This window comes from Schistocerca serialis, chromosome 1 (genome assembly GCF_023864345.2).
Source record: "Schistocerca serialis cubense isolate TAMUIC-IGC-003099 chromosome 1, iqSchSeri2.2, whole genome shotgun sequence".
NCBI classification, from domain to species: Eukaryota; Metazoa; Arthropoda; class Insecta; order Orthoptera; family Acrididae; genus Schistocerca; species Schistocerca serialis.
In genome coordinates this window covers 278,670,006-278,814,184 of record NC_064638.1, presented here as the reverse complement: position 1 = coordinate 278,814,184, position 144,179 = coordinate 278,670,006, and the positions used below count along the sequence as shown (strand labels likewise).

Genomic DNA, 144,179 nt, shown 5'->3' with positions numbered 1-144,179 from the left:
TGCTGCGGTCGCAGGTTCGAATCCTGCCTCGTGCATGGATGTGTATGATGTCCTTAGGTTAGTTAGGTTTAAGTAGTTCTAAGTTCTAGGGGACTGATGACCACAGTAGTTACGTCCCATAGTGCTCAGAGCCATTTGAACCATTTTTTTGAAATTCATTTGTACTTGGTTGTCCGAATCACCATGAACTAGCTGCCTCGGCTACCCAGTGCATACATTCAACTTTATTTTGTAATAACCAAAATAAAATCACGGAACTGCCACCAACACAGAACTGCCAACAGTGTAGGATGCAGAAATTTAAATAGGAAGTGTTCCTTTCCACTTGAGCTACTCTATTGCGCTATCTGTTTGTTGAAAACGTCGTGCAATGCAAAAGAAAAGGTATAACTGTTTGTCTCTTATAAGTATTGACCTGGCCATATGCATTATCCCACAGCGCTGTGGAATGCAGAAGTTCTGGAGGAATTGTTTTTTACTTCTGGAGGTGTTATAGCTATGTGTCGGCTAGTAGCGTAATGGTAAGTATCGCGCACGGAAGGTAAGATGTCGCTAGTTCGAGTACATTCACTGCTATATTTTTTTTAAAACGCAATTCTGCTGTCTGCCAAAGTTATCAATCTAATGGAACTTGTAACATATTTCCCTTCACTTCCTAACCCAAAATAGTCGTATGTGGTAAAAGGGCTAACTTCTGCGACATTTTGTTCATTTCAGGTTTAACAGACAGCCAGACAGTAGATGCATCTCGAAACTTTTGTATTATGTATGGGTAGAGCGCATCGTGCCAAAATACGTCGGAAAAGTATTTTCTATGTTAGCTGTCGTCTGGTAGCAGCATTTTATTCTTCTTCAATTCTTGTTTGAGAGCTTTAACTCAGAACAAGTTTTCTACATGCATGTAATCAATAAACTGCAAGTGCATTTTCAGACTGTTATAGATAATATCAGAGAATTCGCATATATCCTTGATGATTAATTTCTCTCTCATGTTTACTATTGTTTTAACAGCACTAAAAGGCCGGCCGAAGTGGCCGTGTGGTTAAAGGCGCTGCTGTCTGGAACCGCAAGACAGCTACGGTCGCAGGTTCGAATCCTGCCTCGGGCATGGATGTTTGTGATGTCCTTAGGTTAGTTAGGTTTAACTAGTTCTAAGTTCTAGGGGGCTAATGACCTCAGCAGTTGAGTCCCATAGTGCTCAGAGCCATTTTGAACACTAAAGGAAACGTTACGAAAATTGTGAGCTGTATTATAAGAAGTCTAATGAAACTACCCACGATAACCTTACGACGAAAGTCTGTTTTAATAAAACTGAGTATCTGGGCACAAGCATGCCTCTATCGACACGAATTGGTAAAACACTACTCAGATTTTGATTGGGTCTGTGTTTAATTGGTATGCTGTGCCATACTCAAGATGTATGCAAATGTGGCATTTCATAAATAAAGTTATGTATTACCAGAAACCCAAAATTTGCTTGTCAGCAGCGTCAAGAAGCGTTATCTGTTGTGCAGCATTGTGACATTTTCACCATTGCTCTATGAGCCGAAAGTATTTTCTTGCGATTTCCTTATCGATGTTTGATCTGACTGTTTGTAGCTCTTTCATAGAAGGGATAAAAACGCTACACTCAGTGCGACTGCAACTATGAACCATAACAGAAGCTGTTTTGCAGGTCAGCACGTTACCACAGAGCTGGCGAAGAATTATGTGTTTTAGTTTCCTCTTACGAGACCAATAGTGACTAGAACTCGTAAACCGCTATTTGAAGGACGAGATTAGTTGCGATTTCCGCGTGCAACGACTTTCCTGGGCTGAAAACCATAAATTTACGATCTTTTGTTACACCTCAAGCGATAATAACTCAGATTATTTAATGGAAATGACAGGTAAAATCAAATGAACTTTGAGGCTTAATTCCGTGCACACCAAGAAGTAACTCTGCAATCACAGGGTTGCCAAACATACATTGCCTTGTTGCCAAATCTCAGTTACAATACCAGCAGGAAGAAGACGAACCGATGTGATCTTACAGCGGGCTGGGAAGTGACCATAGCTGGTGTCTCCAAGTCACGGCTGCTATGGTCTGGAATACGTAATGCGTCTGATTCGCATTTCTGTAACTAGATCTAGTTACTGGAGCGTAGTTACCAATAATACTCAGAACTGACTGCAAACTAAGCATCATAAATCAATAACTCTCATAGTTGTTTTTATATTTCTTTCGTAAGTGTACTCAAAACTAAGAAACTCATTCACAGACGTTTTCGTGCCTCGCCGATAGTCGAGACAACAAACAAATAAAAATAAAAAAAGAATGTATGTGTGTGTGTGTGTGTGTGTGTGTGTGTGTGTGTGTGTGTGTGTGTGCGTGTGTGACAGAGAGAGAGAGAGAGGGAGGGAGGGAGAGAGAGAGAGATAAAAATAAAAAAGAATGAGAGAGAGAGAGAGAGAGTAAAAAATTGTAAAGAAATTGGATCATGGTATGTAAAAAAATCATTCATTAAAATCACACGTCCCACATCATTACGAAATATCGTATTCATGATCTATGAAACAAGAATTAATTTAATGTAATCTAATCTAATTATATCATATTGATGACTAGCCATGAAGAGTATTGAATTAGCGAAATTTTTAACTAACCACGAAAGATGTCTGATATACCTCTATTCTGAAGTAACAGTGTCCATGCCTTTAAAGATGAAGTGCATGATGTGAAGTTCTGTGACGGAGATACGAACCCAACACGTAATCGGATTGTTAACTAAGTAAAATCAAATGTTTCGTATCGGTTTTTCTTACCAGCTGCTAGGTGTTTGAATCTAAAATAAGGATTCAAACTTTTGTGCCTAAGCGACAATCGGACTGCACACCTACCGTGCATCCACGAATATAGCTTAAGTATCGGATTCTTACTCACCAATAGTAAGATGTGTGCGTGTTTGACCAGAAATAACGATACCTATTGCGATTGTTGGCAACACGTGAACAGACATTAAAAATGTACGTTAATTTTCACTAACAGTCCGGTGTGCACGTGATAGGGCTTGAAATGAAATTACAAATATTTTTGTACTGGATCAGGATTCGGACCCACATACTTACTTTTGGAGGAGACCTAGAGAAGATTGCAGTCTTGAGAAAAGGAACGAAATGATTGAACTATACTGTTCCGAGAAATTCAGATCCTCGAAAGAGGAGATACGAATTCGAATCATAGTCCAGCACCAAATGTTTCAACGTCTCTAGTTGAATCAAGTACAAGTAAAGTAAGAGCCCTGTTCCTTTAAATGGCTATCGGTTCATCAAATAAAATAAAATTTTCTAATGTAAGTAAGTTTACTGGCGACTATATTTCTGTTTACAATGACTTCCGCTATGTCATTTCCCAACGTAAACCGGCTCTGCCCAGTTGCTAATGAAGGAACGTGATGTTTAATGCGGATTCTAGATTATAACGTCTTTCTCTTGATGTTACCAGGGGTAAAGTAAAACTGTTTGTGCCTCTTAACAGGAAATGCCTGAACCCACGCATTACACCTGTGATAGTTCGTTCCGTCGGACCATTGTGGCCACATTTCCCAGCCCCAGGAGTGTGCTGTAACAGATGGTTTGCTTAGCTTACGAAATTAGTCACGGAGGAATAAACGTGAGTTTACTAAATGGTTAAGTAGAAGCAAGCTTCTGAAGCGGAGATTATGCAATTCTCATGTCAGCAGTATGTAAAGACTCTTCTAGGCATTTTGAAATTTTCACAAATTCAGCAAATTTCTTAGTCGAGAAAATCCACTGGGAAGTGTGAAGTAACCGGATAATTCGATTATTACCGTCATTATTACTATCATTTTCTTCATACCGCTGCTGGAACACTGTACTTGAAGATCATGTGATTCCTTTTGGTCACTGTAGAAGTAGTTTCCCAAGAACAGGTTCTTTCCCTGTCTACGGAATCCTTTTCACGTTAATATCAAACATCAGCAATTACTCTAGATTAAAACTAAAGTAATTGGTGAAGACGTTACTTGATAACAAAAACGCGGTGCCTTCCTTCATTTACTTGCGCCTAGAAATGGCTATGGAGTACTGCCAAACCCAAAGGCAAGAGATCTTACTGCCTTCCGATAAACGTCGCTGTCAGTTCTTCCATATGATTTGGTCGACATGACCTGTTTCAAGTTGTATATGACAGACCATGTTTTAGAAAATCAATTGTTTTCCTTTGCAATAAACAGAAAGATTTTCATTCTAAGTATCAAATGGTTCAAATGGCTCTGAGCACTATGGGACGTAACATCTATGGTCATCAGTCCCATAGAACTTAGAACTACTCAATCCTAACTAACCTAAGGACAGCACACAACACCCAGTCATCACGAGGCAGAGAAAATCCCTGACCTCGCCGGGAATCGAACCCGTGAACCCGGGCGTGGGAAGCGAGAACGCTACCGCACTACCACGAGCTGCGGACTAAGTATCCAAGTCCAAAATTTTCGTAATATTAGTTCCAATTTAATATTAGCTTCTATAATGCAGGAAAGTATTTCACAGTTACAAAACTCGCATCCGACTCATTGACCTTACACTTAGTCGCTGAGCCGGCAGCTGTGGCCGAGCGGTTCTAGGGGCTTCAGTCCGGAACCGGGCAGCTGCTACGGTCGCAGGTTCGAATCCTGCCTCGAACGTGGATGTGTGTGATGTCCTTAGGTTAGTTAGGTTTAAGTAGTTCTAAGTCTGGGGGACTGATGACCTCAGTGCTTAGAGCCATTTGCCATTTGCACTTAGTCGCTGACCATAAATTCTAGCTCAGAGTGACACCAGATTAAGTAACCTAACGTAGCGAAGACTGTTTGCCAGTGCTCTTTCTCACCGGAAAATACGCAATTCATTCATTGGGCTCCATAAGTACACTGTAACAGTAATTTCTGTGTGTATGCAATGCATACGGATTAGAATTTAGTGGTGCTCTCTCTTCCACTTCTGTATACAATATGCCTGACCTAAACGGGCCCTTTATCATTACAGGCCCTGGGCAGTGCAACATCATACTGACAACAATAATGTGCTTATACTGACAACCTGACTCTTCGGTTTACCTGATTTTGTAATCATTTAAATAAAACAACATGACATTCCAGTGGGAGACATTTCGTCCCTCTTTTCCTTCTGTGAAATTTGTCAGTAAGCTTTTTGCCTTCCAGCCAGCGAAATGCGACAAAGTACCGCCGGTAAACGCTTCACAAACCACGATTTAGTGCCGTTAAGACGATTTATTTAAACGCTACCGTTTTTTTTAAAAAAAAAAAAAAAAAGGTAGTTTGATGCTCAGACTGAGACTTCAACGCTACTAATTTATTTATTTTTTTATTTTTACTTTTTATTGTTGTTTTTTTATTTTATTTTATTTTATTTATTTATTTACTTCTTTATTTATTTTTTTTCAATGTCAGACTTACAACCTTTGCTGACATACATTTTGTTGTACTACCGCATAAATAGTGTCTACACTGTCCAAATATTGACAAATAGTGGTTAATTAGAAAATTAAGTAATTAAGGAAATGAATAAAACTGAAAATGACTAGCTGAAAGACATGAAGATATTGCGGGTAGCACAAATACAAAAGAAACATGCTGCTGTAACAATGAAATGAAATTCGTGTCGGGGGCGACACCTGCTCACGACCCGACGTTCGATAGAGCAAGAGAGCCATCTATCGTCTCGTTCTCCAGACGTTGGTGTAATACTGGGTCGTCTTCTCGAAATTAACTAAGGGTCCGTAAGTGTGATTGATGTCTATCTCGGCTTCTTCGTTTATCTCATCTCTCACCCGTCATACCCCATCTGGCCGGGTGGTCGGTAAATGTAAGTCGCAAGTAATTAGCGAAGTCTTGCCCATATTTCTTATGCTGTTGCAGATTCGTGTGTCCATCCAGGAGAAAATGCCAAAAATCCATTTTGTCCTTTTCGGATTCGTTATAGACGTAGCCCACCACCATTCCCCGTACCCATGTCACTGCATTGGTTTCTTGGACAGGAAAATAAGATTCCTGGGGGAAAAAAAGTGCGTCTGATGATTTGTGTGAGGGGCGGTGCGTAATAGGAACGCCAATATCTGTTGTGCCAAGTGCCACACTGGAGCCGTCCCACTACATGCTAAACGATGTTCATCAGTGTCCACTGTTGCACAGCCTGAACATAGTGGAGTGTCTGCCAAATGAATCGCATGCCGCCGTTGATTCGTTGCGAACTTCCTATTTACCACCACATACCACGTTGAGCGTACCGACGTTGGGAGGTAAACGTTCCATATAACGCGCCATATCTGTCGCCAGTTCTTATCTGGGTACTTCTTTTCCAGGGTATTCCTGGGGCACCGGCGCAGTAAGAGTTGGTATACATCTCGCGTCGTCGGTAGTCGCGTTGTAGGGAAGGATTCTCTGACATAGCTAAGCTCCAAAAAAAAAAAAAAAAAATACTTAAAATGTGGGCGCTAGTACATCGGCCAACGCACACGAGATATTGCGAAATTGACCGCGCCACTCGTAAAATCGTACTGACGAATAACGCCCGTGCCTTTTCATATACGTTCACTAGACCAAGTCCACCCTCTCCAGGTGGTAGCGTAAGCGTTGTGTATTGGATCTTAAACAGGTGTCCCACACTCACGTAGGTTCCGAAAGTTACTTGTATCCGTGATGCCATTGTGCGCGTTAAAGGCAGGACATGCGCTACATGAGTGAGTATCGGTACTAGGTATACGTTAACATAGAGGTCACCCTCTGAATCATATCTAACGCTCTTAATTTCTGTAACAACATCATTGTCCGCATCAGCTTCAATATACGTCGGTAGTTATCCACTGCTGTCAGCTGCACATCCGTGTGAAACGTAACACCGCGACATTTTATGGTCTTAACTAACATGAGCGGGCCTTCCTCCCCCGGTTGTAATCCTCGACCGACTACATCACAAGAACTAAGTATTTCACGTCGGCAATCTCTGGAGACTGCCGCAAACAATTCCTCCAGAACTTCTGCATTCCACAGCGCTGTGGGATAATGAATATGGCCAGGTCAATACTTATGAGATACAAACAGTTATACCTTTTCTTTTGCACTGCACGACGTTTTCAACAAACAGATAGAGCAATAGAGTAGCTCAAGTGGAAAGGAACACTTCCTATTTAAATTTCTGCATCCTACACTGTTGGCAGTTCTGTGTTGGTGGCAGTTACGTGGCTTTATTTTGGTTATTACAAAATAAAGTTGAATGTATGCACTCGACAGCCGAGGCAGTTAGTTCACGGTGATTCGGACAACCAAGAACAAATGAATTTACTGAACATGCTGCAAATTCTCAGCCAGTGTGGCACAACGGTGTTATGATAGAAAAATGAGCCACTCAGAAGAGGGTTTGGTGGTCTGTTGGGCTGATGAGGGGATCATATATCTATGGTCTGGGTTCGATTCCCACTTCGGTCAGTGATTTTAGGTAGGGAGAGACAGATTCCATTCTCTTCTGGCTACACCAAGTGAAGAAGATATAATGGCATTGTGGTCTGAAATTCACATTAAAAATGATATTCCTTCTCTACCAAGTAGACGTTAGGTTGAGCCACAATAAAGTCTGGAGTGGCGACATGTAGAAACTCTATCACCAGTAACCTTTCTTATACTAGTTATTTATTTCTAGTGACGAAACAAACGCTATATAGGCTCACACGACACTATTCCATCTTTTATCTGAGCTTCTGTATGTCGATAAAACTGGTTCTGAACTGGGAATGCAACTCAGACCGCCCTTAACGCAGATTTTGTTCCCTTCGTGACAATACAGCTCGGCTACAATTTGTAGTTTGTTCAAAACTGCATATTCCACAACATCTCCACATATTGCGCGTGAGTGGGTTCGAATCCTGGCCCGGCACTAAAGATTTCATTATGTATTAACAAGCTCTAGCATGAGAACACCTATCTGCTGGTGGACAACAATTTCGATTTTTAATGGATTTTCATTCGTTGTCAACACTAACGATATTTGACGTTTTTGACTCCCAGTGAGACACAGAACTATTTGCGAGATCACTGTAAGTTCAACAAGATGTTATTCCGAGCTGCTGGTGGAGAAAAATTCGGTAGCTGACGTCTCTTTGCGTGTAGTCAACAACGATATGTGTGGGGCTCTATTCCCAATCAGCACTGAACTCTTCGTCATATTATTTCTAGTTCAAACATGCTCACATGTCGTTGCTGGTGCAACAAACCCATATTTAACGTTCGTTTTCTCTAGAATATAACAGCGATAGCTGCCGGGTTGGAGTCCTGGGAAGGAAAAAATTAATGTTTCGTCTCGTCATTTCAGTTAAAACATCTAGCTATTGCCGAGAAAATGCGATATGTCACAGTTGATTGTGCTTCGATATCTATCCGATTAGGTTCTGGGTTCGAATCCCTGTCCAACACAAAGCTTTACCTCACGGCATTTCAAATAAGTTACTTGTTAAGAAGCAATATTTAACATCTCTCGTAGTTCGTTAACAGCGACAATAGGAGCTGGGTAGGAAGTCGGGTCCGTTAAAAATGTTTGCGTTATGTAATTTAAAGTTGGTATTTGCTAATTGATACTGCCTAAAATCGAGGTATATGCCTAATCAGGAATGACTGTTAGTTTCCGTCAGTCACGAAATCTTTGCTTAGTCTGCATGACCTGGGTTTGAATCCATATGCAGAACGAGACGGTTCGTCGTGTCATTTGAAGTTCATACATATTCTCAACTAGCTGCTCGTGAATAACTTAAATTTTTAATGTTATTTTGTGTTAAATAATAAGTACGGTATGTTACTTTGAAGAGGAAATCATGAATACGACGAACTTACTACGTGCATTACCTATCTGACGTAATAATGAGAGTGGTAACATTTCAGGTATGTCATTTATTGTAATAAATGTGAGCTTACAAGCCTTAAGGGCAGTCTTACCTGTGATAAGGTGTTCCCTGATATTTGTAGTATCGTAGTATTACTTTACATCTGGAGTTACTGCGATACAGAGTAGTGTTTTGTAGTGGTGACTTGTTGGAACCATTTTCAATAGTCAAACGACTGTACCAAGGAGCGATTACAGTACCTGCTAGACAGTTGCGTTATGTGGGTTGCGTGCGAATCAGGCGAAATGCAATTCAGGTCGTTCGGGTACTTTTGAGTACGACTGTACGTTGTCTGTGTAACCTAGAGGAGACGTATAGTTTACCTATAAAGTGGGTAAAAAGAATTCGACCTTCCTTTAATTTCTCTGTAATTCATATCGATGTACCGCCATGCGTTAAATAGTTACAGCCGTTTGTAATCGCTATATTGAATTTTAATTGCCATTTGTATGTAAAACATCGGTTTTCATTCTCTCCAATAAAGAGATTGGTGAGGAGTAACAGCTGGAAACTGCGTGAAGGTAACGGCATTTTCCATGTTGTATCACCTATGAGTAATATCTCGCTGCCGAAGGCTGCAATCTGCTTCGCCTCACGTGAAAGCAGCGTGACGAAGAAGTAAGACCGATCTAGAGGGCTTTGGAAGAAACTGAGAATCACGGGATTACATCAGATACACAAGCTTCCTTTTAAAAAAATAAGTACGAATAGATAGTTAATTCTTTTGAATAGCCTGATCGCACGACTTACGATATAAAAAACATAAATTTCATTTAATCTGTACTGCTACTATTGGGTCTATATTCTCTTCCGAACTTTAGATAACAACCTCAAGATAGGTTATAGGAATGCATCGCCTTTTGCCTGTCACGACGTTCACAGAAAATACAGTGTCACAGCTTTGATGCCGGGGGTATGGCGAACATGTTATGCCACGTGTAGCCATTTAATAGTAAGCACTCGCGTAATGCCACGAATTACAAAATTGCGTCAGCCGTTCAAACTAACACAGGAAAACCATTTCGCCAAAAAGGCAAACCTCCTTAGGGAATCGTCTTTCATCACAGATCAACAGTAATAAAACTGTCCGAACAGTGCCACAGAAAGTCACGTGAAGCAATGTCGCCTTAGCTTCGTACATAAGTGTGGACATAGGGAATGGGGATGCTATATCGGCCTGTTGTCGAGTCCAGGTTATACCAGCTTCTTTGCCTGTTTCCATGGTACTCATACAACAATCCCCGTGTTTTCTACGAGGTGCGTCTGAAAAGTTCAGTGAATGACTTCGAAAAATAAAGAAAAGAGCAGCAAACGATTCTTGTGAAATCGCCCGAAGCACTGTAATCACTCGTTGTTGGTTATCCACATCATTACAGGAATGAGACCTGGTGCAACCAACACTGTCCGGAGACCAAGTGGCACAAAATGGCCTGGTGTTCATCGTCTTCACTGCCTCCCTCAGCTAGAAATTCACGATGGATCAAGCCCCTTCTGTTGAGAAAATGGAAGTGTAGACGATGACAACAATGCCATTGACTGGCGCTTGGTCTCCGGATAGTATTGGTTACACAATGTCTTATCTCCTGTAACGATGTGGATATCCAACGCTTCGGGCGTTTCACAAGAAACGTTTGCCGACAATGTCCAACAGTTTTACAACAGATGTCAGAAGTCTTTTGTAGCTGCTGGTGATTACTTTGAAGGCCGGTAAAAGTATTTGTGTCTAACTCCTGCTTCCTTTCTTTTCTGGGACCATTTACCGAACTTTTCAAACGCACCTTGTAGATTTCTCTACGGCTAGTAAGCTCCCGTTACTTTTGTGCAAGAGACTGCTTAGTTCACAGACGGCTTTGGGCCCAACGATGGTACGGTATTCCGACGGAAAAACAATCTTGGTCTCTTGCAGACACTGGATCAGAATCAGACACCTTAACGGATTGCACCATCACTTACTCTCAGTTCCTCTGCACTGATATGGGCGATGTTTCTCTTTTTCTGGTTCATATAACTGACAAAGATCTTTAGGACTTGCTTAGACATAATGTTTTTGGTCTAGAAATAGTGTCTTGGACTTCTCAAAATTCGTAGATTCCACATTCGTCTGCAACAACTGTAAACGTTTTGAAAACTTCCGCTGTAATCCTCGTTCTGCACTGTTTCCTCAAAGAGGGCAGAGGAACGGCAGAGGTTCAGGGCACTTTCTTACGCTTGGCGTGAAAAACTACCCATAAAGATGAAAGTCTTTAGAATCACGAATGGCATGAGGATGCAGAAAGCAATAGAAAGCACTGAATTAAAGACATATAATGCATGTTCAGACAAAACACAGAATTATAACTGAAAGTTCCCATTGGGAAAACATTCCAGATTATTCGCCGTTGCTTCATCCAGGATCACCAAGCGTGGGGTGACCACGAGAAAAGGACCAGGTGACCAAGGGGTGAAGAACCAACGAAAGGATTACAATAAATGAAAAGCTCGAGTTTGCTTCTGTTCTACAATATTACTTTTATTGTTAACCGGTTTTCGGCTTACAAGGCCATCTTCAGACATTTACTGAGTATTATCACCAAATAAGTTACAATGTTTGCAAACAACGTTGGAAGAGTAGTAACACGTCTAACTGAAGTAGAAACATACAGTAAGTAACATCTTTGAGAGTGTGGTGGTAATGCAATGAAAAAGTAAATATTGAACAGTACAATGTAGTAGACAGGAAAACCTTTAACACAAAATAGGAATAGCAAGTCTACATAAAAGTTTATATTAATAAACAAAACTAATAGAATAAAATAAAATTAGTACTAGACAAGGCTACATTACGGGGTATGAAACATGGAGAGTGTTATACAAACCAATTAAAATAAGAGACAGTTATCAATGTAACTACAGAATACACAAGGAACTTAAGCAATATCAGTAAGATGAGCAGAAATAAATAAATGCAGGAAAATGCAGGCATTTGAGGGAGCCTACAGTAAATGCAATTTTTGAGAGTGTGGTGGTTCTGCATTTTAATATTAACATTATAATCAAAACAGTGGCTGTGTAATAGTTTGCATTAAATAAAAGAACAAAGTAAAATATGAACAACATTTGGTGAGATGACTACAAGGGGTGTTAAGTATGGACAGTAATACAAGTAATAGTTAAAATAAAGCCCTAACTATTGAAACTACAGTCTATATGGAATACAAAGACAACTTCAGCAAAACAAAAGATCTTACTGAATACAGGAAAATGGGAATATGTAGGAAGAGAGAGTGCGGGAAGAAATGAACAACAGAGATGATTATATGAAGTTTAGGAGAGGGAAAGTGTTAGGCTGTGTATGGTCATTTAGAATTAATTCTGGACTGTGAGCAAGATGTTTGTTAATTTCCAGGGCTTCCAGCTGGTTGAGTTTATGGTCTTTGTTTGCTAGGTGAAGTACACGAGACACTGGCTGATAGTTGTGACCCTCACTCAGTACATGCTCATCAAACGCAGAGTCCGAATTCTGCAACCTCCAGCTGCTTTCATGTTCAGCCAGTCTAGTTGCTATTTCGCTGCCTGAGTGACCAATGTAAAATTTGTCGCAATCAGAACAGGTGATTTTGTGTACCCCACTGTTGGCTAACAACTGGATCTTATCTTTACTATTAAAAACACACTGCGCTGTAGTGTTCCTGACATAGCGGGAAAGCCTATACCTGCAGGATTTCAGTGCTTTGGCTACAATCTGTGATACCTCACCTAGAAATGGTAGTGTACACCATTTCTTGCAGACAGTGGATGGAGAAGCAGGTGAGGCATAGAGGAGGGGTATAATTTTCCGTTTTTGTTTCCTGTGCAAGATGTGGTCAATAAGAATTGGATTGTAGCCACTGGCTGTGGCAATAAATTTTATTGTATCTAACTCGATTGTAAAATCATCTCTGGCAAGGGGATAGAAATGAGACGTTGCCCCATAGAGTGTAAAGCTGCATGTTTGTGAGCTATGGGGTGTTCAAGAAGGTGTTACCGTGTCTGTAGTTTTTCAAAAATGTGTTGAGTTTTCTTGTAGTACCAGACCACATACAGAGGACATCATCTACATATCCTGCAAGTATAGGCTTTCCTACTATGTCAGGGACACCACAGCCCAGTGTGTTTTTAATAGCAAAGACAAGATCCAATTATTAGCAAACAGTGCGGTACACAAAATCACCTGATTGTGACAAATTTTACATTCGTCACTCAGGCATAGACATAACAACTAGGCTGGCTGAACACGAACGCAGCTGGAGGTTGCAGAATTCAGACTCGGCATTTGCCAAGCATGTACCGAGTGAGGGTCACAAAAAACAGGCAGTGACCCATGTACTTCATTACCAAAAAAAGGCCATAAAATCAACCAGCTGGAATCCCCGGAAATTAACAATCATCTTGCTCACAGTCCAGAATTAATTCTAAATGACCATACACAGCTTAACACTTCCCCTCTCCTAAACTTCATATAATCATCTCTGTTGTTCATTACTTCCCACACTGTCTCATCCTACATATTCCCATTTTTCTGTATTCATTAAGTTCTTTTGTTTTGCTGAAGTTGTCTTTGTATTCCATACAGACTGTTGTTTCAATAGTTAAGGCTTTCTTTTAACTATTACTTGTATTACTGTCCATATTTAACACCCCTTGTAGTCATCTCACCAAATGTTGTTCACGTTTTACTTTGTTCTTTTATTTAATGCAGACTATTACACAGCCACTGTTTTCATTATAATGTTAATGTTAAAATGCAATACCACCACACTCTCAAAGATCGCATTTACTGTAGGTTCCCTCAAATGCCTGCATTTTCCTACATTTATTTATTTCTGTTTATCTTATTGATATTGCTTAAGTTCCTTGTGTATTCTATAGTTACAGTGATAATTGTCTCTTCTTTTAATTGGTTTCTGTATCATTCTCCATGTTTCATACCTCCTGATGTAGCCTGTCTAGTACTAATTTTATTTTATTTTATTAGTTTTGTTTATTAATATAAACTGTTATGTAGGCATGCTATTCCTATTTTGTGTTAAAGGTTTTCCTGTCTACTCCACTGTTATTTATGTAATGTTCAATTTTTACTTTTTCATTGCATTATCACCACACTGTCAAAGATGTTACTTACTGTATGTTTCTACTTCAGTCTAGACGTGTTACTTCTCTTCCAATGTACCGGTGCTTTTCATTTATTATAATGTTGTTCTACCAAGAACTGACGGAAGATTCTGTTAACACGAAATGTTTACATTTTACTAGACGCAACACGTGACATCAAAATTCTGAATGTGCTAGGGAAGCTAGAAAATCGCAAAAGGAAATTTCTAAGGGTGAATCTAGCTTTAGTATGTCAATACATTGAAATAGAATGAATACAAAGATATATGACCAGAAGAATAAGATATCAATAGAAACAATAATACACTACTGGACATTAAAATTGCTACACCAAGAAGAAAAGCAGATGATAAACTGGTATTCATTGGAGAAATATAATATCCTAGAACTGACATGTGATTACATTTTCACTCAATTTTGGTGCACAGATCCTGAGAAATCAGTACCCAGAACAACCACCTCTGGCCGTCATAACGGCCTTGATACGCTGGGCATTGAGTCAAACAGAGCTTCGATGGCGTGTACAGGTGCAGCTGTCCATGCAGCTTCAACACGATACCACAGTTCATCAAGAGTAGTGACTGGCGTATTGTGACGAGCCAGTTCCTCGGTCACCATTGACCAGATGTTTTCAATTGGTGAGAGAGCAGGAGAATGTGCTGGCCAGAGCAGTAGTCCAACAATATCTGTATCCAGAAAGGGCCGTACAGGACCTGCAACATGCGGTCGTGCATTATCCTGCTGAAATATATGGTTTCGCAGGGATCGAATGAAGGGTAGAGCCACGGGTTGTAACACATCTGAAATGTAACGTCCACTGTTCAAAGTGCCGCCAATGTGAACAAGAGGCGACCGAGATGTGTAACCGGTGGCACTCCATACCATCATGCCGGGTGATACGCCAGTATGGCGATGACGAATACACGGTTCCAATGTGCGTTCACCGCGATGACGCCAAACACGGATTCGACCATCATGATGCTGTAAACAGAACCTGGATTCATCCGATAAAATGACGTTTTTCCATCGTGCACCCAGGTTCGTCGTTGAGTACACCATCGCAGGCTCTCCTGTCTGTGAGGCAGCGTCAGGGGTAACCGCAGCCATGGTCTCCGAGCTGATAGTCCTTGCTGTTGGAAACGTCGTCGGACTGTTCGTGCAGATGGTTGTTGTCTTGCAAACGTCCCCATCTGTTGAGTCAGGGATCGAGACGTGGCTGCACGATCCGTTACAGCCATGCCGATAAGATGCCTGTCAACTCGACTGCTAGTGATACGAGGCCGTTGGGATCCAGCACGGGGTTCCGTATCACCCTCCTGAACCCACCGATTCCATATTCTGCTAACAGTCTATGGATCTCGAACAACGCGAGCGGCAATGTCTTGATACGATAAACAGCAAACGCGATAGGCTACAATCCGACCTTTATCAAAGTCGGAAACGTGATGGTACGCATTTCTCCTCCTTACACGAGGCACCACAGCAAAGTTTCACCAGACAACGCTGGTCAACTGCTGTTTGTGTATGAGAAATCGGTTGGAAACGTTCCTCATGTCAGCACGTTGTAAGTGTCGCCACCGGCGCCAAACTTGTGTGAATGCTCTGATATGCTAATCATTTGCATATGACAGTATCCTCTTCCTGTCGGTTACATTTCTCGTCTGTAGCACGTCATCTTAGTGGTGGCAATTTTAATGGCCAGTAGTGTATAATGGTAATTCGAAGTTAGGAGTGATTTCATATACTTTGTCGAATCACATGAATATGATCACCGGTCAAAAGCCCAAATAACCGCCTTTTGTATCGCTGACTGCTGCGAGACGTTAGGAAGAGAGTCAGTGAGGTTCTGAAAGGCTTCGACAGGGACGTGGAGCCATGCCGGCTCCAGCGTCGCGGCCAGCTGTACCAGGTTTCTCGGTTGAGAACCCAAAGCATGTACAGCAAAGCTGAGGTGCTCCCACAGATTCTCGATTGCGTTTAATTAGGGGAGTCTGGTGCCCATAACGGTACAGTACACTCATACTGGTACTTTTCGATCAACTCATGTACACTGTGATCTGTATGACACTTTACATTGTCCTGCTGGTATATGCCATAGTGCTGGGGAGAAAAAAACTGCAAGAACAGATCCATACTTTCGCTGATCTTCCAGCCTTCCAGAACGCCACGAAAGCATTCCCACGCCACTATGCTCCCTCCCTCCCTCCTGGGCCTTCCAACGATTGTTACAGAGTGTTTGCTTTCAGACGTTTCACGCCATACACGGCAACAGCCATCTGTCCGATGGAACATAAAGCTTGATTCATACGAAAAGTTGACCTGTCGCCACGCAGCGGACGTTCAGTTGCGGCATTTGCGTGCAAATTACAGCTTTTATCTCTGATGAACTGCGCTCAGCATTGCTGAATGAACTAGCTACCTGCTACAGAGGCCCATATGCGGCAGCGTTGGCTAAACAGTCGTTGAGATGACACTGCTGGTAGCTCCTTGGTTCCTCTGGGCGGTCAATTGTTCGAGAGAAACGGGAAATCCGGGTTCGAGTCCCGGTCTGGCAGAAATTTACATTGTCGTCATTCCATTATACACCTCATGGTAGTCCATATTCAAATGCGAATACATTTCATGTAACACTAACGTACGCTCGTGGCTGTTCTATTAGAGAGAATTGCAACACTAAGAAATTCCGGTGAAATTTCTCTGGATACCATTTTTAAATCTCCTCTCAAAAGGACAGAACGAACAACTGCTACTACTAATCTTTGACCATAACCTCGAACTTCAATCCCGGGCATCTAACACATACAACGCAACGAACATCTGCCTCTTACTAATCTCCAATCATAGTCCTGAACTTCGTCGAGGTCACATAACGAATGGAAAGGATGAAGGAAAGAAACGTGATGGCAGGCCTTGAGTAACCTGCAACCTGCTACCCCTAGAAGGTCTTGTTTACAGATTGGACTTGTGGAGTACAAAATCGAAGGTCTGTAATAACGATGTTTGGGTGACGGGAAGTTTCCAAGACACCACCACAAGAGAGAAATTGGAGACTGCTCATTTCGCTCGCGTGACTCAGTGCTCAGAAAATGATTTCAATCTCATCCCGTTTTCGTACAAATAGAACGGCAAGTAACTTTGTGCAAGAGACTAAGCAAATTGAAATAATAGTTTCCGATTAATATCATCACCATTCTCCCATATTAAAATACAATAAGTTAGCACAAGCACCCTGCATATGACAAAAAGCACGACTGTTAGTCACAGACTATACAAGAAGTGAAGACGGAGAAGATATAACGTTTACATGGAGAGATCGACGTGTCTCTAGGAGTATGTACGATGTTTCGTCACCAGTTATCAGGGAATGTCAGGTGATTCCTCTTTAAATGTAACGGACCCACCTCTCCTGATATTACTACTGATAATTGTTAGATAATGCCAAATCGATGATTTATTGTGGTACAATTATGGATGTCTGGATCGCATGGCAGATTAATTCTCAAGAATGCAACACAAAGCCGACATCTTTTTTTTCTATTCTCTCATAATTAACAAATATGTTTGTTGTCATTACGTTTGCCGTCTTACGCTTCGGTTCGTTTCTGTTGCTCAGTGTCGTTAACGCAACGCAGAAATTTCAGTTGTTCAACATTTTCTGCTTTCATTTCCCTACATCCATTTTTATTTTCGGTTGCGTCTCGTATGTGTTGTAGCTTCCAACTACTTCTCCTATAACATTTTATTCAAGAACAATAATTTCCTGCTTTCCAATGTCCTTCCCTTTTCCTAAAACTTTGGTAATTATTTGCAGTCAATTTCTACAGATTCTTTCTTCGGTGGTAATTAAGCATTCTAGAGAGTATTGTCAGAGATATTGTGAAACACTCACCTGAAGATGAACTGAATGGCTGTCAGCAGAAATATCATGGCAAGATGACGACGTCATCCAGCTGCAAGCTGACAACCGCTCAGCCACTTTCAGTTAATTATTGTGAGAGCATCACAGATAGACACAGAGAAGTGTGAATGTTAGCAAGCTGCACTTCCAAACTGTAAAGGTTTCTCAGTTACCAGAAGAGTTCCAATATGCATTTAGGCTTACACGTGACGCTTCAGTATTTCAGGAAAACCACATTGAAATTCAATTCGTAGCTCCGCTGGAAAGTTTGTATTTCAGTATCTTCAATAGCAACTGACAGGGATCGTCTTTGATAATACGAGTGATGAACCAAGTAAGCATACGAGGGTCGTTTGAAAAGTCCGTGCAAAAATAGAAACTACCTACGTGTTTGGGGTAAAAAAATTGTATTTTTCTACATAGTCTCCTTTTAGACTTATACACTTCGTCCAACGCTGTTCTCACTTGTTGATCCCTTCCGAATAACAGGAATTGTCGAAGTCTGCAAAATAGCTGTTAGTTGCTGCAATCAACTCCTTATTTGAACAAAATCTTTGTCCCGCCAGCCATTTCTTCAAATTGGAGAAGAAATAGTAGTCCGAGGGAGTCAAGTCAGGATAATATGGGGTATGTGAAACGAGTTGGAATCCTATTTCCATTGACTTTGCGACCACAACTGCTTAGTTCTGTGCTGGTACATTGTCTTGATGGAAAAGGACTTTTTTGCGGTCCAATCGCTTGCGTTTTTCTTGCAGCTCGGTTTTCAGATGGTCCATCAAATGGCTGTGGCTCTGAGCACTATGGGACTTAACATCTTACGTCATCAGTCCCCTAGAACTTAGAACTACTTAAACCTAACCAACTTAAGGACATCACACACATCCATGCCCGAGGCAGGATTCGAACCTGCGACCGTAGCAGTCCCACGGTTCCGGACTGTAGCGCCTAGAACCGCACGGCCACCGGGTCCGGCTCAGACGGTCCATCGACGATGAATAATATGCACCTGTAATAGCTTTACACTTTTCCAGATAGTCGGTGAAGATTATCCCTTGCGAATCCCAAAAGACAGTCGACATAACCTTTCCGGCCGCAGGACTGGTCTTCGCATTTCTTGGTGCAGATTATCCCTTGGTAACCCGTTGTTTAGATTGTTGTTTGGTCTCAGGAGTATAGTAATGTATCCATGTTTCATCCACAGTGACGAAACGACGCTTAAAGGCCTGCGGATTCTTCCTGAACAGCTGTAAACAATCCCTGCAACGCTTCACACGATTCCGTTTTTGGTCAAGCATGAGCAATCGCGGAACCCATCTTGCGGATAGCTTTCTCATGTCCAAATGTTTATGCAAAATGTTACGTACCCGTTCATTCGAGATGCCCAAAGCACTAACAAACTCACGCACCTTAACTCTTCTGTCATCCATCACCATATCATGTATTTTATCAATGATTTCTGGAGTCGTAACCTCCACAGGGCGTCCAGAACGTTCAGCATCACTTGTGCCCATATGGCCACTCTGAAAATTTTGAAACCACTTATAAACTGTTCTAATCGAAGGTGCACAGTCACTGTAATGTTTATCAAGCTTCTCTTTATTCTCCTGAGGCGTTTTGCCCTTTATAAAGTAATGTTTAATCACCACACGATATTCTTTTTCTTCCATTTTTTTGACAATCACTCGATTTCCTTGATTCACACGAGTGCCAAACACAAAAAAATAGACCAATATGGCTGAAACTTGGTGTTCTTTCCAAAGATGCTAATAACTAAACATGACCTCGATACGCGGCGGTGGTGCCATCTCTCGGACTTTACACGGACTTTTCAAACGCCCCTCGTAACATGGCCACTTGTGAATAAAGAAACATTGGTGTTTCCAGAATGAGATTTTCACTCTGCAGCGGAGTGTGCGCTGATATGAAACTTCCTGGCAGATTAAAAGTGTGTGCCCGACCGAGACTCGAACTCGGGACCTTTGCCTTTCGCGGGCAAGTGCTTTACCATCTGAGCTACCGAAGCACAACTCACACCGGGCCCTCACAGCTGTACTTCTGCCAGTATCTCGTCTCCTACCTTCCAAACTTTACAGAAGCTCTCCTGCGGAACATGCATAACTAGCACTCCTGAAAGAAAGGATACTGCGGAGACATGGCTTAGCAACAGCCTGGGGGATGTTTCCAGAATGAGATTTTCACTCTGCAGCGGAGTGTGCGCTGATATGAAACTTCCTGGCAGATTAAAACTGTGTGCCCGACCGAGACACGAACTCGGGACCTTTGCCTTTCGCGGGCAAGTGCTCTACCATCTGAGCTACCGAAGGTAGGAGACGAGATACTGGCATAAGTAAAGCTGTGAGGTCTGGGCGTGAGTCGTGCTTCGGTAGCTCAGATGGTAGAGCACTTGCCCGCGAAAGGCAAAGGTCCCGAGTTCGAGTCTCGGTCGGGCACACAGTTTTAATCTACCAGGAAGTTTCAACATTGGTGTTGTTGTTCTGGTCTTCAGTTCGAAGCCTTGTTTGATGCAGCTCTCCTCGCTACTCTACCTTCTCCAAGCCTCTTCATGTCTTCATGCCTACTGCAACCCACATCCATTTGAACTGAACCTACTCGCTCTATGCTGTTGTGTACGACATCGTTCACAATCGTAGGGAGACGAGGGCTACAGAGTGGAGCGGCAACTGTCGTCATAGGAGAGCTGGAGGAGCAGAAGTGGTTGGCGAACAAGTTAAGAGGGGGGATTAGGACATCAAACGGGCCGACTTGGAGCAGGAGATGCACCACAGGACATTTCATTTTCTACTGTCTATACTTTTACAAATAAATTCATAAAACTTTGTCAGCATGATCAGGAAGGATTCAGGATTCACACTCATAGTAGTGGAAGAACAAAAACATAACAAAATAAATTTTTTTTAGATATGAAATTTCATCATTTTTTGACTTACTGTTGGCTGCATTTGTTGCTATAGGTACATTTTTCTTCACAAGTAAGAGAGATTCTTTGATGAATTTTGCACAGCATACAAACTATACTTACAGGTGTATGAAACTCTAGAATTTTCCAAATCTATTAAAAACTGTAGTAAAAATTGAGATAATTAACTACAAAATTTGATTTTTTTCTAAACGTAAAGTTTAAAACGTAACAGCTTACTCGTTTTTTCATAAATTAAATAGATTCTAGAGTTTCAGACACCTGTAAGTATGGTTTGTATGCTGTGCAAAACTCATCGAACAGTCTCTCTTACTTATGAAGTAAAGTGTACCCATAGCAACAAAAGTAAGTGAAAAAATGATGAAATTTCACATGTAAAAAAAATTATTTTGTTATGTTTTTGAACTTCCGCTGCTACGACTGTGAATCCTGAATCCTTCCTGGTCATGCTGACAAAGTTTTATGAATTTACTTGTAAAAGTATAGACAGTGGAAATTAAAATGTCCTGTGGTGCCTCTCCTACTCCAAGTCGGCCCGTTTGTCGTCCTACCCCCCTTAACAAAAGAAACAGAAGATATACTTAACCCGTATTTCTCCAAGTGTGCGAAGACTCATCACAAATAATGCAGCAAGAGATAAGTACAGCTATTACAACAACTATGAGGCTTGAATGATGGCATCGCAGTGAAGAGACTCCAAGTGCAAGTGGGGTGAAAGGCTGCCTCCGGCCGTCCTATATCGCGGCAGCGGAGATCGCTAGTAGTCCAGGGCCACTGAAGGCGTGGCTCAGCAGGAGCGCATCATTGGGTCTTCCAGATCCTGTGTGACCGCCATTGGCGTTAGACAGAAACTTGCAGTTCCGTTGCCAACTGCGAGATGCCTGTGGGTGGTATTGATAAGAGATACCACACATGCCAACCGTGATCTCCCTCTATGATTTTGACCCTACACACTTCAATACATTGCCAACTGACCGTTCCTTGATGCCTCAGGATGTGTCCTATCTACTGGACCCTTCTTGAAGTCAAATTGTGGCACAAATTTATTTTTCTTCCCAATTAGTTCCAGTATATTCTCATTAGTTACTCAGTCTACCCGCATAAAGTTCACCATTCTTTGATAGCACTTTATTGTAAAAGCTACTGTTCTCTTATTGTCTTAATGTTTCATAGTTCACGTACGAGAACGAGAGGTATTGCTGTCCAGACAAATACCTCCAGAAAAGACTTCCTAATACTTCAATTTGTATTCAGTGTCACGAAGTTTCTCTTTTTGGAAATGATTTTCTTGCTATTACCAGTCTCCGTTCACATTCTTCCAGCATCTGCCAAAAGTCAATTTGCTGCCAAAACAATAAAGCTCATAGACCACTCGTAGTGACATTTCCTAATCTAATTTCATCATCATCGCTTGATTTAATTTGACAGTATTCCACTATCTTTCTTTTACTTTTTATGTTCATCTTGCAACTTATTCTCAAGATACCCATCCATTCCATACAATTGCTCTTCCAAATCCTTTTCCATCCCTGATAGAACTATCAGGAAACCTGAAAGGTTCTATTTCTTCTCTGTGAATTTTAATTCCCTTCCGAAACTTTTTCTTGGTTTCCTGCACTGCTCGTTCGATGTACAGATCAATCTGTATCGAGGATAGGCTACTAACCTTCTTCACTCCATTCTCAATTAATGCTTTCCTTCGTCATAAAAACATTCTGATTTCTGCACGAACTGAAGCGAACTTTTCGCTCTTTGTATTTTTCCAGCTATTTTTAGAATTTCCGAGAGTGTATTCCAGTCAACACTGCCAAAAGCGTCCTTCAAATTCACAAATGCAGTTTACCTTTCTTCAACTTATTTTCTTATATAATGGAAATGAGCGTTTGGCGTCAATGGCCGGGAGGCCCTTACGGGGCAGGTCCGGCAGCCTTGGTGCATGTCTTATTGCATTCGACGCCACAATGGGCGACCTGTGCGTCGGATGGGGAAGAAATGATAACACAACGCCCAGTTCCTAAGGGAGAAAATCCCCGACCCAGCCGGGAAGCGAACCTGGGCCCCTTAGGACGGCAGTCCGTCACGCTGACCATTCAGTTATGGGGCCGACTCATATGCGAAGTAGGATCATTATTGCCTCACTTGCTCCCAAGATTGGGTTGTATCAGTTTTCTCCGTTCTTTTGTAGACAATTCGTGTTAGAATTTTTCAACCATTATTTATCAGGTTGTCAGCACTTGACTTCTTTGGAACTGGAATTATTTCATTCATCGTGAAATCTGAGCGTATTTCGCCTATTTCACATATCTTGCATACCAGGTAGGATAGTTCTGTCATGTGTAGGGTGTCCTTCTGAGGGAATTACGTCTGTTCCGTGTCCACGGGACTTCTTAGGTGTTTCAGTTCCATGTCAGATTCTTCCCACAATATTGTATCTCACCCCTCACTTTCATCTGCTTTCCCTCCACTTTCTCTAATATTGCCCTCAAGCTCCTTTTCCTTGTACAGTCCTTCTCCATATAAATCCTTCCCTTCAGCTTTACCTTCAACGCTTAGTACAGGTTTATCAGCCGAGCTCCTAATATTTACGCAACTTTTCTTGTCTCCAAGGTTCCCTTTAATTTTCCTTTCCCACTGTCATGCATGTTTCTACAACCTTGAATTTCTCTTCCAGCGATTCCTATTTTGCTGTTTTGAATTTTCTGTCAAACTTCGTTTTAGACGTCTGTATTTCCCTTTGTTTGATTCATTGCTGTGTGTTTATAGTTTCACCTTTCGTCATTTAAATCAGGTGTATCCTGTATTACCCAAGCGTGTCTACTGGGCGTTGTCTTTATGTCCATTTGATCATATGCTCCCTTAACTATTTCATGTCTCAAAGGTACCCATTCGTCTTGTGTTATATTCCATTCCCCTCCTTGAGTCCATTGTTGCCTATTGTTTCACTTTGTCCAGATAATATCTCCTTATTTTCCTACATTTCTGCAATTTAATAAGTTTTAATTTGTAGTTCGTAACCGGTAACTTACTACCAGAGTCCATATCTGCCCCTAAAAGTATTTTACAGTGTAATATCTGGTTCCTAAATCTCTGTCTTACCATTATATAATCTATCCGAAATGTTCCAATGTCCGTGATCTCTTTCACGTACATAGATTGTTTTACGATTCTTAAACCATGCCTTAGCAATGATTGGATTCCGCTCTATGCAGTATTCTATCTGACGATTTCCTCTTTCATTTCTTTCTTCAAGACCACATTCCACTATTTTCCTTCTCCCTCGTTTCCTGCTATTGAATTCCAATCCCCGATCACAATTACATTTTGTATTCCTAAACTATCCGAATATTTTTTTTTCTAATCACACATTCTCTTCATCATCTGTGGAGCTACTAAACTTGTATAACTGTGTGAATGTTAGCTTCTTGTATACGCTGGCTACAATAATGTGTCCATTGTGTTGTTCATTGTAGTTTACCCACCATCGCATTTTCATATTCATTATTAGGCGTACTCTTAATTACCCCTACTTGATTTTGTATGTATAACCCTGTATTCACCTGACCAAATGTACTGTCCTTAAAGCAACTGCTCTTCACTGATTCCCACTGTAGCCTCAATCTATTAATTTTTTTTAGATTCTTTAAATTATCTACTCTGTTAAGGAATGCAACAGTCAAAACCCCAACTCGTAGTGCAACATTTTGTTTTCCCTGATGGCAACACCCTCCTCAACAGTCACTCTTGCCCCTCTCCCCCATCTCTGCATTCTCACAGAGCTCAGATTAAAGGCACATATTACATGCATAATATTTTACACATTTTTACATGATTAAGCTAGACAGTAGAGATACATGCCATCGGTAAATGTAAGGAATGTAGTTTCTTCTTGCTTCCAGCCTTTCGCAGTACCAGATCGCTAGTCCAAGTTGGCTACTGTTAAACTGTCAAATCAGTAAATCAGCCAGACAATTACCTTTGCAGTTACTGCGCGCTGCTGCCTCTTTTCAGGAACCACTTCTCCGATGGTATATTAAAGTCAATGTCACATTGCTCTATACTCTCTCAAGAATTTTATATCCTAAGAAGAAAGCAGCTATCAGGATATTCGAGCTACATCCACCATACTCCCAGACAATGAATACGCTGCGTAAAGATTAACATATAATGCTGATTTCTACATAGCTACTAACGAAATTTGGTGTGTTTTAAATATGACTACTTTATCGATTTTCTAGTTAGTGGTCAAGCTGTGATATTGGTCGATTTAATACTTTAGCCACAGTTAGTTTTAACAACATTTCAACAATCAGTTCTGTATTAATATTTCTATTATTACATTAAAATTTTTATAATTGATCGTAAGGGTAGGGAGCCCGTAAAATATTGTGGGAAAGAATTAGACAGATGTTAATAAAAATTTGACTTCATCTTGATAAGACTGTCAGACTTTAACCCACAGTCACTGGAATACTTTATTAAGGAGCTTCCTAACCCAGTTTACTAGAATTACTAATATCTAATCACAAATTTCATGTTTTACATGCTAATAACGACTCATCGCCAATTACTTGTTAGACAAGTAAAAATAATATGTAAACGGAAATAGCTGTGGCGGAACACCAAGAAAGTGTTTCCTTTTAGGTTTGACAGTCACGTTCTCACAAAGACTGAAGGAGACCTCATAGTGTGTTACACCTGAATATTTCTAATCTACTCCTAAAAAGATCTTCTCTTTTGACCTGAAAAAGAAACTTGTACAAACATATATACTTCCAGTTATTCATTACAGCGATGTTATCCTGCAACGTCTTTCTCAGGAAAGTCCACGGGCCTGGAACTGTTACCTGTGTTCGTTATATCTGTGATGTTTGACTCTTTGATCACATTTCAATATTATACACACAGCTATCTTGGCTGCGTGCAGACAAGAGCTGAGATTTGCAAGTCCTTTGTCTTCTTTACTGTCTTATCAATGAACATTGTCTCTCAATCCCTCCTGGACCTTACCACTCTTGTCTGAACAACATGGCAGCGACACAGGTTCCAATCAGAGCAAAATCCCTTCTGTCCCATTCCATCACGTAACCACTTTCTCGAAGTCCTTTACCGTAGACGCATGTGACTCTGGAATAACCTCCCTCATTATGTCAGAGAACTGAATAACATCTTCGGTTTTCCAGAGACAGTTAACGACATGTCTATTGAACCAACAATAATGGCTACCACTGTCCCTGTACGCACTCGTTACCCCGATAATCTTTCCAACCGCATCTTCATTTCCCAGTGCTCTTAGAAGTACTGCCAGTATTGATTTCATTAGTTCTTTGTACTGTTTATTTACATTGTCTCTACATTCACTCAGATCATTTTGTTAGTATCTAACATGTCATATTAAAATTACTGTTATCTCTGAGCTAACTTTGACTAAAAAAAAATTGCTTTGTGTGAGAACCCGGACCGATGTAAGAGAGGACCCGAAGGTCGTAATCTGATCAGGTTAAATACATAAACAACTAAAATAAATGAAATACGCTGTTTATTTCTCAGTGATCGACATGGAGTATTGCCTTTATTCCAAAATTCACAAAATTAGAACAAGAAATAAGACATATGCAGATAATTGTTTCCTTCAGAGGTATCAGTTGTGAACCGTGCCAGTTCTAATACGTTCCGCTGGCAATATCTGAAACTAAAGAACAGCTTAAGCGGCGCTTGTAGAGTTTGCAACCAGGACCAGACCCACGCCGGCTTCCAGGGTCACAGACTGTGGGGATACCGTTGCCCTGTAACACAAAAAACACACAAATGAGCCACGTGATGTCGTATGAAAGAGAGAGTGACGTGAAGAAATAAGGGATAGTGGGTATTATGACGCGACGTAGTGTATCAGCTAGATTAGTAAATAACGTCATATCATATTGGGTACAAGGGTGGCAACGTTCCCATGATCAGCGTAGGAGGTTCGTGAATAGTGGAAATGTAGACTACACACAAGAACTGAGACCAGTAGATTTTGCTTTTATGTATAAATAGTTCAGTTTAATATGAAACAAGTGAGTATTTGTTGCGTAAAGAAATCCTTGGAGTGTCAAGTTACACAGAAATATTATAACTTTTATCATTAATTAATGGAAAGGAATGATGTTACCTGTTTTTAACGTCAAATTATTAAATTAAAAAGTTTTATATGTATGATATGATACATTACAGTTACGCCCTTAACCAAACAAGGGTGTAAAAACAATTCAAGACATTTTATTGTAAAAGAAAAGGAAATAATCGATTGAGAATTGATTTTTGTAAAATGATACTAGAATTTTATGGAAGAAAGATATATTTTGTAAGTCACATTCACAGTTAAGGTGCTGAGATGTATGTGTGCATGAAGTAGCTGTAGTTTAGAAATCATGGCGAAAAGTTCCCAGGTAAAGTTCATGATAACAAGACATAATGTAGAAATCATAGTAAAAAGCTGTATGAATTGAATGCATGTAATTCGTCGAGAGCAAGATTTTTTAGAGACATTTGGATGAACTATCTGAAAATGTAGTAATAAAACAGGAAAGAGATTTTGAAATCGACGTATTTTATGTACAAGATAAAAATGAGGCTCTTAAAATTTCAATCTTATGCGTATGCAAGCCAAACCCTGAACTGTGATGCAGTAATTACGATGTTAACTTCAAAAATTATGCAGATAAAACGACAAATGTATTCTGTGTGTAGTATCATCCAGAGATCACGGTGCTGGGCCAAAATCGGCAACGCACTCGATGTCACAGACTTTAGTGGTCTCTTTGCAATCCACAACGACGAATGGGAGGTTCTAAAGAAGATACGACCTCTCTCTCTCAGTACCCTTACACGGAGGTCAATATAGAGCCGATCCTGGAAGCGCTCTGCCCCACTTCGTGACCTCAACTGAAGCAATCACCATCATCGAGCAGGACTAAAGAGTTATTCATGTCTCAGACGGAATTGTACTTCTGTAAAGGTTGAACACTGTACTTCAGTGGAACAGTTCGTTAAATATTGCATCGAGTGATGCTTTAATGGCCAATTACAGTTATAAATTATCAAGTACTCCTCTTGCTTACTATTTTATTTTGTTCAGGAAATCTTTTTACTCATTCATGTAATAACATGAACTAATATATCACATGTTGTAGAACCAGTGATCCATCTCCCAGAGCAATGAAAGAACCAACAGTTCTGGCAGGACGATTGCCGTTTCGTCTGGTCATAACACTGTTTTTATTTAATTGAACTTCCCTCTGTCCTGTTTAAGTGAGAAAATTTGCAATCTCATGTTTTCATTCTAACGCATTTGTTGGAGGGGAAAGAAGGCTAGTAAAAATATGGTACTTGTTTGCATAGAAATGGAGATTGAAATTGATTCGTCACATACAATCATGAATCGTAACAAGCAAATAATTTAATTCTTTATTTACAACATGAAACGTTTCACATGACAAAATGTAGAAGATTTTATTTTAGCTTTTTTTTCCTAAGAAAGGACATTCACTTAATTAAAAGACTACATCACTGAGGATTTTTTATTTTACAAAACATGGTAGATGAGTCAGCATATTCTTTAAATTAGTATCTTTCTTCATTCGATAAATTACATTTAAATGGCAGCAGAAGCCACTACTTGGAGTGTTGAACCAGTCGGTGGTGAACCTGCCACTGCCTGTCCTCATATTATTCCGGGTACTGTGTAGTTCGCAGGTGCAATCAGTGTGCTAATTAGTCAAATTTTTCTTCATTGTCGTCCACCAAAAATTAATGAAAGGAAAATACTTCGTCGCTTACTGTATACATCAAGAAAAGTTGGCATCACCTTGTTTCCGAGAGTCCCGGAACCTGTACAGAAAATTGGAATAGAGATCAATATAAACATCATTTCCGCCCTTTTTATTACTCATGAAAACCACACACTACATGTTGTACCACCGGTACATCTAATACCCAGTAGCACGTCCACCTGCATTGATGCAGGCGTCGTGGCATACTACCGCCAAGTTCATCTAGGCACAGTTGGTCCAGACTGTCCCACTCCTCAACGGCGATTCGGCATAGATCCCTCAGAGTGGTTGGTGGGTCAAGTCGTCAACAAACAGCCCTTTTCAATGTATCGCACGCGTGTTCGATAGGGCTCATGTCTGGAGAACATGCTGGACACTCTAGTCGAGCGATATCGTTATCATGAAGGAAGTCATTCACAAGATGTGGGAATTGTCGCCCATGAAGACGAATGCCTCGTCAATATGCTGCCGATATCGTTGCACTATCGCTAGGAGGATGGCATTCATTTATCGTACAGCCGATACGGCGCCTTCCATGACCACCAGCGGCGTACGTCGGCCCCACGTAATGCCACCCGAAAACAGCAGGGAACCTCCATCTTGCTGCACTCGCTGGACGATGTATTTGAGGCGTTCAGCCGGACCGTGTTGCCTCGAAACGCGTCTCCGACGAGTGTCTGGTTGAACTCATATGCGACACTCATCGGTGAAGAGAACGTGATGCCAATCCTGAGCGGTCTATTTGGTATGTTGTTTGGCCCATCTGTACCGCTCTGCATTGTGTCGTGCTTGCAAAGATCTACCTCGCCATGGATGTCGGGAGTGAATTTGCGCATCATGTAGCCTATTGCGCACAGTTTGAGCCGTAACACGACGTCCTGTGGCTGCACGAAAAGCGTTATTCAACATGGTGGCGTTGCTGTCAGGGTTCCTCCGAGCCATAATTCATAGATAGCGTTCATCCACTCCAGTAGTAGCCCTTGGGCGGCCTGAGCGTGGCATGTCATCGACAGTTCCTGTGTCTCTGTATCTCCACCATGTCCGAACAACATCGCTTTGGTTCGCTGCGAGGCGCCTGGATACTTCCCCTGTTGGGAACCCTTCCAAGCACAAAGTAACAATGTGGACGCGATCGAAAGCGGTATTGGCCATCTAAGCGTCGTTGAACTATAGACAACACGAGCCGTGTACCTCCTTCCGGGTAGAAGGACGGGAACTGATCGGCTGTCGGACCCGGCCGGGTTTAGTGACACCTCTGAACAGTCAAAGGGACTGTGTCTGTGATACAATATCCACAGTCAACGTCTGTCTTCATGAGTTCTGGTAACCGGGGTGATGCAAAACTTTTTTTGATGTGTGTACATTTTTCTTGTTCAAGCAGTAAAAGTTTGATTAATTCCTTCTTTACTGCTAATTGCATTCGCAACACAGGTGGCGGATAGTATCCATATGTGAATGGATCTGCAAAATTACATAATTGTACCACGAGATATGACGTCATAAACATTGAGATACGTGAAAAACTACCTTAACAGATTAACTCATGTGCAGTCAACCGTTTGCAGCTGTTTCATACATAGGAGTTCGACTCTTTAAAGAATCAGTGGTGGGGTGTTACTGGTATTTTAGTAACAGAATGCAGTACGCTATACTGCACGGAGTATGTTCTACAGAAACTAAAATAACATCGAATGAGCCCGATGGGAGCATAATAGGATCTCTAATAATGAATATACTTAAACAATTTGTTAGAAATTATCAGCTAACAGTGCTGTTGCCTACAGTAAAGTATCGCCACTGAACTATCGCAAGGAAGTGTAGAAAGACATGCACAGTTCCACTTGGTGCAACAAAGGGCAGGTCCCTTTAAAGGGCCGGCCGCGGTGGTCTAGCGATTCAGGCGCTCAGTCCGAAACCGCGCGACTGCTACGGTCGCAGGTTCGAATCCTGCCTCGGGCATGGATGTGTGTGATGTCCTTAGGTTAGTTAGGTTTAAGTAGTTCTAAGTTCTAGGGGACTGATGACCACAGATGTTAAGTCCTATAGCGCTCAGAACAATTTGAACCATTTGTGAACCCTTTAAAGGTGGGTAAATGTAGAATATCATATCAAATAGCAGAAAAAGATTCTATTCCGTTACAAGAAGAGCGACGAACCACTTGAGCACGTCATCATTGTGCATTGTCACTGCTGGTAAAAATGTGCATCGCCCTCGATGACTTTGTTCAGGCCCACCTGGCTATAACATGTGCACTCTGAGGGGTGTAGTGTTAGCGATTTTTTTGTCACGGTCTTTTGCGATCAGATAGTGCTCAGGAGGCCTGTCCGCACACTATCTGCTATGACCCTACAGGCAGTAACTGTGCTGAATTTAGAGGTGAACAGTGTTCGCAATATTCATTCTAGGGTACAACCATGCGCCACCTACGAGTGCGAATGGAAGACTTAGGTCCGTCGGAAGCGTTCTCAGAATGTGCGATGCATCCTTGTTTGGAGTCCTTATCAAGTACACACTGCAGTAGCTATCGTATGTGTTCAGATGCGTCCAGATTCGTTGCTGGTCGGTGAAGCCGATACCAAAGTGTAATTACCAGAGTGTACCACAAATGGTTTGGGAACTTAAGTGGGAATCCTTTTGAAGAAAGACAACTACTTCTAGCAAAAATATAGAGAACTTCTATTCGAAGAAGACTGTGTAATAATCCCGCTGCTACCACCCTATGTCTCGTGTAGGGATCACTAGGATAAAATAAGAGAGATTAGGGAGGTGCACAGCCATATAGACAGTAATTCTTCCTTCGCTCAGTAGGCGAGTGGAATAGGATAGAAAATCGGTAGCATTGGTACAGACTATCCACCAGGATCCACTGTGCAGTGGCTTACGGCTTAGGTGTAGATGCAGATGCACATAAGTAAGGAGAAGTTCTTTAAGCGGAGTGAAGATAATGCACTTATGAAAGCAATACCTGATTACAAATCTGCCAGGAGCGGGGCCGTTCCTCTGCTGCTGTAGGGTACTTTGGTCTGGTACACCACGTACCTCAAATATTAATTAGCAAACTACTCTGCACCGTGAAGCAGACGAACTAAGTATGCGTGACACGATACAGGTAACCAAATAAAACTGGACTGGAAAGTATTTGCGATAAGACTACGCAGGGTTGAGCCTTATGCCCTATTGATGAACATTACAGCTACAGCTAAAGCCAATGCAGAGCTGCGCTTGATTTCTAAAACTGAGACACGTGTAACATTTCTGTCTGAGGGATAGCACGAACAGCGTTTCAATGTCCTGCGTCAGCTATTCCAGCATCTGAGGACTGTTTGAATATCCTATTTCAATTTGACCCTCAGGTAAAAATCATACAGACAGAGATCAGGCCTTCAAGACGCAAGGTGTCCAGGGGATTCCATTGACTCTTCTGATTGTCCTCTCGTCACCACACAGGTCGTGCACTCGTCGCAAGATTCTCAGGCGGCGTGCGTCGTTGCTTCGTCTTGCCGAAAATATCCATACAACCGTTTGATCCATATATGCTTTACATAGAGGACATACCGGTTAGCGTTAACAGTTTGGTAAAAGACTTGTGTTACGATGCGGACACCAGGTATTGCTCGGCACACACTAATCTAGGCATTATGCAACGGCTGTTCGAAATAATGATGGGAATTTTCTGACGCATAATGGCACACTTTCGGCAACTACACATACTCTGACAGGGTGAATCGGGCCTCATGTGAAGAAAAGAAAAACTGAGGACCCAAGAGTCCTGGTTCCGCTTCACTCAGAAACCACTGGCAGAACTCAACACGCAAATGTTCGTCTGAACGCTTTAAGATATACGCACCACTAAATTTCGACGAGGGTTGCCCAGAAAGAAATGCGCCGCGTTTTTTTTTTTTTTTTTCCTCAACCGAAAATAATGCTATGAATGCGAAGCGTTACGTATGTATTATTTCAAATCTCCTGTGTGAGCGCACCTAGTTTCCGTCACTTCCGACAGATAGCTTAGCTGCAGGACAGTTTCAAAATGGCGTCTGTAGGTGATGTACGTTACAAGCAACGTGTCGTCATTGAGGTTCTCACTGTAGAGAAAGAAACTGTGGGAAATAATCACAAACGGTTATGCAAAATCTATGGAGCATCTGCTGTCGACGGAAGTACAGTTAGTCGCTGGGCACGGAGGGTGACGTCATCAGAAGGCGGTTCTCAGGAGCTCCACGATTTGCAGCGGTCGGGGAGACCATCCACGGCTGCCATACATGACTCCTCAGACTTCCACTTATTTGGACCATTACAGGATGCCATTCGTGGAACACGTTTTGAGGATGATGAGGAGGTGATTCATACAGTGAAGCACTGGCTCCGCCACCAGGACAAGGATTCGTACCGACAGGTCACACCCGCCCTTGTTTCGCGCTGGAGGACGGCCACAGGCAGAATGGAGATTACGTGTAAAAATAGGGTCTGAAGATAAAACACCATTCTTTCACGGGTTTAATTCTCATTATGTTCAATAAAGAATTGTTCAAGAAAATAAATGCGGTGCATTACTTTCTGGGCAACCCTCGTATATACACAGATGGAGTTCGTTTTTGATGTGTCACGGATTTGATATCTCTTAATTCGCACTTGAACAAATAAACGGCGTTGAGATTTCAAAGTACTTTATGCACGTAAATTGAAGGAGGAACGGGGAGAAAGGAAAGAGAAGGGAAGGAGCTAATGATATCTATTTCATAGCGACCTTATGCGGAATCAGTGGCGACGAGTGAAAAATGTGTCTCCGACCGGGACTCGAAACCAGGACTATCTCAGCACGCTCCCCGGTTGATCCCCATCCTCATCTAGCGGCACCTTGTGCACCATGATAGCTAATTTTGGATTCCCGCCGGTGATCGAACGTTGTTGCGTATCGACGCTGAAAGTTGAGAATTCATTGTCCATCGAGACGAATCAGTTACACGACTACGTGGTGTCAGTTCTTTCCGACATGCCTGAAAGAACAGACACCATGCATTCATATAATTAACGTATTTTGTTCCAAGCTTTCCTTCACTTGAGCAATATCTGCTTGTGTAAGAACTCTTTTTAGGATAGTTGGGGTTTTTCCGTTTCGTGCTGTCTTGTCACTAAGTTTTGTGTTGCAGACTTCGCTGGAGGTTTTGCCAAAACTCTTCCAGTCTTAACTCTTCCTTAAACAGCTCCACACAAGTCTCCGCGAATTGTGTTTCGCATAACAGTTTACTATCAAAACACGCTGTTTTATCGAAAACACAATTTTGTGTGGCATTCAGTTGGCCAGTAAATACGTCTTCTTCTCTCACTTATTCAAAGGTAATCACGCAGTGTAATACTCGAGACAGACCATGAGGAAGATGTATAAGTGCACAGATGTCTAACGAAATCACGGTTTCCATCATTTTCGTTCACTAAGAAGTGTCAGTTTCGCCTCAGTCTTATTATTTTACGGGCCAGCTGTATTTGGTTCACCCTGTACATGCAGTCGTGAATTGAACAGTACCTAAACAATTCTTGTGTAGTGGTGAGATTCCCTGTGTAGTGATAAATCATACTAAGCCCCTGCTAATATGATTTTTCACCCTAAACAACTCTTAAGAACTATTGTGATCGCCGTTAACCAACTGAAGCTCCTACATTGATGCCTCCACAGTTAGCTAGACTCTTATCTCTGCCTATTACAAAAGCCAACATAAGTGCCCCACTACTTTAAGCTTCATACGTTGTCTTATCTACTGTGGGGGACTGATAGATTCTCCAGACCTTCACATTGGCAGCAATTCTATTGCGAGACGGCCTAAAATGTCCTTAATCTTGTACAAAGAGCACGCGATTCTCAACGGAGATACGATCTCTTATCTGCACACAAGGAACAAAGAAACACGGGCACATCTGTGAAGATATCATACGTCTGTAGCAAACAAGCTCAAGGCTAGTAACACACACTCTTCCGCTTGTTGTCATTCACACCAACTGTACAATAATGACGACAACTCTAACCTCCTAACAAATTCCAAATTATTTTCGTAATGACAGTCACAAGTATTGGTTCAAATGGCTCTGAGCACTATAGGACATTAACTTCTGAGGTCATCAGTCCCCTAGAACTTACAAGTACTTAAACGTAACCAAGCTAAGGACATCACACACATCCATGCCCGAGGCAGGATTCGAACCTGCTACCGTAGCGGTCGCGCGGTTCCAGACTGTAGCGCCTAGAACCGCTCGGCCACCCTGGCCGACAGTCACATGTATGAACGAAGTTCAAAAAACTACAATGAATTCTTCCCAATCGACGAATGATTTCCATCGACTCATCGAAAAATACATAACATTAATTATTTTCTATACGTACCACAGAGGGGGGTTTTTGCGACTTGAACAGAAATTAAGGATGTTCATTCATGTAAGTGCAAGACAATGAAATTACATAACGAAATTTTGCTATATTCAGCAGCAATATTAGTTACAAAATAAAGTAAAACATTAATTTTAAGAAATTGTGTGAAGATACCCTTCAATGGAGTAGAAAGTAACTCAGCTTTAATATCCACCACATCAGCTACAAGACATTTATCATGCTGCAGCAAGTTGCTGAATACATATGTATTCATGTATCTCATTCTAAAATGTATTGATGTTAAATCCTGGAAGATTTTGCAGTTACTGTTTTGGTCCTAGTATTGTATTCACGTTTCCTCCATTTTTTGGGAAAAGTAAACGGAAAAGTCTACATGTTTAGTAAAATAGATAAACAGGAGGTGCTCTCATTTCTCTGACGGGAGAAATAATCAATAGATCCTGGCAGTAAACATTTAGAGTAACTGTTGCTCAAGTCAGACAACATAATCGACTAAGTACTAGAAAAATATGTTTCTAACGGAGTACTTAAACTTGGTACAAAACAGAAAATTTTTATTTAATTACATATCATCATTCTATGCATCATATGGGTCATTTAATATGAATAAAGTGACGGACTATGAGTGGTGACTTTATATACTGATTTTCTGACACAGTGAATGCTTATGGTGATTTTCTGATACAATGAATGCAGAACCAGAAACAAAAAGACTTTACCTTTAGACAAGCTTCTGTGATGGAGTGTTGGTACTGGTCAGATAGTATTAGACGTTTAAGATACCATATTGGCCAACAGATATTATCTACACGCAGTGTGGCCAGAAATATTCCGCAAAGCTTATAAAGGTGTTGCAGGGTAGGTTGTGCTGAAAAATAATAGTTAAGAAGAAATTCGATTTAGTTAGCGTTGAAGTTAGCTAATCAGGCATTTGCTAGCGCAAATTCGAGCGTCCCGCTGGATACAACTAGGATCAATTGTCCTCTACCGCAGATGATAGCTCACGGGGCCGCTCAGCCTTTGGCTCGGGTTCGATCCTTACTGCCGTCGCACGTCCAATTCTTGTATCGCTCTCTTGTTCGGCTATAGGAAACAAAACGAAGAACATGTTTGGCGACACCGTCTCTGGCGCGCAGCTTGAATTTGCATTCACAAAGGCCTGATTAGCTAATTTGTATGCTAATTAACTCGGAAACGGCGTAGCGTATCGAATTTTTTTCTTGACAATAAATTCACAGCGCAACGAAGCCTGCAACATCCTTACAAGCTTATCAGACTGTTTCTGACACCCGGCATATTCCATTGTGACCGATCTTACAAAAAAACTTTTTCCTCGTAGTGGAAGAAGCATAACTTATGTTTTCATTTCTGTGCGCAGTGTGCCACAAACGTATTCCACACCATCGCAATCCATAGTTTAATGTTTATTTCTTAGTAAGTGTATCATAGAGCATAGAGCATTGTAATTGAAAGAAAAAGCTAACTTTTTCTCAAAGAAATTTTACTAAGAATTAACAGAGATTTTTCAAAGAGTCTATTGAAGCGTCCCCTTAGAAAAATTAATGAATTACTGTGTTGATAAACCTCTTACGTTATTTGATTTTCAAACAGCTGAGCAGAACTGAACGTACTCAGACATTTCTCTCTTTACTTATTCTGATCAACACTAAACTGACACACAACATTTTTAGCGCAACGCAATCTGACTTTAAATAATCCCTACAAAAGAATGGCCCTGACTAACAATAACCTATACCTTTCATGAATCACTTACCTCACAAAAATCTTCGTTACTCGAACTACTGCAATACAGCGAGCGCCAATACTGCCAGCTAAATAAAAGATTCTAACTACTGAAGTCACTAACTACTGATAGGCATAGTTAGCAAATGAAAGATTTTGATAGAGAACAAACAATGTATTTGTCTTAATAGCCTTAATATCAGTTCATGATATCCAGTCTTACAAATTTACTGTCTCTGATGGACACACGTCCAGATCATCCGCTCTCAAAACTCCGCCATCTCTCTCCCGAAATCCACCACTGCTGGCGGCTCACCTTCAACTGCGCAATGCTACGCGCTGTTCACCTCCAACTGCCCAACACTACAATAGCAAATATTACAACAATGCCAACCAGCCACAGACTGCACACAGCATAGCCAGTGATTTTCATACAGAGCGCTACGTGGCGTTACCAACATTAAAACCTAACAGCCTACTTACACTACGTAATACGTTGCCATTAACTCATATGGTATCATTTTTGTGGTTTGTGTAGCGAATGTGAACTCATTACTTTTTGTACTACAGTAGACTCTGAAAGATGGAATAAAAACCACGCACTTCGCACTCGTCTTGTTCATCGAGTAGTGCGTCATATTTGCTCCTTTTGGCAATAAAAATTTTCATTTATTGAAGCGTGTACAGGGTGACCGAGGAGAAACGGTGAACATTTAGGGATTGACAGGACGGTTCATTCGAAGCAAAAGAAGTCTAGTAAACGTGGTCCCTAAAATGCGTACATTAAGATCTATCAACATGTCTCTCCTGCTGAACAAGTGCTCATAGCTCTTAAGGTATCCATTTCAGAGCCCTTGGTTACTAGACTTCGAATGATCGTACCTGTCATAACCCTGAATATTGACCATCCCTCTTGGACACCGTTTAATATAATGTGTTACAATATGCTATACAATCCTCGGAAAATCTCTCCAATTCTTTGTAAGACCTCTGACAAACCAATGACATCTTCACTATCTCTAAGTATTTTACCGAACAGATTATGTATCCAAAATTGGTCTATAATTTCAATTTGAACACAGTCGGTTACCTAAGATTTCTTTTTTTAAAAAAAGAAAAGGGGGGGGGGGAACTTGATAGTGAATGCTTGCCATACGTAACTGTCAATAAATTATAACGTGCTGGAGAGATTGTATACAACTTACTACCTTCTGACCACTTCTGTAGCTCTGTGTGACCATGGAAAGTATTATCAAATTTCCAATAAAGTCATCTCTGAATTTCGTCAACACACATTCTACTTGCTTTTTGATTTCATTATTTTTCAATTGGTATTGTATATCTCCGAAAGATACACACATAAAGGGCACATATAAATCCTCATCTACAGACGAAGTGAGCCTCGAACTCAAAGGCTCTCGCGCCACTTACCCGCTCTGCGTGCTGGAGGAGATGCTGGCGGCGTGGACAGTCAGTTGGTCAGGCAGACCATCGAAGGTGGCCGACAGGTCCACAGTCTCCACGTCGGTGCCTAGGTTACCCACCACCACCACCGTCGGTTCGCCGTCCAGCGTCCTGCACAAACAATACACAACTGTCAGCCCGCTCCACAAATTATCTTCATCTGCCAGAAATCTCGAATTTCGGCTCATCAAACATTAGAGTTTATCGCGTTATTCGGACCACTTAACCTTATAGGACAGATGGCTACCTAGATCTGTTTCATTTTTATTTATTCATTTTGTAAATCAACCGACTGCTTAGAAGCACATCATCTTTGTACTTTAGCTGAAAACAGTTTCCTTCTTGCTGTTTTTACATAGGTATACTACAAACTTGTATCGGCATGTGTGCCATTTTCAAGTGTTCCTGTCGACATTACATTTACGAGGGTTGTAACTTAAATAGTGGCAACTATTTATTCACAACCGATACAAAAGAGTTACATGTTTGCACCTATTACTGCATAATGGCACATGTTCTGTAAGTTCACATACTCTGACAGGTTGAACAGGGCCTCATTTGAAGCAATGAGAAACTAAGAATCCAAAACTCCTGATTCTACTTTACTCAAAATGAACTGGCAGAACTCAATTCGCGGAGGTTAGTCTGTGCAGTGCTTAAAAGTTTTCTTGCCTAGTGTTCAGTGAAAATGTTGCCGGATTTTCTGAATGAGTCAATATTGTCAAGAACAAATCCCATGATGGACCGTGTCAGAACTTCATACTTTGCGTTTTGTTGCAGTGTTAGAGTGTTAATCTGTTTTCTGCAAGTCACACGCTGATGTTTCTGAGCAGCCTTTTAGCTGCATGTCTTATATTACATTACATGTCTCTCGCAACGCCACTTGTCTCATCTGCCACGAGAAAATTTTTGAGCCACCTTTTATCATATTTACTGACATATCTCTGGCACACAGGATGTAATGCACATATTTCTGTGGTGACTGAGAACAATATACATCACTATTTACGTCATTTGCAGGCTAATAATTGTAGCTATTGTAAGTCATATGTTTTTATGTTGGTTAGTACCACCTAATATGTGTAGCAAGAGCAAACCATTAATGCTTATTTACCCCTGGGTAGCAAATCGGATATTCAAGTATGGACGTGCGGACGAAAAACAGTTAGGCTATACTGACAGGCATACCCTTCTTAGTGGTGCAGTTACGACCATGCAGAAAACACCAGGTCATAAAGTTTGTGATGTCTTTGTGGGAAGATTCTTTGATGCAGAGGAAAAACAACAAACACGCTGATGTTTGTACATGATAACGTTTTTTTTTTTTTTGTCATCAGTCTACTGGCTGGTTTGATGCGGCCCGCCACAAATTCCTTTCCTGTGCTAACCTCTTCATCTCAGAGTAGCACTTGCAACCTACGTCCTCAATTATTTGCTTGACGTATTCCAATCTCTGTCTTCCTCTACAGTTTTTGCCCTCTACAGCTCCCTCTAGTACCATGGAAATCATTCCCTCATGTCTTAGCAGATGTCCTATCATCCTATCCCTTCTCCTTATCAGTGTTTTCCACATATTCCTTTCCTCTCCGATTCTGCGTAGAACCTCCTCATTCCTTACCTTATCAGTCCACCTAATTTTCAACATTCGTCTATAGCACCACATCTCAAATGCTTCGATTCTCTTCTGTTCCGGTTTTCCCACAGTCCATGTTTCACTACCATACAATGCTGTACTCCAGACGTACATCCTCAGAAATTTCTTCCTCAAATTAAGGCCGGTATTTGATATTAGTAGACTTCTCTTGGCCAGAAATGCCTTTTTTGCCATAGCGAGTCTGCTTTTGATGTCCTCCTTGCTCCGCCCGTCATTGGTTACTTTACTGCCTAGGTAGCAGAATTCCTTAACTTCATTGACTTCGTGACCATCAATCCTGATGTTAAGTTTCTCGCTGTTCTCATTTCTACTACTTCTCATTACCTTCGTCTTTCTCCGATTTACTCTCAAACCATACTGTGTGCTCATTAGACTGTTCATTCCGTTCAGCAGATCATTTAATTCTTCTTCACTTTCACTCAGGATAGCAATTCTCATTGATATCCTTTCACCTTGTATTTTAATTCCACTCCTGAACCTTTCTTTTATTTCCATCATTGCTTCCTCGATGTATAGATTGAAGAGTAGGGGCGAAAGGCTACAGACTTGTCTTACACCCTTCTTAATACGAGCACTTCCTTCTTGATCGTCCACTCTTATTATTCTCTCTTGGCTGTTGTACATGTTGTATATGACCCGTCTCTCCCTATAGCTTACCCCTACTTTTTTCAGAATCTCGAACCGCTTGCATCATTTTATATTGTCGAACGCTCTTTCCAGGTCGACAAATCCTATGAAAGCGTGTTGATTTTTCTTTAGCCTTGCTTCCATAATTAGCCGTAACGTCAGATTTGCCTCTCTCGTCCCTTTACTTTTCCTAAAGCCAAACTGATCGTCACCTAGCGCATTCTCAATTTTCTTTTCCATTCTTCTGTATATTATTCTTGTAAGCAGCTTCGATGCATGAGCTGTTAAGCTGATTGTGCGATAATTCTCGCACTTGTCAGCTCTTGCCGTCTTCGGAATTGTGTGGATGATGCTTTTCCGAAAGTCAGATGGTATATCGCCAGACTCATATATTCTACACACCAACGTGAATAGTCGTCTTGTTGCCACTTCCCCCAATGATTTTAGAAATTCTGATGGAATGTTATCTATCCCTTCTGCCTTATTGGACCGTAAGTCCTCCAAAGCTCTTTTAAATTCCGATTCTAATACTGGATCCCCTATCTCTTCTAAATCGATTCCTGTTTCTTCTTCTATCACATCAGACAAATCTTCACCCTCATAGAGGCTTTCAATGTATTCTTTCCACTTATCTGCTCTCTCCTCTGCATTTAACAGTGGAATTCCCGTTGCACTCTTAATGTTACCATCGTTGCTTTTAATGTCACCAAAGATTGTTTTGACTTTCCTGTATGCTGAGTCTGTCCTTCCGATAATCATATATTTTTCGATGTCTTCACATTTTTCCTGCAGCCATTTCGTCTTAGCTTCCCTGCACTTTCTATTTATTTCATTCCTCCGTGACTTGTATTTCTGTATTCCTGATTTTCCCGGAACATATTTGTACTTCCTCCTTTCATCAATCAACTGAAGTATTTCTTCTGTTACCCATGGTTTCTTCGCAGCTACCTTCTTTGTACCTATGTTTTCCTTCCCAACTTCTGTGATGGTCCTTTTTAGAGATGTCCATTCCTCTTCAACTGTACTGCCTACTGCGCTATTCCTTATTGCTGTATCTATAGCGTTTGAGAACTTCAAACGTATCTCGTCATTCCTAAGTACTTCCGTATCCCACTTCTTTGCGTATTGATTCTTCCTGACTAATGTCTTGAACTTCAGTCTACTCTTCATCACTACTATATTGTGATCTGAGTCTATATCTGCTCCTGGGTCGCCTTACAATCCAGTATCTGATTTCGGAATCTCTGTCTGACCATGATGTAATCTAATTGAAATCTTCCCGTATCTCCCGGCCTTTTCCAAGTATACCTCCTCCTCTTGTGACTCTTGAACAGGGTATTCGCTATTACTAGCTGAAACTTGTTACAGAACTCAATTAGTGTTTCTCCTGTTTCATTCCTGGTTCCATAACGTACCACATATAAAAATATCTGCACCTTACCCGTTACAACCAGTGCATCAAGATACGCAATGGGCCTAGACGCTTGAGAACGGCTACACAACTGAGTCTGTATGGTAGAGGAGAATCGAAAATAAATGGATATTTTAATCCAACAAATGACAGCCAGTGCAGCAGACTGTTAAAATTCAGAATATTTGTTTTGGCTGTTGACGCCACTACAGTTGAAGTGTGAGAGGCAGACAGCATTGACTGACCTGGTGAAGGCGAAGACCCACTCTGAGATGATGGCGGTGTCGAGAGCTCCCCGCTGAGCGACGCGCCAGCCCCGGGCGTCCACCAGCTTCCTGTAGACCTTGATGTGGCTCAGGTCCGCCTCCAGCTCAGACTCCACGTTGATGCCCTGCCAACACATGCACAGTCTCGTACATTACTGTATACGTAAGTCAGATCACTCCTTTGCAATTTCTAAAATCGTTGTGGGAAGTGGTAACCAAACGACTATTCAAATTAGTTTGTAGAATCTACGAGTGTGGAGATATACCATCAGACTGTCCCAAAAATACCATTCACGCACTCCCGAACATATGAAGGGCAGATAAGTGACATGACTATTCTACAATTAGCTTAACATCTCGTACTTCTATGCTGCTAACACGAACGATTGATAGGAGAAAGGAAAGAAAAATGAGAGTCTTAGACGACGATAAGTTTGGATTACCCAACGCGCTATAAATCATGAACAGCGTTAAACCAATAAATAATTGTGCTTCTACTCTCCAAACGGTGTTTAATGTCTAAGGTCTAAAGCAGAGTGGGCAAAAGAAAAGTCACACTGACGCGGAACTGACCATTGTTAACGAACAGGAGAACTGCCATCACAGAAAATACTGGAAATCGCGATTTCGATTCATCAGCCGGTTTTGTCAAGTGTCTGCGTGTGCACATCACCCGCATTCTCTGTCTCGAGTACTTCGCTGTGTCCTGCATGATATCAGCATGTTCCAAAAAGTCGCGTGCGAAAATTCGATTTTTCAAGTGATCATATCTCGGGTTATATTCATCACTGAGAGAACGGGTCAAGTGTTTTGGATAGCACTTGGCCTACCGACTATTTGTCTACCTATCGAAAGAACTGGCATACTGTAACCATCCTATAATACTTCATCAAAATTTAAACATTACACATTTACTCCAGCCCAGGCAAACTTAGCAAATCGGTTGGTTCTTTCGCATTAGGGCGAACCTATGCGAAAAAAACATTATTTTTGGGTACCAGAATTGCCAGTTGTGGAGATGGATACTTCTACGAGGTGCGGCTAGAAAAAAACCGGACTGATGCTGGAAAAAACATTTATTTACAATTATTTACAATTTCATGTTATCTCCTTCAATGTACTCTCCTCCTCGGTCTCTACACCGCTCCATATGAATTTTCCACTGTTCATAGCAATGCTGCAGATCATTTTCGGTAAGTCCATACATTACTTCCGTCGCTTTTTCTTTTACTGCTTCAACAGTCTCAAATCTAGCTCCTTTCAAAGCTGACTTGACTTTAGGGAAAAGAAAAAAGTCACAGGGGGCCAAATCAGGTGAGTAGGGTGGATGATCTAAGATGGGAATGTTGTGTTTTGCCAAAAACGTCTTCACTGATAACGCACTGTGAGCTGGGGCATTGTCTTGGTGAAGGATCCATGACTTTTTTCTCCACAAATCGTTCCGTTTTCTCCGTACTCGCTCACGTAGGGTAGCCAGGACGCTAATGTAGTAATGCTGATTCACTGTTTGTGCCTCTGGTACCCAATCAATGTGCACAATCCCTTTGATGTCAAAAAAAACAATCATCATTGCCTTGAATTTCGATTTTGACATTCGTGCTTTTTTTTGTCGTGGAGAACCAGGAGTTTTCCAATGCATCGATTGGCGTTTAGTTTCGGGATCGTAAGTAAAAAACCACGATTCATCGCAAGTAATAACATTTTGTAAGAAGGTGGGATCACTTTCAATGTTTTCCAGGATGTCAGAACAAATCATTCTTCGACGTTCCTTCTGTTCAATTGTGAGACACTTTGGAACCATTTTTGAACACACTTTGTTCATGTTGAAACTTTCATGAAGAATCTGCCTAACACTTTCCTTGTCAACTCCTGTTAACTCAGACACTGCTCTGATTGTTAAACGGCGATCTTGTCGAACAAGTTTACCGATTTTTTCAATGTTTGCATCAGTTTTTGCTGACAATGGTCTGCCAGTGCGAGTGTCATCACTGGTGTCTTCGCGGCCATCTTTAAATCGTTTAAACCACTCAAACACTTGTGTTCGCGATAAACAATCATCGCCGTACACTTGTTGTAACATTAAAAACGTTTCACTTGCAGATTTTCCTAGTTTGAAACAAAATTTGATGTTGACACGCTGTTCTTTTTGTACACTCAACATTTTCCGACGCATAGACAAAACGTCAACTACTTAAAACCGACGCCACGGGCAGACTGAGTGCAGGAGGCAGATGAAACTCGAGCAGTAGGCGGAGCGAGAGTCACGTGACAGGCCACGCGACTTTCAGCCTTATTGCATTCGTTTTATTGTTTCACCAGTACTAGTCCGGTTTTTTTCTAGCCACACCTCGTATAATTCCTGTTCATGGAGAATCATCGAAATTTTTATCACACGTTGTTAAGATGATTTCTCGAGTAATCTTAATGAATCTTGAAGTCTTTTTTAACTCATTATCCATAGCCTAGATCCAGAGGTTCAAAGTTATAGTACATATGCACGTAAAATATGCACATAATATCCGGTCTGAAGTATAAATACAGTTTTAACTGACATAGTGAACACATGGAGAGGGTTCTTGGGTCAGCAAATGAGTTCAAAGGTCATTTAACTATGTTTTAATCGCCATTTTTTCATCAAAAAACTCTATGAAGCGCTGTCTCTGTATAATTACCATTTCACGCCTATACAGGCTGTCTGGACCTGGAAATTATTCGATGGTGCAACGTGATTGCGGAAGTACCTTACAAAATATTGTTATGTCATAAGAAATTCTTAATACTTGTACATAAAATACGGAATCTTTTGTTGTACTGTAGGTACAGCCTAAAATGTTGAGCGTTTTTATGTGAAGTAATGTAAAGCGATTAGCGGTGGACGGAAGACCATATTGTGTTAACCTTATATTAGGCACATTTGTTTTTTGTTTACATGTGTCAAAATATGTAAATGTCTCGAAGTGTATATACTGTTAAAACTTTACTGACCTTAAGAATTCGTTTTACATAAGCAACACACTCTGCTGTAAGTGAGAAAAGAAGTGAACCGGCTGAAAAATGCTCCAGTCGGGGCACAAAAAAGGGCGTACATGTTCCTCCTTAAAAAGACTCTGATAGAAAAGCGGGGAACAAGTTGCCTCAATTCTCATTCCATCTTCCTAACCAAAAATTTTGACAAGCGAATATATTCGCCTTTTTTCTGTTGAAAGAGAGTAGCATGGAGACAGTGTCAGTGGAAGAGAGAGGAGACAGTGCCAGTGGAAGGAATGCGAGAAGAGACAGTGATGGTGAGAGGCAGAAAGTGGCAGTGAAAGAGTAAGAGGGATGGACGAAGACAATGGCAATGGGAACCAAAAAGAGAGGAGGTAGTGATGTAGAGTGAGAGGCAGAGAAAGAGGAACAGAGAAAGAAGTGTGAGCAAAAGAGAGAGGAGACAGTGGAAATGAAACAGAGAGACGATTGGAACCTTTACAGAGGCTTAGGAGTGGCGAAGGTGTCTGAACCCCCAAAACTGGCGTCTCTTAACACGATAAAAATTGCCCAGTTTCCTGCAACCATTACACCAAAGTGCTATAGTTTCTCGTTGTAAGAATGAAACCGCCAAGCAAACCATCTTCAAGGACACGTATGGAGAGGAGACACTGGTAGCTGAAGAGAAAGACAGCAGATTATAAGCAAAAAAATAAAGAGGGATAGGCAACGGGAAAGAAAAAGAATAGGACAGAGACAATGGCAGTGGGACAAGGAGACAGTGAAAGTGGCGGAGTACGAGACAGTGGTAAAGAAGAGCGAGAAAAACAAATGAAGACAGTGACTGTGGGAGAGATGGAAAGTAGAAATTGCCAGTGGGATTGAGGGAGACAGTGGAAGAGAGACATACGTTGACATTGGCAGTGAGAGGCAGATGCTGAATATCAATGCTTCACTACAAAGACAGACTAGGCAAAAGGATTTGGAATGTTTTGTGTTAAAAGGCCGAGAGCATGCTCACATACCAAAATGTTTGGTGCGGAAGGCGGAATGAGGATTGAGGCAGCTGGTTCCCCACTTCCCAGTCAGAATCTTTTAAGGAGGAGCGTATTTACTTTTTTTGTGCTCCGACATAAACATTTTGCCGCTGGTTACGTTTGAGTGAGTGAGAGCAGAATACGTGTTTAGTGGATCAATTCAATGCAATGTAAAATGGTGCTCACGAGAAAACAGAGCGTGTTTATTGTCGTATGTATGCGGAACAGAATTCGTGCAAAACGTGCTGGGACTGTATTCACGGAATTTAAGACTGGAAGATTTTTGGCAAAACATCAAGCAAAGTCAGCAATATGAATCTTAATGACAAAATGCTGTGGAACGGACTCAATAGCGAGTAAAAACCGTAACTATCCAAATGTAGTCGGAACACTAAAAAACGTTCCTTGAGTGAAGAAAAGCCTGGAACAAAGTCCGACTAAATTTTAACCCCGTTTTCTCTGTACAAGCGAGAATTAAGAGATCGTCGTGTCGAAACATTATCAAAAAGGGCCTGCATCTTAATCGGTACAAATTTACTGTTATGCATAAATTCAAGCGTCCAGACTAACCTCCACGAATTGAGTTCTGCCAGCTCATTTTGAGGAAAGTAGAATCAGGAATTTTGGATTCATAGTTTTTCATTGCTTCAAATGAGAGCCTGTTTAACCTGTCAGAGAACATGAACTTACAGAACAAGTGCCATTATGCAGCGAAAAATCCCTATCAGCATTCTGAAGAGCCGCTGAATAATCTCAAGACTGCTTTTTGGTGCTCATCGTTTGGTGTTCGCACCGTAATTCGATTCATTCACCAAACTGTTAATTCCAATCGAGACGTCTAGAAACTGCTTAAATAATGTGTGGATAAAGTCATAGAAGACGAACGGCTGTACGGATATTTTGAACAAGGTGGAACAACAGCACACACCGCTTGACAGTCTTGTCACGAATGCATCAGATGTTCAGCGAGGAGAGGACAATTAGCAGATGCTGTGCAATCTCCTGGCCACCTTACCCCTAGCTCACCTAATATCTCTCCTTATGATTTTCACTTGTAGGACAAATTGAAGGGTCAAGTGTATTCAAAAAATTTTCACACGCTGGGAGAGCTACAGTAAAACACTGAAAATGAGGTAGCTGCTATCCCACAAGAGTAGTTGTCTCTCAGTTTGATAAATCGAGATGAGCACTGCATTGCATCAACGGTGGTCATTTCCAGCATCTTCTGGGACTTTCGTTAACGGGGATCAATCTCATGTCAGTCTTTTTCCAAACATTTTCCGAGACAGTTTTATTTTGCGTACCCTACACATGTTGTTGTTGCTGTTGCTGCTACTGTTGTTGATGCTGTTGTGATCCTCAGTCCAAAGACTGGTTTGACGAAGCTCTCCACGCTACTGTATCCTGTGCAAGCCTCTTCATCTCCGAATAACTACTGCAACAAACATACTTTTAAATCTACTTACAGTTTTCTTGGTCTCCCCCTACAATTTTTACCTCACATACTTCCCTCCAATACTAAACTGGTGATTCCTTGATGTCACAGAACGAATCCTATCAACCGATCTCTTCTTTTCGTCAAGTTATGCCAGAAATTTCTCTTCTCCTCAATTCGATCTCCTCATTTGTTACATGACCCAACCATATAATCTTCAGTATTCTCCTGTAGTAGAATATTTCAAAAGCTTTCCTTCTCTTCTCACCTGAACTGTTTATCGTCCACGTTTCACTTCCATACAATCTTCAGACGAGACTTCCTAACACTTAAATCTTTATCCGGTATTAAGAAATTTCTTTTCTCCTGAAACGCTTTCCTTGCCGTTGTCAGTCTACATTTTATATCCTGTTTACTTCAAACATCATCAGCTATTTTGCTGCTCAAATAACTAAACTTATTGCAACTGTCACTGTCACTAGTGTAATTCCCTCAACAACGTTGGATTTACACTACTCGCCATTAAAATTGCTACACCACGAAGATGGCGTGCTACAGACGCGAAATTCAACCGACAGGAAGAAGATGCTGTCATATGCAAATGATTAGCTTTTCAGAGCATTCACACAAGGTTGGCGCCGGTGGCGACACCTACAACGTGCTGACAAGAGGAAAGTTTCCAACCGATTTCTCATACACAAACAGCAGTTGACTATCGTTGCCTGGTGAAACGTTGTTGTGATGCCTCGTGTAAGGAGGAGAAATGCGTACCATCACGTTTCCGACTTTGATAAAGGTCGGATTGTAGCCTATCGCGATTGCGGTTTATCGTATCACGACATTGCTGCTCACGTTGGTCGAGATCCAATGACTGTTAGCGGAATATGGAATCGGTGGGTTCAGGAGGGTAATGCGGAACGCCGTGCTGGATCCCAACGGCCTCGTATCACTAGCAGTCGAGATGACAGGCATCTTATCCGCATGGCTGTAACGGATCGTGCAGCCACGTCTCGATCCCTGAGTCAGCAGATGGGGACGTTTGCAAGACAACAACCATCTGCACGAACAGTTCGACGACGTTTGCAGCAGCATGGACTATCAGCTCGGAGACCATGGCTGCGGTTGCCCTTGACGCTGCATCATAGACAGGAGCGCCTGCGATGGTGTACTCAACGACGAACCTGGGTGCACGAATGACAAAACGTCATTTACGCGGATGAATCCAGGTTCTGTTTACAGCATCATGATGGTCGCATCCGTGTTTGGCGACATCGCGGTGAACGCACATTGGAAGCGTGTATTCGTCATAGCCATACTGACGTATCACCTGGCGTGATGGTATGAGGTGCCATTGGTTATACGTCTCGGTCACCTCTTGTTCGTATTGACCGCACTTTGAACAGTGGGCGTTACATTTCAGATGTGCTGCGACCGTGGCTCTACGCTTCATTCGATCCCTGCCAAACCATACATTTCAGCAGGATAATACACGACTGCATGTTGCAGGTCCTGTACGGGCTTTTCTATATACAAAAAATGATCTGCTGCCTTGACCACCACATTCTCGAGATCTCTCACCAATTGAAAACGTCTGGTCGATGGTGTCCGAGCAACTGGCTCGTCGTAATACGCCAGTCACTACTCCTGATGAACTGTGGTATCGTGTTGAAGCTACATTAGCAGCTGTACCTGTACACTCCATCCAAGCTCTGTTTGACTTAATGCCCAGGCGTATAAAGGCCGTTATTACGGCCAGAGGTGGTTATTCTGGGTACTGATTTCTCAGGATCTATGCACCCAAATTGCATGAAAATGTAATCACATGTCAGTTCTAGTATAATATATTTGTCCAATGAATACCCGTTTATCATCTGCATTTCTTCTCCGTGTAGCAATTTTAATGGCCAGTAGTGTAATTCCACTACATTCCATTACGATTTTTTCGCTGTTGTTAATGTTTATGTTACACCCTCCTTTCAAGACATTGTCCATTCCATGAAAATGTTCTTCCAAGCCCTTTTTTGTCTCTGACAGAACTGTAATATCATTGCAAAAATTTATTTATTCTAGCTGAACTTTAACCCCTTCTCCAAATTTTTCTCTGGTTTCCTTCATTCCTTGCTCAATTCACAGATCGAAAAACATCGTGGATAGACTAAAACCCCATCTTACTCCCCTCTCAACTACTGCTCCCCTTTAATGTCCCCTGACTCTTATAACTGCCGTCTAGTTTCTGTACAAGTTGTATATAACTTTTCGCTCCGTTTATTTTGCTCGTGCTACCTCCATGCTACCTGTATATACAGATGTTATAAAAAAAGTACAGTATTCCTTATTTTGCCACATTTGGTATGGACCAAGAAAAGGAAAAGGCCCTAAAATTCATACCTTAAGAGCTATGAGCTTATGTTCATCTTCACTACTGCGTAATACATCTCTTCCACGGCAAGCTCTTTCCTATTACGAACGGCCTTCAGAAAACAGTAAACAAACGAGTAAAACAATCAGAGCACATTATTCTGTTACTATGAAACAGCCGAGCTTCTAATGTAATCTGCTTACCATTACATATGACCTGCACTTGCGACCCCTCGCTAAAAGAGTTGCCCAATTTGGAGTCCATTCATAGTAAGGAACGCTTTTCTCCGACTTCTCATGAAATCACACACTATAGATCGCGACGATTCCGTACACACTACAGATACGCTAGTGCCCACTGATGACGCATCCCCATATTGTTAGTCCATCACTAAGCGAGCTCAGAAATATCAACTATTTCAAGTGTTCCCAGACCCTAACATCCAAGTGAGTAATATCGATTCGACGAGCTGACCAACGTACTGGTCCTCCCCCACCAATTTACTACCCATTAGATGTGTGTACGGAGTTCTCGGGCATTTCGGAGATTATTCTCTGTCCAGCCATCCATATTTAGGTTTACTGTCTCTTAAATCTGTTAACCCAGATGCCAGGATGGTTCACCATAAATTTTCAAAACGGGTCATCGAACAGACGCACAAAACCATAGGCCTGTATCTCTGACATCGGGCTATCGTAGAATTTATGTTATTTCTGGAGAACGAATATTTTCTCTGTAGGAATCAACAGGGTTGCGAAAACAACGATCGTGTGAAACTCAGATCGCTAAGTTCATCCACCATAAAGCAGTAGATATAAGCGCCAATTTTGATGCGATGTTCCTTGGCTTCCGAAAGGCCTTCGATACTATTCCGCATTGCCAAGTAATGAACAAAATACAAATATACGAAATATCAGATGAACTGTATGATTGGACCGAAGAGTTTCCAGCTAACAAAACACAGCACCTCACTGTCGACAGACAGAAATCTCGAGGTGCGAAAGTAACTCCGGGAGTACTCCATGGGAGTTTTATAGGACCACTACTTTTCTTAGTATATACAGGGTGATCCATTGATCGTGACCGGGCCAAATATCTCACGAAATAAGCGTCAAACGAAAAAACTACACAGAACGAAACTTGTGTAGCTTGAAGGGGGAAACCACATGGCGCTGTGGTTGGCCCGGTAGATGGCGCTGCCATAGGTCAAACGGGTATCAACTGTTTTATTTTTTAATAGGAACCCCCATTTTTATTACATATTCGTGTAGTACGTAAGGAAAAATGAATGTTTTAGTTGGACCACTTTTTTTCGCTTTGTGATAGATGGCGCTGTAATAGTCACAAACATATGGTCCACAATTGAAAGAAAATCAGCCCTCAGTCACTATTTTTGGTCTCGACACTGCTAGGAGTGTCTTCCTCAGAATTTAAAAGAAAGAATGGTCTATATTCTATAACATGGTCACAGAATTATGACTAAAAACGTATGATAGAGTGTAAGTACGGAATCGTCGTGAAAGACTGGCAGTACTTATATGTCATTTATAAAATAATAAATATGCCAAAAGGCCATTAGTCACAAAGGTATTTAAGATACAGAAAACTGTGATGGCGAGCCACTAATGGCTGCTCGTTACTTGGGTGGTGCAAGGATCACTTGCAATCAGCACCCACAGATTTTCCAGGAACTGCTTTCCCACTCTAGTCATTATATGGGAACCCGTGAACTGTAACCTCATTGATTCTCTTCCTCTTGTACTCACTTCCATTTCGCTTGCGCTTGGGGAACATTTCGAAAGATGGCATTCAACAACTTATAACAACAATCAACGAAAACCACTGCGCATTGCGAACTGTGTTCAAATGACCTAGTGGGTAACGACGGAAGTTCCATCAGACGTGATGCTGTTCTACACAGAGAAGTCGCAACGCAAGAAAATTCTAACGAAATGCAGGGAGACCTGCAGATTATCGACGCTTGGTGCGGGGAGTGACAACTGATCCTCAACACTAGCGGATGTGACGTTTTGCGGATAAATAGGCATCCTCTCACATACGAACCCACTAATATACCTGTTGCCGCGTTTCACTCAGTGACTGAAGGCTTGAGAAGTGAATTATGTATGCTGCTGGGCACTTGGAGGAGTAACAAACTGTAGTAACATACCGTAGTTTTCAAAATGGTTCAAATTGCTCTGAGCACTATGGTACTTAACTTCTGAGGTCATCAGTCCCCTAGAACTTAGAATTACTTAAACCTAACTAACATAAAGACATCACACACATCCATGCCCGAGGCAGGATTCAAACCTGCGACCGTAGCGGTCGCGCTGTTCCAGACTGTTACGCCTATAACCGCTCGGCCACCCCGGCCGGCCAGATAGTTTTGAAGTGTTTCCTTATCCGGCTATTGTCGTCAATTGTGCAGATACAGATATCCTAACTTGGACACTTGTTGCTCAGCAAGTGGTAAAATGGCTGTGAATGCGAGTTGGGGATGCAGAGCACTGACCTGCAGGTAGTTCTCGTTGACGGGCAGCCAGGGCTTGACGCCCTCGTCTGTGAAGCCTGCGTTGGCGCTGGTGTTCCACTGGAAGGGCGTGCGCTCCGGGTCCCTGGTGACGGACTCGTAGAGGTCGGGTCCCGCGTTGAGCGCCCAGGGGTCGACAGTGTCCTCCCACGAGACGTGCGTGTTCTCCATGCCGATCTCCTCCCCCATGAAGGTGATGGCCGTGCCCGGCAGCAGCAGCGAGATCATGTTGAACAGGTCCTTGCGCGCCACGCCCAGGCGGGTTCCCACGCGAGGCTGGTCGTGGTTGCCCAGCTGTGGACCACACGGTTCAGCTCACACAACGTCGTTCCTTTCCCTCACTGAACTTACTCTTTAGAGCGGTACAGGCTGTTAGAAACAAATGAATGACCTTATACAGTCTGATTCAGCTGCCTCTACCAGCGGGTTTTATGCAATCTGCTATGCCTATGTACTTTCGCTTCTCTCGCCCGCTCGTGCAAACTATTAGTCCTACAGAGAAAATGAATAGAGCCTGTTTGTAGGAAATTTAATGCAATTAAATCTTATACTGGAATAATTTTTCGCTGGCCATAATTTTCGAATTATTCAAGAAAAATGTACAAAAGTTGTAAGTAGACTGTTTAGGTTTTTATGCTGGTAACGCCACGTAGCGCTCTGTATGAGAATCACTGACTGTGCTGCGTGGCTGGTTGGACTCATTGTTGGAATATTCGCTATTAGAGTGTTGGGCAGTTGGATGTGAACAGCGCGTAGCGTTGGGCAGTTGGAGGTGAGCCGCCAGCAGTGGTGGATGTGGAGAGAGAGACGTCAGAGTTTTGAGAGGTTGCTAGAAGCGGACGATCTGGACATGTGTTCGCCAGAAAAAGGAAATTTGTAAAGATGGGTGTCATATATATATATATATATATATATATATATATATATATACGATGGCTTTTGAACACTGTTAAGGTAAATACCGGGTGATCTAAAAGTCAGCATAAATTTGAAAACTTAATAAACCACGGAATACTGTAGATAGAGAGGTAAAAATTGACACACATGCTTGGAATGACATGGGGTTTTATTACAACCAAAGAAAAAAACAAAGCATTGCTAGACGCGGGAAAGATCTCTTACGCGCGTCGTTTGGTGATGATCGTGTGCTCAGCCGCCACTTTCGTCATGCTTGGCCTCCCAGGTTCCCAGACCTCAGTCCGTGTGATTATTGGCTTTGGGGTTACCTGAAGTCGCAAGTGTATCGTGATCGACCGACATCTCTAGGGATGGTGAAAGACAACATCCGACGCTAATGCCTCACCATAGCTCTGGACATGCTTTACAGTGCTGTTCACAACATTATTCCTTGACTACAGCTATTGTTGAGGAATGATGGTGGACATATTGAGCATTTCCTGTAAAGAACATCATCTTTGCTTTGTCTTACTTTGTTATGCTAATTATTGCTATTCTGATCAGATGAAGCGCCATCTGTCGGACATTTTTTGAACTTTTGTATTTTTTTGGTTCTAGTAAAACCCCATGTCATTCCAAGCATGTGTGTCAATTTGTACGTCTCTATCTACATTATTCCGTGATTTATTCAGTTTTCAAATTTATGCTGACTTTTTGATCACCAGTACATTGTTTGTTCTCTATCAAAATCTTTCATTTGCTAACTATGCTTATCCATAGTTAGTGCCTTCAGTAGTCAGAATCTTTTATTTAGCTGGCAGTATTGGCGCTCGCTTGCAGTAGTTCAAGGACGAAGATTTTTGTGAAGTAAGTGATTCATGAACGGTATAGGTTATTGTTAGTCAGGGTTATTCTTTTGTAGTGATTATTGAAAGTCAGACTGCATTGCGCTAAAAATATTGTGTGTCAGTTTAGTGATGATCAGAATAAGTAAAGAGAGAAATATCTGAGTACGTTCAGTTTTGCTCAGCTGTTTGAAAATCAAATAACGTAGACTTTTACCAGCACAGTCACTCATAATTTTTCTAAGGGGACTTCAAAGCGACCTTCAAGCATTAAAACCGTTGGCTCCAGCGAGAACGTATCCCAGCACATATTTTAACTACATTAAACTTCCTACAAAAATGTCCCACTAATTTTTTCCGCAGGACTAACAGTTTGTGCGTAGCGAGCGAGAGAGAGTATGAAAATCTTGTGTGTGGCTTTTGAAGGCGTTGCGGGTTGCACAAAACCCAGAGTCACCTTGTACGTATATACTGCTTCCTCTTGGTGATTTTGCTAAATGAGGACAAACTGCAGTAAATTATCCATGGGACAATAAGAAGCGAAGAAACTAATTTGAACATCTTTCTAGAATTACATTTCAAGACAGATACACCTACTTGAAGGTGGAGATAAAAATCTTTGAGAGCGTATGTTTCAATGATGGAGAGCACACATGAGAAAACACCAGACAAGAGGGAATGTTCGATCTGTACTAGAATTTTAGCTTTATGTTCAAGAGGGTACTGAGTTGGAGCACCATAATACCGTAGCCACATTACCCTTTGTCCCGTCAGAGACACATCTTCCAGCAGGGTAGGCAGGGTTACCTGCAGGAAGTACCGACATGCCTCACCTGCGTGGCGTTGTTGAAGGATGACTGGCCCCACGCGGTGGTCGGCCAATAATTCGAGACCACACTATGAGAATGAACCAGTACTGACGGCTAACTGCCAACATACCACGGGGACTGAACCATTACTGATGGCCAGCTGCCAATATATTATCATGAGGGCTCACTGTTGTGAATGCTGGAGACATCGCCCCTGGTACTGGTAGTGTCATCTATGAATAGGACTGATGACAGAAATGCCAAAACCGTATTGGCCCGAGCGACGAATCGGTGACCAAACCGTCGCCATAAAGGTAACAAAACCCGCATGCATCGTAAGTGATACAGATAGAGATAGTTGTCGTAGAAAATCTTTCGCGGGTTTGTCTGGTTTACTTTATACTGGCGGAACATTTCCCTGCTGCTGATACTGGAGTTATATTCGACAGTGTTCAACATCTTTTATCGCCACCTCCCGTTGAAAGTTAAAGTAATGGAGCTCCCGAACTTTCACGAGGCTCTTTTTTTAACTACACTAAAACAAGTGCATTTTCATATGTAAGTTAATCTACAGTTTAACAAAAGTACCACCCAATTTAAGGGATTTATCATAACGAACAACCGACTTTCAAATTCTGTTCCCATAAAATTCTGTCTCCTGATTTTCCAGTCACAGTTAGCAACTGCCTTCGCATCGTCCTCTTTCTCCTGTGCTGTCCACCTAAATATTTTTTCTCTTTTCCGTTTTCTTTTCGAAATGCAGGAATCAAGTGGTAAACACTGGGCACTAGATCAGAGCTATACTGAGAGTGTCCACCTATTTCCAGCTATGTGTAGCAGTGAGGTCTTACCCCTTTACTGAGATTGTCACACATTATGCATTGACTTACTCGACGCAGATCTGCCATTGTCTCAGAAGTGTGTTAGCCTGCAGCAAAAAATCCAAAAACAGTACCATCTGGCTACCCCAAGACACATGATGTTTCAAGATGAAACTGTTTGCCTGAACTTCTTTTCCTTTGTGGTATAGAATACCTCCAATTCATGTATTGTTATTTCCGTTCTGGCATGACATGAGTCGTCCATTTTTGGTCTCCAGCAACAATGCTGCTTAAAAGTTCTTCACCTTCAGTACTGTATCAAGGCTGGCTACATTAATGGTTTAGTGCACCTCAGTCAGCATTTTTTGTACCTAGCGTGAGCACAGCTTCATGCCGTTCATGTCTTCCCTAAAAATCTCACAAAGAATGTTTCTTGAAAATGAAACACTTTAACGTTTTTATGAACTTCCTGTACCAGCCTTCAGTGATGGCAGATGCTTGCCCATTACGCAGCTTAACATTAGTACGGCTATCTATAAAGGTGCTAACTCTCTTTGTTACCATTAAATCTCTCATTGTATTTTCTCCACAAATTTCACTAATCTGCCGTTGGATTTCGACTCCTTTCACGTCTTTCGCACACAGAAAACGAATCATTGTGTATATTTCACACTCGGCGGAATTTCCGGTCTTCTGGGATATTTTAAACTCGAACGAATGCTTCCGTTATGGCGACTGTGGCTAGCGAATAGCTGCACGGACTCAGTGCGCATATCATGATCATCGACTGCAGTGCTACAGTGGCCACAGTTAAAAAAGATAATCACTTAAAAAAATACTGCCTCGTATTTTCCACCCATGAAAACTGTTGAAAATAGATATAAGTCCGAAAGATATTCGGTAAAAAAGCAAAAGTGTAGTAAACCTGAAGTTGTTAAAGACAAAATTAATGTTGGCTGCTGGGCTTGACCTATAGAAAATAATTATTTACAAATAACTGAGAATCATTGATAGTCTCTATACTGCTGAAGGCTCTGTTCACCTAAATTGCCTTTAGTTTAAATTACATTGATAAGAAAATGTTAGTGTGTTCTTCAATCCGAAGACTGCTGTGATACAGCTCTCTATGGTACCCTATTCCGTGCAAGCCTTTTCATCTCCCACATTTATTTGAACCTGCTTGCTGTATACAATCAATCTTTAATCTCCCTCTACAATTTTACCATCCTCTCTTTCTTCCATCGCCAAATTGCCAGTGCCTCTTCCTTTGTTATTAGACCTACCCATCTAACTTTCAGCATTCTCCTATATCACCAAATTTCAAAAGCTTCTATTCTCTTTTTTTCTTAACTGCTTATCGTCCACGTTTCACTTGCATACAAGGCTACATTCTACATAAATACCTCCACAAAAGACTTTCTAACACTTAAATCCTTTTCATCCTAATACCAGTCTGCATTTTATGTCCTCACTACCTCGGCTTTCATCAGTTGTTCTGCTACCCAAATAGCAAAACTAATTTATTTATTTTGGTATCTCAATTCATAATTTAGTTCCCTCAGCATCACCTGGTCTAATCCGAGTACATTCCATTACCCCTGTTTCACTTGACACTCTCCATACCATTAAACTGCTCTTCCAAATCCTCTACTGTCTCTGACAGAATTACAATGTAATCGGAAAATCTCGAAGTTTCTATTTTGTCTCTCGATGAACTTTAATTCCCTTTCGAAATTCTTCCTTGGTTTCCTTCGCAGCTTCTTATTTGTGCAGGTTGAATGACATCTGGGGTACGCTAAAACCGTGTCTCATTCCGTTCTCACTTGCGCCTACCTTTTCATGTCGTTCGACTTTTGTTGGAGGCTTTGTGCAATGTAAATAATTGCACAAAACTGCCTTAAGATGAAATTATATTGGTAACGGAGTACAGTACATAAAACAAAAATTGTACGACTTACTTTGATCTGACACGTTGTAATGTTCAATTATAGGAAAAGAGAGTGGCTTACCACCCAGTTGGGCCAGTTGCCCTCGGGCATGTTGTCCATCCACAGGTGGACGGCCCTGTTGACGTCGGAGGCGTTGCTCTGGGCGTTGAGCTGGCTGATGAAGTAGAAGTTGAAGGGGAACTGCGCGCCTGGCTCTTCTGGCGTGCCGTAGTACGGCATCACGATCTCCGGGTCGTCGTACACCTCCAGCATCATCGCCCTGGCACACACCACCACCAGTTACATAATGCTGGATCCTACCCCTCTCTGACAGTAGCACAGCACGACCACCAGTTACATAATGCTGCATCCTACCCCTCTGAGACTGTAGCACAGACTTTGGGCTCTATTTTTCAGCACACTAGGAAACATTATTTTGAAAGTATGGAACTATGAAGAACCTACTTCTTCGTTTTTGGAAGTATGGAGCTGTGAAGAACCTACTTCTTCTTTTTAACAGACTTGACTGAATTTCTGGTAAAACAATGTGACTGTTGTTGTGGTCTTCAGTCCTGAGACTGGTTTGATGCAGCTCTCCACGATACTCTATCCTGTGTAAGCTTCTTCATCTCCCAGTACCTACTGCAACCTACATCATTCTGAATCTGCTTAGTGTATTCATCTCTTGGTCTCCCTCTACGATTTTTACCCTCCACGCTGCCCTCCAATACTAAATTGGTGAGCCCTTGATGCCTCAGAACATGTCCTACCAACCGATCCCTTCTTCTGGTCAAGTTGTGTCACAAACTCCTCTTCTCCCCAATCCTATTCAATACTTCCTCATTAGTCATGTGATCTACCCATCTAATGTTCAGCATTCTTCTGTAGCACCACATTTAGAAAGCTTCTATTCTCTTCTTGTCCAAACTCTTTATCGTCCATGTTTCACTTCCATACATGGCTACACTCCATACAAATACTTTCAGAAATGACTTCCTGACACTTAAATCAATACTCGATGTTAACAAATTTCTCTTCTTCAGAAACGCTTTCCTTGCCATTGCCAGTCTACATTTTATATCCTCTCTACTTCGACCATCATCAGTTATTTTGCTCCCCAAATAGCAAAACTCCTTTGCTACTTTAAGTGTCTCATTTCCTAATCTAATTCCCTCAGCATCACCCGACTTAATTCGACTACATTCCATTATCCTCGTTTTGCTTTTGTTGATGTTCATCTTATACCCTCCTTTCAAGACACTGTCCATTCCGTTCAGCTGCTCTTCCAGGTCCTTTGCTGTCTCTGACAGAATTACAATGTCATCGGCGAACCTCAAAGTTCTTATTTCTTCTCCATGGATTTTAATACCTACTCCGAATTTTTCTTTTGTTTCCTTTACTGCTTGCTCAATATACAGATTGAACAACATCGGGGAGAGGCTACAACCCTGTCTTACTCCCTTCCCAACCACTGCTTCCCTTTGATGTCCCTCGACTCTTATAACAGCCATCTGGTTTCTGTACAAATTGTAAATAGCCTTTCGCTCCCTGTATTTTACCCCTGCCACCTTTAGAATTTGAAAGAGAGTATTCCAGTCAACATTGTCAAAAGATTTCTCTAAGTCTACAAATGCTAGAAACGTAGGTTTACCTTTCCTTAATCTTTCTTCTAAGATAAGTCGTAAGGTCAGTATTGCCTCACGTGTTCCAGTGTTTCTACGGAATCCAAACTGATCTTCCCCGAGGTCGGCTTCTACTAGTTTTTCCATTCATCTGTAAAGAATTCGTGTTAGTATTTTGCAGCTGTGGCTTATTAAACTGATTGTTCGGTAATTTTCACATCTGTCAACACCTGCTTTCTTTGGGATTGGAATTATTATATTCTTCTTGAAGTCTGAGGGTATTTCGCCTGTTTCATACATCTTGCTCACCAGATGGTAGAGTTTTGACAGGACTGGCTCTCCCAAGACCGTCAGTAGTTCCAATGGAATGTTGTCTACTCCGGGGCCCTTGTTCCGACTCAGGTCTTTCAGTGCTCTGTCAAACTCTTCACGCAGTATCATATCTCCCATTTCATCTTCATCTACATCCTCTTCCATTTCCAAAATATTGTCCTCAAGTACATCGCCCTTGTATAGACCCTCTATATACTCCTTCCACCTTTCTGCGTTCCATTCTTTGCTTAGAACTGGGTTTGCATCTGAGCTCTTGATGTTCATACAAGTGGTTCTCTTATCTCCAAAGGTCTCTTTAATTTTCCTGTAGGCAGTATCTATCTTACCCCTAGTGAGATAAGCCTCTACATCCTTACATTTGTCCTCTGGCCATCCCTGCTTAGCCATTTTGCACTTCCTGTCAATCTCATTTTTGAGACGTTTGCATTCCTTTTTGCCTGTTTCATTTACTGCATTTTTATATTTTCTCCTTTCATCAATTAAATTCAATATTTCTTCTGTTACCCAAGTATTTCTACTAGCCCTCGTCTTTTTACCTACTTGATCCTCTGCTGCCTTCACTACTTCATCCCTCAAAGCTACCCATTCTTCTTCTACTGTATTTCTTTCCCCCATTCCTGTCAATTGTTGCCTTAACAATGTGATTATTACCCAGGAAACCAACCGTTTTTCCTTTGTTCCGCACACTTTTTATTTTATACTGTCCTGGTTTTCGGCTGCAGTCCCAGTTTTTGTGCTAGTGTCTCAACGAAGTTATTCACGCCTTCTTGTGCACTGTGAATATTGATCTATCTAGAAATCACGGTTTGTGGTGTACTACGTATAAAGAATCTACGAGCGCTGTGAAAGTAAAAATGGTAATTCGAAATACATCCATAGCTTGGAATATACAATAAACATACTAACCCGTAGCCCTCGATCGATGGGGCAGCGTTGACCGCGAAAATATAGACTCGCATGTCGGCCGTCGCCCGATACAAACTTGAGTTCTCTAAAACTCATATGTCGGGGCTCTCAGTGCCGTATTTCTTGTATTGAAGTGTTCTGACATCTTTCTGCCAGCGATGTAATACGAAGGAACGCATAGCGTTAATGTTTTATTTTCAAGTTTCTATATAGTTCACTCCGAAGGCGATGTTTGTAACGATATCAGGCAAAATTGGCGAATTTAGTTAATAATCCTAAAGCAATATTGAATTTATTGGATTGAAGGGTGAGTGATATGAGCGATTTTAGCGATGACAACAGTAATTATAATTCACGAAACAGTAACAGTGACGGTGAGAATACAGAAATTGATAAAGATGGACACGTAGAATCTAATAGTGGCAGTGACACTGACGACCAGCCTGCTTCTGACAGATGCCGAAAATACAGAAATTAATCGGACTTTGTAAAAACCAATTTCGTTGTTGTAAATGGATTCAAACCCTTTCTTCAGAGTCCTAATGTGGTAATGGATTCTGCATGTTATTTTTTACGCATGAACTGATAAATGAGATACCAAAAAATACAAACAAGTATGCTAAGGTTCAAGTAAAAAAAATCAGACATTGAACCACAGATCGGTGTGGAAAGATTGGTAAGAAGCTATTTTCGATGCAATGAAAGTGTTCTTAGGCGTAATTCTGAATATGGGCATATAACCTAAGCCTGACGTTCAGGATCACTACGCTGAAGAATGGACACAAAACTGTTCATTTTATAAAGATGTACTCAGTCGAGAAAGATTTGTTCAGGTTTTTTGGATTTTCCATGCTAGACCAATTGCAAGACGATCTGCAGCTGGAACTGTTGCAAGGAGGTCTACAATGAAGAGTATAGTGCAGAACCTTGACAACAAATTCAGAGGATTTTATACTCTAGGAAGGCACAGACGCATTGATGAGAGGGCTGTTAGGTTGAAGAGGCGTGTCATTTTCAAGTGCTGCAGTACGAACAAGTCAACGAAATTGAGCTTGAAGGTGTACGTTTTAGCTGACTGCCGAACAGCACATGATGCAGGAGTTAAAACATACTTTGGTGCGACTGATACCCAGACATTGCCAAGGCCGGTGACAACATTTACAGGTAGGATAATTACTCGTATGCTACTGGTAATTACAGTGGTTACCTTCTTCATGTGAAAAGATTCTATGTTGGTTGTGATCTTACTAGGCAGCTGCTGGACATAACTGTAGCATAACTGGTACGATTCAGCGTAACAGGAGAGGATTACCAGTTGACCTGACGAAGGAGAAATTGAAACTGAAACAGCATGAAGCTGCTGTCGAAAGGAGACATGACAAAGTAAAGGCATTGGCGTGGTAAGCCAACGCAGTGTTGTCATACTAAGTCCTTCGGAGAATAGTGAAACTATACCGATGACAATAAGGGCCAAAAACAACAGAGAGGAGCAATTCCTAAAGCCTAAAGTCATTTTCGCCTGTAACTAAAAACATTGGTGGAGAGGATATATCCGACCAGTATTGTGCGTTCTACAGCTTCATCTGGAAATCAAAATAGAGGTGACGTAGGACGTTTTTGTGACTGTTGGGGATAGCTTTAGTCACTAGCTTCATCCTGAACAATCTGGATGCTACTTCCAACCACAGACCCGAGATGAGCCACCAGAGGTACATTATGGCACTTCTGAAAGCTCTGGTTGGAAATGTACGAAACACAAAGGGAAGAAAGAGGAGAATACCACCTACTTTCGATGGCGAGGAGAGACTATCAGAACAGTCACACTTCATTTACTGTAATACAAAGAGTAACAGTAACGGTTGTGCTGTTTGTAGTAACAGGAAGGTAAAAGACTGTAGAACGAAACCGTTTACTACAGCGACACATGTTCCACAAAACCAGGATTACATCACAGTAAAATTATCGAAAAGTACCGCACCTTGCAGAAATATAGGGCCTAAGTGACTAGAATACTCTCTTTCAAATTCTGAAGGTGTCAGGGGTAAAATACAGGGAGCCAAAGGCTATTTACAATTTGCACAAAAACCAGATGGCAGTTATAAGAGTCGAGGGACATGAAAGGGAAACAGTGGTTGCGAAGGGAGTGATACAGGGTTGTAGCCTCTCCCCGATGCTATTCAATCTGTATATTGAGCAAGCAGTAGAAGAAACAAAAGACAAATTCGGAGTAGAAATTAATATCCATGGAGAAGAAATAAAAACTTTAAGGTTCGCCGACGACATTGTAACTCTGTCAGAGACAGCAAAGGACCTGGAAGAGCAGTTGAACGGAATGGACAGTGTCTTGAAAGGAGGATATAAGATGAACATCAACAAAAGCAAAACGGGGATAATGGAATGTAGTCGAGTTAATACGGGTGATGCTGAGGGAATTACATTAGGAAATGAGACACTTAAAGTAGTAAAGGAGTTTTTCTATTTGGGGAGCAAAATAACTGATGATGTTCGAAGTAGAGAGGATATAAAATGTAGACTGGCAATGGCAAGGAAAGCGTTTCTGAAGAAGAGAAATTTGTTAACACCGAGTATAGATTTAAGTGTCAGGAAGTCGTTTCTGAAAGTATTTGAATGCAGTGTAGTCATGTATGGATGTGAAACATAGATGATAAATTGTTTGGACAAGAAGAGAATAGACGCTTTCGAAATGTGCTGCTACAGAAGGAAGCTGAAGATTAGATGGGTAGATCACATAACTAATCAGGAGGTATTGCATAGAATTGGGGAGAAGAAGAGTTTGTGGCATAACTTGACTAGAAGAAGGGACCGGTTGGTAGAACATGTTCTGAGGCATCAAGGGATCAAATGGTTCAAATGGCTCTGAGCACTATGCGACTTAACTTCTAAGGTCATCAGTCGCCTAGAACTTAGAACTAATTAAACCTAACTAACCTAAGGACATCACACACATCCATGCCCGAGGCAGGATTCGAACCTGCGACCGTTGCGGTCGCTCAGCTCCAGACTGTAGCGCCCAGAACCGCATGGCCACTCCGGCCGGCTCAAGGGATCACCAATTTAGTATTGGAGGGCACCGTGGAGGGTAAAAGTCGTAGAGGGAGACCAAGGGATGAATACTCTAAGCAGATTCAGGAGGATGTAGGCTGCAGTACGTACTGGGAGTTGAAGTAGCTTGCACAGGATAGAGTAGCATGGAGAGCTGCATCAAACCAGGACAGAAGACCACAACAACAACAATAAGTGACTAAATACATGAATTGGAAGACAAAACGTGCAAATATTGGGAGTGCGATGGACAGCCTAAGGAGTCCAGTTATGGAAAGAAATGGCATCCCAGACCATCACTCTTGGTTCTCGGGCCGCACTCTGGGCGACATTCATCGCTGTCCGGGGCGTCTCCAGAGACGTCTTAGGGGGTCATAGGGGCTCATTTCGAAGTGGGGCCTACTACTGAAGACAATTCTACTTCATTCAATGATATTATTGGCTGAAGACCTGTCTGGGCACGCCCTGGACAGTGATGGGCTACCAATCTGAATACCCGAAAGCACACGATTAATCAGTCACGCCACGAAAACCGGAGAGATCACAACTGGGCTGCATATCCGAAAGCTCATCATTAAGGTAAGGTGTTGATAAGCCTTATACGTAATAACATGGCCCAACACTTGTTGACAGTAACAGATGGATGTCAGTGCAGATGTGTACCGGTACGTACTTGGCTTTGCCGTCGGCGGCCTGGTACTCGTCCAAGATGGCCCTCCACTGCTTGATCATCTCGTAGGTCTCGGGCCGGTTCTGCGTCTGCACGTGCTGCAGGTAGTTGTTGGCCTCCGTGTCGTTGGTGAGACCGGACGGCAGCTCATCTGGGAAGCCCTCCGCCTCGTACATCTGGGATACGGCGTCCACGCGGAACCCGTCCACCTTCTTGTCCAGCCAGAAGCGCAGCACGTCCTACCACAAAACGGTTTATTTGTTTTGAAATTTCGTTCCTGTTCCACTACAATACGGTAGAATCTTACAAGCGGGATGGTCGTAAACAGTCTGGAAACCTTGTAAGGACGTTGTGGTGTAGTTGTGCAACAAAATAATTGTTGAGAAAAAAATTCGAATTCGTTCCGTCATTTCCTAATTAATTGGCATTAAAGATAGCTAATCAGGCCGTGGTGCACGCAGTTTCAAGTGGCCCACCACATACAGTTAGGGCCACTTGTTCTCTAACGTAGATTAAAACGTACGGGTCTCCTCAGCCTTTGGCTCGGGTTCGATTCTTAATACCGTCCCATGTACAGTTATGTCTCTCCCAGCGGCTTGGACGAACTCATCTCGACCCTCTCCCCGCGAGGAGATCATTTTAAGTAGGTTGCATATTGGGCACTGTCTTTTTAGCCATCGCCATTTGTTAATTGGTGCTCCCCCACCACTTTGTGTGCCATGAGCTCAACTTTTGACGGTCCACCATTTCCTGACGGAATGCACTTTTTTTAACCGCTTACGTTCTCGTTTGTGTTTGCCAAAAAAGGTTCAAATGCGTGTGAATTCCTGTGGGACAAAACTGCATATCCCTAGACTTACACACTATGCAAACTAAGTTAAAATAACTTATACTAAGAACAACACACACGCCAATGCGCGAGGGAGGACTCGAACCTCCGCCGGGAGTGGCCTTGTGTTTGCCATCTGAGTTATCGCCGTTTTAGCGAAGGACACGCGGACACGGGGGCTGTTGACCGCGTTTTACTTTTTATCCGTCGAGCAATATGGTGAAAGCCATTTAATTTTTAGTTCTGGTCCTCCGTTTCTCTATGGCGTATTTTATAGACCTTTCTCTACGTCCCATTTTTCGGCTGTCTTCTCTTCCGTCGATTGGGATTGACGTGTAGTCGTTTTTAACTCCTCTCATTGTCTTCGTGTTCTATAATTTTGACATGGGCGCGTATGACCCTAGTTGTTTTTCCGCCCTAAAACAAAACAAATCGTTTGGCGACACCAACTCTGGCGGGCCACTTCAATTTGTGCTCGACGACCTGATTGGCTAACTTAAATGCTAATTAACTCGAAAACGGCGCAACATATCGAATTACTTCTTAGCACAACCTACCCTGAGATATCCTTACAAGCCCTAGAAATGGTTTCTGACCACCCTGTATAATTGTCATATTAACAGAAACTTCTGTATAGCGATTTGAGGCGTTTCTTGTCGTAATCGGGTCATTTTACTTTTAATTTAACTGAAGACGCACAATTGTCTTAGAACGGCCACCCTGTCACCGTGTAACATGCGCCGCCATTCCGATGCTGTATGGAGGACATGGGGTGAGCACACCGCTCTCCCCGCCGTGTGAGCACACCGCTCTCCCCGCCGTTGTCGACTTTGTAGAGCTTTCACGTAGTTCCTCAATTGGCATCACGAGGCTGAGTGCTCCCCATTACGGTCCTGCCACCAAGGAAACAAACCTGGCAGTACTGGGAACTGAACCCGGATCCTCCAAAAGAAAGTCATTCACGGTGACCTCACAGCTACGCTGTAGAGTTGTATTCAGATTGATTTTTAATTATTGTGTGTCCACGTGTGTGTGTGTGTGTGTGTGTGTGTGTGTGTGTGTGTGTGTGTGTGTGTCCATCAGTGCATGACGGTGTGTATAAAAGTAATTAATATGGAATATGAGAACAATACGCTATTAATATGAAATTTAATACACTACGCTTATAAAATGTTAAAGAAAATGTATCTGGCTGCAATTATTTTTGCTCATAGTACATCAAATAAAAAAGAAGAGCTGGATTGTCGTTTACAAGGCTAGTCTCTGAAATAGTACCGTAACAACGTATTCCTGAATTCCAATAAGGTCAGTTGTACGTTCTAAGTTGAAATGAATGTGTGTGTGTGTATGTGTGTGTGTGTGTGTGTGTGTGTGTGTGAATTACTGAACACCATAGTGCCTTAAATGTAGTAAAAAGAACATGTAAGCTTTGACATTATTCATGTTACCCGTGAAACAGCGGTAAATGTTTTTGTCTTCTGTTCTATAAGTACTACTAGTTTTAAGTAAAAATTCTCTTATAAAATAAAAGTTTTCCAGGAGTAACGATTTTGGCTTAGATTTAAAATATGTGTTGTTGCCTATTACAAATTTTATATAAATGGGCGAATGATCAGAGGTCTAACACTGTTACCACTACTACTACTACCACTACTGCTACTATTATTATCGTTATTATGCATATCCTTACTCTGCAAATGTGACTCCAGTACATGTTGGATGAATATAGTTGGTTGCCATATGTTGGTGGAACAAGAAACTTATCCCTTGTTACGAACTGTAGACCTCGTTTCTGTCACCATTCCGTATCACTTTTATCTCTCATTATCAACATAGTGAGATATATTCTTCTTTACGTACATTAAGTTCTGTTCTTATGAGAACGAAGTTTGTTGCGACAGTACGCTTGTATGAGATATTGTCCATATTTTTGCCAAGTCTACTGATAACAGAAATTCTTACTCACTTATAAGGGCTTCTCCACTCTTCAGAAGTTGTCCTATATTCCCATTCGCCGGCTTTCATAATCATGGCAGTCTTATTCTATTAGATGTCTCTTTCGAATCATTCCAATTACTCCCTTTCTTCATGTTTGTATCGGCCGTCCACACTTCCTTCTTCCTGGTGGCGACCGTTCCAGCCAGGATTGCTTTTGGCCGTCGTCCTTGCTTCATTCGCCGTACGTGGTCATACCACTGAAGAACTCCGTTCTCGGTTCTTTGTACCACTGGTTGTTCCATATTCTTTATCTTTCTTAATTTCCTCATTTCTTCTCCACTCTGTCCTGGATGTCCTGGCTGCCTTCTTTGTTCCATCCATCACTACTGCCTGAAATTTACTTCTCTGCCGCTCCCCCATGGTCCATCCTCCAGTATGTTAGTATACTTTCCACTACTGTTTTAAGAATCCTATTTTCTGGTTCTTTTGATATTTCCCGGCTCTACAGAACTCCATATACCATTTTCATTGCTCCTCTTGCCTGCTGGATCTTGTGATCCACATCTGCTTCAGAACTTCCCGAGGAATGAATAATCGATCCGAAGTATTTAAACTACTTTACAGCTTTAAGAGTTCCTTGCGGCAGTGCTATATACCCTCTATCTCCATCCACAACTAGATATTTTGATTTGCTTATATTTATTCTAAGCCCGAACGGTTCAAATGCTTCCATCAATTCTTGCTCATAAATTTGACATCCTTGACCTTAGTGCTATCAGTACCTGATCATCAGCAAATAATAATGAGTAGATAGTAAAATGCTGGAAAGGAAACCCCGTACCTCCGCATGACTGATTCCACAGTTCCAATACATACTACATATGTACTTAAAATAGGGTCGGTGACATACTGCTGCCCTGTCTAAGTCCTTTCGACGTTTGGAACGTCTCGCTCAACTTACTCCCTACTTTAACTGCTGCGTAAGATTGGTGGTATATACTTTGAATTAGGGATATCTGTTGTGTTTCTACATGTATATACTCCATCGCTTCGCATAGTCCGTTGATGGATACAGAATCACACGCTCTTTCTGGAGCCACGAATATTAGGGGTATTTCCTAGCCCCTAGAATACACCTTCTCACTTATTTGTTTGAGGCTAAAAGTATGATCCATAGCTAGAAGTACGATCCACACAAGACCGTCCACTATAAAACCTGCCTGTTCTCTCGCACCTTTCCATCTCATTCTCCAACCTGTTTTTCAGTAAAGCACTAAAAAATCGGCTCATAGAAGCCATAACACTAAATGCTCTATAATTATTTGGGTGCTACTTGCTTGCTTTTTTGTGGATAGGAGATATGTATGACACACACAACTTTCTTGTTACGTATTTCCTCTCCCTCTGCCATCTATCTGACTGAACAGTTGATACATAAGTCTCACCATCTGAGGGGTCCGATATTTCCACTATTCCATCACATCTCCTCCCAGTCCACTTGCCTTTCCATTTCTTGCCTTTTCCAGCATCTCTTTACCTCTTCCTCTAGTGCAAGTTCTATTTTACCTAATGTACTGCTTTTGTTGCAGACTTTTATCACGTGGTCTCTTCTTTTTTCTAGCACAAGTTCTTCAAAGCGCTTTTTCCAATATCCGTAGTTATAGGCTGTATTGTAGATGCGAGATTGCTATCCGTTTTCATCTTCCTTATCATCCTCCATCCCATTTCTCCTCTTTACACTTCGTTGTTAGTTTCTTAGCGATCTTTTTATATACCTTGTACCTATCCCAGTCCACTTCAATGCCAAAGCTTAACTATACATGATATAGTTTATTCATTTCCTCATCCATGTCCAACAACTCCGTGGTCACCCATTCTGTTCTTACTCTTTTTTCCCTTTCCCTTCCTAAAGCCTCCTTCACTGCTTCCTTGACTGTCTGTTTCAGGAAACTGTATAGTTCATTAGCACTCTAGTCCTTCTCCACTACATCCAGTCTTAGATTTGATCTTTCCTGCTACAAACTTTTCACACTTTCTTCATATATCAGACGTATCGCATGTATAGAATCCTGTATAGTTCTACTTCCAGGATCTTCCCCTTTCTCCTTCTGCTTCATCTTGGTCTAATCACTTTCTGGAATAAGTATAAAATGATCGGAGACACACTCTCTTCTTACCCTTACATATTGGACCTTAATTATCCGTTGCCTCCGCGCTATTACGTACTCTATAATTGATTTTAGCTTCCTTAACAGATTGGCCCAAGTGTACTTATGTATTTCTTTATACTGGAATTGGCCATTCATAACAACACACTTCTGAACCATACAGAAGTTCATCAGCCTCCTTCCGTTATCATTTTCTACATCCTCTCCTCACGGTCCTGCAACGTCCTCATTTAATCTTATCCATTTCGTCCATTTAAGTCCCTCATTATTAACAATTCACGTCCATGTGGAAATTCGTCAACCGCTTCTTGTAAGTCATCGAGAAAATGCTCCTTCTCGTCAGGTGCATCTTCTTTGGGCTGTTCACCCCAGCTAATTTCAGTGAACACACTTCTGAACCATACAGAAGTTCATCAGCCTCCTTCCGTTATCATTTTCTACATCCTCTCCTCACGGTCCTGCAACGTCCTCATTTAATCTTATCCATTTCGTCCATTTAAGTCCCTCATTATTAACAATTCACGTCCATGTGGAAATTCGTCAACCGCTTCTTGTAAGTCATCGAGAAAATGCTCCTTCTCGTCAGGTGCATCTTCTTTGGGCTGTTCACCCCAGCTAATTTCAGTTTTATTTCACGAATTTTATTGTTACATTGATTATCCTTCCATCCACTTCTTTCCAGTTAATTTGTCTTTTAATAAGAACTGCTACTCCAGATCTTGGTCTTTCAGCTTTTACCACTCCAATCCAAAACAGAATGTAGTGTCCAATTACTTCTTGTCCAGATCGTTTTCCTTTCGTTTCTGTCATTAACAGGATATCTGTGTTCAGTACTTCAATTTCTTTAATTACCTTCTCAATTTTTCCTGATAACCACTCGACATTCCATGTTCTACATATCAGAGTCCTTATTGTGAACCAGTGTCGATGACTTTTGATCCATCCGACTGTTTTATTATGTCTTGGAAACGTAACAAAACCTGTTTTTACCGGTGTGGGATGCCGACCCCCTGCCGAACCCCCAACGTGGAGGACTGGGATTTTTCCTCAGGGTTTATGCCCTAGGGCGGCTACTTTCACTGTGGGTAAGAATCCCTTCCTACCCTATGTTACCAGTTCAAGAAAGCAAAACTCAGTATTGGATAAAGAAAAAGATGGGACGTTGTGAGACGCCGCCTTAAAGTAGCACTGTCCGTGCGGCGAGAGGGATATAGCAGACGATATACCGGCAGTAGTGCAGCTACCGATAGGGTCTCCAACACCAGAGGGGCCTCATGCAGAGGATGCAGGTTAAGAGTGTCCCATCAATAAAACGTTTTTGACAGAAATGAATGACTGTCGTCATGCTGCCGGAGATTAAGTCCGTATCTACGACGCTCATGGTGCTCGTTGATACGTAAATTGCTGAGAGGGTGTAGAGAAATATGCTGAGTTATTTATGCATCAAGTGCGCCACTAGCATTGCAGACATCAACATAATCTTTGTCAGTATGACGAATGACGACACCCAATTTTACCTGACGAAAAGGCAGGAGATTTTCACCGTAAGCTTGGATCTTTATTGTAATTTGAAGGAGGAAGAAAGCCTAGAACACTATATACATATTTATGTTGGCAGTCACCCTTCAACTTTGTTTTATGTTTAGTTGTAACATCCTATATAATAAATGTAGTTATTTCGTCAGTATCTGTCACGTTGAGATTATTGTGGCTATACGGTAAGATAAACTGTGAAACAACTGCCAACCACTGAACTGATGGCATTTTATGCTTACTTGCCGTCATGAGATGGCTACAGTACATTAATGACTTGAATTACTGATATTGTGCTTCAAGTTTTATAGCTCTATGGCGCAAACTGTTTTAAATGGCAAAGATTTAAGATGGAATTGAAGATAATAGCTGAATTTAAGGTAAAAGGAACAGTGTAAATATTTGCCCCACGAACTTAATGGAAAATCTTCCAGATTTCTCCAATACTTTGCGTTATTGCTTAGCAAAAAATGTGATTTTCGGTCGGTTTGCAATGTATCAGTTACCTGTAGCGGCACAGTCGCACAATGTTTTAACCCCAAGGGCCACGGTTCGAAAATAGAAACTGATGAGAATGGTCTCACTTTGTCACGAGTTATTTGTCAATACATCCCATAAAGTCTCTTATTTCATCTTATGCGTCGGGTAACTTGCATCCTACATTATCCATAAGACGGCAGAAACTGAACTGAAATGGTGTAATAAATAAATAATAATAACAAAAAGACTTCGTTTAACCACTTCTACCTACTGTTTTAATTCTGTTTGGCAATGAGACTACACGGAAGACTGATATTCAAGAATGGATGGGCGAAAGTTTTATGGGCAGCTGCCCTCGTACATAAGTTACATTTGCTAATATCTCTCGCAACAATTCTTACCCCAGAAACATTTATTACGACAATTGGATTGATTTCTGTGTCGGCACTTAGTACCGGTGCAAGTGCCAGTTCGCCCTTTCAGACACGCCGGTGGTTCACAAAACACTGTAGTGCTTACCTTCATCTGGAGGACGACACCGTCGTCGCGGTAGTTGAGGTCCGGCTGGTTGACGGTGAAGGAGTGCAGGTAAAACTGTTGGCGCTCCTCGCTCCACTCCCACGCAGACCCACGGAACAGGCTCAGCTGTGAACAGCACAGAACATTCTCACTCAGATGCCACTGGCGAAAGACTTATGTTCTACTTAACGCTTCCTGTTACACATTATGTTACAGATCTGCAGAAATGTTACTGACGGAAAACAGATAAAACAAGGAGGGAAAATGTCTTAAATCCACTATCTGAACAAAAGTATCCGGACACCCTTTTGTTACGCGGAATTGAGCGAAAGATGTTACGAGAGGTGGACCCGCCCGTGTAAAAATTAGGCAAGGATTACTGTGTTGTCAGTATACAGCGAAGATCCAAAGAAACTGGTACACCTGCCTAATATCATGTAGGGCGTCCGCGAGCACGCAGTAGTGCCGCAACATGACGTGGAATGGACTCGACCAATGTCTTAAGTAGCCCGCCCGGCTAGCCGTGCGGTCTGACGCGCCGCTTCCCGAGCGGGAAGGCGTGCCGGTCCCCAGCACGAATCCACCCAGCGGATTAGTGTCGAGGTCCAGTGTGCCGGCCAGCCTGTGGATGGTTTTTAGGCGGTTTTCCATCTGCCTCAGCGAATGCGGGCTGGTTCCCCTTATTCCGACTCAGTTACACTATGTCGGCGACACCATAATTACGCTACCACGCAAACATTTGGGGCTACACTCGTCTGGTATGAGACGTTCCCGGGAGAGTCCACTGAGGACCAAACCACACAATAATCCTGGCTTTTACATCTACATATACATCGTTAGTCTACAATTCACACTTAAGTGCCTGGCAGAGGGTTCATCGAACCATTTTCTTACTACTTCTCTACCATTCCACTCTCGAATGGCGTGTGGGAAAAAGGAATACCTAAATCTTTCCGTTAGAGCTCTGATTTCTTTTATTTTATTATGATGATCATTTCTCCCTATGAGGGTGGGTATCAACAAAATATTTTCGCGTTCGGAAGAGAAAGTTGGTGATTGAAATTTCGGTGTGGGGTGGCGGTGTGGCCGGTGGACTGCTGTGGCCTGTTGTGGGGTTGTGAACCACTGAGGGCTACGGCGGGACGAAGCCTCTCCGTCGTTTCTAAGTCCCCGGTTTAAATACACTATACTGATTTTTTTAAATTTAAACTGTTTTTGAAACAATACACAATGTCTTAATTAGTGCTGGAGGGAACTGATACCATGAATCCTGCAGGCGATCCATAAATCCGTGAGAGTATGAGCGGGTGGAGATCTCTTCTGAACAGCACGTTGCAAGGGATCCCAGATATGCTCAATAATGTTCATGTCTGTGCATCCTGGTGCCAGCGGAAGTGTTTAAACTCAGAAGAGTATTCCTGAAGCCACTCTATAGCAAACTTCACATGTGGAGTGTCGCATTGTCCTATTAAAGTTGCTGTCGAAATTCACAATGGACATGAATGGATGCAGATGATCAGACAGGATTCTTACGTACGTGCCACCTGTCAGAGTCGTATCTAAACGTATCAGGGGTCCCATCCCACTGCAACTGCCCACGCCCCACACCATCACATAGCATTTACCAGCTTGAAAAGTCCTCTGCTGACATGCAGGGTCCATGGATTCATGAAGTTGTCTCCATACCCGTACACGCCTATCCGCTCGATACTATTCAAAACGAGAATCGTCCGACTAGGCAACATGTTTCCAGTCATCAACAGTACAATGCAGTGTTGACGGGCGCAGGCGAGACGTACAGCTCTGTGTCGCCCAGTCATCAAGGGTACACGAGTGGACCTTCGGCTCATTGCATCGCAAATCGAAATAACTCAGGCACTGCAACAGAGTATTTATCCGGCGATACCGGGTAAGCGACTTTCAAGTGAAATGTCTCACCTGTACGGGAATATGCATAACGGTTGTACGAATACAGACTGTAGACACATGGTTGACGATATACTGAAGTTTGGATCTGGGTGTGAGTCGTACACGGATAGTCAAATGGTAAGGCGACAGACCGCGATAAGCAGGAAATCCGGGTTCGAGTCTCGTCCGATACAAATTTTCAATGTTGTCATTCCATTCTACAGCTGATGGTTACCCATATTCACGGTTACGAATATATTTAACGTATTTAATAACGACTGTAGTCGCTGCAGTCGCTGCAGTGCTTGTTCCGTTGGATGTGCATGCATGTACACAGGCACTTCGCATAGTAATTCCGAATAACACAGACCCTGCAATGTTGTATCGTATAGAGCATTGGGTGCTCATAAAAAAACACTTGAAATCTGCGAAAGGAGTGGTTTTTGAGTTAAATCTGCTACTAACAGTCCAGCTAGCACAATGACTATGCGTAGAGAGTTAAAAACAATGGGGTACAATGGCGGGGCAGCTCCTCATAAGCCAAACAGATTTGTAGCCAGTGCCAAGTGGTGCACGAGGTGGTGGAAAGAGCGACGCAGCTGAACGGTGGATGACTGAAAAAGGATTTGCAGTGATGAATTACACTATGCCCTGTAGCGACCCGATGGAAGGGTTAGGGTTTGTAGAATACCTACACAACATTGTTAAAAAACCATTCAAAAGCCAAGAACGCAAAAAAAATTATTTAAGGCGATAGGTTTCAGCAGTTATTACGGTGATCTTCATGTCTTAACATCTTCTAAAACATATTCATTTTGTGCTGAACCTCATGCGCAAGATGTCAAGTGGCCAAAACTCAGCATATTATAAACGTTCGTCATGGCTAAATATTTAAAAGAGTAAAACATTGTACAAAAGGCCATGTCCTCATACGTATTGGTCACAGATGCTTGTTACATCATAAAAATATGGAACACTACAGCACACCTGAAACTTCCTGACCGATTAAAACTGCGTGCCGGACCGAGACTCGAACTCGGGACCTTTGCCTTTCGCGGGCAAGTGCTCTACCATCTGAGCTACCCAAGCCCGACTCACGACCCGTCCCCACAGCTTCGATCCTGCCAGTACCTCATCTCCTGCCTTCCAAACTTCACAGAAGCTCTTCTGCGAACCTAGCAGAACCAGCACTCATGGAAGGAAGGATATTGCGGAGACATGGCTTAGCCACACTCTGGGGAATGTTCCCAGAATAAGATTTTCACTCTGCAGCTGAGTGTTGCTGATATGAAACTTTCTGACAGATTAAAATTGTGTGCCGGACCGAGACTCGAACTCAGGACCTTCGGTTTTCACGGGCAAGTGCTCTATCATCTGAGCTACTCAAGCACAGAAGAGCTTCTGTGAAGTCTGGAAGGTAGGAGGTACTGGTAGAATTGACACTGTGAGGACGGGTCGTGAGTCGTGCTTGGGTAGCTCAGATGGTAGAGCACTTTTCCGCGAAAGGCAAAGGTCCCGAGTTCGAGTCTCAGTCCGGCACACAGTTTTAATCTGTCCGCTGCAGAGTGAAAATCTCATTCTGGGAACAGCACAGCTGATTACATATGCCGTATGATGTAAAAAGTATCTGTGACCAATATGTGTATGGAAATGGTCATTTGGACAAGGTGCTTAATGTTTTTAAATATTTTAGCGGTGACAAACGTTTATTTATCCACTTGACGTCATGTGTGTAAGGTTCTGCGTAAAATGAAAATGTTTTACAACAAAAATGTGATAAAGACTGCAGATGACATCAGTGACTGTTGAAACCGGTCGTCGTCAATTTTAAAAAAATTTGTGCGAGCCTAGCTTTTGAACGGTTTTTAACAATTAAAACAGATCGCCTGCAATACCCTGAAAATTGTGCTTAAGAAAACGGCAAATGTGGACGGGTATGAACACACTTTCTCTGGTTTCGGCTCTTGAGAAAGAATGAGCTGCCATTCTTCCATAGACATTTAGATAACCCATTGAAACTGTCCCCAATAAGCGTTCAAGGCGAACGCTGGTCACGCCCATTATATTAGTAGGTATTCAGATAATTTTGATCAGCTAGTGAATTTCATCACCTGGCAGGCTTTGAAGTTTAAAATGGTGTCTACCACATAGACAATATTGTAAAACATAATAGATATTATACATTAGATTCATGGCACTACACATCTATAACTGTTGCTTTACACAGTCGGTTACAAACTTGACATGGCATCGTCAAACCAACACCGAAACTACTGAGCTGTGTGTCATGCAGGTTGCTCATGCATAGGCTTCAATTCTGATACGTTGTAGTTCTTGTCATTTATTATTTGATTTATACGATACACTGTCAAAGTCATCTGCTGTTAGACACCTTTAATGCTATGTACTTACGTGCATCGATAAGTTCTTGTCTGTCTCAAAGAGCCTTTGTCACTATCCTTCTAATCCTTGGATGGGAACTGCAAGGCATGACTTAAGCAACTCGCCTAAACTCTGACGTGAGCCAGCCGACAGAAACGCATGGCTGGCGGAATCGGTTAGTGACTGCTGCATGGTAAACGGGCAAACCATATACACTTTTCTTCCGTTTGGTTTTGTGAGGACGTGTCGAGCTGTTTAGTTCAATTGTTAAAAACCATCCAACAACCAAGATCGCATAAAACATTTCTTTTTTTAAGACGACGTGTTTCAACAGACTTAGCTGTCACCTTCAGGACTTAAAACACTCTTTTTTTTTGTGAAACATGTTCATTTAAGCTGAACCTCACGCATAAGACGTCAAGTTGATAAAAATCAGCACGTAATAAAAGACTTGTCATCGCTAAAATATTTAAAAATATACAGCTCCTTATGCAAAAGGCCATGTCCATATACATATTGCTCACAGATGCTTATTACATCATACAATCACGGTAAACACCAGCACGTCTGGCTACATATGCTGGACATATTCTGTTTAGTAAAGACGCCTTGCCTTGGGACAAAGAAATGGGCACGTTCAAACGACATCGTTCATGATTATGGTGAGATAATGGCCTGCTTGCATTGCATTCGTATAGTGATGCTTTGTGGAAGATCAAATTTATTTGCGCAATATATTTAGCAGTTGCATTCAAAGCAGGCAACATTAGTTGTTCGTTCGAGTTCACAGTTTCGTTAGAAAGAATAGGAATCAGTCTCCAAGTTTTGTTCAGTCAACTGGGTTTCTGAGTTGATTAACTCATTGCTTTTCCATTCATTAAATGATGTAATGAGCGTTAGTTTGAATACGGGGTGATATTCCTTGTCTTTTGATATGTAAGGTCATGTAAAGTCACGTGGTCCGCAAGAATGCGCTTGTGTCAGAAACATGAGATTTTTTATTCATTTTCCGAACAATATATATTTATTTTACTATAATCAGGCTTTCTTAGAACTTGTTTTTCGCCCGTCGGATCTTTATTCAAAACTTTACATGAGTTCATTTAAGAAAAATTTTATTGAACGAACTACTTTTCACTGTATTTTAAACAAGGAGGGAATGCATTGCCTTCAGCAGTGATGGCACTATCTTTTTCTTTAAATGAAATTTAAAAGCGAAGTAAGTTCATGGAACTTCATGGCACATCGTTGAAGCAACGGAGACTTCGATATTTTTCCTATCACACTAGAGAAAAATCTTTCCGGTTCATTAGATGCTGTAGAATATAGGGTGCAAACAGATTTGTGTTGTACGAATTACACCTGCAAGATGTAATTCATAGTAGCTACAAGAGATCTATTCTAAGGGTTTCGGTTTCTCTTGTCTTGGTTTGCCTTACATTAAACCCCCCTTTAATTATTCCACTGTCCTGTGAGAAATTTCTTTGTTACTATGAAATCTACAACAAAGTTAACAGATGCGTTTCTTTGCTTTTGGGTTAGATATCTTATAAACGCAAATTTTTCAGGGCATTAAAACCGTGGGTCATAGTCTCTTATGAACTCACAGGTAAAATTATAAAGTGACAAGCCTTCTTAAGCCAGCACAAATTACGAGGGGCGACATTGTGAAATACTCCAGTTTCAGCCCCTTTAGTTTCATTAAGTTCCGATAGGTGCTGGCGTTATACATAGCCTTCAAAGTGGCATCTGTAACAGAAGTGCTGTCCAAGCAGAGAGCTGTCATTGAGTTTCTTTTGGCGGGAAACCAGAGCATTGCAGAAATTCAGAGGCGCTTGGAGAAAGACTACGGAGAATTGGCAGTGATCAAAAGCACGGTGAGTCGTTGGACGAGGCGTCTGTGATCATGACAACAAAGTCGCGCGGAACTGTCCGATCTCCCGTTAGGCGGTCGGCCGCACATAGCTGTCACTCATCTACATCTACATGGATACTCTGCAAATCACATTTAAGTGCCTGGCAGAGGGTTCATCTAGCCAGCTTCACAATTCTCTGTTATTCCAATCTCGTATAGCGCGCGAAAAGAATGAACTCCTATATCTTTCCGTACGAGCTCTGATTTCCCCTATTTTATCGTTGTGATCGTTCTTCCCTATGTAGGTCGGTGTCAACAAAATATTTTCGCATTCGGAGGATAAAGATGGTGATTGGAATTTCGTGGGAAGATTCCATCTCAACGAAAAACGCCCTTCTTTTAATGATGTCCAGCCCTAATCCTGTATCATTTCTGTGACACTCTCTCCCATATTTCGCGATAATACAAAACGTGCTGCCTTCCTTTGAAATTTTTCGATGTATCTTGTAAGGATCCCACACCGTGCAGCAGTATTATAAAAGAGGTCGCACAAGCGTAGTGTAGGCAGTCTCCTTAGTAGGTCTGTTACATTTTCTAAGTGTCCTGCCAATAAAACGGAGTGTTTGGTTAGCCTTCCACAACATTATCTATGTGTTCCTTCCAATTTAAGTTGTTCGTAATTGTAGTACCTAGGTATTTAGTTGAATTTACGGCTTTTATCTTAGACTGATTTATCGTGTAACCGAAGTTCAACGAGTTCCTTTTAGCACTCATGTGGATGACCTCACACTTTTAGTTATTCAGGGTCAACTGCCACTTTTCGCACCAGTCAGATATCTTTTCTAAATCGTTTTGCAGTTTTTTTTATCTTCTGATGACTTTATTTGTCGATAAACGACAGCGTCTTCTGCAAACAACCGAAGACGGCTCCCAAATCGGTTATATAGATAAGGAACAGCAAAGGGCCTCTAACACTACCTTGGGGAGCGCCAGAAATCACTTCTGTTTTACTCGCTGACAGGAAATCGCAAATCCAGTCACATAACTGAGACGATATTCCATAAACACGCAATTTCACTTCGAGCCGCTTGTGTGGTACACTGTCAAAAGCCTTCCGGAAATGCAGAAATACGGAATCGATCTGAAATCCCTTGTCAATAGCACTCAACACTTCATGTGAATAAAGAGCTAGTTGCGTTTCACAGGAACGATGTTTTCTAAACCCATGTTTTCTCTGTGTCAATAGACCTGCAATGTTGGACAGTCTCATTCGAGGTGATCGACGGATGACAATCAAACACCTCGCAGCACAAATGGACGTGGCTGTTGGTTGTTCTGACACGTTCGTCTATCAGTTGGCGTTTTCAAATATATGTGGCTGCTGGGTTCCTAGCCGCCTAACAGAAGACCATAAAGAGCAACGATGGACCATATATGCGGATCTGCTATCGCGCGACGAGTCTAATCGTGACAATTTTTTGTCGAACAAAGGCGATGATACATGGGTTCATCACTTCTAACTGGAAACAAAACGGCAATCCATGGAGTGGTGCCACACCACTCCTCCTCCGAAGAAAAAGTTCAAAGCCACACCCTGAGCCGACAAAGTCATGGGGACGGTCTCTGGGACTTTGAAGGGGTTGCACTGTTTGTTGTCCTCCCTCAGCGTGCAAGCAATAACACTCAAGAATGAGATTTTCACTCTGCTGCGGAGTGTGCACTGATATGAAACTTCCTGGGAGATTAAATCTATGTGCCGGACCGAGACTCGAACTCGTGACCTTTGCCTTTCTTGGGCAAGTGCTGTACCATCTTTTTTTTTTGGTTGTTTATCGTTGTGTTTGGTCGTGGCGGACGTCACATGATATCCCGTCAAGTTCGTTTTGTTGACCTTTCCACTCAGTCTTTTTATTACAAAGGCCAATCAGCTCCTCTGACCGAAAACGCTGAGCTACCGTGCAGGCGTCCATCTGAGCTACCCAAGCACGACTCACACCCCGTCCTCACAGCCTTAATTCTGCCACTACCTCCTAATTTCCAAACATTACAGAAGCTCTCCTGCTCAGATGGTAGAGCACTTGCCCGCGAAAGGCAAGGGTCCCGAGTTCGAGTCTCGGTCCGACACTCAGTTTTAATTTGCCAGGAAGTTTAATAACACTCAAGTGTGTTGTGCTACCGTCAGGAAATCGAAGAATCAACTTCAGCGTGTTCGTGGCCACAAAAGTGCAAACGAACGTCTCCTCCTCCACTACGACGCAAGGCCTCACAAAAGTCAGCGCACTCGAGAAGAGTTCACAAAACTTCGATAAACTGTTCTTCCTCGTTCACCCTACAGCTCGGATCTCACAAGTTCCAGCTTCCAAATATTGTCTCTATGAAAAGGATGCACACTCCGCGGAAAGCAGTACGTGGAAGAGGGGGGGGGAGAGGGGGGGTGTTATTGATACAGAAAGGCGATCAGTAGAGTGGTATCATGCGGGCATATATATACTACTGGCCATTAAAATTGCTACACCAAGAAGAAACGCAAATGATAAACGGATATTCATTGGACAAATATATTATACTAGAACTGGCATGTGATTACATTTTGACGCAATTTGGGTGCATCGATCCTGAGAAATCAGTACCCAGAACAACCATCTCTGGCCTTAAGAACGGCCTTGATACGCCTGCGCATTGAGTCAAACAGAGCTTGGATGGCGTGTGCAATACAGCTGCCCATGCAGCTTCAACACGACACCACAGTTCATCAAGAGTAGTGACTGGCGTGTTGTGACGAGCCAGTTGCTCGGCCACCATTGACCAGACGTTTTCAGTTGGTGAGAGATCCGGAGAATGTGCTGACCAGGGCAGCAGTCAAACATTTTCTGTATCCAGAAAGGCCCGTACAGGACCTGCAACATGCGGTCGTGCATTATCCTGCTGAAATGTAGGGTTTCGCAGGGATCGAATGAAGGGTAGAGCCACGGGTCGTAACACATCTGAAATGTAACGTCCACTGTTCAAAGTGCCGTCAATGCGAACAAGAGGTGACCGAGACGTGTAACCATTGGCACCCTATACCATCACGCCGGGTGATACGGCAGTATGGCGATAACGAATACACACTTCCAATGTGCGTTCACCGCGATGTCTCCAGACACGAATGCGACCATCATGATGCTGTAAACAGAACCTGGATTCATCCGAAAAAATGATGTTTTGCCATTCGTGCACCCAGGTTCGTCGTTGAGTACACCATCGCAGGCGCTCCTGTCTGTGATGCAGCATCAAGGGTAACCGCAGCCATGTTCTCTGAGCTGATAGTCAATGCTGCTGCAAACGTCGTCGAACTGTTCGTGCAGATGGTTGTTGTCTTGCGAACGTACCCATCTGCTGACTCAGGGATCGAGACGTGGCTGCACGATCCGTTACAGCCATGCAGATAAGATGCCTGTCATCTCGACTGCTAGTGATACGAGGCCGTTGGGATGCAGCACGGCATTCCGTATTACCCTCCTGAACCCACCGATTCCATATTCTGCTAACAGTCATTGGATCTCGACCAAGGCGAGCAGCAATGTCGCGATACGATGAACCGCAATCGCGATAGGCTACAATCCGACCTTTATCAAAGTCGGAAACGTGATGGTACGCATTTCTCCTCCTTACACGTGGCATCACAACAACGTTTCACCAGGCAACGCCGGTCAACTGGTGTTTGTGTATAAGAAATCGGTTGGAAACTTTCCTCATGTCAGCACGTTGTAGGTGTCGCCACCGGCGCCAACCTTCTGTGAATTCTCTGATTAGCATCATTTGCATATCACAGCATCTTCTTCCTGTAGGCTAAATTTCGCGTCTGTAGAACGTCATCTTCGTGGTGTAGCAATTTTAATGGTCAGTAGTGTACATTGGAAAATAGTGTTTTGCAGCCAAAAGTTTGAGGAATAAAATAATGTCTTGGATTCCTGAATAAAACCAACTTACTTTTAGAAAAAAATGTGTTTGCTTTACTTCTTGAACCAACCCTGTATTTGTGCCTGAGAATGAAATAGCGAGGAAACTGCAATAGCACATATTAAAATACTAACGGCGTAAAGTGGGAATGACGTATGTCAGCAACAGTGATGTCATCTAACAAAACTCCATGCCATTTCCTAAATGTTTATTGGGCTTAACAAATGAACGTTATACACGAGTGTCTAGAGAGCACTGACAGAGTGAGACGCTAGTGAATCAGTAACGTGAGACCGTGTTTGGTGACGTACCCAGTTGGAAGGCACGTTGTAGCCGTGCGGGGCCGACTCGTTGCGCTCTCCCACGGCCCACACGTACCACTCGTCGTAGCCGTCCTCCCTCCTCAGGGACTTCTGGAACCACTCGATCTGGTCGCTCGTGTAGCTCACCACGTAGTCCATCATCACCTGGAGGCCTGCACACACATCTCCCTGTAGCCACCGCTGAACAGTCTAAGACCATGTCAGATGATATTGCCGTGATTTTCCGTAGATCTGCTTTTCAGTTCGGAAACACAACACTGTGGTTCGTCTGTCGCAGGCTTACGTACCAACTTTCCATACAACATCCCAGTACAAAATATTAGTCACCCCCTTAAAAGAGTGTTGTGGTCGCTTTGGAGCGCTGTACATGGTGCAAAACTGGTACCAGAGCTTAAGGGAGGTAGGACGTCAAACGGGCTGACTTGGAGCAGGAGAGGCATCACACGACATTTTAATTTCCAGTGTCTATACTTTTACAAATAAATTCATAAAACTTTGTCAGCTTGACCAGGAAGGATTCAGAATTCACACTCTTAGCAGTGGAAGTTCGAAAACATACGAAATAATTTTTTTTTACATGTGATATTTCTTCATTCTTTTCATTTACTAATGGCAGCATTTCTTGCTGTAGGTACACTTTTCTTCATACGTAAGAGAGATTCTTCGATAAATTTTGCACAACATACAAACCATACATAAAGGTGTATGAAACTCTAGAATTTTCCAAATCTATTAACAACTGTGGTAAAAATTGAGGTAATTAAGTAAAAAATTTGTGTTTTTTCTAAACATGAAGTTTAAAATATAACAGTTCATTCGTTTTTTCATAAATTAAATAAATTCTAGAGTTTCATACACCTGTGAGTATGGTATGTATGCTGTGCAAAATTCATCGAAGAATCTCTCTAACTTAAGAACAAAAGTGTACCTATTGCAACAAATGCAGCCATTAGTAACTGAAAAAATGATGAAATTTCGCACGTAAAAAAATTTATTTTGTTATGTTTTCTAACTTCCACTGCAATGGGTGTGAATCCTGAATCCTTCCTGGTGATGCTGACAAAGTTTGATGAATTTATTTGTAAAAGTATAGACACTGGAAATTAAAATGTCGTGTGATGCCTCTCCTGCTCCAAGTTGGCCCGTTTGACGTCCTACCCCCCTTAATGTCACACTACACTGCTGATCAGTCATGCCACTGAAGAGGTGTGTATCTAGCAGTCCACTATACAGAGTCGCTGCTGTAAGATGGGCTGTCTCGGAGACGTAAAAAACTAGTGCACGGGAGTTCTCGTGTATGGACGTGCTCTGTATCACATCGTGAATGAAATTGGACGATTTGTTGGTGTGTCAAAGCAGACTACAAAGAACAGTGTACTATTCGCAGCCCGTTAATACGACGTAAGAACAAAGAACAGTGGATGTAACCAACAGGGACTTGATACGAATGTTCCGGCTTGTCAATAAAATTGGTTTCAAACCCATCATAAACTTTTGCAGTCAATGAAAGCAGATCCAGCTCAACCAGTTTTTGAGCGAGCATTGGCATAGGAACTAGGTGCAATGGACATTTCGAGTTGAGCATGTGACACAAGGCCCTATCTCGTATTGACACATAAAGCTGGACGTAAAGCTACACAGAAAATGGACAACAACTGATCAGAGGCTTGTAGTGTGATGTGAAAAGTCACGATTGTGGTGTCACCGCCAGCCACCACACTTGCTAGGTCGTAGCTTAAATCGGCCGCGGTCCATTTAGTACATGTCGGACCCGCGTGTCGCCACTGTGTGATCGCAGACCGAGCGCCACCACAAGGCAGGTCTCGAGATACGGAATAGCACTCGCCCCAGTTGTACGACGACTTTGCTAGCGACTACACTGACGAAGCCTTTCTCTCATTTGCCGAGAGACAGTTAGAATAGCCTTCAGCTAAGTCAATGGCTACGACCTAGCAAGGCGCCATTAACCATTTTAAGATAGAGTCTCACTTGTATCATCAAGGAATGCTGTACACCAATAATGGATTAAAAGTTAAGTATTATAGCAGCTACGTACTTTTCTTGTTACCACTTATTACGTATCCTGTTTCAGACCTTTCTCTAGCCTAAGTGAGATTACGCGTGCCTTTCGGCTACTTCAGTGTGGCGTAGCTGTCTTGTTACGCCACAACAACGATTTTGCCTCTTTCCAAATGATACAAGGCGTCAAGTGCACTGGCGAACCAATGAGTCTTTTAACCCACTGTGTAGTTCAGACCGGAGATCCCTATGTAATTTTTTCTGACACGCTTTTCGTGCCATACTTGGGCTTACTCATTCAGAGTACAGTGAACATCAACCAGACTGTGTATTTCAAGTTTCTAGGTTACCCTGAGTTGTCCTTTCTTTTCCATCTTCATAATGAGTATGCTGTGGTCACTCCAGTCTTACAAGAACAGTGAGAACAGTGATGATGTTCCAGGGTAACATGCACTCGTTTCTGTTTACCGAGCACTCTGGTACCATACAGCAGTTCGACTGGACCGCTAAATCCCGGATCTTAATCTCACAGATATTGTCTGAGACTACACTCTGAGAAAAAAAAGCACAACACACCACGAAGGAATTATCAATATGGGATGGAAATCAGTAGATGCGATGCTCATGTACAAACAAAGAAATGATTAGAATTTCGGAAAGTTGGATGAGTTATTCAAGAGAAAGAGCGTAGCAAATTCAGCAAGTCAATAACACGTTGCTCCACTTCTGACGCTTATGGAGGCAATTATTCCGCTTGGCACTGATTGACAAGGATGTTGTGTGCTTCCTCAGGGATGTCGTGTCGAGTTCTGTCCAATTGGCGTGTCAGATGGTCAAAATCTCGAGCTGGTTGGAGGGCCCTACCCATAATGCTCCAAGCGTTTTCAACTTGGGAGAGATTCGGCAACCCTGCTGGCCAAGGCAGGATTTGGCAAGCACCGGGAGAAGCAGTAGAAACTCTTGCCTTGCGCGGGCGAACATTATCTTGCTAAAATGTAAGCTTAGGATAGCTTGCCATGAAGGAAACAAAACCGAGAGTAGAGTACCGTCGACCACTCTGCTGTAAAGGTGCCGAGAACGACAACCAAAGCGGTTCTGCTATGAAATGAAATGGCGAACCCGGACCATCACTCCTGGCTGTAGGGTCACATGGCAGGCAACAATCAGATGGCATCTCACCGCTATATGGGTGTCTCCATACACGTCTTTGCTGGTCATCGGTGCTCATTTCAAAGCCTGACTCATCGCCGAAGACAACTCTACTCCATTCAAAGAGATTCAAGGCCGGACAGCGGTTGGACACCAGTCTAAATGTCGCCCGCCATACGGCATGACAACCAGAAGTGAAGGTCTTGAGTGATAGTTCTTTTCATAGAGGACCCCTTTGGTTGTCATTCGTGGCAGCCATACAATACAGTGGTACGTCATTCTACTCCCGTTTTGTTGCCCTTCATGGCAAGCCATCCTTGGCTTGCATTTCTTCATAATAACGGCCACCCGGATACGGCAAGGGTTTCTGTTGGTTGTCTTTGTGCTTGCCAAACCAAACCTTAGCCTGCAAGGTCAATGGATCTCCACCCAACTGAGAACGTTTGGTGCTTTGATGATCTAAAGCATCAATTGGACAGATTTTGGAACGATATCCCTCAGGAAGACATCCAATAACTCCGTCAATAAATACCAAGCCGAATCACTGCTTGCATAAGGGCCAGAGGTGGACGAACGTGTTATTGACTTGCTCAATTTATGACGCTCATTCTCTTGACTAAATCATCCAGTTTTCCTGAAACTGTAATAATGTCTTTGTTTGTACATGGACATCACATCTATCAATTTCTGTCCCATTCAGATAATTCCTACGTGGTGCCTCGTGGCTCTTTTTTTTATTAGAGTGGCTTCAGCTGGCTATGGTGTACCTGAAGAAACTTATGGACATTCTTCCTCGCCGAACTGAGACCATTACATAGGGTTAGTGGCGGTGTAACACGGAACTAGCGTGATGTTTCCTGAGGGTGACTAATACTTCATCCACTGTGCTTAAATACATAATTAAAGACTTTAACTAATAGATATAGCGGCTGTTTAAGAACATGACATCAGATAACGATTGTGGTGATTAAACCGTAAGCAAAACGTAAATGTACAGGACTTCCCAGAAAAGAGTCGGCTGCTTACCCAGACTATGGGCTTTGTCCCTGAACTCATTGAAGTCATCCATCGTGCCGAAGACTGGGTCAATTTCGAAGTAGTTGGAGATGTCGTAGCCGAGGTCCACCATGGGCGACTGGTAGATGGGCGACAGCCACACGGCACCAACGCCCAGCTGCTGTAGGTACTCCAGCTGGTTGATGATTCCTGAAGCAGAGGCAGCAGTTGTAAGCATTTTGGCACTTCTCAATATGCGGCTTCTGTCAGTTTTTATTAGTGTCGTGTTTTGTTGCGGGCTAGTCATCATGACGGACGGGCATCAATAGTACAGACTGCGTTCTGTACCGTTACCCAAATCCAGATCCCTGACTTTCGCAGACTTGGTTTTTTTCCTGTTGAGCTACCCTGAATGGCTTTAAGTGCCTACTCATATTCCACCACCAACCCTTCCTCGATTTTTTCGCTAACCTTAAATATAGTTTCACATTACCGCAGCACAGGACTGTTACTGGATTAAAAACTATTACTCGTCAAAAATAATGTTAGGTTTAAGTGGGTCAGTAGGGTATTGACCTAAGTAAGCAAGTGTCCAGGTATCATCCCCTTTCGCGCAAATAATAACCTAACAGGAGTGGATTAGTTTCTCTTTTGGTTCCATATCTTCACCTGTCGTTTACTCGATACAGCTACTGCCCTACTTTTCACCCGAGGTACAAGAATCAACATCTTGTAGAAACTTTCTGGCACGACTTGGTGTTCATCAACTACAGTACTACGAAATTCTGCTCAAAAAAAAAATGGTTCAAATGGCTCCAAGCACTATGGGACTTAACATCTGAGGTCATCAGTCCCCTAGACTTAGAACTACTTAAACCTAACTAACCTAAGGACATCACACACAGCCATGCCTGAGGCAGGATTCGAACCTGCGACCGTAGCAGCAGCGCGGTTCCAGACTGAAGCGCCTAGAACCGCTCGGTCACTGTGGCCGGCAGCTGAGGGAAGTTCTACTCTTGGCGTTGTATAGGGGAGAATCATGCAGTATCGGTCGGCTTACAGTACCGGCCATTACTGTGATTTCCCTTTCCGCATGCTTGTCGAATATCTTCTTCCCCCCTTTAGCACATTTTCTGCTCTGAGTGCTTGATGATGTTGCTGTAGCTCTTAGCGCACGGACTGTATTTTGAGGCCTGTGGTAGCCGTTTTTAAGGCAAGTAATTAATTTCGTTGCTGTACTTCGGTTTTTAATGATACGTCAGATATGACATCTACCAAAAGTTTCATGATAATTTCTAGAAAATAAGGCTGTCTCTGAGCACTATGGGACTTAGCATCTGCGGTCATCAGTCCCCTAGAACTTAGAACTACTTAAACCTAACTAACCTAAGGACAACACACACATCCATGCCCGAGGCAGGATTCGAACCTGCGACCGTAGCGGTCACGCGGTTCCAGACTGAAGCGCCTAGAAGCGCACGGCCACATCGGCCGGCTAGAAAATAAGGTTCAATGTGACTAGATCCTGCTGGATGTTTGTGCTGCAGTACCGATCACCAGATTGTCTCTCTATATAGGGCAGAAGTAATTTCAATTCTTAAATTATATTTTCTTCTTGTCACTCCTTTTCAGATTGCAGTGAAGGAAAATAAGAAAAAATTAAGAGGAAAATGGAATGGAGAGTGCGTGAAAATGGCTGTGAGCAAGGTTGTGTCTAACAAAATGATGCATGAGGGAGGCAGCTAAAGCGTTCTTAACAACTAGAAGAGAAACAGATCGCCACCAAAGAGAAGAGATTAAAAGCAGAAAAAATAGTTTGAAAGAGACTCGAGAAAGCTGCACTTACGTCAAGTGTTCGAAAATAAAATAAAGACACAAATGGTGACCATGGAAAGCTATTTACAAAGCGTCGAAGAAAACCGGAATTTTTGGAAATAATGGGTCAATAGAAGAGACTGAACGGTGCACTGTGTGCCTGAAGTCATCTGAAGAAGACTGTGTGCTGTGTACCAAGTCTAGAGGCTGGACATATGTTAGATGTGTAGATCAGGAGAATATTTTGTATATTATTTGCGATTTCTGTAAAACAATGATCTAAATATTGCGGATCTGAGATGAAATAGCAATAATAATTTCCCACGGTTATGTGCTCTATTATTATACAACAGTATCAGTGAATTGTATCATTAACAACTGCTATTACCACAGAAAAGACAATGGCCCATATTGCAAGACACATTCTACAAGCCTTGTAATTGCAGCTCTTTTACTTTCGATGTAATTAAATACTACAAATAAAAAACAAAAATCATTACACCGTGCTATTCACGGAACATGTGTGGATGTAAGAGAATAGTATATTAATATTCCGATTGATCACTACAGTTACTTAGTAAAATCAAAAAACTTAACCCGTCTTACACAGTAAACGCTATGGTAATCTTGTATCGGGGATACTATACAACTCTCCCTTACTCTGTGCGGTCTCTGTCAACATACGCGTCGATGTCCTGCTGTCATCACAGGAACAACCAAGAACACCCACATTTATTCAGCGAGAATCTGCTCTCAGGCCGGAGTTTACGATAATAGCGGGCAATCCTTACCTTCCTGTATGTGAGGGCTTTCTTGCATTCAATAAAGCACAAATAGCGCAGTGGACTAGAATCCAACATTCTTACGGCGTTGTATTTCTTGAAGCAAAGTTTGTCCTGTACAAGATTACCATTCGGTTTACTGTGTAATCTGAGCGGGAATTGCACAGATTGAGTGGAATACATAAATACACCACTGTTCGGAAATTCACAATTCAGAAGCTGCGGACATATAATGGCTGCCAATCAGCAACGATTGCGCGGAAATCAGCACCGGCAAAGAGTTCTTCACAACACTTATTTAAGCTCAACACTCATTCACAAAACAATATGAAATTTTTGGTGGGCAACTTAATCATTCTTTCGACCATGTGAACTATCTGCTAATATGGAAGCAGAAATTTCGATCATATTCTGTAAAACATGAGTTTCTAGGAAAAAAAAGGTATTTAAATTTTGTTTTCATTTTTCCTTTTCATCTAAGGCTAACAAGGGAACCTCCCCATCGCACCCCCCTCAGATTTAGTTATAACTTGGCACAGTGGATAGGCCTTGATAAACCGAACACAGATCAACTGAGAAAACAGGAAGAAGTTGTGTGGAACTGTGAAAAAATAAGCAAAATATACAAACTGAGTAGTCCATGGGTCACATATGAAACATTACGGAGGTCGTGGGTTCAGGAGCGCCGTGGTTTCGTGGTAGCGTGAGCAGCTGCAGATAAAGAGGTCAGATGTCCATGGTTCAAGCCTTCCCACAAGTGAAAATTTTACTTTCTTTATTTTTGCATAGTTATTATCTGTCCGTTCGTTCATTGACGTCTCTGTTCACTGTAATAAGTTTAGTGTCTGTGTTTTGCGACCGCATCGCAAAACAATGCGATTAGTAGACGAAAGGACGTGCCTCTCCAATGGGAACGGAAAACATTTGATTGCAAGGCCATAGGTCAACCGATTCCTCCACAGGAAAACACATCTGATATATTCTATACGACACTGGTGACGGCATGTGCGTCACATGACAGGAATATGTTGTCGACCGACCTAACTTGTACACTTGGCGAATGGGTAAAAAGACTCTTCTACCTTGCCCGATTTAGGTTTTCTTGTGGATGTGATAATTACTCCCAAAAAAGTGATGAAAACATAAGAGTTTGTCACATAAACTGGAAATAAAAAATTAAAATTTTCCCTCGATTGAAGATTTGAACTAAGGACCTTTCGTTCCGCAGCTGCTCACGTAACCACGAGACCACAGAGCTCCTGCTGTCCGAGCGTCCTTGATGTTACATATCTTCCCATGAACTACTCAGTTTGTATATTTTGCTTATTTTTTCTCAGTTCCACACAACTTTTTCCTGTTTTCTCAATTGATCTGTGTTCAGTTTTTCAAGGCCTATTCACTGTGCCAACTTATAACTAAATCTGAGGGGGGTGCGATGGGGAGGTTCCCTTGTAAGTATACAATCACTGACTCAATACTTGTTAGAATGAAGTTCATTCTTGCTTCTTGTGTCTGCAGATCAGATACTAAGATCACACATCTCTTCAGGCGCCTTCCTTATAGATAAACATAATCTGATTTTATAAATGGTCATTGTGGCTTTAATTTGCAAGATAACAAATTCTCACAGAATTAATTTATGCTAAAGAGATCCAATTAATTCGCAGATATGGCTGTCAGGTTAATTACTACAAGCTAATAAAAATATGCTACAGTGCACATACAATTTTGAAAGAGATTTTTTGGAAAGTGGTACGGGAACTTATTGTTTCCAAGTATGTACATTGCACGACTGGAACTAAGGGTGAACAACGCGGCAAAACCTTTTAATGAGTTTTCTCTCGGTAGATCTAGTAATACATGTTCTATGGAAAAAGAAGATCTTTTCGACTATGGAAGTAGGCTTACTAAAAACGGATAATTGCCGGAGAGCTTCGTTGAATTTCCGCTAGCGCTTGACGAAAGCATCGACATATCGGACTGTGCTCAGCTTGCAGTCTTGGTGCGTGGTGTCGACATAGAGCTGAAGAACTCTTGGATGTGGTACCACTCGATTACACCGCAGCAGGACGTGACATTTTTGAAACTGTTTGTGAATAAGTGGACAATATGAATTTGCCGTGGGATAAGCTCCATTTTGTAGCGACGGACGGTGCACCACAAATGATTGGGCGTCACCAAGGTTTTGCTTCTCGTTTGAAAAATAAACTCAGGGACGAATTCGGGAAATACATTTTGACTCTTCATTGTTTTATTCACCAATTGGCACTGTGTGCTGAAACAGTAGAGCTAGGTGGCATAATGAAAGATGTCATGAAGTGTGTGAATTTTGTGCGGCGTCACGGTAGGAATCATCGCCAAGTCAAAGGATTCCTGAAAGGTATGGAAGCGGAGTATGGGGATATACCTTACCACAGTACAGTTCGTTGGCTGAGCTGGGGAAAAGTTCTTGATGTTTTCTTTGCCATTCGTGAGGAAATATCCCTTTTTCTCGAAATGAAAGGGGAAGAAATGTGTTGTCTGAAATATATAAAATGGATATCAGACCTGGCGTTCCTAGCTGACATAACTATGCATCTGAGTAATTTAAATCTGTCATTACAGGGCAAAGGGCAGCTAATCGTTGACATGCACGACTAGATCAAAGCATTCATGGAAGAGTTATGTTGATTTGAGAAGCAGATGAGTAATGGACATTTAACGTTCTTCAATCGTCTTGTTTCTTTAAAGCTACATGAAGGTACTACTTTCAGCGATTACCGAGCAAAGTTAAAGCAGCTCATCACGTCGTTTGAAACACAATTCCGAGACTTCACTTGTTTGGAAATGGAACTTAAGGTGTTCAGCACTCCCTTTTCAGTTTCCCCCGATAAATTGTCATCGTCACTTCAAATGGAGATTTTTGACTCGCAAAATTCAACTTTGTTGATAGAGCGGTACTACAACACGTTGGATTTGTCACGACGGTATCTTTCATTACAGCAAAAAACATTTCCCAAGCTTCACAACAATGCCACTCCGATCATGTGCATGTTTGGATCTACGTATTGTTGAGAGCAGCTCAAGGAACGATCGGTTCTTCAGGATGCAACAATAAAGGCCATCCTCCGCATTAACGCTGCGAACACTTTGACGCCTGATATTTCCGAGAAGAAAATGTCAAGCTACAGAGGCCCAATAAAGTTAGTATGCAATTTTTTTGTAAAACAGTTGTTTCTTATTTATTTCCTGAACATCGTATTTCCTGGTGTAGCATGTCACCACGTCTTAGCAGCTAAGAGTATGAGGTTGTCGATCTTGTAAGACGCAGCTGGCACATCAAAACGCTTGCCTTGGCGCCTGCCTCAGCCAGCCGTGCCACGTGCCGGCGTGCCTGCCCACTTGAATGGTCAAAGCGAGCGACACAGCTCCCTGGAGCAGGGAGCGCTCCGCGGCTCACAACGGAGGCGACGAGCTGGAACAGCCTGCTTTAATTAGTTGGAGACCTGTCTCCCATCCTAGGTGACAATGGCAACAGTGTAACACACATTTTTAAAATTTAATGAAGTGTCATGTCGCCTGCTTAAAGAGTTGAGAAGGAGAAGCAAATGAAATCTTGAATGGATAGATTCTTGCTTGACAGCCATCCATTAACACGTTTTTTCACAAATATTAATACATATTAGTCGCACATTTGTGTTAACATAGCCAGACATTTAGAAAAATCTCATACTATGAGTTCAAGGAGAATAGTTGCAGCAATTTCGCATTGTTGAAACCATGATATACACTCCTGGAAATGGAAAAAAGAACACATTGACACCGGTGTGTCAGACCCACCATACTTGCTCCGGACACTGCGAGAGGGCTGTACAAGCAATGATCACACGCACGGCACAGCGGACACACCAGGAACCGCGGTGTTGGCCGTCGAATGGCGCTAGCTGCGCAGCATTTGTGCACCGCCGCCGTCAGTGTCAGCCAGTTTGCCGTGGCATACGGAGCTCCATCGCAGTCTTTAACACTGGTAGCATGCCGCGACAGCGTGGACGTTAACCGTATGTGCAGTTGACGGACTTTGAGCGAGTGCGTATAGTGGGCATGCGGGAGGCCGGGTGGACGTACCGCTGAATTGCTCAACACGTGGGGCGTGAGGTCTCCACAGTACATCGATGTTGTCGCCAGTGGTCGGCGGAAGGTGCACGTGCCCGTCGACCTGGGACCGGACCGCAGCGACGCACGGATGCACGCCAAGACCGTAGGATCCTACGCAGTGCCGTAGGGGACCGCACCGCCACTTCCCAGCAAATTAGGGACACTGTTGCTCTTGGGGTATCGGCGAGGACCATTCGCAACCGTCTCCAAGAAGCTGGGCTACGGTCCCGCACACTGTTAGGCCGTCTTCCGCTCACGCCCCAACATCGTGCAGCCCGCCTCCAGTGGTGTCGCGACAGGCGTGAATGGAGGGACGAATGGAGACGTGTCGTCTTCAGCGATGAGAGTCGCTTCTGCCTTGGTGCCAATGATGGTCGTATGCGTGTTTGGCGCCGTGCAGGTGAGCGCCACAATCAGGACTGCATACGACCGAGGCACACAGGGCCAACACCCGGCATCATGGTGTGGGGAGCGATCTCCTACACTGGCCGTACACCACTGGTGATCGTCGAGGGGACACTGAATAGTGCACGGTACATCCAAACCGTCATCGAACCCATCGTTCTACCATTCCTAGACCGGCAAGGGAACTTGCTGTTCCAACAGGACAATGCACGTCCGCATGTATCCCGTGCCATCCAACGTGCTCTAGAAGGTGTAAGTCAACTACCCTGGCCAGCAAGATCTCCGGATCTGTCCCCCATTGAGCATGTTTGGGACTGGATGAAGCGTCGTCTCACGCGGTCTGCACGTCCAGTACGAACGATGGTCCAACTGAGGCGCCAGGTGGAAATGGCATGGCAAGCCGTTCCACAGGACTACATCCAGCATCTCTACGATCGTCTCCATGGGAGAATAGCAGCCTGCATTGCTGCGAAAGGTGGATATACACTGTACTAGTGCCGACATTGTGCATGCTCTGTTGCCTGTGTCTATGTGCCTGTGGTTCTGTCAGTGTGATCATGTGATGTATCTGACCCCAGGAATGTGTCAATAAAGTTTCCCCTTCCTGGGACAATGAATTCACGGTGTTCTTATTTCATTTTCCAGGAGTGTATGTATGCTAATATCCAGCAATTGTGCTCATGACGATACTGTTGAGCGTCATAAATCCACCGTCATCTAACTTACGTGATTTGGCGATACAAACTCGTTTTTTTCACTGAGTCTTCTTGGTGCCACGTTCTTCATCCGCCAAACAAATTTGCCAGAAACACGTTGCGAGCCAAATTAGCTTCGGCAAATTCCATCTATGACGGTCAGGTTCTCATCGACTAGCTACACTACTGGCCATTAAAATTGCTACACCACGAAGATGATTTGCTACAGACGAGAAATTTAATCGTCAGGAAGAAGATGCTGTGACATGCAAATGAGTAGCTTTTCAGAGCAGTCACACAAAGTTGGCGCCTATGGCGACGCCTACAACGTGCTGACATGAGGAAAGTTTCCAACCGATTTCTCATACACAAACAGTAGTCAACCGGCATAACCTGGTGAAACGTTGTTGTGATGCCTCGTGTAAGGAGGAGAAATGCATACCATCACATTTCCGACTTTGATAAAGGTCGGACAGTAGCCTATCGCGATTTCGATTTATCGTATCGCGACATTGCTACTCGCGTTGGTCGAGATCCAATGACTGTTAGCAGAATATGGAATCGGTGGGTTCAGGAGGGTAATACGGAACGCCGTGCTGGATCCCGACGACCTCGTATCACTAGCAGACGAGATGACAGGCATCTTATCAGCATGGCTGCAACGGATCGCGCAGCCACGTCTCGATCCCTGAGTCAACAGATGGGGACGTTTGCAAGACAACCATCTGCGCGAACAATTCGACGATGTTTGTAGCAGCATGGACTATCAGCTCGGAGACCGTGGCTGCGGTTACCCTTGACGCTGCATCACAGACAGGAGCGCCTGCGATAGTGTACTCAACGACGAACCTGGGTGCACGAATGGCAAAATGTCATTTTTTCGGATGAATCCAGGTCCTGTTTACAACGTCATGATGGTCGCATCCGTGTTTGGCGACATAGCGGTGAACGCACATTGGAAGCTTGTATTCGTCATCGCCATACTGGAGTATCACCCGGCGTGATGGTATGGGGTGCCATTGGTTACACGTCTCGATCACCTCTTGTTCACATTGACGGCGCTTTGAACAGTAGACGTTACATTTCAGATGTGTTACGACCCGTGGCTCTACCCTTCATTCGATCCCTGCGAAACCCTACATTTCAGCAGGATAATGCACGACCGCATGTTGCAGGTCCTGTACGGGCCTTTCTGGATACATAAAAAGTTCCACTGCTGCTCTGGCCAGCACATTCTCCAGATTTCTCACCAATTGAAAACGTCTGGTCAATGGTGGCCGAGCAACTGGCTCGTCACAATACGCCAGTCACTACTCTTGATGAACTGTGGTATCGTGTTGAAGCTGCATGGGCAGCTGTACCTGTACACGCCATCCAAGCTCTGTTTGACTCAATGCCCAGGCGTATCAAGGCCGTTACTACAGCCAGAGGTGGTTGTTCTGGGTACTGATTTTTCAGTATCTATGCACCCAAATCGCGCGAAAATGTAATCACATGTTAGTTCTAGTATAATATATTTGTCCAATGAATACCAGTTTATCATGTGCATTTCTTCTTGGAGTAGGAATTTTAATGGCCAGTAGTGTATTTTCTTTGGCGCATTTGTTCTGGCCTAGAGCAGACGTTCTCCACAAGCAAAGGTTTCCTGTGGCCACGTGCACAGCCTGGAGTTTCGAGAGGTGTGCCAAGCTACCTGCTGACAAACAAGTAACGGAGAGTTCCCAGGAGCTCTTCTTGCCTTCCTTTCCCAAAAAATGCCGTAGAGAAATAAATCGTACGCAGCGCCTAACCAGTATATGTAATCACATTATACACAAATATTATTATAATGAGCCCTATAGTATCAAATTACTTCTGCTGAACGTTTACCACACATACAAAAATTTATGTCGCAGGAGCGCAGAATTACTATACGCTTCCTGTACAGTTTCAAAAATTAAAATACATGACCTTCAGGTTTCGTCATTAAAAACAATGACCCTCACAGCACTGCATGTCAGTTATATAGCCTCAGTGATTTTTCTGTAGTGCATATTTCTGTGGTATCTTAACAAATTAATGGAATTACAGAATTTCTAGTAAAGCCTAGCTTTGGCTAGTCGAATTAAAAAAGAATCGCGTCTAATACAACCAACCACGGATAGGAATTTAAATTTGCCTGGTTTGGGTTGTTCAGTTTAAAAAATTATCTTAAGCTAATACAACCACTAACTGAGCTCTTTAGCCCAACAGATACTAAATGAAACAAGTTAGTTTAAATGCACATTTCACCGTGCCGTCATTGACTGGCTGCCGTTTTTACAAGCAAGAGTTACATGGATCTTTTGCTCGATTTGACCTTCCCTTCCTCGCTTTGATCTTACCAGGTTCTGCACCGCATCCTTCAGTCTTCTAAAGACATTACGATTAGATCCCTGGCGGCATGTGATTAGGTCTGATGCCATTTACAAGGCACTAATCCCTTTTTTACTGAAATCATTACAACTAACTTGTTCAGATGTTATTTTCTTGTAATTAACAGATGTAATCAACATTAATTAGCCCAACAGTTTACACCTCCTGAAATCCGTCACTGCAGCATTATTGGCCCGCATCTCGTGGTCGTGCGGTAGCGTTCTCGCTTCCCACGCCCGGGTTCCCGGGTTCGATTCCCGGCGGGGCCAGGGATTTTCTCTGCCTCGTGATGGCTGGGTGTTGTGTGCTGTCCTTAGGTTAGTTAGGTTTCAGTAGTTCTAAGTTTTAGGGGACTTATGACCACAGTGCTCAGAGCCATTTGAACCATTTTTTTGCAGCATTATTACAGACAAAGTGATGGCTCAGATGTAGGATATGGGATGGAAACATGTCAGCTGCCACCTGAAGGAGTTTAGGGTAATTACGGAAAGCATGACTTGGGATGAAAACGATAAACAGAATTCTGTACCTGCTGTAAAGGGACCATTGTATTAACAACTGCACGACTTCACTCAGTGCAGAACCATAAGTACTAAATAATTCATCCAGTAACTTACTTAATGCATGGGCGTCATTTAAGCTATGATAATGTTGACAATGTCCATAGTTTTCCATCTACATTCATACTCCGTGAGCCACCATACAGCGCAAGTAGGAGGATACGCTGTAACCCCCCTAGACAAACCCTCTCCTGTTCCACTCCAAATGGAGCGAGGGAAAAAGTGATTTTCTTTATACCTCTGCATTAGTCCCAACTGTCTAATCTTGTCGTTGCCGCCGGCAGGGGTGGCCGAGCGGTTCTAGGCACTTCAGTCCGGAATTGCGCGACCGCTACGGTCGCAAGTTCGAATCCTGCCTCGGGCATGGATGTGTGTGATGTCCTTAGGTTAGTTAGGTTTAAGTAATTCTAAGTTTTAGGGGACTGATGACCTCAGATGTTAAGTCCCATAGTCCTCAGAGCGATTCGAACGATTTTGTCGTCGCGGAACGTCTGCTGGAGACAGTAAACTCTTTTCGGCGCAGATGCTGCTTCTCTGAATGTCCTCAATTGCATCTGGCGAAAACATGTCGTCTTCCCTCCAAGGATACCCATTTCATGAAAGAGCATTTCTTCAATACTGGTGCTGAACGAATGGAACACTAACAAATTTAACATCGTACCTCTGAATTGCTTCGATGCCTTCATTTAATCCGACCAGACAGTAATTTTATCACATCTGGTAATGTCTTCTTTCTATATAATTTACATGCGTTGTTGAGGCGAATTATTACTTTCGACAAAATCCTGCTGTCATCTTCAGATTGGCATTACACTGCACGAAAAGAAAATAGGTAATCGGTAATCCACACATATACAACCATTTTTGGGATGACCCAAATTTTACAAAAACTTTTACATACCTTTGCTTATATACTACTGGCCATTAAAATTGCTACACCACGAAGATGACGAGCTACAAAGGCGAAATTATAACCGACAGGAAGAAAATGCTGTGATATGCAAATCTTTAGCTTTTCAGAACATTCACACAAGGTTGGCCCCGGTGGCGACACCTACAACGTACTGACATGAGGAAAGTTTCCAACCGATTTCTCATACACAAACAGCAGTTGACCGGCGTTGCATGGTGAAACGTTGTTGTGATGCCTCTTATAAGGAGGAGAAATGCGTACCATCACGTTTCCGACTTTGATAAGGGTGGATTGTGGCCTATCGCGATTGCGGTTTATCGTACCGCGACATTGCTGCTCGCGTTGGTAGATATCCAATGACTGTTAGCAGAATATGGAATCGATGGGTTCAGGAGGGTAATACGGAACGCCGTGCTGCATCCCAACGGCCTCGTATCACTAGCAGACGATATGACAGGCATCTTATCCGCATGGCTGTAACGGATCGTGCAGCCACGTCTCGATCTCTGAGTCAACAGATGGGGACGTGTGCAAGACAACAACCATCTGCACCAACAGTTCGACGGCGTTTGCAGCAGCATGGACTATCAGCTCGGAGACCATGGCTGCGGTTACCCTTGACGCTGCATCACAGACAGGAGCGCCTGCGCTGGTGTATTCAACGACGAACCTGGGTGCACGAATGGCAAAACGTCATTTTTTCGAATGAATCCAGCTTCTGTTTACAACATCCGTGTTTGGCTACATCGTGGTGAACGCACATTGGAAGCGTGTATTCGTCATCGCCATAATGGCGTATCACCCGGCGTGATGATATGGGGTGCGATTGGTTACACGTCTCGGTCACCTCTTGTTCGCATTGACGGTACTTTGAACAGTGGACGTCACATGTCAGATGTGCTACGACCGTGGTCTACCCTTCATTCGATCCCTGCGAAACCATACATTTCGTTAGGATAATGCACGACCGCATGTTGCATGTCCTGTACGGGCCTTTCTGGATACATAAAAAGTTCCACTGCTGCCCTGGCCAGCACATTCTCCAGATCTCTCATCAATTGAAAACGTCTGGTCAATGGTGGCCGAGCAACTGGCTCATCACAGTACGCCAGTCACTACTCTTGATGAACTGTGGTATCGTGTTGAAGCTGCATGGGCAGCTGTACCTGTACACGCCATCCAAACTCTGTTTGTCTCAATGTCCAGGCGTATCAAGGCCGTTATTACGGCCAGAGGTGGTTGCTCTGGGTACTGATTTCTCAGGATCTACGCACCCAAATCGCGTGAAAATGTAATAACATGTCAGTTCTAGTATAATATATTTGTCCAATGAATACCCGTTTATCATCTTCATTTCTTCTTGGTGTAGCAATTTTAATGGCCAGTAGTGTATGTCAACATACGTGTGTCGTCGACATTAAGAGAAAAAAATATAAATACACTAAAAATCTCCACATGGTTTGTCCTTTATAAAATAGAATGCTCCCAAATGCGTTGTCAAATGAATAAAAGTTAAAAGTACAACATCCATAGCAACAATAGAGTTAAAGCTACACGCCACGTCGACGACCTCACGTGGACTAAACTCTTTTCTGTAGTGAGGACTCGGATCAGAAAGTGGAGATTTTGTAAGGTGAAGAGCTCACATGGGAAGAAATAAATACACCTAGCAGTTACAAAAGACTTGAAGAATGGTTAAATGAATGATTTAGTATGCTGAAATCAGTTCGAAAATTTAAATTTATCTGGGCTTTGTAGCCAAACGTTCGTTGAAGTCTCTGTAAAATAACACGTCACAAATGCTCTGCTTGCTGCTGACTACTTCGACTGCTGAAGATCTAATTCAGACTGAGCTCTAAACGTAACAGGTTCTTCAAATGACTTTACACGAGTGCCTGTTTTAGTGGGGAATTCTTCTGAGAGCAGACATCCTCTGAAGTGTACTCGGAGTTAGCGCGAGGGAGCTTCATTTGCACTTTTTGTCTGCGACACGCAAATTTTCGGGAGATTATGCTGTAACAGTTCTTCGAGGACACCTGGCGTGTGAAAATGCTGCTTGTGTGACGCAGCGCGACTTTGGCCCGACTGTGTCGTGTAATTTACGAAACTTTTTACGATTGCAGTCTTCCTGTATGAATGCGGAAGGAGCTGTCAGCTTATGTAAAGGACAGGCGTCACGGCTGGAGTGTAGCTACGTATATCGAGTATAAGAGATCACACGATGCCAACAAAAAGTATTCTCGGATCATCTTCTGTGTCTGTCATTTACTAGCTCCTCCCTCCCTCGCGTTGCTGTGGATCAGTCTGATTAAATTGAAAAGAAAGAAAAGAGAAAGCACATGATTCTAATATGTATGGGGATTGGATATAAGTTCTAGTCTCCCTCTCCCCTGTCTCTGTCCGTCTCTCTCCTCCTTCCACTTTGTGCATCTCCTCCTGCTTTCCCTTCTCTCTGTCCATCACCTCCTCCCCCTTCTCTCTGTCCATCTTATCCTCTCCCTCTCTCTCCATCTCCTCCTGCCACCTCTCCCTCTCCGTCTACCTCTCCCTCTCTCTATCCATCACCTACTCCACATTTTCTCTATCCAACTCCTCCTCCCCCCCCCCTTTCTCTCCGTCGCCTCTTGCCCCCTCTCTCTCCCTGTCTCTCTGTCCATCACCTCTTCCTCCCCTTGTATGTCCATCTTCTACCACACCCCTCTCGCTATCTGCTCCTGCCCCCTTTCCCTGCTCACACTCTCCTTCCATTTTCTATGTCGATTTCTTCCCATCCTTCTGTCCATCTGCTCTTCCCTCCTCTCTCTGAACTGAGCGTGGTTTATTGTTATTGTAAATTCAGATTCTATAGTAGTATTCCGATAATAGCCAGTAACCCCTAAATACTGCCCTGTTTGCTAACAACGTTTCGCGATATATATATATATATATATATATATATATATATATATATATATATATATATATCCACTTTTTATATTGCCCACACACATACATATGTAGTAATTATGTTAAAAACGTATTGCCTATGTCCGTCTGGATGTTCATTAGTGTATCGTGTGAAAACCTTATCGGTGAAGAACTTTCCGAGATTTTTGGTAATAAAGTTTTTCCGTTTTATATTACCTAGCTCTTTGTATATTACAAATACAGGGTGTTTATAAATGAATATCTGGGTTTAAACGCTTTATAATATTTATTACATTAAACTTACAATTATAAATGATATGTCTAATGAAAGAGCAACTCAAACAGTTTTACCAAGAACCTTATAAATGTTCTCCGAATTAAGAAACCGGATTGAAGCAGCCGTTGCTACAATCACTGAAGACACACTTATCAACGTTTGGGAAGAACTCGGCCATAGACTTGATGTGTGCCGTGTGCCAAATGGTGCTCACATTGAAGATTTATAAGGTTCATGGTAAAACTGAGTTGCTCTTTCATTTGGCATATCAAATGGTAGACCATCCTTCCACGACAGCCAAACCAGAGGAGGTAGTGATGTTGGACACTCGGGTTTGGAGCGAAGTCGACGTCCGAACTCATCCCAAAATCGTTCCATATGGATCAGGTCGGGACTATGAGCAAGCAGTCCATTTCAAGAATGTTACTCCACAGATGAAGCGTCATGAACGAGTGCATCGTCACGCTGAAACAGTCATCCTCTGCAAACTGTTCCTCTATTGTACACATTACACAGTGATATAAAATGTGTTCATCTTCTTACGCATTTAGTGTTCTCTTGAGCACCGTAAGAGGACCACACCCTTATCACGAAAATCGCGCCAATAGTGTAAAGCTATATGCTTCGTACTTCTTCGTACTTAACAATTGGTGCTATACACTGAAGCGCCAAAGAAACTGGTCTAGGCATGCGTATTCAAATACAGAGAATTGTAAACGGGCAGAATGTGGCGTTGCAGTCGGCAACGCCTATATAAGACAAGAAGTGTCTGGCGCACTTGTTAGCTCGGTACTGCTGCTACAATGGCAGGTTATCAAGATTTAAGTGAGATTGAACGTGGTGTTGTAGTCGGCGCACAAGCAATGGGATTCAGTATTACAGAGGTAGCGACGAAGTGGAGATTTTCTCTTACTACCATTTCACGAGTGTACCGTGAATATCAGGAATCCAAAACATCACATCCTGCAAGAAAGGGACCAATGACGACTGAAGAGAATCGTTCAACGTAACAGAAGTGCAATCATTCCTCAAATTGCTATAGATTTCAATGCTGGGGCATAAAGAAGTGTCAGCGTGCGAACCATTCAACGAAGCATCTTCGCTATGGCCTTTCGGAGCCGAAGGCCCACTCCTTTACCCCTTGATTACTGCACGACATAAGGCTTTACGCCTCGGCTAGGCCCGTCAACACCGACATTGGACTATTGATGACTCTAAACGTGTTGCGTGGTCGTACGAGTCTCTGTTCAAATTGTATTGAGCGGATGGACATGTACGGATCCTCATGAATCCGAGGAACCTGCATGTCAGCAAGAAATTATTCAAGCTGGTGGAGGATCTGTAATGGTGTGGGGCGTGTGCTGTTGGAGTGATATTGGAGCCCTGATACATCTAGAAAAGATTCTGACAGGTGACACGTACGGAAACATCTTTTCTGATCGCGTACATCCACTCATGGCCACTGTGAATTCCAAAGGACCTGGGCAATTCCAGCAGGACAATGCGACACCCCACAATTTCAGAATTGCTACATAGTGGCCTCAGGAACACTCATCTGAGTTTAAACTCTTCCACTGGCCACCACTCTCTCCACACATGAACATTATTGAGCGTATGTGGGATGCACTGCAACGTGCTGTTTATAAAAGATCTCCATCCCCTCGTACACTTACGGATTTATGGACAGACCTGCAGGATTCATGGTGTCACTTCCCTCGAGCCCTATTTCAGACATGAGTCGAGTCCATGCTACGTCGTGGTGCGGCGGTTCTTACACGATATTAGGTAGCTGTACCAGTTTCTTTGGCTCTTCAGTGTATATGATGGCGGGTAACTTTCTTCAGGAATTCGCCAAACCCAAACCCTTCCTTCGGACTGTCGCTGGGTATAGCGTGATTCATCACTCCAAATCATCCATTTCCAGTCATTCGCTGTCCAGTAGCTTCGCTCTTTACTCCAACTCAAGCTTCGCTTAGCGGTAGTACAGAAATTTGTGGTTTATGAGGAGCTGCTCAATCATTGTACCCCAGCGTTTTTAACTCCCTATTCACATACATTGCCCTAGCTGAACTGTTGGTACCACTTTGGAACTCATGAGAGATGTCTTCCGATTATTTCACGTAATTCTTTTTTTCAACCATCCTCCACAGTGCTCGAACATCCCTGTCCTACGAGAGGTCTGACTGTTCTTTGTTTAGCTGTGGTTGTTTCTTCGCGTTTCCACTTCACAGTCACATCATCAATAGTCGAAATTCAGATTCAGAAACAATGAGGTGTCACTGAAGGATTTCTCACTCAGATGACATCCAATGATTAATCCATGTTCCAAGTATACTACTGGCCATTAAAATTGCTACACCACGAAGATGACGTTCTACAGACGCGAAAATTAAACGAGAGGAAGAAGATGCTGTGATATGTAAATGATTAGCTTTTCAGAACATTCACACAAGGTTGGCGCCGCCGATGGCGACACCTACAACGTGATGACATGAGGAAAGTTTCCAACCGATTTCTCATACACAAACAGCAGTTGACCGGCGTTGCCTGGTGAAACTTTCTTGTGATGCCTCGTATAAGGTGGAGAAATGCGTACCATCACATTTCCGACTTGATAAAGGACCGATTCTAGCCTATCACGATTGCGCTTTATCGTATCGCGACACTACTACTCGCGTTAGTCGAGATCCAATGACTGTTAGCAGAATATGGAATCGGTGGGTTCAGGAGGGTAATACGGAACGCCGTGCTGGATCCCAACCGCCTCGTATCACTAGCAGTCGAGATGACAGGCATCTTATCCACATGGCTGTAGCGGATCGTGCAGCCACATTTCGATCCCTGAGTCAACAGATGGGGACGTTTGCAAGACAACAACCATCTGCACGAACAGTTCGACGACGTTTGCAGCAGCATGGACTATCAGCTCGGAGACCACGGCTGCGATTACCCTTGACGCTGCATCACAGACAGGAGCGCCTGCGATGGTGTACTCAACGACGAACCTGGATGCACGAATGGCAAAACGTCATTTTTTCGGATGAATCCAGGTTCTGTTTACAGCGTCATGATGGTCGCATCCGTGTTTGGCTACATCGCGGTGAACGCACATTGGAAGCGTGTATTCGTCATCGCCATACTGGCGTATCACCCGGCGTGATGGTATGGAGTGCCATTGGTTACACGTCTCGGTCACCTCTTGTTCGCATTGACGTCACTTTGAACAGTGGACGTTACATTTCAGATGTGTTACGATCCGTGTCTCTACCCTTCATTCGATCCCTGCTAAACCCTACATTTCAGCAGGATAACGCACGACCGCATGTTGCAGGTCCTGTACGGGCCTTTCTGGATACAGAAAATGTTCGACTGCTGCCCTGGCCAGCACATTCTCCAGATCTCTCACCAATTGAAAACGTGTGGTCAACGGTGGCCGAGCAACTGCCTCGTCACAGTACGCCAGTCACTATTCTTGATGAACTGTGGTATCGTGTTGAAGCTGCATGGGCAACTGTACCTGTACACGCCATCCAAGCTCTATTTGACTCAATGCCCGGGCGTATCAAGGCCGTTACTACAGCCAGAGGTGGTTGTTCTGGGTACTGATTTCTCAGGATCGATGCACCCAAACTACGTGAAAATGTAATCACATATTAGTTCTAGTATAATATATTTGTCCAACGAATACCCGTTTATCATCTGCATTTCTTCTTGGTGTAGCAATTTTAATGGCCAGTAGAGTAACTTACCTCCCCTGATCGATCCCGCCTATACTGACCGGTTAGCCTCTCGTAGCTTTACATAGGGATGTCGGAATATTTTTGGTCCGATAATTACTTCCTAATTTCCGACTGTATTCTTCTAAGTGTTCATTCTACGGGTAACTCGATGGGTGATTATTTATGATTCTTCTCCCACACCATCCAGCACCATTTCCACAAATTCTGCTGTTTCTCTAACTCTTTATCGCGAACATTCGTCAACTATGGCTAGAACAATCCAGTTTCTATACCTCTTTTGGGAGCATTTTCTTCCACTTCGGATGACGCCTATATTATAATGTAGCTTTTTTTGTACATTAGTTCGGCTGTCGAGGCACTGTATACTGCTGCACTAGACATGCATTAGATGCATGTCTGCATTTTCTTGTAATGAGTAATGCTCCATCTTCAACAACCAGTCATGTTCTGCCAACAGCGCTAAACTGCAACTATTGTTTTTCAACGAGTCGTCTTCAGCATCAGTCAGGCAAGAAGGCTTTTGCTGTGAAACGTACGCACTTTACAAATGAATGGTTCGCGCACATTGCTCAGTCAGGACCTCACACCCCCATAAAATTGACTTCGGCCATTGATTTGCTATCCCAAAATTCTCAGAGTCCTCTACAGTCGGTGTTATATTGATCCTGCGAGTTTTGCGCACACTGTAAACTGTAAGGTATTTATGTAGATACTGACTCTGTTTTCCGTAGTAGGATTAGACAGGAGAAATGGGGGCTTAGTGTATATGAAGATGCTATTATCTGGTGCGGAATCCATAGTAACGCGATAACAACACTGAGCGCTGAGAAATAAGAAAGATGTCAGTGTGATATATTGACTTATATTCGCATCTTTATCACGGCGATAAGCAACTCAAAGCACTCGTAATTCCTCCGATTAATGTCTCATAAACTATTACACGATGAGCAAATAACTCATATAAATTTCCGATATCTTTTGAGAGAACGCTTGATCACATAAAATAAGAACCGTACGAATCGAAATGAACCGTTTCCGCGGACGGAAATACAGACTATATGATTTCTTTGGGGACTTGTCGAAAAGCGGACATCACCCTCCAAAATAAATCTGGTTGATTTCATTAGTACCATTTTATATTATTAGCAAAGATTGTCTCGTGATTTCCAAAGCTTCAGAAACAAAGAAAATGCTTCAAGTTGAGCAGGCATTATGACGTAAATATGTTTAGTATATCTAAAGTTCCTCCACTGTACATATAGTACAGATATGTGATTTTTCGATACATTTAACCAACATGGATATTGCCAGCAACAGGATCTTTTATATTCTGCCATTGCAGCCGAAAGTTCTTCATTAAGACGATTAAAATCTCATCAAGATTTCGGAGATACATTTGCATGCAACAACCAAACTCAAAAGTAATAGAAGTGCAACGGAGAGGGTGAATTTCATGATGGCCTCATCCACACAAAATTCTTACTGAATTCTGCGAAGCTCTTATTTAAAAAAGGCCGTCTAGTTGTTCTTAATGAATATAAAATGATGAAATACGAGAGCGTGCTGAAAAGTAATGGCTCCGAGTTTTTTTATGTGAAAACTCTTAAAGTTTTTTTAAAATAAAACGAACGTTATTAACACTCTACACCTTTCTTCTTCATGTCTAGATATTTATTTCTCAATATAGTCACCCTGGCGACGAACATATTTCTCCCAACGAGAGACCAGTTTGCTGATACGGTCATTGTAGAATGTTTGACAGTTGGCTGAGCCACAACCTCTCCTCTGTCCCACCGTCCCATCACTTTCAATGTGAAGTGCACGGAGATGTTCTTTAAGTTTTGTAAATCGATGAAAACCGGACGGAGCCAAGTGGGGACCGCATGGAGGATGATCGATGATAGTAGACACAAGGCAAATGGTTCAAATGGCTCTAAGCAGTATGGGACTTAACATCTGAGGTCATCAGTCCCCTAGAACTTAGAACTACTTAAACCTGACTAGCCTCAGGACATCACACACATCCATGCCCGAGGCAGAATTCGAACCTGCCATCGTAGCAGCAGCGCGGTTCCGGACTGAAGCGCCTAGAACCGCTCGGCCACAGCGGCCGGCTAAACACAAGGCAACGGATTGTTGTAGATGTCGCAACGCTCTTGTGTGGTCTCGTATTGTCATGTTGAAGGACAGGGCGCTCCACGTCTGGACGAACTCTTCCAATTCCAAACTGGATTACAGCATGCTGTTTCTCACGCGAGCTGTTACTAACGTTACACACCGCCGTGCTACACGCTGCAGTTCCGAGCCCTCTACCGGGAGAGGGGTGCAAATATGCAGACTGAAATTACACATAAGAGCCAAAATTATATAGTGTGGTAAAAAGCTTCATAACGTCCTTGCTGTTGAAATATCATCCACGATCCAAAATGGTCTTGACAACATGCGGAAGATCGCTGTCTATAATACAAGGTATGTCCTCAAAGTAAGTTCCGTTTGGTTATATAAAACAAACGTGTACAGATAAAGAAAACATATTTATTGTACAAAAATCTACAACTGTTAACTACTTTGCTACGCAGCTTCCGAAATTTTGCAGGCACTTGTCATAGCGTGGCACAAGTTTTTGTATGCCTTCTTCATAGAAGGTTGCCGCATGTGTATCCAAGCATGTGGTAACATGTTCTTTCAGCTCGTCATCATCGTTGAAATGTTGACCACAAAGGACAGATTTTAGGTGTAAGAAGAGATGAAAGTCGCTAGGTGCGAGGTCGGGGCTCTACGGAGGATGATCAAACGCGTCCCCGTGAAATTCCCGTAAGAGTTGTTTGATCACATTCCCCGTGTAAGGTCGGGCATTACCGTGGAAAAAAACAACACTTTTGACAGTAATCCTCGGCGCTTGTTCTGTATTGCGCGGCGCAATTTCTTTATGGTCTCGCAGTAACTATGCGCATTGATTGTTTGGTCTCGTGGTAAGAAATCAATCAGAAAAATGCCCTTTCTGTACCAAAAAATGGTGCACATGACTTTTCCAGGTATCAAGATTTGCTTAGGCTTAACCTTCGTTGGGGATGAAGTGTGCCTCCATTCCACTGATTGCCGTCTTGTTTCAGGGGTGTCGTACGATACCCAGGTTTCATCCCCCATGACTCTTCGAGAAAGAAAACCATCGCCTTCTTCATTGTAACGTGTCAAAAACTGAATTACACTGCCCATCCGTTGTTTTTTGCGTTGCCCAGTAAAAATTTTGGGTAACCAACGTGATCAAAGTTTTCGAAATGTCAGTTTTTCAGTAATAATTTCATGAATTAGGTGATTGTGAGATTTGCGGAACTTCCATAGTAAGGGCACTAAGTGTAAACTTGCGGTTGTGCTTAATCTTCTCTTCAGTTGTGTGAACCAGTTCATCAGTAACCACAGACGGGAGTCCACTTCGTTCTTTATCGTGCACTTGATCACGTCCTTCATTGAACAGTGTGGTGTCACCGCCAGACACCACACTTGTTAGGTGGTAGCCTTTAAATCGGCCGCGGTCCGTTAGTATACGGCGTACCCGCGTGTCGCCACTGTCAGTGATAGCAGACCGAGCGCCACCACACGGCAGGTCTAGAGAGACGTCCTGGCACTCGCCCCAGTTGTACAGCCGACTTTGCTAGCGAAGCTACACTGACCGATACGCTCTCATTTGCCGAGACGATAGTTAGCATAGCCTTCAGCTACGTCAATTTCGGCCTCCTCTAGAAACACAGTGTTGGCTCTTCTGCCAACACTACAAACAGTCTGACCCGTCTTCTAACCATTGAACCATTCTCCGTAAACCTCGCAGATATGCAGATGAATTTCCTTTGGTTTAACTTTCTTTGCATTTAGAAAACGAATTACAGATCTGATTTCACAAGCGGCGGCATTTTCAATTACGGCTGACATTATAAAGAAGCACTTCAAAGCACACGTCGGCAGGAGCGATCTGAAAATGGCGTACATGTCTGCCCCTTGAGTCAGAGTAACTGCCGTGCTCGGAACTCCGATCGTAGTGCTGCCGCGGATGGAAATAGAAACGGAACTTACTTTGTGGACGACCCTCGTATTTATGTCTGTCCACGTAGTACGCGTATTCACGTGCTGTTGCTGTTATTTACTAAATAGTTACATCACAGGGAGAGAGAAAAAAAAACTTTGCATTAAGCAATTCATACGAACAAGAATTGCAGTAACTACAAACAGAAACTTCCGTACACGTCTTTATAACCACTCTTGGCTTAACAGACGTGTGCCTCGTTGGATTCCAAATGTCGGATATAATGGAAGCTAGGGCCCCACAAAAAGACTCCTAATCGACCGCAGACATTGAAGTAGGTAATAAGAAATATCAGAATTATGTAAGTAAGAAGAAATAATTCGACAAAGCGGGCTACTGGCAAATTAAATTTGGAAGAGTCAACCGTGTGGCATATCCTAGAAAATATTGTTGTTACGGTCTTTAGCCCAAAGACTGGTTTGATACAGGGTGACAATTATTGAACTATTTGAAAACAGCGTAAATTAGTTACAAACTATGGCGTGCACACATTTTATTGAGCATGTAAACGTCACTACAGATATTCATATTTAGGTTATGTCAAGTTCGATATGCCTGCCATCATTGACGTTGATGCGCAGACGAATAGCGAAATTCTGCATGACCCGCTGAAGTGTCGAAGCATCGATGCTGTCGATGACCTCCTGAATCTCTCTTTTCAACTCAGCAATGGTTTTCGTACTATTGCTGTCCACCTTGTGTTTAATACAGTCTCACAAAAGGTGTCGTATGCGTTTATATCTGGAGAATATGGTGGCCAATCGAGGCTCATGCCAGTGGCCTCTGGGTACCCCAGAGCCAGAATGAGGACCCCAAAGTGCTCCTCCAGGACATCAAACACTCTGATGCTTCGATGAGGTCAAGCTCCGTTTTGCGTGAACCACATCTTGTCGAAATCAGGGTCGCTTTGGATAATGGGGAAGAAATCAACTTCCAAAACCTTCACGTACCGTTCGGTAGTCACCGTGCCATCAAGGAATATCGCATAGATTATTCCTTGACTGAATACTGCACACCACACAGTCACCCACCGACGGTGAAGAGACTTCTCGATGGTGAAATGCGGATTCTCATCCCCCAAATGCGCCAGTTTTGCTTACTGACGAACCCACCAAATGAAAGCAAACCATACTAACTCCCATCATGTCCCGCGGCCAACCGTGCAGTTTGAACGTCGTAACGCAAACCGTTCAGAAGTCATGACGATTTTATCTCGTATAGTTCAATAATTGTTACCCTGTATGTGTCCACGCTACTCTATCCTGTGCAAGCATCATCATCTCCTGATAATTACTGCAATCTACATCCATTTGAACCAGCTTGCTGTATTCATCCTTCGGTCTCTATCTAAAACTATAACTCCCACTCTTCCCTCCATTATCAAACTCTTTCCTTGATACCTACGGATGTCTCCTATCAACAGTAAATTATTTTTTCCGCAGTTCGATTCCGTACTTCCTCGTTATTTACTCGATCTGTCCATCTATCTTCAGCATTCTCCTGTAGCACCACATTTCAAAAGCTTCTATTCTCTTCTTAACTGAATTGCTTATTGCCCATGTTTCACTTCCACACAAGCCTACACTGCAGATAAATGCCTTCAAAACAGACTTCCTAACAATCAAATTTATATCAGACGTTAACAAATTTCGCCTTCTCTGAAATATTTCCCTTGCTGTAGACAGTCTGCATTTTTAATCCTCTTCACTTCGATCATCGTAATTTATTTTGCTGTCGAAACAGCAAAACTCATACACTACTTTTAGTGACTCATTTACTAATCTTATGCCTTCAGCATCACCTGATTTATTTCGACTACATTCCATTATCCTTATTTCACTTCCGTTCATGTTCATCTTCCAAGATCTTTTCAAGATACTGTCTATTCCATTCAACTGTTCCTCCAATCGTTTATTGCCTCTGACAGAATTACTATGTCATCGGCAAACCTCAAAGTTTTTATTTCTTCTCTCCAAATTCCAGTTCCCTCTGCAAATTTTTCCTTGGTTTCATTTACTGTTTAGTCAGTGTACAGATTGAATAGCACTAGGTGTAGGATACAACCCCGACCCAGTGCCTTCTCAACCACTGCTTCCTTTCATGTCCTACGCTCTGGTTTCTGTACAAGTTGTAAATAATCTTTTGGTTTTTTAAATTTCATTTCACATCCACTACCTCCAGGATTTCAAAGAGTATGATCCAATCAAAATAGCCAAAAGCTTTCTTTAGATCTACAAATGCTGTAAATGTAGATTTGCCTTTGTTTAAGTTATCTTCAAAGGTAACTCTTAGAGTCGGTATTGCCTTGCGCCGATCTTCCCCGAGGTCGCCTTCTACCAGTTTTTCCATTCTTCTGTAAATAATTCGTGTCAGTATTTTGCCACTAGACTTTTTTAAACTCACAGTTCGTTAATATTGACACCTGCTAGCTAGTGCCTTTTTAGAATATGAATTATTACATTCTTCTAAAAGTCTAAACGTGTTTCGCATGTCTGGTATATCTCGCACAACTGTTGATTTTGTCCTGTCTGGCTCTCCCAAGGATCACATTAATCCCGAGGGAATGCTGTTTACTCAAGAGGTCTTGATCTCACAGTATCCTATTTCCCATCTTATCTTCACCTGCCTCCTCCTCTCTGTCTATAATATCGTCCTCGGCTTCTTTTTCCCCTTATGCAAACCCTCTATGTACTCATCCACCTTTCAGTTTTCCTTTCTTTGCTTGGTATTGGATTGTCATGTAAGTTCTCGATACCAAACTGCTACTTCTCTTTGTCCGAAGGTCTCTTTAATTTTGCTAAAGGCAGCATCTATCTTTCCCATACTTACGCTCGCTTCTACATTGTTGTATTACTCGTCCAGCCATTCTCTTTATCACTTTTCACTTCCGTCCAAATGATTTTTAAACATCTATATTCCCTTTCGCCTGCTTCATTTGTTGCATTTTTATATTTTCTCTTTTCGTCTCTTCGCTTCATTTAGACGTCTGTAGTCTCTTTCACCTTTTTAATTTGTTGCATTTTTATATTTCCTCCTTTCGTCAATTAAATTCAGTACCTTGTGCGTTATCCATACTTCCTTGTAAGCCACCCTAACTGCAACTCACCCTAAAGAGGCTACATCTACATCTACATTTATACTCCGCAAGCCGCCCAACGGTGTGTGGCGGAGGGCACTTTACGTGCCACTGTCATTACCTCCCTTTTCTGTTCCAGTCGCGTATGGTTCGCTGGAGGAACGACTGTCTGAAAGCCTCCGTGCGCACTCGAATCTCTCTAATTCTACATTCGTGATCTCCTCGGGAGGTATAAGTAGGGGGAAGCAGTATATTCGATACCTCATCCAGAAACGTACCCTCTCGAAACCTGGCGAGCAAGCTACACCGCGATGCAGAGCGCCTCTCTTGCAGAGTCTGCCACTTGAGTTTGCTAAACATCTCCGTAACGCTATCACGGTTACCAAATAACCCTGTGACGAAACGCGTCGCTCTTCTTTGGATCTTCTCTATCTCCTCCGTCAACCCGATCTGGTACGGATCCCACACTGAAGAGCAATACTCAAGTATAGGTCGAACGAGTGTTTTGTAAGCCACCTCCTTTGTTGATGGATTACATTTTCTAGGGACTCTCCCAATGAATCTCAACCTGGTACCCGCCTTACCAACAACTAATTTTATATGATCATTCCACTTCAAATCGTTCCGCACGCATACTCCCAGATATTTTACAGAAGTAACTGCTACCAATGTTTGTTCCGCTATCATATAATCATACAATAAAGGATCCTTCTTTCTATGTATTCGCAATACATTACATTTGTCTATGTTAAGGGTCAATTGCCACTCCCTGCACCAAGTGCCTATCCGTTGCAGATCTTCCTGCATTTCGCTACAATTTTCCAATGCTGCAACTTCTCTGTATACTACAGCATCATCCGCGAAAAGCCGCATGGAACTTCCGACACTATCTACTAGGTCATTTATATATATTGTGAAAAGCAATGGTCCCATAACACTCCCCTGTGGCACGCCAGAGGTTACTTTAACGTCTGTAGACGTCTCTCCATTGATAACAACATGCTGTGTTCCGTCCGCTAAAAACTCTTCAATCCAGTCACACAGCTGGTCTGATATTCCGTAGGCTCTTACTTTGTTTATCAGGCGACAGTGCGGAACTGTATCGAACGCCTTCCGGAAGTCAAGGAAAATAGCATCTACCTAGGAGCCTTTATCTAATGTTTTCTGAGTCTCATGAACAAATAAAGCGAGTTGGGTCTCACGCGATCGCTGTTTCCGGAATCCATGTTGATTCCTACAGAGTAGATTATGGGTTTCCAAAAACGACATGATACGCGAGCAAAAAACATGTTCTAAAATTCTACAACAGATCGACATCAGAGATATAGGTCTATAGTTTTGCGCATCTGCTCGACGACCCTTCTTGAAGACTGGGACTACCTGTGCTCTTTTCCAATCATTTGGAACCTTCCGTTCCTCTAGAGACTTGCGGTACACGGCTGTTAGAAGGGAGGCAAGTTCTTTCGCGTACTCTGTGTAGAATCGAATTGGTATCCCGTCAGGTCCAGTGGACTTTCCTCTGTTGAGTGATTCCAGTTGCTTTTCTATTCCTTGGACACTTACTTCGATGTCAGCCATTTTTTCGTTTGTGCGAGGATTTAGAGAAGGAACAGCAGTGCGGTCTTCCTCTGTGAAACAGCTATGTACATAGCTGTTCAGACCAGAGCACAGGCAAAAGTGTAGTATCTCCTGTGATGAACACGAAGCCTGGATTGCTGACAGAGTAGAGTACAGTGGTGTCCCTTCCTTCAAAGGAATAGATCTTTCAAGTGCAGTGGTGAGGTATCATTATAATTTAATGAAAAGTTTAGTAGCCAAAGTCAGACTCTGTGGCACAGAAAAATTTTGCGCTTTTGTAAATGTGTTCCGTGTGATAAACAAATGCTAAGTAGGTGAACCTTTCTTTTACTGCAAATGATACGCCATTTTATTCGCCCCTACGATATACAGACTTATTTACGGAATCTAGCGATCAGCGAATGAGGGAATGAGAACTGGTGTTGCCAGCGTTCATTTTATTTGCTGTGCCAAATGTATATTTCTCTCGGCTGTGTTGTTCATTCTGCTGCTCAGTACATACTACGATCGACATCAGAATCGTAGGATTCCAACTTCAGGCATCTGTAAATGGCACTCTGAGAAACAGAGAATCCACCTATACTATTCTGTCAAGAAACCAAGAAGATACCAAAAATACAATACTTTATTTTACTGTGACTGACAGTTTCAGTAGTTATATAGGCTACTGTGTTATTCCACTCCATGTAATATCTTTTTCTACTTTATGTACACCTATTCTGTTGAATGTAACTATTTATAAATACATATACAAAATTGCCATTTAAATAGTACTTACAACTATTAAAACCTTAGATTCGGGTGTGGCAAGAGTTTTGTTCACTTTGTCCTTTTCTTCTTTTTCCTCATTCTCTTCCCCTCCCTCCCCCCCCCCCCCCCGCCCCACTCGCTCTTTCTCTATCTCTTGCACGTACATACACACACAAGTTTCTCTGAGATCAGTCGTAATGTTTTCTTGTATGTCCCTTCATATTTATTTACTGTTTAACTTAAATATTGTAATTATATTGTATTCACCATGTCAAAGATGGCATTTGCTCTGATTTTGCACGTTGCTCTCCAAGTGTAATGTCTTTTTCTAAGTTATTCACCAATCCCGTACCCCCCTTTGATGAGGACAGTCAGCTGTAGTCTGATAATGGTCCTGTGAGCCGAAAACCGTTCTACTAAATAAATTAGTACTGCCGTTCTTTCCATTCACCAATATGAAGTTGTTCTACCCAGCAGCAAAGGAAGAATCAATTAACGCGACAGACTGGTGACGTTACAGAAACACCACTAAATTTGTTATACGCAATGTACTCCAATTTTTGGTACATTTTTATTTGGTCAGAGCTCTTGTACAATCGCTCACGCCACATTTAGATTCCATACCTATAACCTCGCATATAGTAAGTCGACAATATCTGTACACAGACCTACGCCAGTAACTTTGCATCTGCGACTGCAGTGTACATTCACGACATTTAATTATTTTAATATTATATTCCTGTTTATTTTTGTAGCACCGAAATATGCTACGCAGTGCCTAAAGGGTGATTCAGCTGCCCCTACCTGTGGGTTTTATGCAACCCGCAACACCTTCAAAAATCACGTGCATGATTTTCATATGCCCTCGTTCTCTACGTGCAAACTATTAATCCCGCAGAGAAAATGATCGAAACCTTTTTGAAGGAACTTTAATGTAATTGAATTTTGTACTGGGATACGTCTTCGCTGGAGGCCATGGTATCCAAGTTATTCAAGAAAAACTTATTTGAAGGTCACTGCTGTACGTTTTTCTCGAATAACTCGAAAACTATGGCCGCTAGCGGAAACGTATCCCAGTATAAAATTTAACTACATTAAGTTTCTTATAAAAAGGTCCTATACATTTTTTCTGTAGGTCTAATGGTTTGCAAAATGGTTCAAATGGCTCTGAGCACTATGGGACTTAACATCTATGGTCGTCAGTCCCCTAGAACTTAGAACTACTTAAACCTAACTAACCTAAGGACATCACACAACACCCAGCCATCACGAGGCAGAGAAAATCCCTAACCCCGCCGGGAATCGAACCCGGGAACCCGGGCGTGGGAAGCGAGAAAATGGTTTGCATATAGCGAGGGACAGACTATGAAGATCTTGAGCGTGGTATTTGAAGACACTGTGGGTGCAACCCATAGGTAAGCGCAGCCAGTTCAGTCTGTATAACAGCCATTCACTATCTACAGGGGCTTCCGCCGACACACACATTCTCTCTCTCTATCTCTCTCTCTCTCTCTCTCTCTCTCTCTCTCTCTCTTTTTCTCCCTCTCTCAGCAGTCTTTTTCCCGCATGTGTCCTATGGATTCCTATTGATACCAATGATTGTACAAGACAAATGTTGAAGTTTATCTAAAATACTTGAACATTAACTTGCACCAATAACTCAGAACGAATGATTTTCGGCAAATGTTGTTGCGGATAGTTTTTCTTGGGTATGGGGAATTCGCCCGCAAAGTTCGTGAACGTATCTCTGATGCATTCTGTACGTATGTGTACCGTATGTCAGAACACTGACAATCTCTGTAAGAGGTTTCTCTTTTAGGTCTACAAAGAAATATTCTCGATTTCTTCCACACCAAGAGAAATCATGATCAAAATATAGTTATCTGACTTTTAAAGCGTACTGTACCATTTGAACGGCTTAGAAACTGTCATCAAATTACACAACTCTGATCTTTAGACAGATGATACCACGATCGGCAAGAGTCGCTCGCTATCTCCATGTACTGCCAGACAGCTGTTTCAGCCTGCTTATCTTGGACAAACAGATCTGATAATGTGGGTCACCTTGACCGGAGATCTTGTCAATATTTGTACCGGTATATGACTTAACAACAAGAATTCCCAAAGCTATCCGTTTCTTGCTGTGTTCGATTAATTTTCTGCTATCATTTATTTAAGTTTGCCCTTAGTTAACAGTGGCAATAGAGTCCTATCTAACAAATGTTAGTGAATGGAAGGAATATGACTTAATGTATTTTTTTAGTAGTTTAATGTGATGGGCAGAATGGGCGCGTCCTAGCATTGTTGCATGCGGAACGGGGCCTTTATTTTCAGCTCTCCGTATTGTCCTAGAGCCAATCTTTCCTGTCCTGAAGTTGGTTTCAATACCGCAGTACTTTACTAGCTACGGTCTTATGGGAAGAGGTATGCCATCGATTTCCTTCGACGTTCGAATAGACATACCCATCCACTTATAGGGTACCTACACCTTAATGTGGGTTTTGGACCACAGGACAACTGGACAGTTTTCGAATGTACAGATCATAGTCAGAGGTGAGAGGAGCTGTGAGTCAGAAACATTCCGAGGACCTAGGAATGAACCCTGGACTTCCAGATTTGCAGTCCTACTCTTTCTATGATTTTATGAGTAGCTTAGTACACTTACGATACATGTCCGGCCTACGTTTACATTATTTTATTCTGGTGTTGAAACTTATGTTTCCTGGCTTGAAACATGTTGATGTAAAACGCTAAAGAAGAACTTCATAAAATACGCAATGCAATAAAATCATTTCGTCAGTGGTTATTCTGACTTTCTTCCGGATAAAGACGTCTATATTGCTTAACACGTGATGTCCAGTCACATCAATGCGACAGTCTGTCAGAAGCCCGAATAGTGGGCCGCAGTGGGACGCGAAGCAAGAGAGTCAGCGATGTTCTGGAAGGTACCAGCAGTGACGTGGAGACATGTGGACTCCAGTTTCGTGACCAGCTGCGCTGGGCATCTCTGTTGAGAATCCTTGGTGCTAACGGCACGCCGGAGTGGTCCACAGTTTACACTCTTAGCTGTTTGCTTCCATCCTTGGCCCAAATGCCAGTGAACGATCACGCCCTTTTGAATTCAAATAAATTGCTCCGTTTCCGCATTACAACAACAACTGCACTGATTTCCGTATCTCCCACCCCCGCCCCCATTCCCCACCGATATGCTTTATTATATCCTCCACTGCTAGTGGTGCCATCTGCCGTCTAGTGAGTGGTTATTGCAAATTGACGTCGAACAAAGGCGGTGGTCACATCAACGTGACTGGACCGTGTAAGCTGGCCATCAATGAGCAGTATGTGTTCTTTATATTTTCCGTTACGCTTACTGTCCGGAAGCAGTACATCTTCGTGACTACTTTGTGGGTGCTATCCTCATTATAACTGCATATTTTTCTTTGTTCGGTTCAATATTGCCAGACTCTTCGCTTCTTAACAGTCAATTATCCTCTTTAGCATCAGCTAAGGCCTGAAGATGGTACACTGATGCACCGAAACTTGTAGCCACACAATAAATGAGATCAGAAGGATGACTGTAAGTGTTTCATTTTCTTACATAAGTGAACGGCCTGTCCCCCAGACCTCCAATCACAAGGATGGACTTACAGAAACTTATCAGTCAGTGCTCTACTGTGACTTGCAAGCTGCATGATGGTTTAAGTTGCCCAATCATTTGGACGACTTTATGGTCTGCTGCTTTTGTCTCACCCGTTGTTTGCTGCCGTACGGGTTCTGCGTCGGAACTACTTCGTAACAGCGTTGCTGGCCAGCTTATACCCGAGGTAAACGTGTCACTATAACATCCATAACAGAGCACCTACGTGGCACAATTCCTCTCAGTGTGGTACTTCCACTCTTCAATCAAAGTAACTTGTTAAACATGCCATCTTGAAAAAAAAAAAAAGAGATCTTGAAATTTTGCAGTTCATGGCTAACACTTAAGTTATTATATCTTAGGTTCATGAAAATGTCCGTACATCGATGTAAAGTCCACTCACATTATTCGCATTTTTACTTGAGTTAGCCATTGTCCTTTAAGATTCCGTTCAGTCACCGTAAAGAAAAATGTAGTCTTTCATCTTGCACAGTATCAAATTATAGAATAATTACTTCTCGCCCACAGAGGCCACGCCCTGATTCGTATTTGGCCGGCCGGTGTGGCCGAGCGGTTCTAGGCGCTTCAATCTGGAACCGCGCGACCGCTACGATCGCAGGTTCGAATCCTGCCTCGGGCAAGGATGTGTGTGATGTCCTTAGGTTAGTTAGGTTTAAGTAGTTCTAAGTTCTAGGGGACTGATGACCTTAGATGTTGAGTCCCACAGTGCTCAGAGCCATTTGATTCGTATTTGTTTACTCCGTGAGCCCATTTCGCAGAGTGACTGCCTTCGCGCTTATTCTGCAGGTCCCAAAACACGCACCCAACTGCCTTGTTGATGGGGTATCTCCGCGCCTCCTGTGAACTTGAATCCAGCGGAGGTTGGTAATTGTAAAATTTGTTTCACTGTAGCAGTATCGGCGTCTGAAGATAACGTACTCACCGGAAACGATTATAGTGTGTTTCAATTTAGGAGTGACAGCTACGAAGGAAGTAATAGTACAAGTCTCACAAGGAAAGCAAGGAACACATTCAGCCAGTCCGATGAGACATCAGGCCCTAAACTGCGGTTGCAACACCACTACCACACAGCTCGCTTCCAATACGGTTCAGAAAACTTGCTGTTCTGTGGCATTGTTCATTGCGAGCTGAGATGTGGTTTGTTTTCATTTCTAGCAGTTGCTCGGTTAATAATTTATCTGCTATTCCTATTGTGTGTTGCGTGTTGTGATGCTTAACCGTCTGATAAGCAAGTACGTCAAATGTTATTTGGTGGAAACGTTTGATGTCACTTTCTTGGACAGGGGTTTACCATACAAGGTCAGTCGAGAGAAATAGTTTCCGCGTTACGTGCTTACACCGGCAACATTTGATCCTGATAATACTCTCAGGCATTCTGTTATTGTTGGTAAGATTCCCACCAAGACACAATGAAAGGAGAAGGTGATTGGCTTCAACGTCGAAACAGCGAAGTAAGTGACATGTTTTACATGTAACATTTAGCTACACCTTCCAGCTACTTCTCTACGTAACTGCCACTGTACCAACTTTTCAGTACCCTCATCACAGAACACAGCCTCCCGTGCTGTCCGACAATGTTCTGTACTGGACTGCAGCTCTTTGTCTGTGCCAAACCTTTGTCATCACAGCCAGCGGTTCATGTGAGCAAAGAGATGAAAATCAAAGGGAGTCATGTCCGGGCTGTATGGTGGGAGACCAAACACTTCCCATCGAAAACGCTGCTGGAACGTCTTTGTTACAGCTGCAGAGATCCTGCTACATTACCACAACTTGCTGTCATGCTCGACAGCAGCCTTATGTGGGCTGCATGAAATCCGGCTGAAACCCTCAGCGAATGACACCGCGCACTTCACACTTGACGGGATACTCTATTGTTCTAGGCATCTCTTTTTGCTAACAGTGAGCTCAGAATTGAGGACTGCGACGTGAGCAGCCGAGGGTAATACTAGAGACATGTAAAACACATCTGCGCAAAGCTTCATTGGATTTTCATTACAGTTTCAATTTCGCTCTCCATCGTAGCTTGGAAAAAAGAAGATTTCGCACTTCTCCATAAACCAAGGCTTACGACACAAAATTGACGAGCTAGCAAAAACACACCGACACATAGTCATTAGACTGCCGCCGTATCATCGCCATTTCAACCCGACACAGTTCTTATGGGCCCAAATTAAAGGTTGCAATACTGAAGTAGTTTACTTTGTATCACTATTCTTCTTTAGCCCATACAGAAAAACCAAGTTTCTTCACCTCTGTTAAAAGGAATAATTTTTTATTACGTTATTAATGTTTAGTAGGTTTGATCTGAAAATGTAATAAGGGGTTAATTATAAAGGTAACGTTATGATTCCTACAACTGAACCAAACCTAGGACGCTGAGGTTTCGCCTTGCGAGTGCAATATCATGTGTGACATTTAATTCAAATTATCTCGTGCTAGAGATCTCCGGCAGAGTTATGGTTTGCAGCAGATGAAAATATAATGCATTTTTAAGATTTCGTTACCATAATGTGTTCATTCAAATTCAGTAACACAAAAGTTTGCCACATATCGAAAATTCTGTAACGTCTTCAGGAAAAGTATTGCAAACTTTCCGTTTGTGATGTTAACAACTTGTTTGAATGATACGTGGTATTACACATGCGTCAAATCAGCTCTGCCCTTCGTGTGAGCCCCCCGATGTAGCAGAGCGGTTCTAGGGGCTTCAGTCTGAAACCGCGCGATCGCTACGGTCGCAGGTTCGAATTCTGCCTAGGGCATGGATGTGTGTGATGTCCTTAGGTTAGTTAGGTTTAAGTAGTTCCAAGTTCTAGGGAACTGATGACCTCAGATGTTACGTCCCATCGTGCTCAGAGCCAACTGAACCATTTGAGCCTTCGTGTGCCTGCAAAAGTACCATTCCTGCCTGAATTTTCAACAGAATATTATCGGTAACCCTCCATCCGCTGGCCGACTCTGCTCTGGTCAAACGACCGCCTTCTTGGTTTGAGGTGCAGACGTAGGGTACGGTTCGAGGTAGGGTATTCGGTCGGGAGTGCAAGTAACAGTTTTTAAATGTGTAAACCCACCCCCACCCTCAACCAACCGCCAAATTATAGTTTTCTTTAATTTTTTACTGTCAACCCTCCACCCCGCGCCAACCGCCAAAGCATAACTTTTAGTAAATGTCGCAGGATGTTCTACACTGTGTGAAAATACAGAATAGTCTAGAATCTTACAGAAGGTACGAGAACGTTCCAGAATGCCCTAGAATTTTCGAGAGTGTTCTAGAATGTTCCAGGACGTTCTCAGACATTCAGTTATCCTGTTGTGGTAGTGTATGTTCCAGTTCAAAAGGCTATATACAAACCGGGGGAAATATGCTCCTGTTATAGCACAAAAAAGACGTATACGTTCCTTTTGAAAAGAATATGACAGAAATGTGGGCAGCAGCTGCGTCAGTCCTCATTCTACCCTGCGAACATATTCGCACTCCTTTAATTCAGAGCATTCTTAATCCTTTTACCCACTCTCTTCTTTGTACGAGGGCTGCCCAGACAGTAATGCATCCATTTTTTTCTCAGCCGACAACAATGCTACGAATGCGAAACGTTACGTATGTATTCTTTGAAGTCTCATGACTGAGCGCGCCAAGTTTCCGTCACTTCTGACAGATTGCGTAGCTACATGACAGTTTCAAAATGGCATCTGTAGGTGATGTACGTCACAAGCAACGTGCCGTCATTGAATTTCTCACTGCAGAGAAAGAAAATGTGGGGAATATTCACAAATGCTTTTGCAAAATCTGCTGTCGACAGAAGTACAGTTAGTCGCTGGGCACGGAGGGTGACCCCTCAATAGTCGGTTCGGCGGAGTTCCACCATTGGCACCGGTCGGTGAGACCATCACCGGCTCTCACATCTGACGTGTTGTAATGAGATTATGTTGTCATTCGGTTGTTTGGACAATTAAAGGATGCCATTAGTGGAAGACATTTTGAGGACGATGAAGAGATGATTCATACAGCGTAGCGCTGGTTCTGCCACCAGGACAAGTGTTGGTACCGACAGGGAATACACGCGCTTGTTTCGCGCTGGAGGAACGCCATAGAACAGAATGGAGATAACGTGGAAAAATGGTGTGTGTAAATAAAACACCATTCTTTCGTTTGTGTAATTCTCATTATGTTCAATAAAGAATTGTTGAAGAAAAAATGCGATGCATTATTTTCTGGGCAACCCTCGTAATTAAGTATTCACACTCAGCATCTCCCTCTCACTGCCACTATATCTCTCTCACACTGTCTCCTTTTTCTCCCATGGATTTACAGTGTATGCCACTGCCTCTACCTCCTCTTTCACTTACACTGTCTCCTTTTGTTTTTCTTTCCCACTGCCACTGTCTCCGCCATTCTTCTGCAGCTCAAACAGTCTGGGACGACCAACTTATTTTTTCTCCTACACCTATGTGTTGAAAATTTCTGTCTAAAAGGAGCCCTCCCCTATACCTACGTGTTATAAGTTCGTCGGTCCAGGAGGGACTATGTATGGTGTTCAATCATCTGTCTCCTCTCTCTTTCGAACCCATCGTTTTTTTCTAGGTCCACCTCTCTTTCCTTTTTACTGTCACTGTCTCTCACTGACTATGAGTATCTCCTCTCTTTTTGGCTCTCACTACTATTGTAGTGCCACTTTCTCTCTCTCATCATAACTGTCTCAATTTTCCTTCTCTTCCACTGACACTCCCTCTTCCACCGTCACTATCGATCTGCTACTCTCTTTGACCACAGAAAAGGGCAAATATGTTGGCGTGCCATAATTTTTGGTGAGTAAGGATGAATTACGACTGAGTCAGTTGGTAAAGAGGAACATATTCGTATTTTTTGTGCTCCAGCAGGAGCATTTGCTGCAGGTTCCCTTCTTCCCTACGTCAGGTATCCTGCTTACAGAGGATGAATCACCTAGCACTCGCACCACAAATATACAAATTAAAAAAGTTCTGTATCACCTCGGTTCCGAGAGTTCCGGAACCTGTACAGAAAAGTGGAATAGAGATCAACATAAACATCGTTGCCGCTCTTTTCATTGCTCATGGAAACCACATATTGTATGTTGTACCACCATACAGCGTGACCTTCAGAGGTGGCGGTCCAGATTTCTGTACACACCGGTACATCTAATACCCAGTAGCACGTCCTCTTGCATTGATGCATGACTGTATTCGTCGTGACATAGTATCCACAAGTTCATTAAGGCTCTCTTGGTCCAGATTGTCCCACGGCGATTCAGCGTAGATCCCTCAGAGTGGTTGGCGGGTCACATCGTCCACAAACAGCCCATTTCAATCTATCCCAGGCATGTTCGATAGGGTTCATGTCTGGAGAACATGCTGGCCACTCTAGCCGAACGATGTCGTTATCCTGAAGGAAGTTATTCACGAGGTGTACACGATGGGGGCGCGAATTGTCGTCCATGAAGACGAATGTCTCGCCAATGCGCTACCGATATGGTGGCACTATCGGTCGGAGGATGGCATTCACGTATCGTACAGCCGTCATGGCACCCTCCATGACCACCAGCCGCGTACAGCGGTCCCACGTTGTGCTACCTCAAAACAGCAGGGAACCTCCACCTTGCTGCAGTCGCTGGACAAAGTGTCTAAGGCGTTCAGTCTGACTGGGTTGCCTCGTAACATGTCTCCGGCGATTGTCTGATTGAAGGCACATGCGACACACATCGGTGAAGAGAACGTGATGCCAATCCTGAACGGTCGATTCGGCATGTTGTTGAGCCCATCTGTACCGCGCTGCATGGTATCGTGGTTGCAAAGATGGACCTCGCTATGGATGTTGGGAGTATAGTTGCGCATCATGCAGCCTATTGCGCACAGTTTGAGTCGTTACACGACGTCCCGTCGCTGCACGAAAACAACATGGTGGCGTTGCTGTCAGGGTTCCTCCGAGACACAACCCATAGGTAGCGGTCATCCACTCCAGCAATAGCCCTTGGGCGACCTAAGCGAGGAATATCATCGACAGTTCCTGTCTCTCTGTATCTCCTCCATGTCCTAACAACATCGCTTTGGTCCGCTCCGAGACGCCTGGACGCTTCCCTTGTTGAGAACCCTTCCTGGCACAAAGTAACACTGCGAACGCCATCGGACCGCAGTACTGACCGTTTAGGCATGGTTAACTGCAGACAACACGAGCCGTGTACCTCCTTCCTGGTGGAATGACTGGAACTGATCGGCTGTCGAACCCCCTCCGTCTAATAGGTGCTGCTCATGCATGGTCGTTCAGATATTTGGGCGGGTTTAGTGACATCTCTGAACAGTCAAAGGGACTGTGTCTGTGATACAACATCCACAGTCAACGTCTTTCTTCAGGAGGCTAGGGTGCGTATGTGCAGCCAACATTCAGATTCTGAGACGTTGACGGAAGCGCAGTTTTTTACAATAGTTACAAATTTTTAAACGAGACAATGTCTATTGACAGTAAAATCTAAAATTGGCATAAATCAGCATGTCAATGATGCTTATTGCAGGAAACTAGGGCAAGTAGTTTACGATTTATCGTATTGTGAACACAGTGAACCCGACAGCTATTTGTTTCATCCTATTGCGTAGATGCTAGGCGAAGATGTTATGTTCGTTTGCATTGTGTTGTTTGTACACTGCGATTGCATATCGACGACCCTCTCACTGATAATGTGATAGCTGACGTGGATGCGAAAAAAGCGGACATGCTCACGCTTTATGGTTCAAAAATGGTTCAAATGGCTCTGAGCACTATGGGACTCAACTGCTGAGGTCATTAGTCCCCTAGAACTTAGAACTAGTTAAACCTAACTAACCTAAGGACATCACAAACATCCATGCCCGAGGCAGGATTCGAACCTGCGACCGTAGCGATCTTGCGGTTCCACACTGCAGCGCCTTTAACCGCACGGCCACTTCGGCCGGCTCGCTTTATGGTGAAAGTAGGAAGTATGCCGTTCGTTCGTATATCGTACACGGCGAAATATATCTCAATAGACGTCAACCTCTTCAAATAACTACAGATTATATGAAATGGCGTAGTCCTCATGCCTGCACTGCAGTTTCCGCTGAAATGCTAGAACGTGTGCAGCGATCGTTGCATGGCAGACTGCAAGCTTGTACTGGTGCAGGTGGTCGTCGTTGTGAGTACATGCTTTGAGGGTATTTTGGCAATTTACGAGTCAGGCCCCATAGAGGTACTGCATTCACCTTTGTTCGTCTTTCTTTTGCCCTAGGCAATGCTTCATTTAGTAACAAGTCAGCTCCGGAGACGTGATACTGTCATTAGGTATTATTTTACTGAAATATATGTGTCTTTTTAAAATAAATACACATTTGGAACTCATAACACTCTTTGTACGGGCTGCAAAGGCGCCCTAGTGCCTACTATTCCAATCTGCGAAACCCGTATATCGATGGCGCCTTCCGTTAACGAAATATTTTCGATGCAAGTGTCAGTTGATTCACGCAGTATAAAACGAATTCTAGAAGCCAGTAAATTTTTGTCCTTTTTTTATATACTTCGATACATTTATATACTTTGGCACACACAAACAACAAATAAGGATGCGTAATATAAAGTTATCACAAAATCTATTGCTTTAATTTTTTTCTGGATACTTTACTCATCGATCGCAATTCATTGAAATGGCCGGCATATGATTTGCAGCCGGTCTAAGGCGCCTTGTCACGGTCCGCGAGCCCCCCCACCCCCCCCCCCCCCACCGCCCCTCCCACCGCCTCCCCCCACCCCCCCTCGGAGGTTCGAACCCTCCCTCGGGTGTGGGTGTGGGTGTCGTCCTTAGAGTAAGTTAGTGTAAGTAGTGTGTAAGCTTAGGGGCCGATGACCTCAGCAGTTTGGTCCCATAAAAACTTACCACAGATTTCCAGAATTACCTGATTTGCATATTAAAAAGTCATCAGAAATACTTTACTGAACTTGCAGTCTTTCCATTATGTAAAAACATAATTCTGGCTGCCATTTTAAGTCATTTTCAGTCATGTTAAGAAGCTTTTTAGCCCAGTCACTGCAGTATCACTTTTGGCATATCTGTATAGGCCTGAAGTGCCTATTATACAGAGACAGCGCATCATATAATCTTATTGGTGAAACAAATTCTGACTAAAAGCATTGTTCCGTGACCTCAGAAATCTTGCGATGGTCCAGAAATCTTGCCATGTCTTCACTACGTCAGTTAAACATTTACGCCTCAGAAAAGATATTACGTGGATATTTTATGTGCATAAGAACCTCTGGAACTCGGTAATGATATCAATAAAAGTTTCAAGATTCGCCAGAACGTCATCTTAAGAACATATGGGAAAAATTTCGACGATTTGTCATGAATAGAAATTACCGAAGTGGCCATTTCCACAAATGGTACTTTTGGCAGCCAAAAACATGGTTTTTCGGATGTATCTTTATAATGGATACAGATTTTTGAACATGGCGTTTCTAATTGAATGTCTAAAGGATATACGGTTAAAATTTGAGACATGTGCTTTGGTTAGTCATTTAGATAATAGTTGCCCACGGTGAAAGGACAGCTAAAACCCGACTCTTGCGGTTTTCTGCCTAAGTTCGGCAACTTTGATCATCTGGATCTCGTAACAGATAATGAAATCGAAAACCTTTTCAAAGCTCTCTGAAGATATCATCTTTAGAATATATAGCAGAAATTTTTACGATCTGCTATGAATAGAAATTTTAGAAGTAGCCATTCCAACAGTTAGCACTTTCTGTACTCAAAAGTCCTAGATTTCCGTTTTTCTTTTCAGAAATCACCCATAAAGAAATGGTGCTTTTACGCTATATGATCAAAAGTATCCGGACACCCCCAAAAACATACGGTTTTCATATTAGGCGCATTGTGCTACCACCTACTGCCAGGTGCTCCATATGAGCGACCTCTGTAGTCATTAAACATCGTGAGAGAGCAGAATGGGGCACTCTGCTGAACTCACGGACTTCGAACGTAAAAAGTGGCTCTGAGCACTATGGCACTTAATATCTTTGGTCATCAGTCCCCTGGAACTTAGAACTACTTAAACCAACTAACCTAAGGACATCACACAACACCCACTCATCACGTGGCAGAGAAAATCCCTAACCCCGCCGGGTATCGAACCCGGGAACCCGGGCGTTGGAAGCTAGAACGCTACCGCACGACCGCGAGCTGCCGACGCTGCGACCAGAGTCTGGTGCATAGGTGTCACTTGTGTCATACGTCAGTATGCGAGATTTCCACATTCCTAAATATCCCTAGGTACATTGTTTCCGATACGATAGTGAAGTGGAAACGTGAAGGGACACGTACAGCACAAAAGCGTACTGGCCGATCTCGTCTGTTGACTGACAGAGACCGCCGACAGTTGAAGAGGGTCGTAATGTGTAATAGGCAGACATCTATCCATACCCTCACACAGGAATTTCAAACTGCATCAGGATCGACTGCAGGTATTATGACAGTTAGGCAGGAGGTGGGAAAACTTTGATTTCATGGCCGAGAGGCTGCTCATAAGCCACACATCACGCAGGTAAATGCCAAACGACGCCTCGCTTGGTGTAAGCAGCATAAACATTGAACGATTGAACAGTGGAAAAACGTTATGTGAAGTGACGAATCACCGTACACAATGTGGCGATCCGATGGCAGTGTGTGGGTATGGCGAATGCCCGGTGAACATCATCTGCCAGCATGTGTAGTGTCAACAGTAAAATTCGGAGGCGGTGGTGTTACGGTGTTACAGTGTGGTTGTATTTTTCATGTAGGACGCTTGCACCCCTTGTTGTTTTGCGAGGCACTATCACAGCACAGGCCTATATTGATGTTTTAAGCACCTTCTTGCTTCCCGCTGTTGAAGAGCAATTCGGGTATGGCGACTGCATCTTTCAACATGATCTAGCACCTGTTCATAAAGCACGGTCTGTGATGGAGTGGTTACACGACAATAACATCCCTGTAATGGACTGGGCTGCACACAGTGCTGACCTGAATCCTATAGAACACCTTTGGGATGTTTTGGAACGCCTACTTAGTGCCAGGCCTCACCGACCGACATCGACACGTCTCCTCAGTGCAGCACACCGTGAAGAATAGGCTGCCATTCCGCAAGAAACCTGATTGAGCGTATGCCTGCGACAGTGGAAGCTGTCATCAAGGCTAAGGGTGGGCCAACACCATACTGAATTCCAGCATTACCGACGGAGGGCGCCACTAACTTGTAAGTCATTTTCAGCCAGGTGTCCGGATACTTTTGATCACATAGTGTCTAAGCCGCCTAAGTTTCACTGCAGACCTAGAGTAATATAACCAACCGATTCGCCCAATTTGTCTGAGCAGGAATAAGTGTGTAATGTATAAATTTTGACTTTGTACTGTAGGATAGATGAAGAATGCCCATTCTTCCGGTAAGTATGCAAATTGTCACTAGGACAAGTCTATGGCGATTATGTTGCCTCAGCCACAGTACTCGCCGGACATGACCCCCTGTGGCTTCTTTCTGTTCCCGAGGCTGAAGAGAACCATGAAAGGACGCTGTTTTGGCACGATTTATGATATAAAAACAGAATTTCTGAAGGAGCTCAACACCTTAACGAAAAATGAGTTCCAGAAGTGCTTCCAAGATTGGAAAAAAGCGCTGACACAAGTGTATTATATCTGAGGAGGATGACTTTGAAGAGAAAAAGGCTGGTGTTGAATACACTGGAGAGCCAAAACTTTATCACCATCTGCTTAATAGCAAGTTTGTCCGTCTTTGGAACGAAATACATCACTGATTCTGCGTATCAGGGTTCCGACAGTTTGTCGATTGGTTTGTGGAGATATGTGGCATTAGATGTCTGCGCACATGTCATGTAATTCGCATAAATAACGCGCCGCTGATTTGAGTACACGGTTATGGCGCCCGATGGCGACCCGGATGGGTTCCATAGTATTTACATCAGGCGAGTTTTGTCGCCGAGACATCAATGTGAATCCGCTATAATGCTCCTGACACCACTGTAGCACGCTTCTGGCTCCGAGACGTGGATAATTATACTGCCGAAAGATGATATCGCCGTCGGGGAAGACATGAAGCATGAAGGAATGCAAGTGGTTCGCACTGTCATCGTGTCCTCCATTCCTTCCACAGGTCCAATGCAAGCGTAGGAGAATGTCTCCTGACGCATAATACTGTTCCCATCAGCGTGCGACCGTGGCGCGCTACACATTTCGAGCAGTCGTTCGCCTCAATGACGGTATTTGTGGAGACGACGATCGACCTAATGTAGCAAAAATGTGATTCATCCGAACATCCGAAACGTTTCGATTGATCATCGGTTAAATTCCGAAGGTCCCGTGCCCACTGCAATCGTAACTAACGATACCGTTGGGTGCCGGCCGCGATGGCCTATCGGTTCTAGGGGCTTCAGTCAGGAACCGAGCGACTGCTACGGTCGCAAGTTCGAATCCTGCCTCGGGCATGGATGTTTGTGATATCCTTAGGACAGTTAGGTTTAAGTAGTTCTAAGTTCTAGGGACTGATGACCTCCGATGTTAAGTCCCATAGTGCTCAGAGCCATTTGAACCATATCGTTCGGTAAACATTTGAACACGTAGGGGTGGTCTGCTGCAGAGCTCCATGTTCAACAATGTACGATGAGCGATGTACTCCGAAATTCTTGTGCGTCCACCAGTACTGTGCTCTTTCAGCAGAGATGGCACAGATCACCAGCTGTCAGACAAAACTCTGAACTCCAAGTTCTGTGAAGAGTCGTGGGAACCTCCACTCACTTAGCGACTAGTGGTAAGTTTCTTCTCCCTCTTTCCACAGATGCTCACGACAGTAGCACGTGAACACTCGAGTAGCTCCGCCGCTTTCGAGATACTCGTTCACAGGTTCTCCGTAATAATAATCTGCTCTTTGCCAAAGTCGCTTATCTCAATGGATTTTCCCATTTGCAGCCCATACCTTCGCTAGGGTGATTCCCCGTCCGTGTCTTATCAGTATAACTACAGATACTTTCAGAAAAACGAAAATCTCCATTAGTTTTTTATCACACCTCGTATGTAGTATTAGTTTCTCGGTGTCTATGATCTATTCGCAACGAATATACGTGTACCTACTGTGGCGGAACGCCACATATATTTATTAAATAAAACAAATGGAGTTTTCGTATTCTGATGAATAATTCGTCATGTGACGCTATAAGTGCTAAAGTGCGATGTGTTTTGTGCAAGGAGCATTAACATTACGAAGAAAAATCTGGAGAAGATAATGAAATCGAATCGTCTTTCTTTTATCTGTGTTGGTTAATTAAAAAAAGACCAAAGACATTGTTTCACGTGACTCACACTCTCTTGTCTTCGATTCTGATATGGATGATAGACGCCACTGCTCGCTGAAATAATTGTGTGTGACTTCTGTAAAACAATTCATAATATGAATACAATTTCCATGTAATAACATTTACTTTTTGTACAGCTCGCACCTCTCATATTAGTGCATCAATATTTCGTGCAAATTTGTTGTTTTAGCGTGTGCTCCGGAGGGAACCCCCATTTCTCTTGCAGCATAAGTCGGCCATTACGCCGGCAAAACAATTATTCTTATTAAATCATTTATTAAATGTAAATGTGAATGCAGGAGAGTGCTCTGTTTTTCTCATTCGATATTCTAAAGCCAGTAAAATTAAATCGAAGCTTTAATCATTAATATTTTAGTTGCATTGATTTAAGTAAATTTTCCATTGGCCGCTTAACGGCAAATGACGAAAATCTCCTTAGTTTTACCTCGGTAATGAAAAATAATCAAAGCAGTTTATTACTTTTCATGAAAAAGGAAATATCTCAGATAATAATCGTCGTTTTAAAATTGGTGCACAATTAAACCAGTTGCTATCAGGCCCCTTGAGAACTACATTTTTATTACAACATTCCGCGTAATATACGAAGATTTTTATTAATAATAGCAGCCACTCACGCAAACTTAACCGTAGAAGGCGGTGAATCGCGCGTTGTATTTCACAAACTGTTACGTACGCACCGCGGAAAAACCAAGGTCTACGTAAATGCTTGTGGTGGTATTGAGTTTGCTTAACAGTCTCATGCTAGCCATAATCAGAACCCAATGCTACTGATGATCATTTCTCTTTAAATCAAGTACCCCAAAAGAAATAGGACATTAAAATTTTACGTAATACAGGGTGATTCAAAAAGAATACCACAACTTTAAAAATGTGTATTTAATGAAAGAAACATAATATAACCTTCTGTTATACATCATTACAAAGAGTATTTAAAAAGGTTTTTTTTCACTCAAAAACAAGTTCAGAGATGTTCAATATGGACCCCTCCAGACACACGAGCAATATCAACCCGATACTCCAACTCGTTCCACACTCTCTGTAGCATATCAGGCGTAACAGTTTGGATAGCTGCTGTTATTTCTCGTTTCAAATCATCAATGGTGGCTGGGAGAGGTGGCCGAAACACCATATCCTTAACATACCCCCATAAGAAAAAATCGCAGGGGGTAAGATCAGGGCTTCTTGGAGGCCAGTGATGAAGTGCTCTGTCACGGGCTGCCTGGCGGCCGATCCATCGCCTCGGGTAGTTGACGTTCAGGTAGTTACGGACAGATAAGTGCCAATGTGGTGGCGCTCCATCCTGCTGAAATATGAATTGTTGTGCTTCTTGTTCGAACTGAGGGAACAGCCAATTCTCTAACATCTCCAGATACTGTAGTCCAGTTACAGTACCACCTTCGAAGAAAAAGGGACCAAAAACTTTATTGGCTGAAATGGCGAACAAATGTACAACTAAATGAAACTTTATAGCTCCCTTAATTCGCCGACAGATAGTGCTTAGCTCTGCCTTTTGTCGTTGCAGAGTTTTAAATTCCTAAAGTTGTGGTATTCTTTTTGAATCACCCTGTATTATCACTCAAACCAAAATAAAAATATTATTATTATTATTATTATTTTTTTTTTTTTTTATACCTCCACTTCCACTCACCTCTGAGGTCACCGACGCCATCGCCGTTGGAATCCTTGAAGGAGCGCGGGTATATCTGGTAGATGACTGACGTCTGCCACCAGGCCAACTCCTCGTCGTCCGCCTTGGGCTGCCTAACCCTCACGGGGTCGGCAGACACAGCCGCCGCCAGAAGGCAGAGCACCGCCGTAATTCCGAGTACCCTCATCTCGCTACTTCTACACACTGACCACTCACTCCTAAGCCCAGGTGCCTCCTTTTATGAGCCAACGAAACTGCTCCATCGCTCTCACGAACTTTCCACCAATTACTCGCGATAGATAGTGCGTTGTTGTCAACAGCCTCAAGTGGGTTCGCCAAGGAGGCCTCGGCTATCTACTACCGAATCGTCGCTGTGCGGTGATTATTCCGCTGCTGAAGAAGAGACAGTTGTCAATGTATTTACATTGACAACTGTCTCTTCTTTTTTAATTGGTTGTTTATCACTCTACATGTTTCATACCTCTTGATGCAGCCTTGTCTAGTACTAATTTTATCTTATTTTATTGGTTTTTTTATTAATAGAAACTGTTATGTAGGCATGCTATTCCTATTTTGTGCTAAATGTTTTCCTATCAACTCCATTGATATTTAGGTAATGTTCAGTTTTTACTATTTCATTGCAAAGATGTTACTATATGTTTCTACTTCTCTCTAGATGTGTTACTTCTCTTCCAATGTTGTCTGCTAACATTTAACTTCTTTGGTGATAATACTCAGTAAATGTCTGAAGATGGCCTTGTAAGCCGAAAACCGGTTAGCAATAAAAGTAATATTGTAGAACAAAAGCAAACTGGTGCTTTTCATTTATTATTATAATGTTGTTCTACCAAGAACCGACGGAAGATTCTGTTAATATTTCAGACAGTATTTCCAATTGAAAACTGAACTTGTACCGTATTGTATTGTGATGTTACAAGTCAACGTAAGTGTTGTTCTAATAATCCGACCTGTTTTACTTTCCGACCATCCTCTCGATCCCACAGGGGACGGATTAGTAAGATTCTACTACGAGGGTCGTTCAATAAGTAATGCCCCACACTCTTTTTTCCCTGAACATATTTATTGTTAAGAGTCAGAATTTGGTGACAATATAGATCAACATGTCCTATTTTTCTACGTACTCTCCATCATGTTCCATGGCCGTACGCCAATGTTGTGGAAGAGCATGTATTCCCAGCTGGCAAAAGCACTTGTCCTGTAAGCGTAGACATGTTTCCACTGTATGACTGACACTCTCGACATCTTCACAGTGTGTTCCCCGTAGAGAATCTTTAAGCTCCAACAATGCATAAAACATGGCCTTTCTTTGAATCTTGTGGTTCGCTGTGAACATTTGTAGAACCCATTATGAGCACCTCTTTGAATATCCGAGAGTCCAGATCATTGCAGACGTACTTCCAACGCCGACCGACAACGTAAGAGCCAATTGTTGAGCTGTGATGCGCTGGTCGGCATGAACAATGGCATCCGCACGATTCAGCATGTCTGGGCCAGTGGCTGTGAAAGGACGTCCCGATTGTGCCTGATCATCGAGGTCTGTTTCTGCATTTCCTGAGGCTGTAACTTTCTTTACCCATCGCCCAACTGTACTATCAACTGCAGCATCGCCACACACTGCACACAAAGTTTATGGATGTTCACCACGGTTTCTTTTTCTGCACACAAGAATTCAAGAACAGCACGCTGCTTGTGACGTGAGTCGTATGTAGACGCCATTTTGACGCTGTACTACGGCTCTGTCATCTACCTGAACGGTTCGAAACTTATCCAGCGCACAGAACAAACATCAAATGTGAAGCACCAACAAGGACGTTTGTGTATGTATATTAAAGTCTTTTTTAAAAAATGTGGGGCGTTACTTATTGAAAGACCCTCGTAGATGTCGGCGCTAAGTGAATTCGAACGTGGGCTGTTGCCTTTCGTATGGTGGGTGCTTCCGTAATCAAGGTAGACGAAATGCTTGATGTTTCAAGAGGGGCCTTATCGAAGGTTTACATCGCATACAGGGAAAGCAGATAAACATCATCTGCTAAGTCACGACGCTAACGAAGGTGTTTGTTCAGTGACAGTAACAAACGGTTATTGAAGAGGATTGTGAGCAAAGGAAGGAGGATAACTTCGCTGCAGAACCGAATGTCGGATTCACCCACCTTGTCACCAGTAGAACAACACGAAGGGAGCTCCAGAATCAGGGAAATGCAATGCCACTCATCAGTGATTCAAATGCTAGAACAGGAAAATTTGGTGTCAGAGCCATAAAACTTGGGCTGTCGACCAATGGAAGAGAATCATTTGGTCGAATGACTTCTATCCGAGTTTACATCCCAAAAGTGAAACATGGCAGTGGTCCAGTGATCATTTGGGCAGCCACATCGTGTTATACTATGGCCACTCTGCAAGGTCATATTACACCCAAGGGTTATGTGACCATTTTGGCCCATGAGTTACATCCCATGCTACAACTTTTGTTCCCCAATGAAGATGCTGTATACCAAGGCGACAGGACAACTGTTCACACAGCTCGCATCGTCCAGGATTGGTTTTCTGAGCATGAGTATGAATTATCGAAACTTCCATGGACACCACAGGCGCCAGATCTCAATATTATTTAGCTTTTGTGGTATACTTTCGAGAGAAGGTTGCGTGATCGCTATCCACTTCCATCATCGTTACCTGGACTCGCAATTATTATGCAGTAAGAATGGTATAAGATCATCTTCATAAGACTCCCTTGGAAACCATACGGAACCTCTATTTGCCGACCAGTGTGGCCGAGCGGTTCTAGGCACTTCAGTCTGGAACCGTGAGACCGCTACGGTCGCAGGTTCGAATCCTGCCTCGGGCATGGATGTGTGTGATGTCTTTAGGCTAGATTCAAGTAGTTCTAAATCTAGGGGACTGATGACCTCAGGTGTTAAGTCCCATAGTGCTTACAGCCATTTGAACCATTTTGAAAAGGTTTCTGACGTGATTATGGACGCACAATGGGAATTAACAGACTTTGAACATGGAATAATAGTTGGAGATAGACGCTTGGGCTAGGGATACTCCACCTCGGAAATCGTTAGAGAATTCAGTATTCCGAGACCCACTGTATCAAGAGTGTGCCGAGAATACCAAATTTCAGGCATTACGTCTCATCGTGGCGAACGCACTGTCCGACGGCCTTCGTTTAACGACCGAGAGCAGCGACGTTTGCTGACAGACAAGCAGCACCAGGTGAAATAACAAAAATCAATGTGGGACATACGACGAACGTTCCCGTTAGGACAGTGTGGCGGGCGTTAATGGGCTACGGCAGCAGACGATCAATGCGAGTGCCTCTGCCAACAGCACGACACTGCCTGCAGTGCGTTTCCTAGGATTCTTCATGCAAGATATTGTTTATTTAGTTTTTTTGTGCCCAAACGTGTTTCAGCCCTTTTTGTACCAGGTTCAGTTGGACCTTTTTTTTCGGTCTTATATGATGCTAAAAAGTTATTTTGTGCTGGTAGTTCTATAACTACCGGTACCTCAGAATTTACAGTTTTTCATCTGCAAACAACGAAACGGTTCATATTCTTCTGCTTTTCGTCCATTTCAGATCGAAAATCGCGTTATTTTGCACGATACTTACGATTTTCTTTCCATAGCCTTGTTTCCCTTCACTTTCGATATGTTAAGACACCTATTTTCTTTGTTGATGGAAGGTCTATGGTCACACACGCGTTTTTATTTATTTTGTCACAAGAAACAAGTTTTCAGTCGTCATCTGGTGTGTAATTGCAGTTGTATGATTTCAGTTGTCTTGCATATGGCGGACTATGTCTCCAATTTTGTAAGAAAGCACGGAAAGAAAGAAGAGTGTCCGTATCCTGGGAGAAAAGATCACATACCTACAAGAGTGAATAGAGCCGAACGTCTCTGAGGAAGGAGTGTTTAAGTCAAGCGTCAGGCACACAGAAATGCTACATCACTTTATCAAAAATGTTTATATCAGACGAACAGTGTTGATGAGTGCCAAGCTAAAAAGCACAGTATTCGACCCGAAGATCCATACGCAACAGAACGGCTCACAATGAACAGGAAAGATCTGGCTGAAAAACTAGAAGAGAAGTGAAGATTCTGAATGAGACTTTGATCCCATCAAAAAAGAACTGAATGTACCTAAGAAGACAAAATCGTGAGATATGATCTCATGTTGAGAAAATTAAAAGCACAGTTTCTTCCTCAGTCATGTGCCATGCAATTTGCACAGTTGGATTTCCTGCGACGAAGACTGAGGTTGCTGGTGGATTGTGCCTTTGTGGTGGAGCTCTCTGCGGATGTTCGTGCTGTGCACAGGCTTCGACACTAGCGCCTCTGGAGCCGTCTGGCGTAACTAGCAGGGTTCGTTGGTAGCCAGCGACCGAGACGGAAACAGAAACTATGTGGAACGTGGAGCGACCTGGGACAGTCAACGCGGGCTAAGGCTAAGCTGTACGTGTACATCGCCTACTCGGAGAGTGGGCAGTGTCTCATCATGGTGTCCAGAAGTCGGCGGCAATCACAGCCACAGAAGAGAAATGGTGGACTTTAGTTACTGCTGTGCTGTACAGCGCCATAAGGTTGTGCTCTTATCATCCATAGTAACTGATGTGGAGCTGACAGATTGTCCGGTTGTTGTTCAGGGTCGACTATGGTGTGCCAAACTTCACGCAGACCAGTTGGGGAGGTCCAGTGCGGGCAGAGGCTCAGCCTGCCTTGGCTTTGCTCGCTCCTTCACACAAATATTTATTACACTGCGACATTTCATTTAGTACTGTCGAGTAGCATTTTTAGGTCAGCACAACTGTAGTTTGGCAGAAGTGTAGTGTTTACCTTTTGCTGTTTGTTCGTGGTATAAAGGACATTCACAGCTCCAATGGCTTCTTGCATCAAAAGAGGTCTATCGATCTATCTTCACAAGCCTTTAAAAATTAATGGATCTAACAGAAGAGAGGGATGAGAATTCTCATTATATACACTGGAGCGCCAAAGAAACTGGTATTGGCCTGCGTATTCAAATACAGAGATATGTAAACAGACAGAATAAGCCACTGTGGTCGGCAATGCCTATAAAAGACAAGTGTCCGGCGCAACTGTTAGATCGGTTACTGCTGCTACAATGGCAGGTTGTCAAGATTTAAATGAGTTTGAACGTGTTGTTAGCGCACGAGCGATGGGACACATCGTCTCCGAGGTAGCGATGAACTCCCATACGACCATTTCACGAATGTACTGTGAATATCAGGAAGCTGGTAAAACATCAAATCTCCAACATCGCTGCGGCCGGAAAAGGATCCTGCAAGAACAGGACCAACGACGACTGAAGGGAATCTTTCAACATGACAGAAGTGCAACTCTTCCGCAAATTGATGCAGATTTCAGTGCTGGACCATCGACAAGTGTCTGCGTGTGGACAATTCAACAAAACATCATCGATATGGGATTTTGGAACCGAAGGCCCACACGTGTACCTTTGATGACAGCACGACACGATGCTTTACGCCTCGCCTGGATCCGTCAACACTGACATTGAACTGTTGATGACTGAAGACATGTTGCCTGGTCAGACTACTCTCGTTTCAAATCGTATCAAGCGGATGGACGAGTACGGGTATGGAGACAACCTCATCAAAAAAATGTGTGTGAAATCTTATGGGACTTAACTGCTAAGGTCATCAGTCCCTAAGCTTATACACTACGTAACCTAAATTATCCTAAGGAGAAACACACACACCCATGCCCGAGGGAGGACTCGAACCTCCGCCGGGACCAGCCGCACAGTCCATGACTGCAGCGTCCAAGACCGCTCGGCTAATCCCGCGTGGCTCAACCTCATCAATCCATGAGCCCTGCATGTCACCAGCGGACTGTTAAAGCTGGTAGAGGCTCTGTAATTGTGTAGGGCGACTGCAGTTGGAGTCATATGGAAACCTTGATACGTCTAGATACGCCTCTGACAGACTGCACTTACGTAAGCATCCTGTCTGATCACGTTCATCCGTTCATGTCCACTGTGCATTCCGAAGGACTTGGGCAATTCTAGCAGGACAATGCGACTTCCCACACGTCAGGAAACGCTACAGAGTGGCTCTAGGGACACTGTTCTGAGTTTAAACATTTCCTCTGGCCATCAAACTCCCCAGACATAACCATTATTGAGCGTATCTGGGATGCCATGCAACATGATGTTCAGAAGAGATCTCCACCCCTTCGTACTCTTACGCATTTATGTACAGCCCTGCGGGATTGTGGTGTCCATTCCCTCCATCACTACTTCAGACATTAGTCGAGTCCATGCCACGTCGAGTTGCGGCACGTCGATGTGCTCGCTGGCGCCCTACACAATATTAGGAATGTGTACCAGTTTCTTTGGCTCTTGAGTGTATAATGCAGTTGTGTAAGCGATTGGTACCTCAAATTTGCTATGAATCGATATAAGCGATTGATACTGCAAATTTGCTACGAATCGATATTACAATACCATGCAGAAAGAATTTAAAGATTTACTTGACAGAGAAAGAGCAATAAATTACAACGAGCGACAGACAGGATTCATTGTTGTGCTGAATTTGCAAGCTTACAGCACGTGAAGAAATTGTTGTTGTGAATGGTAAAATTTCTGAAGGCACACACATTATTCCACAGTCAGTTGCAACAGCAAGAGTGAAAATTAGAACATCCGAGTATTGCAGAGCTCGCATTTTAAGTGAACTTGACTACGCACTGCTCACAGTAAGATACAACAAAGTGAGAAACAACTTCTTTGTTATTTGATGTGGATGCATTTAATAAGAAAATCGCGTCTATAGAAGGGACACATTCTGACACTTAGCTTACAGTCCAATTCTCTAAGCACACTGCCGTTCAGGAAGACGCGAGGTTTGAAGAATTGTATGTGACCTTGAAAGAATTATAAAAATAGTTTCCTAAGCATTTTGAGGAGGTTACCAATCTTACATCTATTTTCGAGATCGTTTTGCATTGAGTTGAAAATGCCTCTGTGCATGTGCAGATGTAACTGATTGATTTGCAAGGTAATCCCCGTATTAACGACAAATACTTTAGCGTTAAAACTGTGCAGGACGTCTACAGTGCTTTCCTCAGATACAGTTTTAACATCTCCATAAGGAGGTTGCAAAAGCGTTACAATATTTCGACCAACATACAAGACCAGATCAGTCAATCATCCAGACTGTCGCCCCTACAACTACTGAAAAGGCTGCTGGCCCTCTTCAGGAACCACATGTTTGTCTGGTCTCTCAACAGATACCCCTCTGTTGTGGGTGCACGTATAGAATGGCTATCTGTATCACTGAGGCACGCAAGCCTCCCCACTAATGGCAAGGTCCATGGTTCATGGGAGGAGGCAGATACTTCTATACATCTTTAATATATCTTTTGGCATCATTTTTACACCATTTGGCAAACCTTATAGTCTGTCACAAAATATTGTAAACACACTGTTTCCAAATTTTGTGAGGGGTATATTGTAAAGGGACACCATCCTCTAGCATTACCTTTCTTTAACAGAAATAATCAATACCAGAAAGTATTTTTGAATCGTGTATAGGTTAAAATTATCTCAGCTGCTCCATATGATTTTGTATATAATGTATTATATTTTGGGCCAAAATTTATAAAAAGAAATTAATTTGTTACAATCAATATGTTCTAACGCTGTAAGTACAGTTAAAGTCACTCTTCATTTAGAAATAATTCAAATTTCAAAATAACTGGCACACTTAAAATTCCCATAGTTAATTATACAATCTGATGCTAATAATTAAATTTATTTCTGGATTCATTTACAAAATAATGATATAACTTGATGAAGATTCTTCTTTCGTCAAGAAAGTTTGTAAACTCTTTTGTTTTGTAAACTCTTTGGAATATTGTTAATACCACAGAATGTGGTAGTAGTGGGCATGCCTCTGATGAAATTGGATGTGTTTTTAATTTTGGCAATAACAATGTAATTTTTTGTTTTACAGAATTGGAGATTGTAAAGACAGTGTGATACAGAAGAATGTGACACAATAAAAAAAGTGCAAACAGAAATTACACAAAGTCAAAAATTTCAGCCTCAAGAATCTACTGCTAGACATGACAAACTGCAGCGAACAACAAGAAAATGAAGATAAGTAAAAAAGTTATTTCTGATTCTTACTCCTCCTAAAGCTTATGAAACGAATCATTTATTTAGGTGACTGAAAATTTACTGGTGATGTGTGAGAGGGTAAGATTACACACCACTAGGGCTGCCTAGTGGAACTGCTGTAAAACTGTTTTTTGGGTCAGAGCTTTTACATGGCATGTAGGCAACAAGTGACATTGTTATGCCAAATGGGATGCCGGCTGCGCAAGCAGAATGCCACAATACATCATTTTAAAGCTGATTCTTGAAACTTTGTTAATAGGTTTTCTCAGCATTCATCTTGAAGAGTCTTCAGTTCAGTTCCTTCAGTATCTCTGTGTCACCCTCCAAAGGATCTAACAAACATATAACCGTTTGTGCTGTCCTTCCTCTGTATACATTCAATATCCCCTATTAGTCCTATTTGGTATGGGTTCCACACACTTGAGCAATATTTCAGAACTGGTTGCACGAGTGTTTCATAAGCAATCTCCATTGTAGATTGATTGCACTTCCCCAGCATTCTACCAATAACTGAAGTCTATCATCTGCTTTAATCACAACTGAGCCTATGTGATCATTTCATTTCACATCCCTACAAAGTGTTACACCCAGGTATTTGTATGAGCTGGCTGATCCAGTAGTGACTCATTGATATTATAGTCATAGGATAGTACGTTTTTACATTTTGCTATTTGCACAATTTTACATTTCTGAATATTTAAAGCAAGTTTCCAATATTTGCAACACTTTTGAAATCTTATCAATATGTGACTGGATACTGATGCAGCTTCTTTCAGATAGTACTTCATTATTAACAGCTGCATCATCTGCAAAAACTCTGAGGTTACTATTAATATTATGTGTAAGGTCATTAATACACAACATGAACAGCAAGTGTCCCAATACACTTCCCTGGGGTATAACCGAAGTGACTTCTACATTTGACAATGACTCTCCATCCAAAATAACATGCTGCATTCTCTCTACCAAAAAGTGCTTAATCCAATCACAATTTTCACTTGATGCCCCATATGAAGAACAGAAGAACAGAAATTTGTTAACATCGAATATAGATTCAAGTGTCAGGAAGTCGTTTCTGAAAGTATATGTATGGAGTGTAGCCATGTATGGAAGTGAAACATGGACGATAAATAGTTTGGACAGGAAGAGAATAGAAGCTTTCGAAATGTGGTGCTACAGAAGAATGATGAAGATTAGATGGGTAGATCACATAACTAATGACAAGGTATTGAATAGAATTGGGGAGAAGAGGATTTTGTGGCACAACTTGACAAAAAGAAGGGATCGGTTGGTAGGACATGTTCTGAGGCATCAAGGGATCACCAATTTGGTACTGGAGGGCAGCGTGGAGGGTAAAAATCATAGAGGGAGACCAAAAGATGAATACACTAAGCAGATTCAGAAGGATGTAGGCTGCAGTAGGTACTGGGAGATGAAGAAGCTTGCACAGGATAGAGTAGCATGGAGAGCTGCATCAAACCAGTCTCGGGACTGAAGACCACAACAACAGCCCCATATGATCATACTTTTGACAATAAGTGTAATTGTGGCACCGAGTCAAATGCTTTTTGGAAATCAAGAAAAACTGAATCTACCTCATTGTCTTGATCCAAAGCTTTCCGTATGTCATGTGAGAAAAGTGTTATTTGGGTTTTACAGGATCAATGTTTTCGGAATTCACACTGGATGGCACTGAGGAGGCCATTCCGTTCAAGATATCTAATTGTGTTTGAATTCAGAATATATTCTAACATTCTACAATAAATCAATGTCAAGGATATTGGATAGTAGTTTTGTGGATCACTTCTACTACTCTTCTTGTAGCCAGGTGTGACCTGTCCTTTTTTCCAAGAACTGGGCACAGTTTTTTGTTCAAGTGATCTATAACAGATTAGAATTAGAAAACAGGCTAACTAAGCTACAATTTCAGTATATAATCTTACAGGGATTCCAATGGACCCTGGAGCATTGTTCATTTTAACAATTTCAGCTGTTTATCAATACCACTGAGACTAATATTTATTTCACTCATATTTTCAGTGGCGTAGAATTTGAACTGGGACAGTTCTCATGGATTTTTTTTTCTTTTTCTTTGCTACCCTCATTTTTAGTTCCAGCCCTATTCACTAGGGAATGGACACTAACTGTGGTGCCACTAACAGCCTTTACGTATGACAATAACTTATTTGCATTTTGTGAAAGATCATTTAACAATATTCTGCTATGGTAGTCATTGAAGACAACATGCATTGCTCTCTTGACAGCCAAAAGCATTTCATTCAACATCTCTTTATTTACAATCTTACACTTTGTTTTACACCTATTATGCAGTTATCTCTCGTTCCTTAGTGACTGTGTAGCGTGGAGGTTCCCTCCCATTATAAACTATTCTACTGGATACACATTTATCCAGTACATAGCCAATTATTCTTGTAAGTTTCCCAATTAATTGTTGGATGATTAAAGTCTCCACCAATGACTATAGTATGATTTGGGAATTTATTTACAAATGAACTGAAGTATTCTCTAAAGTTTCTGGTTACATCAGAAGTTGAGTCTAGTGGGCAACAAAAGGATACAATGATCATTTTATGCCCTCCTGATACTGAGTCAAGCCCAAACAATCTCACATGCAGCTTCAGTTTCTATCTTTTTGGAACTGACTTTTTTATCTACTGCAACAAACAGACCAGCACCATATCATATTTGCCTATCCTTTCAATATACACTTGCATTTTCCCCATAAATATCACTGCTATCAATTTCAGGTTTCAAGTGAGCTTCACTGCTTTTCATGAGCACTTCAAACTCTGCCACTTTGATGCAAATGCTTTGGCAGTTTAGCATTTTATACCCTCATCTATGGGATACATTTATTTTGATTTTACACTGATGCTCCTGGGTCTCATATTACTATCATATCTGGACTGGACAGAGAGTCACCTAATCTAAAATACTCTTTGTGTGCACCCAACATACAGTCAGCTACCTGAGCAGCAGCCTCTGCTGTGTAGTGCAGACCTGTCCCATTTAGAGGAAACCTACAGCCCTCAATCCAATGGCGCAAGTCCAGGGAGTCAGAGCCTAACTTGTCACAGAACCTTTGAAGTCTCTCATGCAGTCCTTCCACTTGACTCAGAACCAATGGGGCAGATCATTTCTGGAGACAGTGTTGTAAATTGCAAGATTCTTTCAAACTCGATGCACAAGGCTGGTCTTCTCGGCCTTCTCTGTCAGTCACTGGAATGACCCAAGTATGGTCTCCGAACCCAGACAACAGGCATCATTTGTGCCAATGTGTATCAAAATCTGCAGTTAGTTGCACCCTGTTGCCTCAATGGTTGCTAGAATAACCTGTTCAGCATCCTGAATGAGGCCCCCAGACATACACACTGAATGCACCTCGTGTTCTTTTAATGTTTGCCTCCTCTGGACACCAGACAAAACAGGTTTCCCCAAAACAGGTGAAGTGAGTCACACTGGCTCAGTTTCAGTCAAGAACAGCACCTCCAACATATGGGTACAACACCTTGAGTCCTCTCTGGACCCCTCCACCTTGTACAGGACACCTATATCTACCACTGACATTCCACTTGCAGTCAAGTGTGTGAGTAGTGACAGATCCTGTACTTTCTGCAGAAGAGATAGGATGCATTGCAGGGGATAGGACTTGAGGTACCTCTGGTACAGGTATCACTCT

General features: G+C 42.7%; 1 protein-coding gene across 1 annotated transcript; it reads right to left on the bottom strand.

The window, feature by feature from the left end:
- Window positions 1-26,596: 26,596 nt before the first annotated feature.
- On the bottom strand, window positions 26,597-132,481 carry LOC126465611 (maltase 2-like). Its single transcript, XM_050096321.1, has 10 exons — window positions 132,295-132,481; window positions 86,548-86,727; window positions 82,342-82,505; window positions 71,944-72,069; window positions 64,480-64,715; window positions 57,964-58,162; window positions 52,565-52,876; window positions 42,231-42,376; window positions 38,261-38,404; window positions 26,597-26,678 (listed from the first exon to the last, which is right to left on the bottom strand). Exons 1-10 carry the CDS (start codon window positions 132,479-132,481, stop codon window positions 26,597-26,599), a joined length of 1,776 nt encoding a protein of 591 aa, XP_049952278.1.
- Between the last annotated feature and the right edge of the window lie 11,698 nt (window positions 132,482-144,179).

Excerpts from the sequence above, each read along its gene's own strand:
- LOC126465611 (XM_050096321.1), bottom strand. The coding sequence starts at position 132,481 with ATGAGGGTACTCGGAATTACGGCGGTGCTCTGCCTTCTGGCGGCGGCT. Across the intron at positions 72,070-82,341 it reads ACAACGTGCCTTCCAACTGG|CTGAGCCTGTTCCGTGGGTC; the intron begins GTACGTCACCAA and ends TGCTGTTCACAG. Across the intron at positions 42,377-52,564 it reads TCAACGAGAACTACCTGCAG|GGCATCAACGTGGAGTCTGA; the intron begins GTCAGTGCTCTG and ends ATGTGTTGGCAG.